Source organism: Melitaea cinxia, chromosome 5 (assembly GCF_905220565.1).
Source record: "Melitaea cinxia chromosome 5, ilMelCinx1.1, whole genome shotgun sequence".
Lineage (NCBI taxonomy): Eukaryota > Metazoa > Arthropoda > Insecta > Lepidoptera > Nymphalidae > Melitaea > Melitaea cinxia.
Window position 1 is genome coordinate 16,623,163 of NC_059398.1, and position 116,094 is coordinate 16,739,256.

Genomic DNA, 116,094 nt, shown 5'->3' on the forward strand with positions numbered 1-116,094 from the left:
TAAAATCCGGCGAAAAGACAATTCCTACCAAATTTCGAGTCTACGCCTTATGATTCCAGAGATATCGTGATGAGTCAATATAGTATAATATAATATAATAAAATAGTAATAATATAGGTGGAAATCTCTTATTTGTCTATAATTATCTTTAAAATCTTCATCAATTTAAAAATAAAGAAAATAAAACAAGCTAAGGATTGTGGGAAAGATAAAAAATCAAAAAGATTGCTTATCTTGTACTTTATTGTATACAATCCTCCTAATTAAGGCAATTATAACTTTATACAAAACTAGGAATTTCTTTGAAACCCATTGATTACATCAATCGATCCTACATTAGATTTTAAATGTGTACAAAAAATATTTTTATTTATTTTACATTAAAATTTAATTTCATTTTAACAACAATTTCACATACAAAAAAAAGCTCATTAAAAAAGTGTTCCTTAATAAAAATAATAAAACAATATAAAAAATAATATTTGTTAAAAATATCTTACAAAATCCTATGTTAAATAAAGTTTATAAAATTATTTCTTAAATCTGTTCTATATAATGTTGAGTACATCAAAGGCTATTAATTATGTGTGTGTGTTGAATTGTAAAAAAAAAGCGAAAAGGAGATCAGATTAGAAGTTACACATAAATTAATATTAACAAGGAATGAGTCCATTCAGTCAGAGATAATTGTATCCTTCCCTTAAAATAAAAATTAAAAAATTAAATTCTTGTTTTTGACGAGTTTTCCTTAACTTCAAAAAGTTTCCTCACAAAATAAACTTGCATTGTTCCAGTTGCTGCAACTGCTACAATTTGTACGAATGACCACCTAGAAACAATAAAACAACATAAATTCTAAGAGAAAGTTAATTATGTAACTGTTCTACTGTATTAAAAAAATATATTGTAGAGTGAATGCAAAGTTATAGCAGAGATAGGCTAACTGTGAATCAGCACACAAATGCTATATTTAGAGAAATTTGAAACTTACACTGCCAAGGTACTACTAGCTATATAAGATCAGGTGATCTACCTATGCTTTATATAAAATCTTCACAGTAGTTTGCCTACGTCAATTAGACGACATGTCTGATTTTAAAAATTATGTTTGTGTTTAGAACGCCTTTTTAACGGTTAAAACAACCACTAAATTTTAAGCTAAGCTTGCCACAATATATTAGTAAAAACCACATCTAAATTGTATAAGCCGTTTCTGAGATTAGCATGCACAAAGGCACAGACAAACAGACAAAAATTCTGACAATCATTGTTTTGGGTGCTATTCATGCATTGATAAAGGTCCCAATAATATTTTTTCTCATATACTCATACCTTAAATGTACAGACAGTGACTCGTTACATTTTTATTACCAATATTGACATTGATTTACACAGTAATAAATTTCAAGAATGATAGAAGAATACGCGAAATTTATACATTAGTTCTAAGTAATTAAAAAGAGAAATTTGAATTAAATAAACATTAATATTTTTTTATTATTATTATTATCATATATAAAAAGGTGAATTGGCTTTCTATCGCTTAGTCAATTTTATAAAATGGTCAGGATTTCTCTCGTGGCTTTCTCTGTTTGAATTACAAAACAATTATGATGGTAAATATCACTCAAGATGTAATGAAATATTCTGTTGGTGAAGGATTTTTATAATCGGTAATTAAGTTTATCTATTACAAAAATTTAAAAATACAAAAATAAAAATCTTTTATCTTTATAATATTAGTATTGATTAATGAGATTATAGTTGGTCAAAAAACAATATTCAAAAACATTACAGTACAGTACTTCATATAAGGAATAAAAAACGGATAATATTCATCTTTTCCCAAGTTACATTATAAGTAAGAAGAATAATAAGAAGACGTAAATAACATTAACTTGTCACGGATAACTAATTTAAATACGTTACGGTTTTCTCATGATTTATATATACTCAATATCACATACCACACATTTGTACACATTTTTTTTAACTAATAATTAATTTATTTCTATTTCCATTCTTCGTAAACATAACTTTTCGATTTATTATATCACTGTGAAACGTAATGTGTGGACTAAAACCCAAGACTGATTAAAAGACAAGAGAAAATCCTACAAAAATACAATATTTTTAGATAAAATATTGTACTTTTAAAAACTATTCAAAAAAAATCATTCAATTTAGTCCAGTATGATCATAATTAAACTTAACGTAAACAATAGGCATTACTTAAAAAAATGGGATTTACTCCTCTGTTGGGAGTCCGGAATCACATAATACACAAGCTCAAACACCCAAACTATGGTAAACATCTGTATGGCCAATACAAACATTAGCCATGTATGGAAATCAAACCCCGCAAGTGCAATGACCATGAGTCAGTTCTGTGACCAATATGGCAGATAATGGCTACCTACCACATCTAATACTAACCTTAACACATAAGCATTGTTGTCAACTAATAAATTATAATCTCTGGACTCTCTTGCTCTGGAATGATATTGGTACTGCAATATGTCATTTACATTTCGTTCCACAAATTGAATTGAATTCTGAAAAGAAAGTAAGAGTAGTAGTTTAGACAAATGACTATAAGTTGAAAATAATTTTGTGTTCAATGTTGAAACTGTAGTGCAACCAATTAAACTGATTTCAAATAACAACGCAATATTTTTATCTAAACATAAACTAGATTTTTATGCTTAAATATGCCTGTGATCGTTGAATTTATTTTTTTGTTGTATGAAGCTATAATTATGCAGAATGATCAACGGCAAACATAGTAAATGGGTCCTTGCACTACTACAATAACTGTGAAAGTTTAAATAGTTTTTATGTTCCAGTGAGAATACTTACTGTGAAATTCTTAATATTCATATCAAGCTCCTCAACTTCCTTCGCGTATTGCTCCCACTTATCGTATCTTATCACGGACAGGTACAAATTGACTAGTTTTCCCGCAAACCTAGAGAACTGGTTGTCGATACACACAGCGTAGTAGCCGCCCGAACTTGACTGGTCCGCATACTCCGCAGACTGGCGCCACTCGTATGGGTGCACTATCTGGCCATTTGGGTGACGAACCGCAAACCCACACATCCCATCACCACCTTTTAACACCTACCAGCAAAACAGAATAAGAAATAAGTAGTTGTTTTTTGAATAAAAAGTTTCAAATAATTATAAAAGATCTCACCGAACTATAAAAACGGTCAATAACTTAACAGGGTAATACGTTTTAATTAGAAAGAAATGCTAATTACTTGATAACTCGCGTAAAATGTAGCGCCCGGTTGAACATACTGGTAATAACAATCTTCTTTGCCGGCGTCGATGTGTACTTTGTAATCCATAGTTACTGCTGGTAGATTTTCATACCATGGTACCGGCGGTGTCGAAGTAGATTCACCAACGTGTGATAAAATTGTAAATATTAATGTTATTATGGAAAACATATGCCACGTCCTATGAGCCATTTTTTCAAACTGACTGACGTGGGTTGTACTTTGTTGTAGCTCTGTTGGAGTGAAAGCGAAAACAACTCAACTGTCAGCCTGACAATTTTCCATGGAGCATAAAGAAATCTCTCTATGTTCCATGCAATTTTCTATTATTCTATTCTATTAATTCTATTATGCTTCTATTATTTCTTTAATAATAAACAATTTATAAAAATACTAGCTGTGCCCGATACTTCGTCCGCGTGGAATTTAACAAAAAGTTATTTTCCAGTTTGCAGTTATAAAATAAATAAATTTTTAAAATAAAAATAGACTAAGTAGTAACTTATTACATCAGCAAAATGGGTCTAACCGTTTCAGAAATTAGCCTGAACAAACAGACAGATAGACAAAAATTGTAAAAAATGTTATTTTAATATACAAACAGACACTAAAGTTTTATTTATTTGTATAGATTTTATAATTGATATTAAACTTCTTTTAACAATATCTATTATATAAGTATTTCATTTTGTTTGATATATAATTATAAAATAAATCACAATGATTTATTTTTACTATCAAATTCTATATATTTTTGTCGAAATAATTTAAAAATAGGGCCTCATAGTTTACAACCTTTACATAGGTTTATGCCCTATGTTTGGCAAAAAAATTAATTGTCAGTATCAGCTGTTTTTCTCATTTTACATAGGTATATTAATATTCACAGAATTATTCACTTTATAAAACCGAAAACGGAGCCTGTTTCAGCCGTGATATAGTATTTAAATCATATTACTGCTAGCTATAGCTGTAATTTCATGTCTTATACAAAATAAAGGCATGTCGATTCTTAACATAAATAATGAAAGCTAGATATTTAACATTTTTCTCCTACATAGGTACAAAATTTAGGTAAGTTTATGTTCAAGCTGTCTACTATAACTTTTACTAATGTCTCTTTATAATATAATAAAAACGTAACAGGTCATCTGAGAAAATTTGGCTTAAAGACGGACTCAACTATCCCGATCCTCAGAGCATTCAAGGGTTAATGGAAATAGCCTTAGTAAAATATAGACCTTTAAATTACCCTAAAGTAGTTTTATCAAGCCGGTAAGTAGGCTATTAAAATTTCAACATTGCTACTTACTATCCTAAGTAAACCGGTATAAACTAATCTTATATATGAAATACTCGTGTTACAATGTTAGTTAACATACTCCTCCAAAACGGCTGGACTGATTTTTATGAAATTTTGTGTTCATATCGGGTAAGTCTGAGAATCGGCTAACATCTATTTTTCATACCCCTAAGACCCTAAGTTACAAGGTTAAGGGGATTAATAACATATATGGCAAAACATCTTTTGCGGGGTCAGCTAGTATAATCACAGCAGCCTTTCGCAGTCCACTACTGAACATAGGCCTCCACAAGTTCACGCCATTTTTGACGTGAACTCATGTGTTTTGCCCATAGTCACCACGCTGGGCATGCTTGGGGCAGGCGGGTAGGTGACCGCAGGCCTAGCTTTGTCGCACCGAAGATGCTGCTGCCCGTCTTCGGCCTGTGTATTTCAAAGCCAGCAGTTGGATGGTTATCCTGCCATCGGTCGGTTTTTTAAGTTCCAAGGTAATAGTGGAACTGTGTTATCCCTTAGTTGCCTCTTACGACACCCATGGAAAGAGAGGGGGTGGCTATATTCTTTGATGCCGTAACCACACAGCTAGTATAATATAAAACTTTATTTATATTATTTCATATGTGTACTTAGGATGGTAAAATAATAAAACTACACTTTTTTACGTGATGAAAACAATTTTTTTTTAATTTTATCAATACTAATAAATAGGTAAATTAATATAAAAATTGTTTTAATAATAAAAAACACAAAAAAAATTATCTAATTTGGTGCAGTTGAGTGGATATTATACGATCACATACACTTAGGTGATTCATTAATGAAGATTATTTGTTTAAAATTTTAATAGCACAGATGGTGGAGTACATGCACTTAATGCAAGTGCACACTTTGACTTAGAGAGGCCGGGTGATAAAATATATGACACAGCGTACATAGTGAATCATATAAATAATTTTTTTTCCAATAATCAAATCAGTATTTTTGTTAAAAAATGCATTCGGGTTAATGATGATTTTAATGCAAGATTTAAAGCAATTTCAAGAACATATTTGTACAGGTAAAGTGTTTTTATTTAACAATTATTTTTAGAATCATTGTTAATTACTTTTTTTGTATTATTAAGTTACAATCATACTTTTAAAATGCAAATTGTTTAAAAATATGTATGATAATTTCTTTTTTCAGTTTCAAATGATTTGTAAGGATCATGAAGACAACATGTCAGGATTATAATAGTGAATATGATTTAATTATACTCAATGTAGCATTATTAGCAATCTATATTAATAAATGGAGAGCCATTTTTTTTGTTCAGTTATACTTCAACACCTACTGAACCGATCAGAGTACTTACTTTTACCATAAGATGCAGCGAGTTTCGGAGAAGGGTTTTTGTATATGATATGTTGGTGATTACTTATTGTGTAAAAAAATATGGACACACAGACGCACGCACACGCAGACACACACATACACACACACACACACACACATACACAGACACACACATACACAGACACACACACACAGACACATACACAGACACACACGCAAACACACACACACACACAAACGTCGTCTATTCTTAAAGTAAGCAACTTGATGTCTGTGTTTTGGATGGCAACTGACTTATGTATCACTATCACTACAGCCTATTGCAGTCCACTACTGGACATAGGCCTCCACAAGTACGCGCCAAAAATGGCGTGAACTCATGTGTTTTGCTCATAGTCACCACGCTGGGCAGGCGGATAGGTGACCGGCGGGCTGGCTTTGTGGCACCGTAAACGCTGCTGCCCGTCTTTGGCCCCTGTATTTCAAAGCCAGCAGTTAGATGGTTAATCCGCCGTCAGTCAACTTTTTAAGTTCCAAGATAGTAGTGGAACTGTGTTATCCATTAGTCGCCTCTTACGACACCTACGGGAAGAGAGAGGGTGGCTATATTCTTTAATGCCGTAGCCACAGAGTATAGGACAGAGGTCGCTAGTGTAAAAGTAAAAGCTATAATAAATTGTATAATTTAAGTTTTTCAAAATGTAGAACTATTTATTTTTAAATACATAGGTATGAACATTATTAGATATACAAAATGCTCATTTTTTTCAGATTAGCTGTACTTAAACCTGAAATTGAAGTAGATGAAAATGCATTTAGCATGCTATCATACATACCTATAGAAGAATGGAAGAGGTGTGACTTTGCGAGGTAAAATAATATAATATAATATCTTATAACATACACACACGATCGCCTGTTCCTAAGGTATGCAACTTAATGCTTGTGTTATAGGTAACAGCTGGTATAACTAATTTTTTTTTTCATAAATATATATATATATATACAAATATTACACCCAGATTCAAACGGGAATCGAACCCGAAATTCGCGGGGCAGAAAGCAATGCCAATAAACACTGCGCTAACGGACTAATTAGAAAGTATTTAAAAGTAAAACACAGTATAGGTAATTTAATCATGTTCATTTATTATTAATCAACTCTTTGAGTAAAAACATTTTTACTAAATAAATGTAAATAAATGCTAATCCCAACTCAAAATTTAAAAAACTTTTTTAAATTTGTTTAGGTATACACCAGGAGTAATTACATTATACATACATTTCGTTACAACCCACTCAATCTAAATGCATTACCTATTATAGTGAATATTACATTTAAATAATGTTACATTCTACATTCCGAATCGGTGGTAGCTTCACTTTTACAAAAATAATAATTAATTTTTAAAGTTTTAATTTGTGAAATGACGATTCGAAAGTGCTCTTGGAGCCTATTTCAATAAAGCTATTTTTGATTTTGATTTTACAACTAACGATAAGATTACCTTTATAGATTGAAAGATTTTGACATAGAGAAGTTCAAGGAAGGTGCTCAATATCTAGTGGGCTATCACGACTTCACGACATTCAAGAAGTTTGACAAATTAAAGCAGAACAAGCACAATCGCCGTGAAATCAAGTCCATAGACATCAGACCGGGACGACCTTGTGTTACGAGCGTTACAAAAGAGGAAAATAAGTATTTTGATTACTGGAATATAACAATAAAAGGAAGAGGATTTGTACATAATCAGGTAGAAATAAGTGTAATCTTATATATATATATATAAGATTACACTTATTATATATAAGATTACACTTATATATATATATATATATATATATATATATATATATATATATATATATATATATACATATATATATATAAGATTATATATATATACATATATATACACAATTTCACAATGTCAAATATATATACACAGTGTCACAATGTTAGTTAACATACTCCTCCGAAACGGGTGGTCGGTTTTTATGAAATTTTGTGTGCATGTTGGGTAGGTTTGAGAATCAGCCAACATCTATTTTTCATACCCCCTAAGGGGGCGTCCATAAATTACGTGAGGTGTATTTTTTAATTTTCTGTTCCTCCCTCCCTGGTGAGATGTCGTGAGATTTTATTCAACCCCCTTCCCCATCCCCCAATCTCACGTGAGATTTTTCAAAATGTAGGTTTCTTACGTAAACGCGATGGATTGTTATTGTAAAAAGAAAAAAATAATTTGCTTCGTGCTTTTATTTACGACTAGTTAAGACTAGTAATCAGACACAATCAACAAATCAGACAGTCAGTAGATGTATAACGTCGAAGTATGAATGAAATTATTTTCTTTCGAACAAATTAGTGAATGATCTTAATCGTATTACGATTACGCTTATGATTAAATCTTAAGCATGGCAAGCAAGCTGGATTAAATGGACCAAAAGAGTATAATTTTTTTTTTGTTTCTATCAGAGAAAAAATGCATGATATTTGCCGAGGCCTCCCGTCTCTTCAACGTGAGATTAGATGAGATTTGACTCGACCCCCTCCCCCCCTTAAACATTTCACGTATTTTATGAACGCCCCCTAAGTTACAATCATCATTACAGCCTATACAGTCCACTGTTGGACATAGGCCTCCACAAGTTTACGCCAAAAATAACGTGAACTCATGTGTTTTGCCCATAGTCACCACGCTGGGCAGGCGGGTTGGTGACCGCAGTACTGGCTTTGTCGCACCGAAGACGCTGCTGCCCGTCTTCGGCCTGTGTATTTCAAAGCCAGCAGTTGGATGGTTATCCCGCCATCGGTCGGCTTCTTAAGTTCCAAGGTGGTTGTGGAAGCTTGTTATCCCTTAGTCGCCTCTTACGACACCCACGGGAAGAGACGGGGTGGCTAAATTCTTTAGTGCCGTAGCCACACAGCACAAGTTACAACAAGTTACAAGAGGGGGGGGATTAAGGGGGTTAATAACATATACGGCAAAACATCGTTTGCGGGGTCAGCTAGTTATTTTATAATATTGATCAATGAAATTTAGTATTATTAGTCGTTTTTACTGATATCCCTGGTGTTTTCAACGATTTTAAATTTTAACACTGAAGATATTGATAAAGCTTAACGATCACATGTAAAGATGAGACCAATTACAGCAAGGAATTTGACAGGGAGGTTTAATTGTGGTAGAGCACAGTTGGATATATCTTACTTGAAATCTGGAGCAGTACATTCAGATTCAAGACGTATATAGACAGATACGCTTCAGCCTGTTACATCCCACTGCTGTATTGGAGCAGCGTGGTGGATTAAGCTCTGATCTTTCTCCTACATGGGGAAAGAGGCCTACGCCCAGTAGTGGGATATTACAGGCTGAAGCGTACAATTATAAAATTAATTCATTCAGTCCTATTTATAAAAACGTCTATTTGGATTTTTAGATACGTCGTATGATAGGGACTCTCAAATGCGTCGCTATAGGAAAGTTACAACCGCATGATGTAAAACTGATGCTGCAAATACCCTCCAAGCACTCCTGGCACACTTTCATACAGTGTTCAGCTCCAGACGGCTTGTATCTTATCGACGTAGAGTATAACCCTGAAGACTTACTCTACGAACCGAATAGGAAAATCAAACTCAATTTAGAAAATGAAAATGAGCTTCTTGAATGAACTAAAGAAACAAAAAGAACGACTGAAAGGAACGGAAACGATTGTTACGCGAGCTGATGGCGTCAAATTTGTCGAAAATTCTGGAATGTTAGTCGAATCTGGACTACCAGGTTTTGTGATTGATACTAAGCCTGACGATGTACCAGTTTTGATTGTAGACTTTTTGTATATCGGATCGCAAGACTGTGCGGCGAGAAGTGTGTTAGAAAAATATAACATTAAAAATGTTTTAAGTGTAGGTGTAGATGTGAATATTTCGTTTATAGATCATAAGTTTGTTCCTGTTTTGGATCTACCAGAATCAGATATAAAACCACCTTTAATGGAATGTTTGCCATATCTTAGAAATTGTATTGAAAATAAAGAAAATGTGTTGATACATTGTAATGCCGGTGTATCCAGAACTTCGATGGTAGCTATCGCTTATTTAATGCAGTATGAAATGTTAGATTTTGAGAATGCTTATAATTTAGTAAAAGAAAAAAGACCAGCAATACAGCCAATTGCTGGTTTCAAGAAACAGTTGCTGTTATTGAAGCCAGGAAATATATTAAATTAGTTTGTTTTTATGTTTGATATAATTATTTATAACTTTGTTTATGATATGTAATGCTAAAATAAAAAATATTTTGGCGGATGAAGGAGTTTCTCTTTAACACCTTGACCTTAGATAAGTAGATCGTCATAAATCATTTATTATTGTATTGATTCTCTTTTTAAAAATTCTCGTATATTTTAAAACTAGCTATACACGTGCGAATAATTCTCACTAAATAAGAATAATAATTATCACTTCACAAAACATACGTGAGTTGATTTGAAATTGAACAAAAAATTTACCGACCGTCAATCATGTTGACGTTGTTTCAAAATAAAACCCCTTATCCTTATTTAAGTTTAATAATTAATAATTTTATAAAAACAAAAGCATAATATTTTTTTAGTTGTGGATGCCGGTAGAGTAACAAATTATCTAAAAAAGGTTAAATAATTTATTTATTTACCTAGGTATAATAATATTGTATACATTACAGATCTTATAATCTAATGCATTTACAATATTTCGGTTATATCGAATCTTTGGTCTGAATATACCGCTTTGCGAAACAACTATGTGGAGTAATTGTGAGGTTTTTTCTAAAAAGTCAGGCAAACTGGCTAACATCTCTTAACCTTAGCGTATTAATATAATTGTATATGACATATTAGGTATTAAAACTCATTTGACGCAATATGGATTCAACTGAGGTAAGGCGCTGTAGAAAATGTAAGGGGAAGTACCTCGACCTTACAGATAATCACAGTTACATTCAGATCACATCACAGATTATAAACAATACTGTTTTCAAACAGTGTTCAGTGTTGTGTTCCTGTGGTAAGTTGACCTGAGAACCTGGGGGGATTGTGAGTAGGGGTCGGTAACAGGCTTGCTATGATTCTAGTGTTGCAGGGGTATATAGGCTACGGTAACCGCTTACCATCTGGTGAGCTGTACGCTTGTTTGCCAACCTAGTTTTATAAAGAAAAATCAAAATGAGTGGAATAAAATAAAACAAATTCATTTAAAACAGAATTTTATTTACTAATAAATAGGTCATCAAGTACGATCATCAGTCATGAACGTAGTAACTGCTATAACATCTTAAGCCTACGACGAACACTAGGGAAGGGCTTTTAAGGTACGGTGTTGTAAAGTAGCACCAAAATCACAATACTGTCTCATTTCTAAAAATATTAGGCCATAAGAATCAGAAGAATGCTTATTTACAAAAAAAAAAAAAAATCGTGAGCTATAATGAGTAGGCATTATAGCTTTTTGTTTTTTATGTTTATGTTTTATATGAAACTTTTTCTTTATATACCACAGAACAGAACGCAACGGTAATGCATTTTGACGCGATTTTTTTTTTCATACTAAGTACGAATATCCGGTTCCATTAACCATTGTTAGTTTTGCGTCACAAATGTGTCTTGATCAAGTAGCAAGGCGACCATCCACTTTGTAATGAAGGCAATGTTACAACGGTGGGATATGTTGAAGGCACACATTAAAAAATATATTTACCTTGACAAATTTTGGTGCAGAATTTTGATAAAAATTTAATAATTCTGTCACATTTATAAAATATAATAATTATTTCTTTACAAATATATATTTATTTATTTTTAAATGGATGGTTTCCATTAATTTGATTTAAGAACTTTATACAGCGACATATTTGTAAAGCTTGGCACAATCAGCGGATCTTATATTACCTTAAATATATTTGTCATTTTTAATAATAAATATCTTCAAGAATTTACTAATATGCACCTATATGTGACATTTTAATCCATATATTGATAGCGTTATGAACACACTTCAAATTATATAAAGTAAGGTACATAAAGATAGTTTAATGGCGCGTTACATTAGGTGACTACGTACAAACCTAAATATTAATTCATTCGGTGGCTATATTTAGCACAAAAATTGTTTTCGAAATCGTATTCTGTTTTACTTTCAACCGTTGCCCCGGCTGACTGGCCCTCCTGGTTTTAATTATTGAATTATGGTACTATAAAAACCATATTTATCCTTAGGTAGTTTTCAGTGGGTACCTTAAAGGCCTACGCAGACCGGGACGGCAAGGCAAGGGATTTTAATTTTTACTAATGGACATTCAACCGTACTGGTACAGAAATACGACATAAATTGCTATGCTTTAAAATGATGCCGTGGCATTGAAAGGGATTTTATCGCAACACGCGCCACAAGCTCCCGTGGCGGGATGCCGTGGCATACTGCGGTAGGCAACGGCATGCCACGGACTCCGGCGCTCGTAGTGATATACTGCGGGGTGCGGCGGCGGGAGTAGAGAAGCGGGGAATGCACACCAATATTGACCATCCATTTGCGCCCGCGTCTTTGACGACTGTGCTACGTGATTTTTTCGGAGACCAGTTTTTTACGTTTTTTATTCCAACATGGAGGAAAAATTAATAACTTTAGTTCAAGACTATGATTATTTATATAATATGTTATCAAAACATTATATGAACACTCAAATGAAGAGCAATGCGTGGAAAAGAATTGGAATAGAAATGAATAAAACAGGTAAGTAAATATTTTTGCACTATAATTATATTTTCAGATTTAACACAGTATTAATGTCTATTTACAATATCGTTTTGCCATGGAATAGAGCCCTCATCAGACCTAAAGTAATCTTTAAACATCTCCCGTACTGTCATACCATCTAATGCATTGTTCATATTATTATCGTTTTCTAAATTAATGCTTACACTTGCTATATTTTGGCTTTCTGTGCTTGTACCACCTATGATGAAATTGTGTAAGCAAGTACATGCTAAAATGATATTATCAACATATTTTGGTTGAACCTGAATTCCTTTTTGACATAATTCGAAACGTTCTTGAAGTATACCAAATGCATTTTCGACGATACGCCTGGCTCTACTCAAACGATAATTGTATATTTTCATTGCTTCATCTGTCAATCGATCGCCACTAAATGGTCTCATAATGTTTGTGGTTAACGGAAAAGCCTCGTCTGCTACAAAAACATACGGCAACTCAAGATCTGTCCTCGGTAAACGTTTTTTTGGGGGAATATCGAGGGCATTAGAAGTCAATTTTTTTCCAAATATTGAGTTTTGCATTATACCTCCATCACTATTTCGTCCATATGATCCTACATCTGCAATCACAAATTTATAATTTGCATCCACAACCGCTAGTAGTACGATACTGAAAAACTTTTTATAGTTTATGTAGAGACTTCCACTATTGCGAGGTGCTTTTATCCTGAAATGTTTACCATCTATTGCACCGATGCAGTTCGGGAAATTCCATTTTTCATCAAATTCCATCGCGATTCGCGTCCATTTTTCCCTTGTTGGTTTTGGCATAACACTAGGTCTTAGGGCATTCCAAATGACTCGGCAGGTTTCATGTACGATAGAGCGCACTGTACTAAACCCCATGCGATAGCTGTAACCTAGAGACTTGAAGCTACTTCCCGTGATCAAAAATCTGAAAGATAATATAATTAGGGGTAAGTGAGGCAGAGTGAAAGACAGGGCACAGTTAAACAAAGTCAATTAAATAATACAGTTTACGTATTTATATATAATTATGAATTCCTCATGATATTTTTCCGTCACCGTAATGCCAGTGGTAATTTCTACTTAGAAAAAGATTAGCTCAATATAATCCCATAAACACAGCTGGTGCTAACCTAGTCACTATCTAAGGCCTTTTCCCATTACCTACTTATTCTGTTTCTATACCATTTTACCTGCTTATGTTTTGTTTTAGGTGAAGAATGCCAGAAAATATGGGGTAATATACGTAATAATTTTAGGAAAGCTCTGAATAACAGAAAAACAAAGAGTGGTGACCCGTACACAAAGCGACGCCCTATCAAGTTTGAAAAAGAGCTGGAGTTTTTGAAAAAATTCATTCAGCACAGAAAACAAACCTCGAATCTGGACTCCTCTTCAGAGGATACGCAGACTTCTTTCGCAGAATCCGCTGTCAATGATAATGATGAACGTTCAGTTTCGCGAATGACCAATGATTCACACCATTCCTTAATAAGACCAGAACCTACAACAACTGCTGAAATACTAAATAAATACATTGAATCGAAAAAGGAGGTGGACCCCATTGATTCGTTCTTTCAAACAATGGCTGCCACAGTAAAAAAACTACCAGAAAGAGTGCAGGTCCAAATAAAGAGACAAATATTTAATGTGGTAACTGACGCCGAATTAAAATACATAGAGGGAACTCCAGCTCCAACATCTGAAGATGTCTCTAGCTATGAAACCACCTCAGGCTCTGGTTATGAAGCTGCTTCGGGGTCTGGCTATGGAACCGCCTCAGGCTCTGGTTATGAAGCTGCTTTGGGGTCTGGCTATGGAACTGCCTCAGGCTCTGGTTATGAAGCTGTTTCACGGTCTGTTTATGGTACCGCCTCTGGCCCTGGCTATGAAGCTGCTTCAGGGTCTGGCTACAAAACTGCAGTTTCTGAATACGAAACTAATCTAAACTAGTAGGTACTCTAAATTAAGTAAAAACAAATAAAGATCCAGGGATTATCAGTGAGAAGGTTTATCAGTGCAAAAACTTGAAAATCGTTATTATGTGTCTACAATACATGATTGTACTTGGCAAAAAATATTGTTTTTTTTTTTTAAATTTAATAAAAGAAGAAAAAATAAAACTTATACAATCATTTAACTACCCACCTCAAACACAAGGATAATCTCTGATCGGCTTCAATGGGGTTGCGAAAATTGGTCCTCTGTTTTTCGATATATGGTCGACATATATTCAACAGTGCTTGAAATTTCTCATAATCCATTCTATGATAGTCATAAAATTTTTGCACGTCGTATTTTAAATCATTAAATAAATTATTGAATTCACCCTTTGATTCCCTTTCTTTCCATAAATTATCAACCCAAAATCTTCTTCTATCCCTATTATTAGCCTGTGCACCTTCTTCTTCATCTGCAATAATCGATATCAACACCAAATCCCAATCTACCATTTTAAAACTGAGGCACACCAACACTCGATCAAACGCAACTGAAGACTAAAAGTGTATCAGGCAGCAGGAGTCGCTGAGGCGTGCTTTGTCGTGCCGCGGCACGCCGTGGCATGCCGTGGCAAAGTGCTGGAATGCCGCGGTATCTAAGCGGCCAGTGTGCGCTGACTCACGGCAAAATCCCTTGCCATGCCGTCCCGGTCTGCGTAATCCTTAAGACACATCGAAATGTTTCGATTTGAGTAACAAAACTATTCATCCTAGTATATTTAAACAACCACAAGTTTTGCTAACTCTTAGTACCTAAATTTTCTGTGTTAACCTTATTTCTTTTTATATAACGAAATTTCTCTTTACATAACGATAATACATGAAAGTATTAGACAAGTAGTTGTATGCAGATTGATCATCGTTAACAATTCTCGCAACGTAATTGAAATCCCTTCTCTTTCTCCTCTTTTCTCTATCCTACATGGGAAAATCTATCATAATCAATCGATAGAAAATAAAGGTAAAATTGAATTGCGACAAACAAATTCGGTCACCAAACTAATGTAAGCGCGCCATCAGCAAATATTTTTTGGCGGTTTTCTAATGTTACGTTTTAAACTGTACACAGGTTTAATAATTATAAATTAAAAACGATATTTAAGGCTTTACTACTGGAACCTAAAAACCAAAGAATATATTTAAATTAAACTTCTGATATGTACCAAAATTTTACTTATTCTTTTATAAACTCGTATTCTTATGCAACTAGTGGACGTTATGATTTTTAACAAACATGCATACAAATCAAAAATGTATTTTATTTAAAACGATAACTAAAATAGGTAAATTAAGTACATACTGACTCGCTCTAATAATAAAAACATTAATTAAGAATTCAATAACATTTTATATAAAAACTGTCAACACTAAAACAATTTTACAATGATTAATATCCATAGCATTTATACAATTGAACAACCAAGGTACCTAAAATATACAAAATCATATTTCCAATTTGCAAAATATAAAAGAAAATCAAAATATTATAATTTATAACAACCATTTTACAATTTGAGACCACGATAATTTCATTACAACCGGAATGTCAATTTAAAAATTACAACTAGTTTGATTTAATTACTTTAAATTAAAATTTTAGAGACTTTTTTTGTCAAAATTTAAAGTTTAAGAACCATTAATCGAAAATAGATTAAAAAAAATTTTTTGACGTATCGCACTGAAACCTAGACTATAAATATGTATGCAATGAAAAAAATTAAGTACTTACTGAGCAAATGTTTGTTTAGGTACTAATATAAAAAAGTAACAATATATAAAATACCGACTGCTTTATATTTATTTAAAATGTGATAAATTAGCACTATTTGTAAAAATAGAATAATCCATATTTTCTTTAAAGGTTTTGTACGAAATATTTATTTTCTTGTCAAGTTATAACGAGAATCGAACAATATTTCTGTATTGTTTTCTAATGTTCACGCGAATTTCACTCATTTTATTGAAACAACTTTTTCGGATTTTATCGCTCGCTCTCGTGACCATGGTTAATTTAAGTATGTGAAACATCGGGCATATAATAAACCGCGATAAAATTCGAAAAAGTTGTTTCATAATAATGTTTCTTAGTTCATTTCAAGGCTACTATAGGCTACTATAAACAGAAATTTTATGTGTTTCTTTCATTTTTATGTGTTAAATTTACTGGAGAACAGTTTGATATTTATTTGAAAATAAGCTGCACTATGATTGCACGTATCGAAAACTTAATTTGTATTATTGTAAGTACTGCAATTAATCCTTTAAGTACAACTATGACCAGTGCTCAGTCTTTCGCCTTCTAACATTTCAATTGTCAATATTTATTCAAAAATCATGTATATACAGAAAAAAATTATCATGTCATAACAATACTTTCAATTTTATAAATTGACTTTCAAACAATAAAAAAAAATCATCATAAAACAGTAAAAAAACTTGTACTTTTACTACCATTATTCCTACTATAATACAAAATGGTCGCGTTTTACTTTGTCTTTTATAGTTATTTAATATTTATAAATGACGTTTGTTACGTTATTTTTATTAACACTGTATAATCTTTTGACATTTATCTGTCACTTATGTGTTATATCTTTACTGGCTAATTTTGATTTGTGTTTACAAGAAAATCTTAGAATTTTTTTTTTTTGCTAAACCGTAATAATTCAAGATAAAAAATTATTTTATATTAAGTAATGAGGTCACAGAGTATAAATATATCACAAAATCGTAATGAACGAACTGACAATATAAATCGTTAAATTTTGGTTTCTTCCGGGCTTTAATACAGAAAATAGGCAGACGCGATAAATTTAAACTACTATTTATGAATAAATATATGCATAAATTGTAAAACCTTTATTTATGCACTCTGAAATAGTATACGTTTCCCTTGCACCTATTTACTTATAAAATAGCTTATATTAAATGCACATCAAGTCTTAGATCAGTCGAAATAAAGGCCAAAATTATTAAGTATATTAATTATTTGAATTCAAAAATGGTTAATTTTGCAAATGTTATAAGATACGTAAAAATATACAGCGTAAAATAATCTTTGCTTATCTAGGCTATGTATATGATATAATTTAATTGTATATTTACATAATATTTTATGTTAAAAATTAAATATATTATATACCGAGCAAGTAAGTAGCTTAAAATTGCTCATGTGGTAAGATTACAGACTGACAACCAAAAGTTGAGCCCGGGTTACAGACAGAACTTATTAGATGTTATCACCGTTTTTAAGTTAACTGAACCGCGTGTTAAGCAATCAGTGTCGTATCAGTTGGCAAATATTGATAAAATATTTTTTATATAATTTTCAAAATACTATCAAATCGATAAATAGTTTTAACGTTGTCTATTTTTTTTTTTTTTTTTTTTTGATCAAAAATGAAAATTAAAATCTAATATATTGGTATAATATTTCAAGTATCAAACTGAGTAATTTTTACCTATAAAAGAAATTTTAAATTTATTAAATTTGTCACGCCACTTAAGGCTCGACTTTCATGTAGTTAGACTAGTATTACCTGAGTGAAGACAACCGATAGTGGAGTGAGTTAGAGGTCTGTACATCAAAGGTCTGAAGACCAACTTAGAGCAGCAGTAGTCGTCAGAAGCTTTTCAGTGTGAGCCCTCGGGCGGGCAGGCTGTTCGCCTTGGCCGGCGCGTCTCTGGCCTGCGAGTGTGCCACCGCTATGCTCAGACACTGGGCCCACTCTTCTGCATTTTTACCGTCTTTTGGCTTCAGGATGAGGGTTTGATCGCCCGTGAATATCTCGAACGCCTTGGGTATGTTGCGAGCACCGCGCGACACTTTTACCGAACGAATTTGATTTATGTCTATGCTTTCGCCACCACTCTGAAAGTAGAAATGCTTATTAATATTAATTTAGTTCGCCGTCAATCTAAAGAAGCGAGTATATATCTGTTCTATATGTGTATATATGTGTAAACATGTGTTAATCAGTAGTAACAGTTCAAGAACCGTACCGCGCCCTTGCAGGAGAGGTGCGCGCCGGAGAGCGTGAAGTAGCGCGTGCGCCAGCGGCGGAACAGGCGCCAGCGGCCCTTCTTCTCCTTGAGCTGGCCCTCGATGACGGGCGCGCCGTCGCCGGCCAGGAAGCCCACGGCGCGCTCGGGGTGCGCGCACAGGAAGCAGCGCCAGGGCGCGCGCGCCGGGCAGCCCTCGCCGGGCGCGCCCACCTCGAACACGTCGAAGAAGCCGGCGGCGCGCAGCTCGCTCAGCACCAGCTCCTGCTCCTTGAGGCCCGGGAAGGCGCCCGTCACCAGCGTGAGGAACGTGCGGTTCTCGCACTTGAGGATGTCCCAGCAGTGCTTGAGGCTGGCCACGGTGGGGTCGCGCGAGGACAGCGCGGCGGCGTGGCGCGCCTGCAGCGCCAGGAACATGAGGTGGATCCACACGCGCGGCGCGCGCGTGCGCACGCTGAAGGCGGCGCGCGCGTACAGGCAGTGCGGCCCGCGCCGCGCGCACGCGAACGACAGGCGCGCCTGCTTCTTGGAGCGCCGCTCTGCGGACGGGCGCGACTTCACTGACTGAACCTGACCCGCGGACTACGGCGGCGGGAAACTAATTCGAGTGACTCACCTTCGATGGTGCACTTGGCCGGCGGCGGTATCCTCAGCGACACGTTGTCCATGTACGCCTTGATCTTATCCAGGTGCTTCTCGCAAAAGTGTTGCACGGTGTCCCTCATGGGGTACGGCTCGAACACGCTTATTCTGTGGTTCGGGTTCGAGTTGTTGTTATCGTTGTTGCCGTTCGAGTTGCTCGAGTTGATCATAGTGACGCTGGTGTTGTTCGCCCGCCGGGACGTGACCGTGACGGGACCGAGCGAGTTCGTGCCCACGGATACGGGACCGGAGGTGGTGTGAAGTAGGTTAGACCCACTGGGCGAACTAGTGATCACGGAGACCTGCCCCAGCGCCGTGTTCGAGTGCTGGATCGAGACCGACGGGACTAGCGCGTCGGACGATTTACCAGACGTCAAGGGGTTCACTGATATCGATTGCGTTTGGAGCGACGATGGTCCTGATATTATAGTAGGTCCAGAGTTCTAAACATGAAAACAATGATGAAAAAGTTTTATGATTAAAATTTAACATAAGTATTGAAGAAAAGCATCAGATGGCATGCATCAATAAAATTTAGATTATTTAAAATGTAGCCTAAATATTTCAGACAGATATACATTAACGGCCTAACGGCCTTAGTTCCAAAAATAAGTTCTTAAGTTGTAGTCTCCTAGCGGTGTGTGGATAGTCTCCTAGTGGTGTGTGTGTGTAGTCTCCTAACGATGTGTGTGTAGTCTCCTAGCGGTGTGTGGATAGTCTCCTAGCGGTGTGTGTGAGGTGTCCTAGTGGTGTGTGTGAGGTCTCCTAGTGGTGTGTGTGTAGTTTCCTAGCGGTGTGTGTGTAGTCTCCTAGCGGTTTGTGTGTAGTCTCTTAGCGGTGTGTGCGTGTATTCTCCTAGGGGTGTGTGTTTAGCCTCCTAGCGGTGTATGTGTGTGTAGTCTCCTAGCGGTGTATGTGTGTGTAGTCTCCTAGCGGTGTATGTGTGTGTAGTCTCCTAGCGGTGTTGTGTGTAGTCCCCTAGCGGTGGTGTGTGTAAGTAGTGATGCTCACCGTGGGCGTGGGTCCGATGAGTATGTTGTGCAGATGTCTGGCGGCGAGGCGGGGCGCGCCCACCGTCACCGCAGCCTTGGCGCCCACTCCGCCCACCTTGCCGCCCGCTGCGGGCAACAAAGAATGTTGAAAATCAAAATCAAAAATTACTTTTTTTTAAGTAGGCTGTAAAAGCAATTTGAATCGTCATTTTACAAATTAAAATTATATTTGACTTAATTAATTAATTATAATTAAAATTAAAAGTGAAGCTACCACTGATTCGGAATGTAAATCTCCTGCACAACTATATAAATGTTATTGGGAGAAAATATTTGTCCCCAATTAATCAACTCGACTACTGTATCGACTTCTATACGTATTTCACAACAAGCAAGACATAATAACGAACTAAGACATTATGTGATATATATCAGAACATTAGAATCAACGCAGGTTCAGATATTCACTACTAATAAGACCTACTTTGTGGTGGGTTTGAGTTCTGCTGAGCATTGATCTGCTGGGACGATGACAACCTTGTCATGCTTTTATGGAGGCCTCCAACTGAACCACCTGGAAATGGAAACGTTTTACATTTACTGCATATTCGAATTTCAATAGTCGCGGTTATGGATAAGCTTTGACGTCAGTCTTGATCCGTATATGACTTCTTCATCCTTAAAACGCGAAAGTGATTTACAAAACGCGATTACGATTTTTTATTTTATTTATTATGTATGCTTTTGTTAAAATTAAATTTATTTTATTTTTATTTTATGTTGTTCGAAAACCAACAGCGTTACAATTCGTATATATATGACATTTAACATAATATTAACAATAATAAGGCCAGTAATAGGTTTTCCTATCTATACATCTTAGTACTGTTACAAAAGGGCAGTATTAAGAGCCGATATTAAAATGCCTTGAAAAACAAAACAAAATGAAGTTAATAGGATAGCCACATAAATGATAGTAACATAAAAGATACATGACCCATCACACTAAGCATCACAGACTAACAACAAGACGAAGAATAAGTACAGTGAGTCCAAATGTATACAAATAGCCAATGTAACATAATTTTTATATATAATTACCAACAGACATTGCAATTCCATTCATCTGTACAGATAATAAAACTTTGTAGTATATAACAAACACAACAACATCTACATGCAGACTTATAACTTGTATGTAGCTATTACATTTATTTCGCTTATAATGATTGCTTATGAGATTCCTAATCTACTCTTGTAGTAGTCACAAAACATATAATTTTATATTTTTGATCAGAGAATTAGTCATTATTGAGTTCAATGACGTCATTTACCTAGTCAAAACAAATTTAACCGAAATGAAAAGTTTTATAATTAATTTTGATAGGATACCACACTATAATTATAAGTTAAATATCACGTAAATGTATGTCATAGTATGTATACAATAAGAAAGTTTAAAAACTTTCTAACCGGCAACATTCAATCGAGTCATACTTCGGTGTGAGTTGGGCCCCGGGTGCAGCCGTCCCGTACTGCGCGAGTCACCCAGCTTCGCCCTCCGCGTGTAGCCGGTGACCGGCACCGGGGGCCCCACCACCGGCCCCGCTGCGGAGCCCACTGTGGGACCCGCAGTGGCGGGGGTCACCGAGCTCGATGTGGTCGTGACGGGTGTGTTGGGACCACCTAGCTTCACGATCGTCACACCACCTGGCGTTCTGTTCACTTCACCGTGACTTGACTTTGGACGATTGCTGGAATGTTATAACATTTTAAGTCTATTTTATTGGAATAATGACAACTCTGTTAATGTTAAACATCTCCTCTGAACTTTGTTATATCTTCTTTTTTAATATCGGAAACTATTTTTGGTTAAGTGATACTATTGTGTTTCGTATTTCTGTATATTGAAGTAATACCGTTTGTTTACATAATAAAAAAATAATAAAAAAAAGATCTCGATAAGTGTTTAAGAGATTGCAAGTTAGCCAACCTGTTGTTAGCGCGGAGCGCGGCTAGAAGACGGTCGGTGAAGAGGGCAGGGTAGGCGCTGCACAGAGCAGTCGCTTCTCGTAACAAAGCGGCCTGCTCCGGCCATTCGGCGCCAGAGAGACGCTCTACCACAAAGTTGAGAGCTTCTTGAGCGCGTTCCTGTTGCAGGAAAAAATAACATTATATATGCCACAGTATGTTTAACTTTTAACTACATTCATTCGGCATTCGAACCTTACCAGGGGAACCGAGAGACAGTCTTATCTACCGATTACAGTGTACCCAACTTTGCTGCTGTACCCGAGGGTGGCGAGGATGGAGGCGACGAGCGCGGTGACGCGGGGGGAGGCGTGCGGCGCAGTGACACAGTGACACTCACCCTGCTGCTGTACCCGAGGGTGGCGAGGATGGAGGCGACGAGCGCGGTGGCGCGGGGGGAGGCGTGCGGCGCAGTGACACAGTGACACTCACCCTGCTGCTGTACCCGAGGGTGGCGAGGATGGAGGCGACGAGCGCGGTGGCGCGGGGGGAGGCGTGCGGCGCAGTGACACAGTGACACTCACCCTGCTGCTGTACCCGAGGGTGGCGAGGATGGAGGCGACGAGCGCGGTGGCGCGGGGGGAGGCGTGCGGCGCAGTGACACAGTGACACTCACCCTGCTGCTGTACCCGAGGGTGGCGAGGATGGAGGCGACGAGCGCGGTGGCGCGGGGGGAGGCGTGCGGCGCAGTGACACAGTGACACTCACCCTGCTGCTGTACCCGAGGGTGGCGAGGATGGAGGCGACGAGCGCGGTGGCGCGGGGGGAGGCGTGCGGCGCAGTGACACAGTGACACTCACCCTGCTGCTGTACCCGAGGGTGGCGAGGATGGAGGCGACGAGCGCGGTGGCGCGGGGGGAGGCGTGCGGCGCAGTGACACAGTGACACTCACCCTGCTGCTGTACCCGAGGGTGGCGAGGATGGAGGCGACGAGCGCGGTGGCGCGGGGGGAGGCGTGCGGCGCAGTGACACAGTGACACTCACCCTGCTGCTGTACCCGAGGGTGGCGAGGATGGAGGCGACGAGCGCGGTGGCGCGGGGGGAGGCGTGCGGCGCAGTGACACAGTGACACTCACCCTGCTGCTGTACCCGAGGGTGGCGAGGATGGAGGCGACGAGCGCGGTGGCGCGGGGGGAGGCGTGCGGCGCAGTGACACAGTGACACTCACCCTGCTGCTGTACCCGAGGGTGGCGAGGATGGAGGCGACGAGCGCGGTGGCGCGGGGGGAGGCGTGCGGCGCAGTGACACAGTGACACTCACCCTGCTGCTGTACCCGAGGGTGGCGAGGATGGAGGCGACGAGCGCGGTGGCGCGGGGGGAGGCGTGCGGCGCAGTGACACAGTGACACTCACCCTGCTGCTGTACCCGAGGGTGGCGAGGATGGAGGCGACGAGCGCGGTGGCGCGGGGGGAGGCGTGCGGCACAGTGACACAGTGACACTCACCCTGCTGCTGTACCCGAGGGTGGCGAGGATGGAGGCGACGAGCGCGGTGGCGCGGGGGGAGGCGTGCGGCGCAGTGACACAGTGACACTCACCCTGCTGCTGTACCCGAGGGTGGCGAGGATGGAGGCGACGAGCGCGGTGGCGCGGGGGGAGGCGTGCGGCGCAGTGACACAGTGACACTCACCCTGCTGCTGTACCCGAGGGTGGCGAGGATGGAGGCGACGAGCGCGGTGGCGCGGGGGGAGGCGTGCGGCGCAGTGACACAGTGACACTCACCCTGCTGCTGTACCCGAGGGTGGCGAGGATGGAGGCGACGAGCGCGGTGGCGCGGGGGGAGGCGTGCGGCGCAGTGACACAGTGACACTCACCCTGCTGCTGTACCCGAGGGTGGCGAGGATGGAGGCGACGAGCGCGGTGGCGCGGGGGGAGGCGTGCGGCGCAGTGACACAGTGACACTCACCCTGCTGCTGTACCCGAGGGTGGCGAGGATGGAGGCGACGAGCGCGGTGGCGCGGGGGGAGGCGTGCGGCGCAGTGACACAGTGACACTCACCCTGCTGCTGTACCCGAGGGTGGCGAGGATGGAGGCGACGAGCGCGGTGGCGCGGGGGGAGGCGTGCGGCGCAGTGACACAGTGACACTCACCCTGCTGCTGTACCCGAGGGTGGCGAGGATGGAGGCGACGAGCGCGGTGGCGCGGGGGGAGGCGTGCGGCGCAGTGACACAGTGACACTCACCCTGCTGCTGTACCCGAGGGTGGCGAGGATGGAGGCGACGAGCGCGGTGGCGCGGGGGGAGGCGTGCGGCGCGCGGGACGCGAGGCGCACGGCGGCAGTGTGCTCCGCCACTAGCGAGGCTCGACTGCGACTCACGCTGGCTATTACCTAGAATAACAAACAGATCCAACGACATCAAGAAGACCAACTTTGCGGGGTCAGCTAGTATAATCACAGCATCATCATCATCACAACATCCTTTGGCAGTCCACTACTGGACATAGGCCTCCACAAGTTCACGCCAAAAAATGGCGTGACTCATGTGTTTTGCCCATAGTCAGCACGCTGGGCAGGCTTGGGGCAGGCGGGTTGGTGACCGCAGGACTGGCTTTGTCGCACCAAAGACGCTGCTGCCCGTCTTCGACCTGTGCATTTCAAAGCCAGCGTTTGGATGTTTTTCCCGCCACCGGTCGGCTTTTTAAGTTTCAAGGTGGTAGTGGAACTGTGTTATCTCTTAGTCGCCTCTTACGACACCCACGGGAAGAGAGGGGGTGGCTATATTCTTTACGGCCATAACCACACAGCATGATTAAAATTAAGCAAAATTAGTTGTCCTCTTTAAATTTTAGTTTGTCTTTAAGACCAGCTACTTGAGCAAGGCAGTTTTGCATAAAAAAAGTGTATAATTTGAAAATCTATAATAAGTTTTAAAAATATTAAGTCGTTTTTAACCGACTTCCAAAAAAGGAGGAGGTTCTCAATTCGACTGTATTTTTTTTTATGTATGTTACATCAGAACTTTTGACCGTGTGGACCGATTTCGACAATTTTTTTTTAATCGAAAGGTGGTGTGTGCCAATTGGTCCCATTTAAATTTATTTGAGATCTAACAACTACTTTTCGAGTTATATCTAATAATGCGTTTTTACTTGACGCTTTTTTCGTCGACCTACGTTGTATTATACCGCATAACTTTCTACTGGATGTACCGATTTTGATAATTCTTTTTTGTTGGAAAGGAGATATCCCTAGTTTAGTACCATGATCAGGAAACCAGGATCTGATGATGGGATCCCAGAGAAATCGAGGGAAACTCTTGAAAATCCGCAATAACTTTTTACTGGGTGTACCGATTTTGATAATTCTTTTTTTTGTTGGAAAGAAGATATCCCTAGTTTAGTACCATGATAAGGAAACCAGGATCTGATGATGAAATCCTAGAGAAATCGAGGGAAACTCTTGAAAATCCGCAATAACTTTTTACTGGGTGTACCGATTTTAATAATTTTTAATTTAATCGAAAGCTGATGTTTGTCATGTGGTCACATATAAATTTTATTGAGATCTGATAACTACTTTTTGAGTAATCTTTGATAACGCGTAGTTACTTGACTATTTTTTCGTCGATCTACGTTGTATTTTTCGTCGATGTAATTGAAGTCGGTTTTTTTTTTCGTTTGCGAGCAAACACAATTATTACATTATTATTTACTTCTAAGAAAACTTTCCTTATCCATCCAACATTATAGGTTTCCAGCATTCTTTAATTATTAATTAGCCTTAGGCATTCCTATCCATTATCATTATAAAAAAAAATCACCTTGCTGTCGTTGAAGACCGTAGCCAAATTCCCCCCATTAAGCACCACTTTCCTTTTATTATAATGAAAGCTGAAAGTCTGTCTTAAAATTAACTAAGAAATCATAAGGACTAATCACTCAAAAAAAGGATTTTGTTTTTTTTTAGATTTTTTGGACGTGTCGAAATTTCTTAAAAATTGAAAAAACAATCGTAACTCCTAAACTATAAAAAATCACGGAACATTTATGGGGGTGATTCGGATACGCCACAAACCAACTGGACAACCAGACCAAAAAATTTTTTTGACGTCATTTGACCCATTACCTGTATTTATTTGTATTCATTTTATAATCTAGCTGATAAAGTTATTTACCTGTAATAGATCTACACACATGCATCCAGAGTCATCCTGACTCGCAGTGTTAGGGCATAGATAAGACAATAACTGCGGAATTGCTGTCTTCAATGCTTCCGGTCTTCTCGCGGCGATCTGTTCGAAGAGTGCGAAAAGTGAGCTCTTCTCGACGGGTTCGGCGTGAGGCAACAACGACACTAGTGCTGTGACGTGACCCTCCAGCGGTTCCGGACATACTTCGTACAAATTCGTTAGAATTCGACACAGTGGGTAGTTGCCTGGTGGTGGAAAATAAAACGTACGTCGTTCGGAATCACTAAATTATTTTGGACAACTTTACTTACAATCACTGAATTTTTTCGATTAAATTAGATAATTAAGTATATAGGCTAGCAAAGGTAAATACTTCTTGGTGGAGGTGGAAAGAAGTATTTACCTTTACCACTTTGCATTCTGGACTAAAAATGTCCGGGTCAACATTATAAACTTTAAAATAGATTAGTTTCAGATCTAAATGTCTGATTTTGAAAATGATAATGAAAAGTAAACTAGTACTGGAGGTTATTACAAGAAAATAATCTTATGTCTTAATTTTTCATTTGTAAGCATGTAATATAACAGACAGACAGACTAAAAATTTTCCATCGTGTACAGGTAACATAATTCTAAAAAATCTAACAGTGCATAGCAGCAGTTTTAATTATTTAAACTAGCTGGCTATTTTTTTTTTTTTTTTTTTTTTGTACAGACTGTGTCCCGGCAATAACGAACACAAATAAAAAGTATTATCCAATTTGAGCTGACATATGGAAACTACGCGCGTACATACATTTCGGTAATTTATTTTTATTTATATGGAAAGCTTGCACAGGGGAAAGTTTAAAAAGAGGATTTATACACAAACCCAGCAGTGAACGGGTTCATAAATTTATACTAGATTTAATTATTTAGTTATTGTACCTGACATAATAGAATCCATTATTGTTTGGACATGGGGCTTCAAGAGCACCGCGTGATGTACCGCAGCTAGAGAGAGATAGCGTGCCATGTGGCGCGATATTTCTCTGTTGCCTTTATGTAGGAACTGGACCGCGACAGGCAGGAAGAGTTCCATTACCTCGGCGTTGCTACTCGTTTCCTTGTCTGATTGGAGGGGAAACGATACCTGATACGTAGAGTTATGTAAATCAGTAACACCTTAGTAGGGTAGCTTTTCATCATGCCTAGTTTACGAAATAGTAAAAGAGAGTTACATAAGTAAATACTCAACTAGACAAAATGTCGAAAGTAAATAGCTTACAAAATGCATCATTACAACTGAGACAGTCTACAAAGTAAAATTGAGAAAATTTAGTAGTAAAATCTGGTCAGTAGTTTTGCCCATCCACATATGCAAAGAGGCCTCAATCATTTTATTTATATAAAATATATTTGATAATAATAATAATTAAAACTCACCAGTACAATACAAGCAATAACATCGGATGCAATCTTGGCATGAGGTGGATCATCATCTCGTAGATGTCCAACAGGCATCAAATTATGATGGAGGCAAGATTCTAACAATGCCACCAGTGAGCCACAGTACTTCTCCAGTGTGCCCGTCTCCTTTATACATGACGTTACTTTGGTCACACAAATCTCAATGAGAGCTTGATCACGATCGTTTCGGATATAGTCTGGTCTTGACGATATGTCAGTTATTTGTTTTAACTGAAATTAAAAGACGAAAAATAATTACAAGCAATGTTACTAATGTTATTAGAATATTATGTCTGACACGTTATTTTGTTTAAAAGTGTCGATTTGTCACACAATGCAAACAGTACGAGCTCAAAGGTATTATAATAGCTTTAAATTCTTCTTCTAACCTCAAAACTTTAACCATGGATATCCATGGTATACCAATAACCATGGGGTTTTGAGGTGTGACAGTGTTACCTTGTATAGATGCCCCTACACCCTCCGCCCTCCACACCCAAAAACCCCATTATTCGGTTTTTCTAATTCAGTTTTTCCTAGTCTAGATCTTAGCCAAAATCCAACTGTAATAATTTTCAGATAAATAGATACAGATTATTTGTATTTATAATCTACTTGTTTTCACAAATTTATCTTTTACAAATTAACTTTATGAATCATCTGAGCTTTTAATAAAATAAAAGAACTTCTTCCTTTTCTTTCTCTCCTCTTTCTAGCGTAAAATATCATACTTTTATAGAAATATTTAAAGCGAGTATTTAATACATTTATTTTAGTTCAATTTCAAACAATCTGTCCTTTTTCTTTATTGAAGAATTTAGAATTCAATACAAAAGATTTGTTATTTTATAATTAGTTATAAAATATAACTATCACATATACAAAAAACAATATTTATGCACAGTTAATTTTCTTATTCATAGGACATCATTACGTTATTAAAAAAGTTTAAGTAAACAGTTGAAGACAGTAAACTAAATGTTAAAATAATACCTGTCTCATGTTTAAGGATATTTACTAGAACTTAATTTAAAAGAGAAAGTAAAGAAAACTAAAAAAAATAGAATCTACAAGTGTTTATTGACATCTACCGCTGGTTCGCTGATAAACAAGTTTCGTAACTTACCACTTCATTCAAGTCATCGACAATATCGGTGTCCGCGATAGCGAAAATATCGCCTGCTCGGGTAAGATCCCGCTCCGTTAGCACGTGCTTCAGCAATTCGTGCATACTGCTGTCTGGACGACCACTTAACTTCACGAAAATACTGGATAAACCACCAACAAACACCTGACTGGACAAATTAACACCACATCCCACACGAACCTACATAGTTCAACACAATTATAAGACGCTTTATTTAATTTTTGTCATATTTATTAAGATGCACTTATTACACACACACACTTTCTCGATAAGTAAAATAAAATAATGTTGATGTGTGTACATCAGCTATTTATGAGATGTCCACTTCGTTCTGAAATCGAGATCGCGAATGTAATTTGGTCATTTTGGTCGACTTGTCGTTGTTCAAACGTCAATCAGTCAATGAACTCACATTCGGATAATCGGACAAAATTAGTAAGAAACTACAGTAACAGTAGTTTCACAGTAGTTCTATAGTAGTTCTTTAATGTAAATTTAAATTATAACGTAATATTAATATTTTATTATGAGTTAATGAATGAAAATATAAAAAAATAGAAAATGACAATGTATCAGAGATTCTTCATTAATGATGACATGATGACAGTGATGACATCACTAGTTTCACTACTGTTCTCCATTCTCCATTCATAATGAAAGTTGTAGTACACACGAATAGTAACAGAATAAAAAAGTCTTAAGCCCAGTAAAAATAAGTTCCAAAATGCAATAACTGTTAAATACTTTTTAGCAAATACAAAATTCGCTTATGAATTATACCAGTTTGCGACTAACCTGCAAAAGACCAATCTTGTTTTGAAATACTATTTTTATCGATACTACATATATGTATTTACAAATATCATAAAAATGCCTGTGCCATGTAGAGCTGGTTGTGGAAAAAATGCTATGCTTAAGGTAAGACAAGACTTATTAAAATATTTATATTATAGCATATTGTTATCTTATGTGTGTTATTGGTTATAATTCTGCAGCGACCAAAAACAGGAGATGCTCTGTGCAAAGAATGTTTTTTCTGGGCGTTTGAAACAGAAGTACATTTCACAATAACAAAAGGAGAACTATTTAAAAAGGGTGATTCAGTTGCTGTAGCTGCGTCTGGCGGAAAAGATTCAACTGTTCTCGCACACGTTCTAAAAACTTTGAATCAAAGGTACAACTATGGTCTGAACCTTATGCTTTTATCAATTGACGAAGGCATCACTGGTTATAGAGATGATAGTCTCGAAACAGTCAAACAGAACAGAGATGATTATGAAATGCCACTTAAAATATTGTCCTATAAAGAGCTATATGGTTGGACAATGGATGAGATTGTAGCTCAAATAGGAAGGAAAAACAATTGTACCTTTTGTGGTGTGTTTCGTAGACAGGCATTAGATAGAGGAGCTGCCATGCTCAATGTTAAGTGCATCGCAACAGGACATAATGCTGATGATATAGCAGAGACTGTTTTAATGAATGTTCTTAGAGGTGACATTGCTAGGTTAAAAAGATGCACCGCTATATGTACTGTAAGTTGAAAATTTTATTATCTTTATGTAAAAACCCATATAGACTTTTTTTGCAAGAATGTATCCATATATCCCATTTTTGTAGTTCTTTCTGATTTTACCAAATAATTTCTATAAAAGTGTAATAGTCATTCTATGTACAATGAGACATGTTACGCTCAAGGCTAGAGAATTTCTTAATCCTAAATGTAATTTCTATTCAATTAATAATAATTCTCAATCATAATTATAATCCTCGAGAATCATGTAATTACACTTATTAAAATATAAATGTATTTCCTACTTCCAGGGTAGCGAAGGAACAATACCTCGAGTAAAACCCTTAAAGTACACTTATGAGAAGGAAATAGTGATGTATGCACATTATAAGAAACTCGTGTATTTCTCAACTGAGTGTGTGTTTGCACCAAATGCCTACAGAGGGCATGCACGTGCTTTACTTAAAGATATGGAGAAAATTAGGCCAACATGTATAATGGATATTATTTATTCAGGTATTAACTTTTGCTGACTGTAAAGGTATATTGTTTAGTAAATGCAGATATGACTGCTTCCATAATAATTAGGAAATTTATATTCCTAATTATTATGAAATCCTATCCTAGTGCTGTGTGGGCTATGGCACCAAAGAATTTAGCCACCCCCTCTTCCCGTGGGTGTCGTAAGAGGCGACTAAGGGATTCCAAGGTTCCACTACCACCTTGGAACTTAAAAAGCCGACCGATGGCGGGATAACCATCTAACCGCTGGCTTAGAAACACACAGGCCGAAGACGGGCAGCAGCGTATTCGGTGCGACAAAGCCAGCCCTGCGGTCACCAACCCGCCTGCCCAGCGTGGTGACTATGGGCAACACACATGAGTTCATGCATTTTTGGCGCGAACTTGTGGAGGCCTATGTCCAGCAGTGGACTGCAATAGGCTGGAATGATTATATTCCTAGCCAATATTGACTATTTTAATAATTTAATTTTTTTTATTAATTTTTAAATAATAAAAACATTGCTGAATATATATATCATATTCAAAGTTTTTATGATAGAAAACCCAAATGTTTATTATGAATTTAAATTTAATATGGATTAAAAATTTGTTAGTTTAAATATATTCTTTCAGGTGAAACAATGGCCTTAAAGGAGGAAATATCCCTTCCATCTCAAAGGTTATGCATTAGATGTAATTTTGTATCCTCTCAAGAAGTGTGCAAGGCTTGTGTGCTCTTAGAAGGATTAAACAAAGGGCTTCCGAAACTTGGCATAGGGAAAAGTTCAAAGGCGAAAAAAATGTTAGATGAATACAACGCTAAACAAAAAAGTATTTTAGAGGAAACTATAAAAGACATAAATGATGAGTATAAGAAAAACAATTGTGTGTCCAAAGGTAAAGTTTGTAGGTCTTCTTGTAAGAACAAAAGCCATATTACAAAAGTGAATGGAGAATCTCATAGTAAAACGGAATCATGTTGTAATGGTCAATGTAGTGAAAAACTGAATAACAGTGCAGAAACAAACTCGAAAGTAAACGGTCTCTTAAAAGAATATGTTTTAGCCGAAAGCACACAAAACGGTCAAACACCAGAAAAATTAAATGACAATTCTATACGTGTTAACACACTAAACAATGAGACAGATGATGAATTCGAAATTGACACACACAATACCGTCAATGAATTAACAGAGGATGATGACACGTGCGGCGGAGCCTGCGGCAAAATAGATTCTCTACATCTAGGCTTCTGATATGGAGCAATTACATTTATGTAAATAATATACAGATTTATTTATGTAAAATAGCTTTTAATTTATCCAAATCTTACAAACTATATTTACTTTCAATGTACAATTCTGGTATACACAGTCACATTGTTTCGGCCACATCTCATACAAGCCATATTTAATACAAAGCAGTTCATAATTCAACAATTTTCTATGTGCACTTACATAACTTTTCACTACAGAAATAAAACCTATATAAAATAAAAGAGGATTTAAAATGGATAAAATGTGTCTGTGACTAGAAAAATGATACAATTGTTTACTATTTTATTACGTAATACGTACGTAATAAATTACGTACAGTAAGTTATTGATAACATCTTTGTTTTATGGTGTTTTAATTCAAAGTTGAAAAAAAAGCCATATATTACGCTCTATTTTTAATGCTTCTTTTCTTTTTCAAAACCTTGCCTTTTGAAGGCCTTGCTTATAAAATTAGCTTTAAAGTATTTACAACACGCAACACTAAGTATAAAATAAATTAATTGTAAAATATAATTGATAGCTTATGTGATGAATGCGGGCGCGCGAGAATCTATTGCCTCTCTGCAGATTGGACATTTGTCTTTGATGTTCTCTGAGCAATCTTCACATAAGCAAACGTGTCCGCATGGTAGCAGAATTATCTGGAAAAATAATAAACACTTTTAACACTCGCACTATTTGGCTCAAGCATTGCTTACAAGAGATTTGACATCAAGTGCTATTAAAACATCATTTTTGACATTATTTTTATTTATTAATTTATTTACACTTTTTTGCACACCAACACAAAAGTAAAATAAGTTTAATGAGGTTAAAAAAAAAATAATAAATTTGCATTAGTTGCAACATGCGGCCTTATTGCTAAAGCAGCGATTTCTTCCAGGCAACCTTTATTTATTTTTGTTTCCATTTAACTGACAATTAGGTATATTGAAATGTGATCAAAATTTTGGACCCCTCCCTACACTTTTTTACATAATGTCAACTTTGTAGACCTTTGAATTCCCACCTTAACGTGTGGCGTACTTTATGGATGGCCCCTAATATTCGCTGGCCGCCTACTCACGCAAGTATTCATATATATAGGACACTAAACGCTAAGCAATACACACACAGAGACCAACCTCCTTAGGGTTCTCAGTGCAGACGACGCACAGCTGCAGCTCGGGCAGCGCGCGGTCGCGCGTGGTGGCGCGGCGGCGGCGCCGGCCGGCCGCCAGCTGCGCCTTGAGCCTCTCGTCCTCCAGGCGCCTCCGTCTCCGCTTCAGGTACTTGTATACAATGCGCCCGGACGCTATAACTGCCACCGTGCCGAACACCGCTAGGAGGACTCTGGAAGACAATTATAAAAAATATAAATAAAAATGATTTCTAAATGTGTTGCTAAAACACTTAAGTCGAAAATGACTGGATAAGAACAGATGTTTTTTTTTCTACAAACACTAAGAAAGTTTATGAAATAAAAGTGCGAAAAGAAAAAAAAATAGTATTTAAACTTCGAGCATTAACAGTTCGCAATAAAAGACTCCTGTGGTGCTAGGTGCTAATAAAAAATATAAATGAAGTAAATAACGTACGATATAAAAAGACGTAATTTCTAATATATTATAAAAAATTAAGATACAATTTTCATACTAAACAAATTTCACTTACATTGTCGTAACAAACATGTTCGTAGCGACAGAGTATTATAGACTCAACAGCCCATAATTAGAGTCAATATGCAATAAAAATTGATTGACATGCACAATTAAGAGGTCAGGTACAATGACAAGGCATATATTAGTTGGTTTCAAAGTTCCGTCTGCTTAATTGTAATAATGTATGGAAAACAATTAAAATATTGTCATATAGGTACTAATAATAAACTAAACAAAACCTTTTCAACTTAATTCTTCTACATTGGGCAAGTATTTATCCACAAATAAATTTGATTATTAAGAATAACCTTTCAGTTGTTTCTTCAATTTTTATTTTTGCTGGACATTGGCCTCAACAAGTTCGCGCCAAAAATGGCGTGTTGTCCATAGTCACCACTCTGGGCAGGCGGTTTGGTGAGCGCAGGGCTGGCTTTGTCGCACCGAAGACACTGCTGCCCGTCTTAATTCTGTCTATTTCAAAGCCAGCAGTTGGATGGTTATCCCGCCATCGGTCGGCTTTATAAGTTACAAGGTGGTATTGGAACAGTGTTATCCCTTAGTCGCCTCTTACGACACCCACGGGAAGAGAGGGGGTGGCTATATTATTTAATGCCGTAGCCAAACGGGAATTCATCCTTTAAAGACACCTTAATATTCATCATCATCATTTCAGCCTATAGCTACAGCATATATCAGCCCGCAGTCCACTGCTGGACATAGGCCTCCATAAGTTTGTACCAAAAATGGCACGAACTCATGTGTTTTGCCCATAGTTACCACGCTAAGCAGGCGGGTTGGTGACTGCAAAGCTTACTTAATATTATTTACTATAAATGTTTTAACTGTATTTACATAGCTACATACCTCAAGAAATCTCGTGAACTGGCGAGTCTTTTTAATAAACTTGACTTTGTGGAAGTGGTGAGATAAAGTGGCAAGCCATCTCTAGGAGGCTGGATCTTAAGGCCAGAACTGGTCCTACTCAATTCTCCAACAACGGTTATGTATGATCCATCTCGGAGCATTTCTTCCATAGTTTGAAGACCCCGCTGACGAACTCCAGAGAAGAAACCCCAGACATGATCGATCACGCCGGGGGACATTGGTTCAAACTTATCCGATATTACATCCAAGTCTACAGAAGACAAAAAAAGTAAATAGCAGTTTTTTTTTTTCTAAATTTTTTAAAACTATTAAACTAATATTATACATTTTTTAACTATTATGTAAATTTTTCACATACCTAAATAAAACATTTATTATTTAAATATTTTCTAACACAAACAGCAATTCAATTAGAAAGTAAACACTTTCTAAAAATTATATTACAGCTATTGGAATATAAGAGTATAATAATCTTGTAAGTTTTTATTTTTATAATGTTAACAAACCTAATAGTTCTGCAGCTAGAGCGTCCACAACTTCAATACTGTATTTGCCACTGTTCAGAACAAATGGAGTTGAGTTGTACACTTCAGTGATCGTGCGAGTCTGGTCCGACCAGAACCCCGCTGATGTTCTTGCTATCACATGCTCTTTTATTGTTAACCTTTGAAATAACAGAAAATAATTGCATTATAAAATACATATTGCACGCACACAGCCTCATCAAGGAGAGATGAGTTTTGGACAGTTCTAAACAGTTGTTATTACGATACACATACAATACAATACAAATACTCTTTATTGTACACTATCAGAGAAAAATTTTACACCTTAAAAGAAAATATAGACATGTACAAAAGGCGGTCTACATACATTACTTTATTATACATACATTATTTTTTTCTAAATGAAACTACATAATAATAAAATACATGGAGAAAAAGACTTATGTAAAATAGTGGGACGTTTCAGACTGAATTGATAAAGGAAAGTATAAAGTCACTTTCCAAAGTATCAATAATAAAACATTCCATTTATTTTTTACTTATAATGTGGCAGTGTTTATAATTATGCAGCAAACACAATTTCAATATATTGCGTTTGCTGCAACTTTATAGAATTAGAAGTTATTGAAATTGCCATACCTCTGTATCACACCTGTCACAGATTGATTGTAGTTGCTTGTTATGGGGTTGCCGAGCGGTTTCACAAGGCCCCTTATCACTACATATGGGATCACATGACTGGGATACTTGCTTATCTCTCTATTTAATGTTGAGTCGATATCAAGCACTGGTGCTGACTGTAGAAATTATTAGATTACTCTATATGACAAAATCTCCCCCACCATTCCACACATTGTTTTAGAGACCATGAAAGTTAAAAAACTTATGACAAAATCTGTTTTATATTATTAAATATATAAATTAGTCTGCATATAATTTTTATTTTATATTAAAGACCAAATTACATTTAATTTCATTGATTAAAAAAGAGAGAAATTACAATTTAACACAAAGCAAAACATTAACATATTCAATGACTCGTTTTAATAATTATTTACTTTAAAAAAGAAAATTCTGTAAATGTATGAAGAAAATATTACTATTGAACATGAAATGTGTTAATCTATATAAATAAAAATGAATGTTGCTAAGAGCATAACTCGAGAATGGCTCGATCAATTCGGCTAATTTATTTTTTGTATGTTCCTTAAGTCCTATGGAAAGTTTTAATACTAAATAATTTTTTTAAAAATCTATTAACTTTTGACAAAACGAAGTCTGTCCGGGCAGTTAGTAATTAATAATGAACTCTTTAAGCTGCTGTTTCTGAAATAAACTAAGAAAGGTATATTATACTTATTTCTACAAACCTGTAACGCATTCAATACATGTTTACATTTGCTCAGCTGATTCACACAGAATCCTAATATCAAAGAATCTATACCAAGTATTATAGTTTCGCCTATGATCTCGGAAAAGAAATCCATCTTCGGATATCTATAGTCATATAAATCATAGGAACAAAAATTTAGACACAATAAATGGTTTTTAGTTCCATAACACTATTTATTTGTTGTAATTATCTAACGGATTAGTAGTACTCAAAAAAGATAACCTTTCTTGATTCTTCTATCACCAATTAAATTTGAATTAAATGATTAAAATGTCAAACACTTGAAACTTTATACCATGGAGCATAGAGAATTCTCTACGCTACATGCTTTATACTTATAGGCACTGTCTTGGTCTTATATACAGATACAGGTCATGCAACTAAGGCTAATTTCAATTTCAACGGTAACTTACGGTAGATTAATACGATAGTCATAGCTTTTTGCTCGTGTCAACGCCACTGTACGTCACTGCTTTCGATGTGTGCGGTGCGCAGTACGCACTGCGCACGCAGATTGAATGTATCATTATTGTAATGGGTTACTTATATTTTAAAACATGAATGGGCGATCCATTTCTACACAGAGAACCATTTTATCAAGGGGCTGGTTTAGGCCTTCGCTCATCGTAAATACATTCAACACGTTAAAGACCGTATGTCATAAGACCTAAAATCATAAAAAATATTGGTGGATCGGCTCGCACGTGCCTAGGCACGTAGTGAGCCCTCCGTCGCCCATCTCAGTGCTCCGCACAGCACTTCCTCCACATCGACTTCATCCTAAGCCGAGGTGCGTTCTCCGAGTGAGAGCCCTCATCGTCATGCCTCTGGCGGCCGTAAATCAAAAAGAAAACCGCAACCATTAAGCCGACGTACCCCCCCCACTACTGTAGTTGCACGACCTGTGTATAAGACCGTACTTAGACGTCCTCTTTACGTTCTTTTCTAGGTTCTTTTACATCTATTTTTGTAGTGTTGCCAATGAATATTCGCGTTTTTAATATTAAAATAACCGCTTTTTACTAAATGTATGGATGTATACACGGTACATAGGTATACTAAAATAAAAAATTTTACAATTATTCGTCTGTTTGTCCGGCTAATCTCTAAAACGGCTGAACCGATTTTGACGGGACTTTCCATGGCAGGTGATATTTTAGAAATTTATTAAATAACTCTGCGAACTGAACGTAACTTTTAGGACGAAGTCGCGGGCACTGCTAGTCACAAATAAAAATGAATAAAAACAAACTATCTCGTCGCGGGTGTCTATTTGTTTGCGACCAACCTAAAATCTATTGAACGGATATATTAAATTTGTATTCACTAGATATTGATTTTGTGTAAATTCGTTAAGTATTCCTCTTATCATAAAACGTCGGTTAACTTAATCATATCACGCATTTTATGATAGTCCGTCATGTAATTTTATTGAATATAGAAGAAGAAGAAGAAGAAGCGAGATATATTATAAAATCAGTATTATTTAGCTGTAGGCTTTTGAAAGGTTAAGTCATTTCGCCGTAGTGCTGACCCAGATTTGGAGCAAGTTGTTTTCTTCTGTGCCCTACCTAAATGAAAATTGTACCATAGTAGTACATTTTTGGTATTTGTGAAACTGAAAAGTAGTATGAATGGTGAAATTAATACTTCACCATTTACGAAACATTACTAACACAGTATTTCATGTATTATATATATATGTATAACGCTAGATCTCAATTAATTTAAATAAGCCTTTTAAAAAATACAAAAAAAAAAATAAAATAAAATATTAACTGCAGGTGAAATTCCTTCCATGAGTTTTATAGACTGCTCCATTTTTAGCAAAAAATAAAACATTTAATTTTATATTAATGACATTTATTTTTATTTCAATATGTTTAAGAAGTAAATTAATTTCTTCGTCGACGGACTCTTGATATTCTCCACGCGTTGGGCTCTTCATACTTATTGTATAGTGGTTCCAATCGCTGGTTCTTCTTGAACTTAGAAAGTTTCGTGGGGTCAGAGAACTTGAAGAAGGCCGGTGCGAACTCTACAAGCCATTTGGGGTCAATCGTGGTCACTTCACGCATATACTCTTTTGTTGTTTGTACCAACTCATGGTAAATCACCCTAAAATCAAATTAATTTTATTTTAAACTATATTGGTGAAAATTTTTACAATGCTATTATGAAAAAATACATTTAATAATTGTGACGAAAAAACAATCTATTATATACGCATTATTAGGAATAACTCAAAAAGTACTCCTCCAATCTCAATCAAATTGAATGGGACCAAATGACAAATCACCAACGACAAACGTCTAAATCAACATAAAAAATGTAATTTACAAAAAATAATAGTCAATTGAGAACCTTCTCCTCTTTTTAAGATGGTAAAAATGTCTTTAAAAAATTACTTACCACTCTGGTTGTCTATTGAAAAGTGCGCTTGAGGGATGAATGTAAACAACTTGACTGTCTACTAGGGTTCTGTAACCTTCCTGTGGATCTTTTTTCGCAGCGTTCCTAAAGAATCCAGAGCAAATTGTTTTCTGAATCCTTACAATGTTCTTGCCGGCTGATACGACGTCTAATTTATGCCTGAAAATTTTTAGCATTTAAGATTATTACTAATAAAATACTCATAACAATTTCAAAGTAATTTACAAAGACATTTTGTGATTTCACAAACAAATAATAATTTATTTATTTAACACTTTACGCAAGCAAAATTAGCAATAATTTGTAGAAAAAAAAATGTACAAAAGGCGGCCTTATTGCTTAAAAGCAATCTGCATTACTATATTATATTCTGCATTACTATATAATATTTAATTATTAATAACATTTCGTATGTTTCAAATTATTTACTTAGAGTTAAGTTAGAAAAGATGACGTGTTTATTAAATTCAACAATTTTTTTTTAATAACTGACTGACTTACCTGTCCATAATTCCAAGCAATTGTTTCCTTACATCCTGAGCCCGTTTCAATGTCCTAATTTGCACAAAGTTCTCATAGCACCAAGCATTAGAGAACTTATTATTTTTCCAACTGTTGTAAACGGCTAGCAATGTAAGATGGTCTCCTTCTGGTTGATTGAACTTCGCTTTCTTCTGGTCTGCTAGAGCTTGCTTGTCTTTTGGTCGGTAGAACACGTTTTGAACACTCAACATTGACACAATAGTCAATATTTCATCGGAACATTGTAGCGCTACTGACATGATGAGGATTTTTGAGAGGTTCGGTTCCAATGGAAATTCAGCCATCTGTAAAAAAAATATGAAATATTTACATTCATAAAGCAACTGCTTCTAAGTAGAGTTATAAGTATACTAAGCTCCTAAGAATAAAACTTTTAACTTGACTTTTTTTTACTTGGTGGACCGATTTGGCATTTTTTTTTTAATTGAAAGAGTGTGCGTTTCAAGTGGTCCCATTAAAATTGAATTGAGATCTGACAAGTACTTTTTGAGTTGTTACTTATAAGGCGCATTGACATGACTATTTTTTCGTCTAACTATGTTGTATTACTGTTCCATGTAATTGAAGTCGGTTTTTTTTTTTCGTTTGCAAATGTATTTAAACGTGTAACTCTGTTGATAGTTTAAAAATAACTTGAAAATTAAAAATAACTGATGACAAACTTTTGTTATATGTTAAGATATTTTAGTATTTTATAGTTGTAGTAAAATTTTAGAGTATCATAACTTACCCGTCGGCCAAGCCTAGTTAGTAGGCCTTCGGAGTCTAGAGCAGAGAGAGAGTGCAATTGCTCCAGCGCCATAATTAGGGACTCCACAGGGGGCGCGTCCATGAAGTCAAAGTGCAGCAGGTCGTTAATACCCATCGTCTTCAGCTGTAGCACCTGGTGGCATATAGAATAGGAATTACTAGTTTGTTGGGTGTTTGAGATAATTGTGATATAAGTGACATTTATGTTAGTTTTGTGGGCATTTAAGTTACGTAAAGCAATTATTGAAAACTTTTGATGACCTAGTGTTGTGACTTGTAGAGGAGTGTATTGTGACTGTGACGAAGATGGTGATGTCTTTGTGACTAGGGTGGTAGTGTCGTTGTGACGAAGATGGGAGTGTCATTGTGACGAAGATGGTAGTGTCGTTGTGACAAAGATGGTAGTGTGATGATGGTCTCATGGGGGGATTGGGTTGGCAACGCGCTTGCGATGCTTCTGGTGTTGCAGGCATCTATAAGCTATGGTAATCGCTTACCATCAGGTGAGCCGTACGTTTGTTTGCCGCCCTAGTTAAAAAAAAGTGCCGTTGTGACGAAGATGGTAGTATTGCTGTGACTAGGATGACAGTGTTGTTGTGACAAGGATAGTAGTCGTTGTGAAGTTTCATTGCGACGAGGGTAGAAAATATAGTGGAAGTAGGGCTAGTTATAGTAGTATAGTAGTAGGTGCGACAAAGCCAGCACTGCGGTCACCAACCCGCCTGCCCAGCGTGGTGACTATGGGCAACACACATGAGTTCACGCATTTTTGGCGCGAACTTGTGGAGGCCTATGTCCAGCAGTGGACTGCAATAGGCTGAAATGATGAGGGCTAGTTATATGGTGCGACGTCCGACGCGCGGGCGCTACTGACGGTGGTGGCGAGGTTGGTGCGCTGGATCTCGGGCACGGGCGTGGGCAGCATCTCGTCGCGGTAGGCGCGCTCCGTGTACAGGCGGTAGCACTTGCCGGGGCCCGTGCGCCCGGCGCGGCCCGCGCGCTGCTTCGCCGCCGCCTGCGGAGCGCACGGATTGACATGTCATCACTTCTCACAACTCATTTCTAATACACGAACACGATACACCCCGCTGCTGCGCATGGGCCTCTTTCTACGTGTAGGAGAAGGATCATCTGACAGAATAGGTAGCGATCCTATCATAATCATAATTGTACATTTTTAATACAGTTCGAGTAAATTTTAAAAAGTTAAAAACGGAATTGTATTAAGCTAATGGAAGGGACTGGACCCCACGACACGGGGAATCCTAGTGTGGGGACCAGAGACATACTGTTCTTCTTGTGACTAAATATAACTGATGTAATATGTGTTAATGTTATGTACTAACGTTTGAAGAAATAAAGATTTATTATTATTTATATTAAATAAATTTGAAAAGTGAAATTAACATTTGGGGCCTGTTTCAACCGATTGTGAGTATTAGTATCCCACTACTGGGCATAGGCCTCTTTCCCCATGTAGGAGAAGGATTAGAGCTTAATTCACCACGCTGCTCCAATGCGGGTTGGCGGATATATTCCCTACTATGAGTAACGATCGCTATCAGGTGTACATGTTTATCCTGTACATACATTATGAATAGACTTTAATTCAGGTGGTAGAACAGGCCATTAAGAACTATTTCTCCTGAATTAATAAACTACTACTTTTAGATTCACATTTGGGAATAGAACTTTCTCATAATTTAGTAAAATTCGATGGTAAAAAAGAATAACTTTCTTTTTTTGAATATTGATATCTGACAAATTGTATTAGAGCGTTAGATAAACCTACAAATAAATTATGAGTGATACGTACCTGGGATATTGGTGTGACGACTAACGAGTCCATACCGGTCTTAGAATTGTACACTTTCTGTTTAACGAAGCCAGGATCGACGACGTAGTATATACCATCTATCGTCAAGGAGGTCTCAGCAATGTTGGTAGCTATGACCACCTTTCTAGAGCCAGGCGGTGCTGGTTCGAAGATTCTTGTTTGCATTTCCGACGGCAAGGCCGAATACACGGGCAGGATGATAAGTTCCGGTACATCCGGTCCTAAAGATTTCATTCTCTCGTATAATATCTCACACGCCGTATCGATCTCCTCCTGACCGGTCAGAAACAAGAGTATATCACCAGGCGGTTCTCGCAAATGTATTTGCATGACTGTTATCAACGATGCATCCAGATAGTCAGTCTCCGGTTCTTTTGTGTAAAGCACTTCAACTGGGAACGTTCTTCCAGGTATGGTGAAAATTGGCGCTTCAAAGAAGTATTGAGAGAATTTCACGGCATCTAGAGTAGCGGAGGTGACAATAAGCTTCAGTTCAGGTCTTTTCTGAACGGCTTGCTTCAGGAGACCGAACAGCACATCCGTGTGTATGGTGCGCTCGTGAGCTTCGTCCAACATAATAACAGAGTAGCTCTTGAGATCCAGATCCATCAGACACTCTCGTAGTAACATACCGTCTGTCATGTATCTGTAAATTAGAAATTTATATTGTTAAAATTCTAAATAATTGTCTTCGTTCTCAAAGTGAATATAATTGAAATCAATTAAATATTCATTATTACAGATAATTCAAAAACTTCTCATCTAATCTTGCTCAAAACCCCAAAACAAGTATCAGCTTTCGAATAAAAAAGAAATCATTAAAATCGTTACAACAAAAAAAAAAAAGTCAATTTGCCTCCTTTTTCGAAGTCAATTAAATATAATAGATTAGTCAGTTAGTTCAGCCTATTGTAGTCCACTTTTTTAAATAATAAGATAGGCTTGCGTCTGACCACTATTTTAGCTGATGTTAAGTGAAAAATGCGGTCAAGGATGGAGCAGGCTTACCTAAAAGTAACCTATTCACTCGAGACTTAAAGATCCCAAGGTTTTTAGTTATCCGGAAACACAGACGCTCGTAGAGAGTTCCATTATTTGGCCGTACGCATTAAGAATGTACTAGCGAATCGCTTAGTGCGTATAGTGGGAATGTCAACCATATAAGGGTGGCGCATTGCGTCTGGTTATACAAAGATGGAAGGGGCAGGGGGGGGATCAGGTTTTGGAGTTCCTACACACATTCATCGAAGTGCATCCGATAAAAACTGACAGGCCGGCCACCCTACGTCGATGACCCAAGCTTTGCAGCAGACGTCCAGTTTTTTGGAAGCTGTTTGAGCCTTTACTCCTTTGTATGGCACGGGTACACCTCGGAAAGAGAGAGTCAGGTGGAAAAGACTCCACTTTGCCGAAAAGAGACACGCCGGGAACTTAGATGCTTTGAACTTGACCAGGTTTGCGTCACCCCAATTAGAGACAGCTTTAAGGGACAAGTTCGGACTCTGAATCATGGCTTCTTGCGACTGGATCTCAGACCGACTCGCTCGTGCGTCGGACACGTAACGCTCGACAGCGGTGCTGTCATCTGTATACCCAAAGATCCCGGGTAAGAGCAGGTCGTTGATTTGCAGAAAGAATAACGTTGCCGAGAGTACAGACCTCTGAGGGACCCCGTCATTGATGGCCAAGCGATCGGACTCGAAGCCATCTATGATTAGGCGGGTCGATTGCTCCCTCAGGAAGTCAGATATCCAAACACAAAGAGAAGCGAGTAGGCCGGCCGTATGAAGGAAGTTTGCTAATAAGGCTGTCATGCCAGCCCCTGTCATATGCTTTCGAGATATCGAGCGAGACCGCAATGGCTCCCCCGTTTCTCTCGATAGCCTCACTCCATATATCGTGGCTAGAAGATCACCCGTGGACCGATTGGGGCGAAAACCGAATTGTCGATCGCTAAGAAGATCGTTCATCTCAAGGTATGCCAGGAGCCGGTTATTCAGTATACGTACCATACTCTTACAGAGTATGGACGTTACGGAAATGGATCTATAATTGACAGGGTCAGCTCGACTTTTTTGGGCACAGACTGCACGTTAGCTTGTTTCCAGGCTTTCCGCACATGGCATTCCGCTAGAGAAAGACAAAACCGGCTTGTCAGGATTGGAGACAACTCAGGTGCACAAGTTTTGAGTACTATGGCTGGTATTCCGTCAGGACCACTAGTTTTATTAACGTCTAGTTTGAGAAAGGATTTAAGGACCTCTTTTTTCGAATTCGAACTCCAGACATAGATGTCTCGCATCCAATCTAAGAGGTTGGAGGTATGGCGCTGCCTGTATCTAAACGTGAGGATTCTGCAAACAGGTTTGCCTTCTCCTCGGCGGTTTGGGCTAGTGATCCATCGGGTTTAAGCAATGTAGGTAGTGGGGGAACAAAAGGCTTTACTACCAGATGGGTATGATGCAAGTATAGTCCCAATTCTGCCTATGTGGTCAAATCGAGCCTTGCGTAGAGCTTTCTTGCAGGACTCGGCGGTTCTGTTATAGGCTTTCTTCCTCTGACCCACGAGTGGTTACGAGCGTTGACCTAGGCCAGGTAAGCGATGTTCTTTTGTGTTTCAGCACGAGAACAGTCATTATTAAAATCAGGTCGAGCTGCCACGGAGGCTGACGCGTCAGTAAATGGAATGTAATACTCCATTCCCTGACACAGCACATCAGCCACAGAATTCGCACAAAATGAGTGATCATTAGAGGAGAAGCAAATCTGCCACCACGGGTACAATGCAAAGAAAGAACGCATCTCGTCCCAGTCTACTGACTTTTATCGCCATATTCACCGGGTATCTTTGTGGCAGGGAACGGGCGGTGAATGGACGGATACAAACTTGCTTAAAGGCAATAATACTTATACCGAATAGCAGTCAGGATCTGTTGTCAGCAGTAGGTTCAAACAGTTGGCAGTATGCAAGTCAACATGGGGTTGCTTACTGGACCAGCTGGGTGAGATTGAGCGATAAAGCGAGTTTGCGAATGTTTCTGTCAGCGTGATCAGTTTGCTGGTATGGTAAAGTCCCCCAGCATTACCGATTGAGCAGAAGGATACCAATGCTGAGCCGCATCAGCCCCCTTACGAAGATGTTGCATAAGCCTGATTGTCTCCAAATCTCCGCTGTGTGAACGGTAGACACAGATATAAACAATTTTCTTCATTCCTTTATCCACCAAAACCCATTAGTTAGAGAAGCTGGGGTCTTCAAGATTACGGAGACGCTGGCAGCATATATCGTCGCGGGTATAAAGGCAAACTCGTGCGCATGGTTTAAAATTATGCTCCAAGGTATATCCGGGTTACATAAGTATGCTGTGTCAGACGGTCTGCCGATCTCCGAGAGAAACAATAGGGCCGGTTTCTCAATCTTGAGATGGTGATAATGAGATTGAAGTGCAAACCTCGGATGTTATAGAGGTGCATTGCTGGACATAGGCATCACCAAGTTGAGGATGAACGATGATGCAATGATGAATGAATGAGGATAAGCCTGGGAAGAAAACCGGGATGTAAGGCGCGAACTTGGCCACGCGCTTGGCCACGGACATGGCGGCCTCGCGCCGTGTAGTAAATAGTGTAGGCTTGCGACTCACTTTATGATGGTGTCGGGCCCCGTGCAGTCCTCGAAGCGGATGGTGTAGCCCACCTCCTGGCCCAGCCGGCAGCCGAACTCCTCGGCCACGCGCTTGGCCACGGACATGGCGGCCACGCGGCGCGGCTGCGTGCACGCCACTCTCGCGCGCGCCGCCAGCCCCACCTCGCACACGTACTGCGTGATCTGCGTCGTCTTGCCCGACCCCGTCTCGCCGATCACGATCAGGATCTGGTTGTCCGATATCGCCTGTGGACGCAACACTGTATTAGGGGTCTTTTTTTTTTTGCATAATTTCGAACACATTTTGTACATTTATTGTCGCATTTGTAATTTGATACAGTGGTTTATTAGTTATTTGCCCCGGCCAGAGGCTAATTGGAAGTAGAAGATTGGGTGGAGGAAGAGAGTTTTGCAATTTGATACAATTTTTCTCTGCCTATTAGGGGTCGTCCATTATTCGAGTCAGGCTCGAAAAGAAGGGGTGTGGAAAAAATTCTCAAAATATCACAAGGTATGACGCTGTATATGGGCGACTGTAAAATGATATCACGTGTATTTATTTTTCGTTGAACGCGCGATTTCTATGAGATTATACCTCTATTTCAAGATAATATTCTGAAAATTTCAATATACTTAAAAATATGTTTTTGGTAAAGGGGAGTCCAAAACCTCACTATATATCCATCACAACAAAAATTGTAAAAAAGGAAATTTTATTTAAAAAAAAAATAATTTAAAATAAATTTTGTTTAATTACCTTCGTCAGCTCATCTTTTAACTTGTAAATGGGCAAGGATTGCCTTTGCTCCAGGAGAGACAGATTAGTCTTTTTACCGAACGAAGATTTCTTCCCCCCGATTACGTGTTTCTTCCACTCTGGTAAATCCTGGGGGGTGATACCGGTGCCCCTCATATTTGCGGCCAAAGCCCGGCCGTCGGACTCGGGTAATGGGTCTATCCAGTTTTTGTTTAAGCCAGTTGGCATGCTCTCCATTTCCTGCTCTCTTTGTAACATCTTCTGTTCTCTTCTCTCTTTCGCCAGCGCCGATTGCATCATGGCGGCCTGTGCTAGCGATCCGTCTGGATTCTTTACTATCCTAACGGGAGATAGGTCGTGTAACGCTCGGCCGTGACCTTGGAGGAAGGGAGGTTCCTCTTCAACAAGTTCTATTTCTATATCAGCCTCACCGTCTTCGTCTTTTGGCAGTAGACCTGTCTCCTCGTCGAAGTCTGGTAGCTCACTTTTATCAACGACTCCTGATGATATCATCTGCGAAATTAATACAAAAAAATATAGGAAAATGTAGATAAAAGTTATGTTATTACTTTTAGTATAATTCAAGGAAAAGTGATGATTTTTATACAATTTGGGCCCAATCACGACAATGTTTTGTAAGTTTAGGTAATGTAATGTACATATTCATTTTAATATTTGCAGAGTTTCTGAAATAAATGTCACCAAGTGGCTACAAGGTTTATAATTGTAACATGTAATAAGACTGCTAAAGGACACACAAAATAAAAATTATAACTTGTAAGTTTTTGCTGTAGGCAGATTGTTCTGCAGAATATATTAATTTAGACAACAATTACATAGACATTACTTTTTATCTTTATCCATAATTATATGCCACAACTCTTCTGGTCTCAAATTTCTTTTTTACTGACCTGTTTAATTTCCCATCGCTCAGGACTAGAGATTCTAGTGACTCGTTTCCGACTGGAATCTTCATCAGGATCGAGACCACTCTGTAGACCAGCCAGTACGGTGGCTGCTGGTGGCGGACGGTCAGGGTTACGACCTTCACGCTCCGCCTGATGATGGATATTTAGTTCACGTTATAAACAATAACTTCAATTAAAAACACTTGTTATGTCTTTAGTTTCTGTTTCAATTTGAAGTTATATTTTTTTGGAGAATACTATAGAATTTTAATTACTAATTAAAAAATATTATCTTGAAAAAGTGTTTTTACAACTGATTAATTAGTATATGGTGAGGATTTAACAGATGATATCAAACAAATATATGTAAAAACCATTATTTTTATCCCATAACTTGACATACTTACCTCTAAATGTGCATGAGATGTTGGGTTCAAGTCCTTTCCTGTTTCTTGACAAACATCTTTCATAGTCAGTGATAACTTTTGTCCAGTCACAGACAACACTTTAACCTGAAAAAAGTATCCAAATAAGAGAAATACGATTGATCATTTGATTTTTGATTGGATCATTGATTCCTGAAATATACAAATATTCTGTGCAATTTTGTTAATCTATATTTCATTCTATAAGAAGCTTTTAATACACAATGTATTATCATCACCATATGTGGTAGAAATTATGTCCGATTCGAGTGGTATCAGACAATAAAGTATACAGTGCACAATATTGTAAAATTAAAAAATAAACTTATTTTTCATTTTTTCATATAACTAGATCGGCAAACAAGCGCACGGCTCACATGATGGTAAGCGATTACCGTAGCTTATAGACGTCTGTAAAACGAAAAGCACCGCAAGCGTGTTGCTGACCCCATTCCCAATTCTCCCAGAAGCTCTAGTGACCTTACTTACCAACAGGTATACAACACAGCTTGAAAGCGGTGTCATTTAGCTGTGATCTTCTGTAAGGTCGAGGTACTACCCCAGTTGGGCTGCTCCATATTTTGATCAGGAAATTTCCGGCTGTGCCCTACTTCATTTATATTTTCTCATATTAAATAATATGTCATTAAGCATTCTAATAATCATATTTACCTTATATCATTTAGTAATCTTTTGATGTTTAATAATTACAATTATTAATATTCATTATCAAAAATTAATTATAAAACAAAAATTTACCTTAACTTTATCTCCTCGAGAGACTACATCAGAAACATTAGTGACCCTCCCTTCAGCCCTCAGCTGAGATATGTGAACGAGTCCCTCCCACCTCTTGCGTAACCCTTCCATTTGTATGAAACATCCAAACGGCACTATATTTGCCACTCTGCCATTGTAAATCTGAAAAATAGTCAGTACATAGTGTTAAGAATAACTTAATAATAAAAGAAACTTTTTTTTAATACATTTATTTGTATTTTTATTAATATACTTAATATTGAAAAAAAATGTTATAAAATAAAGAAACTAATGAATTTAAGTAAATATAACTAGATTTTGTTAAGCTAATTTTATACAAAAGTATAGTATAACTTACCTTCCCTGGCTCAGGGTCATCACTCATCGCAACTTCGGGGCTCTTCTTCTTTGGTTTTCTATTATATTCACTCTCTCTATACCTACTTCTACTTTCTCTACCAGGAGATTGTGATCTAGACCTAGATCTTCTGTTTCTGGATCTTGATCTCCTATGCCTTTCTCTAGATCTGGATCTATGACGTTGTTTACTTCTTGACCTTCTTCGTCTATCTCTATCTCGACTTCTGCTTCTTCTGCCCTTACTTCTGCTACGTCTATCTCTACTTCTACTACGTCTTTCTCTGCTTCTGCTTCTTTTGTCTCTACTACGACTCCTTCTTCTTTTCCTTTCTCTTGAGCTATCCCTTTTAACACGACTGTCCTTACGATCCCTACTATGATCTCTTTTATTGACATTTCTTTTGGTGTCTTCATTTGTGTCATGACTGTTGGAAGGAGCTAAAGCTTCTAATGCAGCCATTGCCTCTTGCACAGCATCTTTACTAGAAGATTCTTTTACTTTTGATTCATCTTTAAATATTTCCTTTGCAGTAACTCTTTTATTTTTCTTTTCGTCTTCGCTGTCTTCATCGGACGAAAAAACTGGAGGCTTGTCATTAGGAATAGCTAAACCAGGAAATTTCGATGCCAAGGGATTACTAGATTTTTTATCTTTTTCCTCAATTTTTTCACTTTCACTAGCAACTGGTTTCATGTGCTGTATTATACGGAGTAAATTTGTCATAAACGAGTCGGAAAACTCGGCTCCATTTTCGATAAGTGCTTTTTTGAAACCATCAAACTGAGGATTCTTGTCAGCCAGATCAATGATAAATTCCGCTGCAAATAATGAGTATTATGGTTATTACTTATTTTGTTGAAGTAATAAGCAAAAAAAATAACACGTAACGTAAAAGCCCAAAAGCCAGTGTCAAATGACCATCCACCACGACCCTTGCGACCACGATAGCAATGCAAATATCATTCAACGATAAAAAAGAGAACATATTTATCAATTTCATGTAAGGAACTGGTTGATAATTAAAGTAAAATAAATGTTTAAGTACCAAATGTATTGCAAAATTATAACTTACCCAAATCTTTGTCATTTATCCCTAAATGGTTGTCTAATTCTGTACATATTTTTGATACTAGAGAGAGATGTTCTAATTTCGCGACTTCATCCATTTTGCTAATCACTTTATATATTACTTAAAACTAAATAATATTTTAATATCATCGTCCTCAAGACCAAAGAGTAAAATAACTTGCATAAACACTCAAGACAAACACGAAAACATTGAATGCGAAATGACATGTGACAATAACTGACTGACATCAATGCACACATATGTCACAACTTGCATTTCACCACAGATATTATTATAATATTTATAAAATTTAATTGCCCTTTATTGCTTAAATTTCAGATCACTTTTGAGTTTTTGACTCCTTTGAGTCTTGAAAAAGGCATCAATAACTTATTTAAATTTGAAAGAAATTAAATTATGATAATTGCAAAACAAATTCCAATTAAAATATACATAAATAATTATGTGGTGTCATGGGACACCAGGTAGCATAGAGCAACACGGAGGGGAGTAGCCATTGCGTTTGTTACCGATACAAAACTGTCTATCATTTTTTGCGGGGTAGAAATTACACACATGCACACTTTATCTAATTCCCACAAAAATTAATCGTCTGTCACTACGAAACTCACACATACTAAATTTAAATCACACTTACATTTTTCACACACACATAGATACATTCTGTGTCATTACAGTATAATGACACGCCGTAACTACACTGACAAGTTGCTTATAGTCGTGGTTGTACCAACTGTCGATAAGCATTATCGATAAATTCAAGTACTCGGTTAGGGAAATAAGGTTTTTAAAGTGATACAAAGTTAAGATGTTATTATAAAAATACTTAATTTATTATATACTACAAATCAAACATCTTCATGTAAAATAAACGATTATAAAGAGTAAAGATTTGATTGTTTGTTTGTTAGCATTGAATAGGCTCAGAAACTACTGGACCGATTCAAAAAATTATTTCACCGTTGAGAAGCTACACTATCCTTGAGCGACATAGGTTATACTATATTTTCAAAAATATTAGGGATCCTTACTAAAACTCCAAAAATGTAACCCAAAGGATAAAAAATAACCTAAAAAATTCCTTACATTACATACAGCCAAATGTCAAGCCTACCGTCAGGAACTTCGTTCCAATTAGTTAAGCGTTGCGACAATTTGCATAAGTTTTTGATAACTAATATAAGCAGTTGTTAGTTGCATTACATTACTTGCAACATTTCGTTTGGGTTCCAGTTTCCAGTAGATTCAAAGAATCGAATCAAAGAATTGAATGAGTTAACGTAGTCGTAAACAATGATGAATCATCATATTGTATTAATGATACAATTGCTATCTATTATTATTATTACTATCACAGATGGATGGAGCACGCGCCGGACGGGACGTGCTGAACATCATCGCCAACGATATTTTTCCCTCCCCAAGTCCCCATGCGTTTTTAATCCGTTTCACCTTGCTCTTTGGTTTCACCGTTTCACGTTCCCGTACCTACCCCACCCCAGCCTGCAAAATAATGATATTTGTAATCAAAAAAATACTAACTGATAGATTTTGAATTGCTCAATTCAGCTACGTTGTCCTTTTAAATTGCTCACCTCAAATTATTTAATTAAAAATCAAATTTTTTTAAAAAAAATCAAATATTTTCAAACTCCTATATCTTTTGATGTATACAATATTTTAAATTGCTCAGTGTTAAAGAACTGCTCAAGTTGCATTTATAATTGCTCAAGTACAATTTGGAACAGCTCCACTTTCCTTAATTTTTAAATAAATATAAATAGTTTGAACAATTTTAACGTTTATATCATAAGACAGGTGAACGCTGCGCGTGCGCATAGACAATGATGCGAAGCAAAAAGATTGCGGATATTCGTAATAAAAAAGATGCTAATCGTTCAATTTTCAATAGCTCAATTCAAATACGTTGTCCTTTTAAATTGCTCACCTCAAATTATTTAATTAAAAATCAAAAAACTCGTTGAAAAATATTCTTTTAATTAAATAATTTGAGGTCAGCAATTAAAAAGGCAACGAAGTTGAATTGAGCTATTGAAAATCGAACGATTAGTATCTTTTTTATTACGAATATCCGCAATTTTTTTGCTTCGCATTTAGTCTATGCGCACGCACTGCGTACACCTGTCTTATGATATAAACGTTAAATTTGTTTAAACTATTTATATTTATTTATAAATTAAGGAAAGTGGAGCTGTTCCAAACTGTACTTGAGCAATTATAAATGCAACTTGAGCAGGGTTTTAACACGTTGAACAATTTAAAATATTGTATACATCAAAAGATATAGGTGTTTGAAAATATTGATAAAAGAATATTTTTCAACGACTTTTCGATTTTTAATTAAATAATTTGAGGTGAGCAATTTAAAAGGACAACGTAGTTGAATTGAGCTATTGAAAATGTATCGATTAGTATTTTTTTTTTTTACAAATATCATTATTTTATTTGTTCGAACAATTTATATTTATTTAAAAATTAAGGAAAGTGGAGCTGTTCAAATCTGAAAGTTTGAAGAAAAAGCAAAACTTGAGCAATTATAAATGCAACTTGAGCAGTTTTTTAACACTTTGAGCAATTTAAAATATTGTATACATCAAAAGATATAGGAGTTTGAAAATATTTGATTTTTTTTAAAAAAATTTGATTTTTAATTAAATAATTTGAGGTGAGCAATTTAAAATGACAACGTAGTTGAATTGAGCAATTCAAAATCTATCAGTTAGTATTTTTTTGATTACAAATATCATTATTTTGCAGGCTGGGGTGGGGTAGGTCGTTCCCGTCCAGTCAGTTTGGAACCTTTTTTACTCTGTAGCAAAACAAACGACTGACAATTAATAATAATTACAATTTGACATTACATTAAGATTATTGTATATGTCTCCGTCTTTTGCTATTGTACTCTTTGGTATAAGTTAAAATAGTTATACCTTTCAGTAATAAATGGCTTTTTAATAAATACCAATACAATAGGCAAGTGAATATTATTTGTTACTATAAGCATAGTCGCTAATTATGGAAAATAACACTGATCATTCCGATCCTAATAATTTCAGTCCGTTAACTGTACAAGAAGTAGACGTAGACTTTTTACCGATTGTTTACGAAATTATACGAAGGTATATTTTTATATGATATTATTTTTAGATAACTTGACAACATAATATGTGACAGATTTTAAATTGACATGTTTTTTATGGTTACGCAGTGTTGAAAGGGACTTCCATGATAACTCGGCCAAAGCAAGAGAATCTCAAGATTGTAGCTTGAAGGTGTTAGAGTTACAGAAGAAATTCGACATCGCTCGTTCTCAGGTATTATTTAATTAACAATATATATATAACCTATATTTTATTATACATCAATGACCAGTGCCTTTATACAAAATAATATGTATTTAAAAGTGTAAAAAAATGCAATTACTATATAAACATCCAAATTCATTATATTAATAATTTTCTTCCACATTGAGTTACTATTATATACTAACCACATTTCTTTTCAATAAGCACAGAATTGTAATATTTCAGATAAGGCGTCTACCAGGAATTGAATACAACAAACACGACCAGTTGAAACAATTTGAGATCCTCAGGACACAGTTGAGGCTGAAAAGAGAACTCTTGCAAAAGTACCGTAACATGTGTTCATTCGAAACGTCGTTTAAGTGATTTAAGATGCCTCTGCGGACGATACTTAGATATTTAGCCAATAATGAACATCTTGTTCAAAAAATCGCAGACTCTTATCCAGTAAGGAGAGCAGCCCAGCTGGCTGTGGCAGTATTTTTTAGAGGAAAAGAAAAGTTATCAGATGTGGATCCCCAGAAAGTAAACAGGCTTGTGTCATTTTTTAGGAAATTTAGTCAAAATGTTAGAGAAGGTATCGATGAAGCCAAAACCAAGTTAAAGAAATAAAGTTCCTTTCCATTACTAACAAGGCGAGTCTAAAATGGTCAAAGTTTTATGATTTCAGAGAGTACTCTTCAAAGTGTAATGTGTAAAATTTCTATTTAGCCAATTAGTTGGAAATGAATACAATACTTTTGCAGTTTATCTTAGAGTTTGTAAATCAATTAGTCATGTTTACTAGTATAAGCTAGCACAGAGATATTTAATTATTAAATAAAATAACAATTTACTCTTCCAGCTAGTTTTATTTCTCAAAATCAATAAAAATATCCTCTTATACTATAAAAAATCACATTACAACTTTAATTGTGAATACTGAAGTGCTATGATATGAAGCAGAACTGCTAGCAACACTAACAGGATATTTATTACTTAGTTTTGTCTTCACTTAAGATAACCTAAAAAAATCGTATCAAAAATTGCATCAACAAAACTGATGCAATAAACTAATGAAAATTTGATGTCTTTGTAATAGTAAATCTATTTTGGTATAATTTTAGCTTGCTTTTATGATATGTATAATTATTATATAAATATTATACATATCATTTGTCTATGTAATTCCATTTATTTAACACAAAAATGAGAACATATTTTATTAAACTAAAACAATTACACAGAAAAATCAACATTTACATTAAATGATAAACCACTAAATGTGTCAAATTCTAAGCGACAAATTGTAGAGTAATATTCAGAACACTTAGCAAATTTGTGTAAAAACACTGACATATTGATTAAAAGTGCCAGCAACACATTGCTTCATTAATCGTTGCTACAGTTATTAGCTATTCAAATAACCACAACTTATATACCATAAAAGGGCAAAACTAAATAAAAGCAAGTCTCTTTGTTTCATTTTATTAAAATTTAATTCAAATTTCAAAACTATAGCAGAATTAATAACTGATTTTTATCAGAGACATATTCAATTACTTTTGCATGTCCAGTTAGACGAAATACGGTTACTTGTATAGAGAGAATTCTGTACACCTTAGAAGCAAGTATTCTGTACAAGCTTTTACATAATGTTACATCAACATCTATAATCTACACATAAAGAAATTGGACAAAGAATGGCTTTATAATTATATTTTCTAAAAAATGTGTAAACATAGCCTATAGAATGTGTAAATGTAGATAAATAAGTTTTTATAAGAATTGAATACAGTAAAATAGTTCTTTGATGTTTTTATCACTAATTTCCCTTATTTTTGTCACTATAGCACTATTTTCTCTAATTTCGATATTGAATAAATTTAACTATAAAACTTGTACTAAATTAAGTGACTGGTTAATCACATGACATTTATAAACACATAGTGTGATTCTAATCTACGAAGAAAATGTATTGCTTTGAATACTTAAATATGTACCTTTAATAACGGACATGTGTTACTTATGTGTAAATATAAAATATAGAGTTTGAGATTTAACTGTTCATTGGCTAATCTATAAAAAGTTTTACAATAAGGCATGTATCTCTATAAAACTTGATACTGATTAAGTATAAACTAGTCGTATTGCCATAGGAATTCTTATAACACTTTAAATGTTCAAGTCAGTGTCAACACAATCATCACAGACTCATTTTGATGCGTGATCTTGTGTCAAAGGTTTAGTTACGTTAGTGTGAAAATCGTTCGTGATCGTTTGTGGTGTAAGAGGATGCAAAGGAATATGGTAATGAGGGTAGTCATACAATTTGTGCGAGCAGGATGTTTATGTGTGTTAGTGATGCTCCCCAAGGCCCTATGTAACTCAAATGTATTTTGAAAATAATATTTGAATTTAATTCAAATTATCAACTCTTATATGAGCTGTGATAGTATCTATTACATTAACAAAAAAAAAATACAAAAGAATGAATTGAAGCGAGTCGAGTGCACTGAAGGAGTCCGCCCGAGCGCGCTACTTGGCGGCGAGCGGCGCGGCGGGCGCGGGCTTGTCGTGCCGCTTGCGGCGCCGCGCCGCGCCGCGCTTGTCCGCCTGCAGCTCGAACGGGGAGTCCGCCGCCGTCACGTCGCTCTCCTGCGTCTGCACCACATTGGACATCGTACAAATCGACACCAGCAATTTATACTTTTTTTTTTTACGTGGGGAAAATCCATCATGGATCAGACTCCTACTGACTAAAAAACACCACGTGTTAGCAGTCATCCGCCTGGGTGGGGCGAGATGGGGTCGCGCTAGCATTCGCTATCTAGCAATTTATACTAAACTAACTCATAAAAGTTAACTTTACAATTGAGGCTTATAAAAGGGAAAAACGTGGATACCTTTTACATTAATTAAGGAACTTATTTGAAATTTGCTATCTTTAATAGTTAATTTATTCATTGCAATTTCACAATTTTTATTATTACAAAAAAAAAGCACATTTATTCAAGTTGCATTAAGAAAACCAACTTATCGAAAATTCGAGTTGGCGTAGTATAAATTGTTGGTGTCGAAATATACTCATCGATATAGCTTACAGAAATAATTATAATAATAAAAATCATTTATTTCTATAATCTTAGTTACAACTTATCACCGAGTCTTCCCAGTAAGTTGTCAGAGACACTTGTATTGGGAATGACTCGCTACTTCCCTTACGGATAATGAGACTAGTAATAATTAACATTTTAAACTTTAAGCTTATCATTCATCATTGTTGAAATAAGTGTGCTAGAGAAGCAATTGGAGTTTACTCCTTAAGAATGATCACCGTGATCTAAATAATTGTGTTTGCTCGCAAACGAAAAAAAAACCGACTTCAATTACATCGAAGAGTAATAAATACAACGTAGATCGACGAAAAAATAGTAATACTTTGTTCGTATTCCATATAACGCGACATTATAAAATTGTAGAATTATATAATGTTCTACTGCTATTTCTAACATTTTGTTAGCGATTGTAGGCAGAAATTTCATAAAAGGCCCGTCGTCGATTCGCGCGAAGCGCTGACATCGCTTATTACGGCGGGTTTTTTAGTTGAAGCGGATTTATATTGAATTACGGTTTATGTCTTTTTTATTAAAAATATGTAATGTTCATGTTTTCACACAGCTCCGATGCACGACTGGAGTTTACCCCTTCAGATCAACTGTCTAAATAGGCACAAAAAGGCTTACTAGTCTAAGAAATATATTATTACTATATCAAATTGTAAATAAATGAATGCAATAACGCCATCTATCGGAACCTAATTGCGTTATTAGAAAACGTCTGAACGCCATCTCTAACAAGGTCATTCGTTCAGTAGATTTTACTGTTCAATTTTTTCATTCCGGGGCCTTAAATGAAAATCGATTCTTAAGGAGAAAACTCCAAAAACAGTCAAGTAAATACGCAATATCAGATATAGCTCAAAAAGTTCGAGTCAAATCTCAATTATATTTAAATGGGACCACATGACAAGCACCACCTATCGATTAAAAAAAGAATCATCGATATCGGTCCACCCAGTAAAATAGTAATGAGGTTAATATAACGTTGGTCGACGTAAAATAGCCAAGTAAATACCCAGTATTAGCGATAACTCAAAAATTAAAAGCTCAAATATATTTATAACGAATAAACTGCTACTCTCTACTCTAGTGGAATATTGTAATTTGATCGATAGTGAACGAAGTAATTTCATAACATTTTGATAGATGGCGTTGTGGCAAAGTATTGAACATGACCACAGTCGTCTTAACATCGTCATGTAAATACGTGTCATCAAAGATTACTCAAAAATTGCTCATTATATCTCAATCATATTTAAAACGGACGACATGACAAGTATTAGCTTTTGATTTATACAAAAAAGATCAAAATCAGTGCACCCAGTAAAAAGATATAACGTATAATACAACGTAGGGTGACGAAAAAACCATCAAGTAAATACGCAATATTAGATATAACTCACAAATTACGAATCAAATCTCAATTAAATTTGAATGGGACCACGTGACGAATAGTAGCTTTTAATTTATATAAGAAACGTCAAAATCGGTGCACCCAGTAAAAAGTTATGAGGTATAATACAACGTAAGGTGACGAAAATAATGTCAAGTAAATACGCGTTATCAAAGATTAATCAAAAAGTAGTTATCAGATCTCGATAAAATTTATATGTGACCACATGATAAACATCAGCTTTCGATTAAAGTAAAAATTATCAAAATCGATACACCCAGTAAAAAGTTATTGCGGATTTTCAAGAGTTTCTCTCGATTTCTCTGGGATCCCATCATCAGATCCTGGTTTCCTTATCATGGTACCAAACTAGGGATATCCCCTTTCCAACAAAAAAAGAATTATCAAAATCGGTACACCCAGTAGAAAGTTATGTGGTATAATACAACGTAGGTCGACGAAAAAAGCGTCAAGTAAAAACGCATTATTAGATATAATTCGAAAAGTAGTTGTTAGATCTCAAATAAATTTAAATGGGACCAATCGGCACACACCACCTTTCGATTAAAACAAAATTTGTCGAAATCGGTCTACCTGGTCAAAAGTTCTGATGTAACATACATAAAAAAAAAAAAAAAAAAAAAAAAAAAAATACAGTCGAATTGAGAACCTCCTCCTTTTTTGGAAGTCGGTTAAAAAGATGAAAAACATATTTTAAAGTACAATCATCTCTTCCTCGCAAGCGACGTTGCGCGGTAAACATCACTCTTGGAGCAGGTTTCGTTACTGCTCAGTGTTACTATTTCATACGATTTCACTCTCCCTATTTTTAATACCACGGATCTTACATCGTTTCTTTTAAGGAGTAAACTCCAAATACATAATATATATATCATCATCATCATTCCAGCCTATTGCAGTCCACTGCTGGACACAGGCCTCCACAAGTTCGCGCCAAAAATGCGTGAACTTATGTGTGTTGCCCATAATCACCACGCTGGGCAGGCGGGTTCGTGACCGCAGGGCTGGCTTTTTCGCACCGAAGACGCTGCTGCCCGTCTTCGGCCTGTTGTTTCAAAGCCAGCGGTTAGATGGTTATCCCGCCATCGGTCGGCTTCTTAAGTTCCAAGGTGGTAGTGGAACTTTGTTATCTCTTAGTCGCCTCTTACGACACCCACGGGAAGAAAGGGGGCGGCTATATTCTTTTTTTGTGCCGTAGCCACACAGCACATATATATATTTGGTAATATAGTTTTTTATCGACGGTGGTCGAGCGGCACACACCTGCGGCGGCTGCGAGAGCGGCGCGGTGTTGGCGGCGTGCGGCGCGAGCGGCGCGCGGGGCGGGCGCGCGGGGCGGGCGGGCGGCGCGCGCGGCGCGGCGGCGGGCTCGGGCCGCAGCACGTTGCCCACCGCCTTGGTGCGGCCCTCGCGGAACATAATATATATATACCTGCGGCGGCTGCGAGAGCGGCGCGGTGTTGGCGGCGTGCGGCGCGAGCGGCGCGCGGGGCGGGCGCGCGGGGCGGGCGGGCGGCGCGCGCGGCGCGGCGGCGGGCTCGGGCCGCAGCACGTTGCCCACCGCCTTGGTGCGGCCCTCGCGGAACATAATATATATATACCTGCGGCGGCTGCGAGAGCGGCGCGGTGTTGGCGGCGTGCGGCGCGAGCGGCGCGCGGGGCGGGCGCGCGGGGCGGGCGGGCGGCGCGCGCGGCGCGGCGGCGGGCTCGGGCCGCAGCACGTTGCCCACCGCCTTGGTGCGGCCCTCGCGGAACATAATATATATATACCTGCGGCGGCTGCGAGAGCGGCGCGGTGTTGGCGGCGTGCGGCGCGAGCGGCGCGCGGGGCGGGCGCGCGGGGCGGGCGGGCGGCGCGCGCGGCGCGGCGGCGGGCTCGGGCCGCAGCACGTTGCCCACCGCCTTGGTGCGGCCCTCGCGGAACATAATATATATATACCTGCGGCGGCTGCGAGAGCGGCGCGGTGTTGGCGGCGTGCGGCGCGAGCGGCGCGCGGGGCGGGCGCGCGGGGCGGGCGGGCGGCGCGCGCGGCGCGGCGGCGGGCTCGGGCCGCAGCACGTTGCCCACCGCCTTGGTGCGGCCCTCGCGGAACACCTGCGTGAGGGTCGAGCAATTAATATACACCTATAGCTAGGGTGGCCAACTTTTATTAGAAGAAATAGAGTATATCTGATTTCAAAGGAGGTAAATAAAGAATACTGACTTTCAAAAAAGAGTATCATTTATGTTATATTTTTAAAAAGGTATTTTTTCGTACTTTTTGCAACACATAACAATTTTTCATGTTTTTTAAAAGAATTTTATAACTCCAAACTCTAAATTTATATAGATCAAGAGCTCATTTTCAATCAATTTCAATGAAGCAGAAAAGAGAATTTCAGTATACTCTATTAGCGTTATAGATTATAGAGTACGCCAACATGATAAAGAGTACAATACTCTATTTTAGAGTACAGTTGGCAACCCTACCTATAGCACACACACACACACGGTCGTCTATTCCTAAGATAAGCAACTTTATGCTTGTGTTATAAGTAACAGATGACTGACATAACTACATCGAAATTTATGATCTATCTAGCGAGTACATCCTTCCATAGCTTAATTGGCTAGAGCACCGACACATTCAGTCGGAGATGCGGATTCGATTCCCGCTGGAACGGTCGATTTTTGATATGATATTAAAAAATGTTTAGAATTCCCTAATGTGTAGGTAACACAAAAATAAATAGTAATAATAGCTACACATTTTTTTTTCATACATGATACATGTGAGGTGGTGTCCAACAATGCAGTAAGCTAGTGCTAAAAATTAAAAAATGTGACACAATAGGATAAGCTCACCATCCGCTGGCCGCGCTTGAGGTACTCGGGGTGCTTGATGAAGCGGAAGCGCACCAGCGCCTTGTCGCCCGTGCGCAGGCAGTCGCGGGACATGGACAAGATGGACGCCGTCTGCCGGATACTGCCGCAGTGCACTGCACACAGGTGAGGTCGCATCAGGTCTACAGTACCGCGGGCTATATTGACGCCTGGAACTTGAACTTCCAACCACATTCGTTCTAACGAAGAGAGAGCATATTGTCTCACTTTTGTAGTTAAATCTTTCCCAACACCTACCCCCTCCTACCCCCTCTCCGGGAGCTCTGGCCTTGTATATAAATCTGTAATTTGTAATTATGGGTGCCAGAGACTCTTCTCCATACTTTAACCATGTTTCATTTATCGCTAAAATCTCAGGAGAGAATTCAAGAATCGTTACATGAAGTTTATTTTTGCCAGCATTCAACGATCTCGCGTTTAGTAAGCCAAATTTCGACTTTTTTTTCATTTATTTATTTTTTTGCTCAATTTTATCATGGGTTAGCAATAGAACTGTCTGTATGTGAAAAAAAAAATATGAAAATATTTAAGAAATAAGAAAAAAAAAGACAAAAAAAAAGTTTCTTTGAGAATCGAACTCGGCTCGCTTTAAACGTTACAGTTGTAAGGTTCAGTCTTGCTCACGCTACACCAAATAGACCCAAGAGGCGCTGTCGAAATTATTAAATTAATTCCTATTCTTTTACCTAAAAATTATATCGAGGTCAAAGCCTAATAAACAAAATACGTGTTGAGTCAACACATCTACCATATTACACTTTGTTCTAAGGTAAAGTTTTCTATAATGTTCAAGTTAGAAACTGATTTTTTTTTTTTTTTTTTGATAAATAGCCAACAACTGGAACTCCTTTGTCACGGATACACTTTTTATTTTAGATCTCAGGCACTACTTTATAAATGTTCGGTTGAAATTCTTCATGTACTACCTACCTAACCTATGTAGTATTTTTGTATGTAGATTTTAAGAAATAAACACGTGTGAACTCAGAAATCGCTATTAGTCGCTCCGCGGGCGCATTTAGATACTTGATAAAGACATTTTAATTGCACTATCACATAATTAACGAAGAGATCTTCACGATTTTTAACAATTTTTATTCATCCATGAAAATTTAATTTTCCAAAACGTTCGACCCGCGCGTCCACTACAACCGTTAAGCCGTCGGTTCCAGTTGTTATCATAAATACACGACAGCGATCGTTACTCATAGTAGGGAACATATCCGCCGACCCGCAGTGGAGAAGCGTGGTGGATTAAGCTTCGATCCTTCTCGTACATGGAGAAAGAGGCCTGTGCCGAGCAGTGGGATGTTACAGGCTGAATGCGATGCGCCCAGTACAGCATTGAGACAGCACGCACCCATGGCCTGGTAGCGCGAGGAGATGGTGGTGGGGTGGTGCAGCACGAGGATCTCGCCCTCGAACTGCCAGCACGCCTGCGGGTTCAGCGCCGGGGACACCATCACCATGCCCTTGCGGATCGCGGACCGCTTGATCTGCGACACAAATAATTTGTATTAGAGCATTTGTTTTAATTGAAATATATACACTAGAACTTATATCGCCATCCTATCACGATGTCAATGAACAATTTAGATCATGGCCTAAATATTATAATGGCTATGAAAAATCTTGCAAATGGCAAATAGTAAACAATGGCAATGGTGATGAACTTATATGGCAATAGCTGCAAACGAAACAACATATTTGAAAAATTATCTATTTAAAATTTCTTTAAATGTTTTTCACGTCATCATTTAAAAATTTGTCAGTGTCAGTCAACCAAATATTGTTGTTTTAATTTAAAAATAAAAATTACACATTTTTTTAATTCAATTTCTATGTATTGAAAATATATACTACTTCATATTTCTTACAGTATATATTTTATTATAACAAATGAACAAAATAATAAATAAAAAAAAAGTTTAAAAATGGAATTTAAATCAACTTTATATTATAAATGATAGCTTTCAAATCAGGATCACTATTTCGACAACGCTTACAAGAAGTCGGCGGCGCAATAGGAATGACTCTGGAATTGCATTCAGAGGACGCAAGATCTATTCCGACCACCAGATACGAATAAATGTACACAGAAAATAAATACAGACAGAAAATGGGGTATTTATAAATCTTATTTTTGTTACATAGAATTTCCAAAAAAAAAACTTTTCCCAAATTAACATATCAAAAACGATATGTTAATAAGGGAAAGAAAACTTGTAGATATTTAAAATCATGTGATAGAAAATTTAAATTTATGTTTAGCCATATTTTTATTTTATTTGGATAGCGCCAGCTTATAATAACTATATCTTGAATAATTATATTTTTATGTGGTTAAAGTACCTATCTAATCGATATTCGTATTTTAAAAGGCTGTATGGTTAAAAAAAAATATATAATTGTTCCAGTCTGGACTTTTTTGAGAACATTGTAAATTAAGCGTTATTTGAAATTGAGCTTTTGCTGGTATCATAATTTTTTTAGTCAATTACATTTTAAAATAATTATCTTTTAAGACTTCCCTGTTTAGGAGTCAATTAACTTGTTAAAAAGTCTACACTTAAAAAAATCCTATTCAACGCGCAGTAATTAATTGCAATAAGTTTACAGTATTCGTGGTTAGTTGAATGTCGTAAGAGGCGACTCAGGGATAACACAGTTCTGCCATGCCAGCTGCTGCCCGTCTTTGGTGCGACAAAGCCAGTCCAGCGGTCACCAATGCGCTTGCCCAGCGTGGTGACTATGGGCAAAACACATGAGTTCACGCCATTTTTGGCGCGAACTTGGGGAGGCCTATGTCCAGCAGTGGACTGTGATAGGCTGAAGTGATAATGCTGATGAGTGATGATACAATATTCGCCAAGATACAGATAGCAGCGTGTTAGAAAAAGCTCTAATACTTTGGTTTATAAAAGAAAAATACTGTTTTCATTATGGTTACATTTGCAAGCTGTTCTACCGCTTAGTGCTTCTATGAATGGGTACCCGAAAAATCAGCAATTGTAGTTTCAAGTTTTAGCGCAGGCTTAGTATGTCAATTTTTTGCCTTTTGCTAACTATGTTTAGTTATGTTTATAATCATTTGAGAGGAACATAAATTGATTCTTAGTTTCTATCACGAAGAAAATTGAATCACCGGAAGAAATATTTACTTCAGCATTGAATACGTTAACTCACGCTTCAGCCTGTAATTTCCCATTCTGGCCATAGGCCTCTTACCCCATGTAGGAGAAGGATCAGAGCTTAATCCACCACGCTGCTCCAATGTGTGTTGGCGGATATAATCCCTGCTGTGTGTAACGATTGCTATCAAGTGTTAATGATAACAACCGGGACCGACGACTTAACGTGCTATCCGAGGCACGGTGGGGAGATCCACAAGGCCTGCACAAACACCCAGACCACGACAAACATCTGTATGGCCAATACAAATGTTTGTTATGTGTTACGTCAACTGTATGTGGGCGATAAACTCCGGAATTGTGATACTTCAGGGTATTTTTCCGAAGCCCCCTCAACATACTGAGCTTCAAAGTCCCAGTAGGTCCAAGTAGAGCCAGCCAGCCGGCTCCCACCGGGAGCGGTCGCCGAGACCACGAGCAGGACACCCCCGAGCCGCACGAGCCCTCACCCACCTTCTTGAGCGCGAAGCTGGCCGTCTGGCCGCCGCGCACCTCGGCCACGCTCATGCGCTTGCGGTGGATGCTCTTGACGGTGATGGGCGTGAAGCGGCCGAGCGGGTCGGGCCCCAGCAGCAGCGTGTCGTTGAGGCGGATCACGCCCGCCAGGGTGGTCCCCGACACCACGGTGCCCACGCCCTGCGACACGTACAACACTTACATTATGACTAATTTAAATAACTCTAAAAGATACCAATAACGGCTGTACCTCTGATTTTCCTGTATTGCAAACAGTGAAGTGTATATATAAAAAAGTAGAAAAACAAAAAATTTTGAAAAATAGGGTATTCTACTATGCTCCAAAAAGTACTTCAAAATGTTGATTTTCTAATAAAAAGCCACAAAAAATATATATTTCGGCAAAATAAACACATTAAATTAAATAAAACATAAAATTAAATTAAATAAAACATAAAATTAAATTAAATAAAACATAAAATTAAATTAAATAAAAAATAAAATTAAATTAAATTTTAAATCATTTTTATTTCCGCGAAAACGCTATCAACGATTTGGTGACGTAATATTGTTAGCAACAAAAGTCGTGTATGACGTATGTAAGACCAAACTCGTTTAATACGTCAAAAGTTCAATACTTTATACATATACTCTTTGTCGTTCAACGTTAACAGCTACAAATATTTGATGTTTTTGTGTAAAATAATGAATTACAATAGCTATCGTTGGTGTTTAGCGTCTAGCTGTACAAATACTAGTATTAAAAAAAAACTATGAAGTCTTAATTTGGCAGTAACATAAGGAATAAAACATAACCTAACACTTTCTAACATTATTTTTCAAATTAAGTATACCTAAATAAATAAAAAATAACAGTATAATATAACAAGTAATACTTACAAAGATGTTTTAACATTCCTTAATTCGGCAGAACTGAAGGTTGGGTTACATGCAAAAAAGTTTACAACCATCATTGAATCAATTTTTGGCAGATTCGTACTATCTGCTTTTACAAAACCTTTTTGCATTTTAATAAATAAATAGCTACAAATGAAATGCACTAACGAAAGAGCACAAGTATTACTCCTTGAAGTTAAAGTTGATAGATATGTACCTAGCTGTTTACAGCTCTGACAGAACTTTGTTTTTGTTATTGTTCGTATGACGTCATGGCGGGTCGTGTTTTAGGTCACTTGATATACAGATTAAAATATACGACATTTAATTTCAATATAATAAAACAATAATGTGCTTTTACGATTCCAAATCTGAATATTTAAGTGTATTTCTACATAAACTTTAATTTTTTATCAAATTTTATAATTTATTTTTCACTACCGAAAATACCCTATTGCGCAAATTGTAAAATTATAGAAAACGAAACAAATGTTTTAAATACAAGGACTTACCTGTTTGCAATACAGGAAAATGACTGTCTGATTAGGTAGTCGTTAAAAGAAATGTTGATTAAGACATTTTGATTTTTTTTCCATAAAAAAAAATATATATATATGTTTAAACTCACAGGAACAGAGTACGTATCATCGATCTGAAATTCAGCAGGCTTGTCATCCTGTGAGGGCATCCTGGTCTTTAGCAGGTTGAGGAACATCGTTAGCATCTCCAGATTTTCGCCCGTCACGTTGGACACTTGGAAGATAGGGCATAGCCTGGAACAAACAAATATAAAAAGGGTATGTGTGTCTGTATGTATATATGTATCTGAAACAAGCTTACGCTTCATTCATTTATTTATTTGAATTAATTAAGGAAGGAGGATTAATTTAAAGGCTTTCAATTGTGCAAAATCGCATTTTTTTTTTCTTCTAATGTCACGAGTAATGGAGAAGACAAAGTATTACAGATGTTTTGCTGTCTTGAGAATTGTCAAACACTTAAGTTAAATTAATTGTTACATTTCCTAAAATTCTCTAATTTCCTGACACAAATTGTTAAATTTTCATTCCATAAGAACTCTCTACAAAGTATTAGAAAGATTTTAAAAAATCGGCTACCATTGGTCAGCTGTTCTGCATATTTTTTCACTTCATTTTTATTTATAAAAATATAAACCTAATTATAATACTGAATTATTTTCAATCGACTCCAAAAAGATTATCAATTCCATTTAATATTTTGATAATAAAAACACCCCGGGTCACCATCCCGCCTGCCCAGCATGGTGACTATGGGCAAAACACATGAGTTCACGCCATTTTTAGCGCGAATTTGTGGAGGCCTATGTCCAGCAGTGGACTGCGACAGGCTAAAAGGCATGAGTGAGTGAATAAAAACAAATATAAAAACAATCCTACACGAATTTCCTGATTCATTCAAAACTGAAATACAAAAAATGTGTTTTATAAAACTTTAGTTTTATTAAATTATTTCTAGAAATACACAACTAACCTTTGTGATACAAAGTTGGTAGCACTGACAATGACATCATCCCTTGTCTTCACCATCACTGGAACCTTTCGACATCCTGATGATTTCAGAATCCTGATAAGTAGCTTGAGATTATCCTGTAAATAAAATACATTGTAACATCAGTTTTTATCTAAAATTTAATTTAGAAGAATATTGCGTTAAATTGAGTTAAAAATACTAAAAAAAATCTTAAAAAAATTACAACTAAATACATTTTTGCATCGATATATACTTTCTACTAGCTGTGCCCGCGGCTTCGCCCGCGTTGAAATCAGTTTGTCACAAAGTTTTCCCGGCAAACTTCCAGTGAAACGCTCATCAAAATCGGCTTAGCCGTTCCGTAAACCTTCCTCTTGAAGTCCTTCATTGGTGAAACCGCATGAAAATCCGTTCAGTAGATTTTGAGGGAATCGATCACATACGCTTTTGGGAACTTTGTTTTATAATACTACACTAACTGTTGCCCGCGACTACGTCCGCGTGATTATGAAGATATGCATTACTATTAAGATGCTTAAAGCAAATTATTTTTATTATTTCATTCACTTGAAATGTTTATCACTCTGAGTAACTTTTTCAAAGGCACAATTTATTATAATTTAATAGTTATTTTTATAAAACCTCTATACATCACATTTTTAGTTTTATTTTCAAGCTGCAGTATAAATAACAACCTATCAGGCGAAGTTATAGCTGCTGCATATATTTCATACAAACTATCAACCTCAATCAAACCCCCTTAGTGGTGGAATATCGCAAAATTCGTTCTTAGCGGACGTCTACTAACTATAGGTAATCTACCTCCCTGCCAAATTTTATCTTTGTCCATGCTGGATAGAAACCACCCAGCGTTTTTTGAGTTCTCGTGATGAGTGAGTCAGTGACCTTCTCTTATATATATATATAGATTACGATGCATTATTTGGACACCTCCTCCACTATCTATAGAGCATACATTTTAAATTTCAAGTCTCTTACTTCAAAAACATAGGACTTTCATACAAACTTTCAACCCCCTTTTTACCCCTTAGGGGTCAAGTTTCGTAAAATACGCCTTATAAGGAACCTACCTGCCAAATTTCAAGTTTGTAGCTGTTATAGTTTCGGAGGTTTCGTGATGAGTGAGTCAACCTACCATCCCCCACTTTAACCCAAAAAAGGAGTTGATTTCTAAATATACATTATTTGAACATCTTCTCATCGTTTATAGAGCATACATTTTAAATACCCTAGCATCTTACTTCAAAAACATAGAACTTTCATACAAACTTCCAACCCCCGTTTTACCCTCTTAGGGGTCGAGTTTCGTAAAATCCATTCTTAGCGGTAGTTTACGCCTTATAAAGAGCCTACCTGCTAAATTTCAAGTTTGTAGGTGTTATAGTTTCGGAGATTTCGTGATCAGTGAGTCAACCTACGATCCCCCGTTTTAACCCCAAAAAGGGGTTGATTTCTAAAGATATATTGTTTGGACACCTTTTCACCATCTATAGAGCTTAAATTTTAAATTTCGTCTCTTACTTCAATAACATAGGTCTTTCATACAAGCTTCCAACCCCCGTTTTACCCCCTTAGAGGTCGAGTTTCGTAAAATCCGTTCTTAGCGGATGTCTACGCTCTATAAGGAATCTATCTGCCAAATTTCAAGTTTCTAGGTGTTATAGTTTCGGAGATTTCGTGATGAATGACCTTTCGCGTTTATATATATTATAGAAAGAATATAGAATATAGAATAGATAGATTATAGATTCAGAAATCAATCAAAGTCAACATAGATTTTCTTTTTTCTAAAGTCTGACAAAAATATAAAATAATTCATATGGATATCTCACGCAAAAAAGGCGCATCAAGACGTCGAGTTGCGGAAAATAGCCCGTGTACAACATCATATGGATATCGCTGATCTGATGCTTGAACAACAAAAACGAATAAATCGTCATTTATACACATAGCTCTATTATTCTTTTTTATGTGTCATTCGTTTTTGTTTCCATTTTATGGATACAGATAGATATTTAATGAATACTACACTTTTAATTTTTTTTTTGTATTGATCAAAACAATTTTATGCTGGCGACCCCTGCAAAATGTGCAAAGCGATCCCGTCTCTGTCGCCTAGTGCTCAATATGCCCAATATCTATAATACTGGATATCATTTCAAGTATGCTCATAGGTGTTCCTAGGTTATTTAAATATTTTTATACTATTATTTCTCTCATCTCATGCTCGTGACCATTCGTTGACTGGAAGAGATTTCTAGCGATAAGTCCACCTTTGTCATTGACCATACATATCATTTTCTGTAGTTCCTTTTTAAGTACAATAAAGTATATAATGGGCAGGTTATATAATGGGTCGGTACCTGCAGCACATTGGGCGGGCACATGTCGATCTTGGTGACGACGACGAAGACGGGCACGGCCAGGGCCAGCGCTAGTCCCAGGTGCTCCTTCGTCATGCCCACGATGCCCGCGTTTGCGCCGATCTGCAACACCAAACAAACCCATTCATTACAGCCTATACAGTCCACTGCTGGACATAGGCCTCCACAAGTTTACGCCAAAAATAACGTGAACTTATGTGTTTTGCCCATAGTCACCACGCTGGGCAGGCGGGTTGGTGACCGCAGGGCTGGCTTGGCTGGAAACAACCCCAACCCCACCGTTATTACTAGATATAGATAGAATAAAAGTACGGCTCACTTGATGGTAAGCAGTTACCGTAGCCTATTGATGCTTGTAGCACTAAAAGCATCATAGGCGCATTGCTAACCTTACTCCTAATCCCATCTCATCAGTCCAGGAACTCTCTGGTCACCTTACTCACCAGGAACACAACACTAGTTGAGAACAGTAATACTTGATCTCTGTAAAGCTGAAGTATTTCCCCAGAAGGTCTGCTCGAGATTTTGAGCAGGATATTTTTTGATGAACCCAAGCTTAATTTAATTTAGATAGTCTAGGTTAAGGACAGTTTATTGGATAAATGCAAATGAGAAGTGACATTTTTTTTTTTATTAAATAACTGAATGTTCATTAAAAGAGGGTATTTTGAAATTCACCCATAAAATATCGTAAGTGTAAATCATAACTAAACATATATTTATGGTTTAAGCTAGGGTTACCATGAGCATTCCGAAGTCTGGCGCATGTCCCGTCATACCAAAGACTGTGGTCTTGAGGTAACGTTCGTGACCCGCAAGGTCAATGAAAGTGATCACCTTCGATGACTTCTCGCAGATCTTCACCCAGTCCAGCGCACCGTGCTCCGGCTTATTTACCACGTTGCCTGGAGATCAGATCGTTTACTATGTTACTGATTTCTTTGGTTTAGTTGATGAAATCTAGTACTTTGACCAGAGACCAAAGAAGGTTAAAATTTCAAAAGTATTTTTTTTTAAATAAAACTAGGTCGGCAAATAAGCGTACGCTCCTCTTGATGGTAAGCGGTTATCGTATCCTATTGACGCCTGAACACCAGAAGCATGCGCATTGGCTCGAGCCTCACCGGGTGTTCTGGCCTCCTTACTCACCACAGGGAACTACGACTTAAGAGCAGTGTTATTTATCTGTAAGGTTGAGGTACCTCTTCAGTTTGTATTGCTCCATCACTTACGCAGGATTTATCCTGCTTTACCCTACTTCGATAAGTATATTTATTTCTATAAGCAACATGAGAAATATGAGCAAATTTGAAGTTATTAGGTCGACGTGAAAAAAATAATTAAGTAGAAGTAATAATGAAGTAGGGTATACTGAAATAAGATTTGATAGATTCACCTAAGCTGTCGAAGCCCAGGATGTCGTTTCCAACGGAACTGGTCCTCCCACTCTCGGCCTCGTGCTTGTGTCTGAATAGCCTCTGTCGAGCGTACCCTCTGCCATTGTCGAGCTCACCGTGTGTCAGCACTCCCAGTAGCGTAGACTTACCGGCGTCCACGTTCCCTACTACCGCAACCCTGAAAAATTACGTCATTGATTTAATTAAACGGAAATGAAGAAAATCTTAGTAAATAACATAAATTAAAAATATCGATTTTTTTTCAATAAATAATATGCTAAATGTAAGTGAAAAAATAATTTAATTAAACTGTTTTTTTTCTGGGATGAGTGATTTTTTTTTCCTTTCTTCTGGTTGCTAATGCTGCGTCCATGTCCGGCTAAAGTTTAACAAGTCATTGCAAATTCAAGTAGTGATAGTAAGTCGAACACAGCCTGTGACTAGGTGTATTCGTGTGTCGATAATTTAATCGAGTGTCAGATTTTTGATACAAATCAAAAGAATGTGTAATGTAAGTGGAAAAGGGAATTCTAAAGCACTTTTTAAATAAAATATTTTAGCAGGGAGTGCATAAATAGGTACGACTAGGAACGGATCTAGCCCATGTACCACGCGGGTGCAATTAATACCGTAGCGCCCTGATAACGATTTCGCACATTGACGGCTGACCTTTTCTTCATTTATACCTTTCTACATATTCCTTGCATGTGTCTTTCGGTTCCCCTAAAACGATTGACGCATTATTGATGCACAGTACCATTTGCACTATAGGTACACCCTTTCAGATAGGGCCCTGATTACTTATGCTTCTACGGGACTTACCGCGAATATTATTATGACACTTGATTATGATATTAATTTGGGCGTTGTTGCAGGCTCCGAGGTCGCGGGTGACACACTCGTTGATTAATTACGTGATGGTTTTTAGCTAGTTTTTAGCCCCAAATCCCTTTTGGTGAATTTTTAACAATACTTACAAATTACGTGTATTTTTTATTTGCGCAAAGTATATTAAAATTATAGAATATTATTTTTAAAATATAGGTATAATCTGAATAAGCTATGGAAAATTAAAATTTGTCAAAAAAAATTTCAGTCAGATATCAAGGTTTGCAGGGTGTTGCAAGGTTATTGGTTGTTTTTCTTTGGTTTAGAAATTACCGGTTCAACAAAAATACACGTGATGTCGCACCCTCCCCCCTCCTAGTGATATTAGATAGATAGTCACCTGATCTCCATAAAATCGTTGTGGTCGAGCTCGGTGCGCAGCAGGTACTGCCCGGTGAGGCCGGAGCCGCAGTCCCAGCGGCGCAGCTCCACGCACGAAATGCGCTCGCCGCTCACTAGAGACTGTAGCGTCGCTACCGACGCGCTGTACTCGTCCTCCGTCAGCCCCCGACCATCTGGAGGGGATGTACGACTTATAAGGCTTTAATTTTTTTTTCATACCGTCGCTAACATTTGTACGGTATATCTAGTAAGCGGTTACCGTAACCTATAGACGTGGCAACACCAGGAGCATTGCAAGCGCGTTACCGACCTTACTTCTAATCATCCCGATGAGCTCTGGCTAAGTTACTCGCCACAGGAACACAATATTTCTTGAGAGCAGTATTGATTAGCTGTGTTCTTCTGCAATGTTGAGGTACTTCCCCAGACGGCCTACTCCTCATTTTTAGTAAGATATTTCGAGAAATGTAATAAATCAAAATTTGCAAACGTATATACAAAACATACAAATTTCTAAGTAAGGTATGGTATAGCAAAGTCCTAGGTAAGTTGCGACTCTTTCTTAAAAACATTATTGAACTTTTGTAATGTTATTTACAATGTGAAAGGACAATTGGTAATCGTATTTCGTTAAAATTATTCTTTTATAATTATGGTCCTTAAATCATAAATATATAATATTTCGACACCAACAATTTATACTACGCCAATTCGATTTTTCGATAAGTTTGTTTTTTAATGCGAACTTGATAAAATGTGTTTTTATATGTAATAAAAAAAAATTGTGAAATTGCAATGAATAAATTAACTATTAAAGATACCAAATTTCAAATAAGTTTCTTAATTAATATAAAAGGTATCACGTTTTTCCCTTTTATAAGTCTCTATTGTAAAGTTCATTTTTAAGAGTTAGCTTAGTATAAATTGCTGGTGTCGATTTTTAACTACCTTTTTTAACTACAAAGGTAGTTAAAAATATTATATATTTATACTACAAATACAAAGTACTACAAAGGTTTAACACGTCATTGGACACATAGAAGACGACACCGCATCGTAAAGGGTCCTTAAATTGTTATTTTTTTTTTTCCTTTATTTATTCATAAGTCAACACCATCAAATAGTACAACAAAAATATAATATTAACATAGTTGTCTACTTTTTTACAGGTGTTCTTAAATACCTTAGGATATCGTTAACATCGAAATAAGATGCATTATTGTTTGTTGTTGTTGAGCAATATTTCATTTACTAATAAACGTTTTTGTACAGTTTTGTTAACGCCCCTCGCAACAATAAATCAAATACATCTAAGAATCATTAAATAATAATTATTATTATCGACGATTACTACTTCGAGCATATAATATAAATATCAGGTTTCCCCATACGATCTAGTCATAACAGATAAGAGACATGCGAGAAAACGTGCACTATAAGGTATCATTGTACACGCACACACGTACGATTAATATTGTTGTTTACAACTTTACACAGGCAGATGTTAACGGTGTTGCTATGGTCGTGAATTTTTCAGTACTAAAGTTGAGTACAATGAAATGATTTTAAGAATTAACTATTTTTTAACCGACTTCCAAAAAAGGAGGAGGTTCTCAATTCGACTGTATATTTTTTTTTTTTTTTAATGTATGTTACATCAGAACTTTTGCCCGTGTGGACCGATTTCGACAAATTTTCTTTTAATCGAAAGGTGGTGTGTGTCAATTGGTCCTATTTAAATTTATTTGAGATCTAACAACTACTTTTCGAGTTATATCTAATAATGCGTTTTTACTTGACGCTTTTTTCGTCGACCTACGTTGTATTATACCTTAGTAGTTTAGTACCATGATAAGGAAAACAGGATCTGATGATGGGATCCCAGAGAAATCGAGGGAAACTCTTGAAAATCCGCAATAACTTTTTACTGGGTGTACCGATTTTAATAATTTTTAATTTAATCGAAAGCTGATGTTTGTCATGTGGTCACATATAAATTTTATTGAGATCTGATAACTACTTTTTGAGTAATCTTTGATAACGCGTAGTTACTTGACTATTTTTTCGTCGATCTACGTTCTATTACTCGTCGATATAATTGAAGTCGGTTTTTTTTCGTTTGCGAGCAAACACAATTATTGTAATTACTAGAGATTTTCGGTATCGACATGAATTGCAACTAAATTTGATGTCTAGTAAGCAATAAATATCTGTGAATTATTTTGAGTGTTTTTAAGGAGAAAGAGGGTGTATTAGGTTACCAGCTATCCCTATTCCCTACCTAGCCTTTTTCTCAGCATATTACGCGTGATGGTTTTATATCATCACTACATAGATTGGTTTTTACCAAAACACAGACAGATAGGGTAGTAAAAAATAATGCAAACAGAAAAAATGCATTCCTTCGATAGCATAACATAAAAAATAATGTAAAATTTCTATACGAACCAACTGGCGAACAAAAACCTGTTTTCTATAATACTAACTCATACAATTTATGAAAAAAAATAATTAAATACCATCCATACCATAATAGCAAATAATACTCCAAAGATATTTATTACGTAAGGCTTACTTGTCGACTCATTCATTCGAAATTGTTATCGTAAATTATGAAATCTAATCAACTGAAGTACAATGATTTCATAAACATGCAATTTAAAAAAATATTATTTTTAACACAAGCCATAATAGTGCTTCAAAACTATATTTCATGTAGCAGTAAGCATGAGGAGTATTTGTAGTTGAATTAAAAATCTTACATTGTCTTAGAATATGTAGTATTTTTTATTAAAATTAACAATAATCAATTTTAATTTTTAAGTACTTCGTAACAAAAACCACATTGTTTAACAGACATGATAATAGTATATAAAAAGAAATACCAGAAAAGCGATTATTACGTAAAATGACCACGTAAAAAAAATTGTATTTAAATACGGATGCAGAAAGTCAAGAACATTAAGCACTACACTTCATGTTTGAGTACTGACTGATGCATAGTCAAGTTATTTTATTTTGATACATACAAGCTTGTTCAACATAATTGTAGGGATCCTAGACTTGTATGAAATAAAAATAAGAAAAAAAAAACTTATTTTAAATTATTACTTTTATTTAATTTTTTAATTCTTTATTTATAATACACCTTTATAAGGTTAAGTCGGCTAAAAAAAACTTTATATTCACAAAAAAAAAAAAAAAATAAGCAGGATAAAGTTCATCTTGTACTACTTAAGTAGTATATAAAAATTGTTACCTTCTCCATGACCGATGTCATAAATGATTTCTCCATTTCCCGCCTCTAGCCTCTCTAGCAATTGTTTACGTAGTAGATCATACTCATCAGCTGTGGGACTTACTAGTATCATCTGAAACATTCATATTAATAATTTGATTTCCTTTCTTTTTGTTCAGTTCTAAGTACTGTAATCTTAATATGTAGTTGTATTCACCTATAATTGGGAAAGCACTTTAAACATATATGTGTAATGCGGTTCCCTTCCGTTGGTGTTTCAAGTTAAATAAATATTAATTTGAAATAATTATTTACTTAAATTACTAAATGTTATTTATAAAAACTAGGTCAATGGCTAAACTTGTTTATATGTTAGTATTAGAAAAACAGTGTACAGTGTGTGTGAACACTTGTGTAAACAAAATGTTTATCAGTGGCAATTTTAGCTGGTACCTGTTATTTGTTGTTTTTAATAAAGAATGAAATAATATACAATTATGTATGTTGAATAGTGAGCTTTGTACTGTCATATTTTTTATTTTGCCTAAAAAATATTATGGTCATTAATCATAATATAATTGTGTTTGCAGGCAAACAAAGAAAAACCAACTTCAATTATATCGACAAGTAATACAACGTAGGTAGACGAAAAAATAGTCAAGTAAATACGCATTATCAAAGATTACTCCAAAAGTTGTAATCAGATCTCGATGAAATTTAAATGTGACCACATGATAAACATATTTATTCTATTTTGATTATTTATGTATGGATATTTGTACTTATATGTGTATGCGTATGAATTAATGAATCTATTATCCACTATTTTTTTTTATTCATCCTTAAGGATATTGTACACTTCCTATCCGTCACTACTATATCATGTCCTGTGCCCAAAGGTTATCTGGAAGAAATCGCTCTTCAGCGATAAGATCGCCTTTGTACATCTTTTTTTTTTGTAATTACTACTGTTTGTTTATATTTTGGTGTACAATAAAGAATATATTATTATTATTATTATTAACATCGGCTTTTGATTAAATTAAAAATCATTAATATCGGTAAAAAGTTATGCGGATTTTCGAGAGTTTCCCTCGATTTCTCTGGGATCCCATCATCAGATCCTGGTTTCCTTATCATGATACCAAACTAGGGATATCTGCTTTCCAACAAAAAAAGAATTATCAAAATCGGTTGATAAACAACAGTTATATCCGAACATACATAAATATATATATTAGAGATGCCACGAATATTCGGCAATTATTCGGTATTCGGCTATTCGGCATCTTTTTTTCGCTATTCGGTATTCGGCCGAATATGGTTAACCATTTGGCCGAATACCGAATAGCAATTTTTTTATTTCCTACGAACTGTTTTTCCGCGACTTCGCGTAAATTATAGCACATGTCCTTTCTAAGGCTCTAGAGTATCTGTGTACCAAATTTTATTAAAATCGGTTCAGCAGTTTGGGCGTGAAATCGTGATAAACAGATTTACTTCCTTATTTATGATAAAATACAGTAAGGATTACCAAATAAATTATGAAAAAACTCAAAATATTACTCACAAAGATATTTATTTAACCAAAAAAGAACTAACAAATTAAAATTTAAAATCTACCAGTGGTAAGAAACAAACACAACAAACAAACTGCCAGTTTATTGTCTTCGTTATAAATTTCATAAAAGTTCCAAATAGGCGATTTCTTATAATTGGATTCATTTAACTTTACTCGAATCAACGGTGATATTTCTTATGGTAATCAATAACATTAAATGTTATATTTTAGTAGGTATACAGTACATACGATGCACCAACGACCAACAAATAAAGCAGGTTGTAACACAACCATGAAGTACATATTACTTCAACGATGCAAGTTTAAACTTGTACGGTGACGAGTTGTGTCTTGTCGCCCGCGAAAAGTACTAAGTGTGGCCGAATATTCGGCTGCCGAATGTTCGGCGCTTCGGCCAAGAGCCTCGCCGAACATTCGGTATTCGGTATTCGGCCAAATTACTATTCGTGGCATCTCTAATATCTTAATATATATAAATCTCGTGTCACAATGTTTGTCCTCAATGGACTCCTAAACTACTTAACCGATTTTAGTCAAATTTGCACACCGTGTGCAGTTTGATCCAACTTAAAAGATAGGCTATATTTTATTTTGATATATTATGTTATTATTATATTTCAGAAAAAAATAAGGTGATACGAAGTTCGCCAGGTCAGCTAGTATATATATATATATATATATATATATATATATATATATATATTTACGGTCGAATTGAGTAACCTCCTCCTTTTTTGAAGTCAGTTAAAAATAAAATATAGCCTATATTTTAAGAACAAAGTTAATCGGACCAGTAGTTTCAGCAATCAGCCCTAACAAACATTGTGACACGAGGTTTATATAGATAGACTAAACAGTTTATCAGGAATCATATTTAGATTATTAATATTGATCAATGGTAGTTTTGGCACATTTATGTTTCCTTTCCTATCTCACCAGGTAAAGAAGCTTCCTAACACAACACTAACTTTTCAAAATAGACCAATAGACTCAGAAGCTAAATTATAAAACAATTTGACTGTATTTTTTTTTTAATGTATGTGTGTGTAGGTTAGGGTTATTTTTTTTGTAACCAAATTATGTCGATAAACAGTCTAATTTGGTAGTTAGATAGGTTAGGGTTATTTTTTTTTGTAATGAAATTATGCGTAATTATCTTATAGGTTCTTAATCTAAAGCCTTACCTATGTATGTTATCTAGGAAATTATGACAGGGTGGACCGATTTTGATGATATTCTTTTAGTTAAAAGGCGATGCTCATAATGTGATCCCATTTAAATTTAATTGAGATCTAACAAGTACTTTTCGAGTTATATCTAATAATGCGTATTTTTTTTCATCGACCTACGTTGTATTATACCGCTTAACTTTTCACTAGGTGTACTGATTTTGATGATTCTTCTTTTAATCAAAAGCTGATGCTTACCATATCCCTCCCCCCCATTAAAATTTGATAAGATCTGATGACTATTTATTTTGTAATCTTTGATGAAGCATATTCACTTGACTATTTTTTTTTGTCTACCTACGTTGTATCACTTGTTGATGTGATTGAAGTCAGATTTTTTCCCGTTTGCAAGCACACAATACTAACATAAAGTAAGTAAATAAAATAAAATCAAGATCTTATATTTAATAATAATAGATTTTATTCCAATTATCTACTAAAATAAGAATAAGAAAAAATAAAATAAAAAAGATATACCTATTTAATAAAAGAATTATTGTACTCGAAAATTTCATCATTCATTATCAAAATATCACAATCAGGTTTTTCCTGGAAACTGCCCATATCCACTATGATGCAACAACATAATTATTTTGTTATTGTTGTTTTCTTTAAATTAATTTAATTAATTTACTGCTTAGAATACTGATTCTGTCCTGTTTTTTGCTTAATGGCTTTTATAGAATAATAATTAATATACATATTTCTTATTTTTATACACTTGTTATGACTTAATGGGGTATTGTTACTTGGCGCGCAAATTACGTCAACAAATAAACTACGATTTTTCATTTATCATACCTTTCCTCGAATACTGGAATAATCGGTCTCACTGTCCAGAACTTCCAGTTCTGGCAGAGAACTTTCAGTGGTCGGCGAATCCATGTTCTTGTCCATTATTGTATTTGTATTCAAATTTACAATTTAACAATCAATGATTACACCATTATGTCGCCACTCGATACTCACAAAAGTATTTTTATAACAATAAAGACAATTATTATTTATTATTTCAATTTTAATACTAAATAGAAATTAGAAATATACACATACTGCGAAAGTATCTAAGCGTTCAATATTTTATTAGAAACTATTCAAATTAGTAACTGACACTGAAATGAACACCTCTTAAGTAATTTTGAAGCGTAAATATTACGGCACAATCAATTCATTTACAATCTCGTCCAAAGATCTCGTCCTACAATGTATAGAAATAGAATTATGCAAAATAAAACAGATGGCAGATGTGCCAACTTTTTGACAACTCAGCTCAGGCGCCTTCGCGAATCGTCATATTAGTATTGCCGCAAAAATAAACCTTATCTGGTGACTGGTGTTTATGACAATTATGAAGTAAAACTTCTTTACGCACGCTTGACTTGGGGAGTACGCTGGCGAATGCGTGACGAGAGCGTTACGAAAAGTGTGGTCGGGTGAGGCGAACGGAAGTTGAGAGGGAGATATGAGTTAGATGGAACTAAAGAAATTTCGCTTTAGTCGTTTATTAAGGATTTTTGTGTTTTTACCAAGTTTTTTTACTTTGTTTTTATACCATTAAAATTCTGCCAGTTTTCGTGATAAAGTTCCGCCAGTTTTCCTGAGTCGACGTGCTTCGATTTTGGCTTTGCCTTTGCAGTTTATTTTCAATCGGTCTATTAGTGATGAGAGGTTCCCTGTTAAGTGGAAAAGACCCAGAATAGTTCCTGTACATAAAAAGGGCATATTCATGACTTATTTGTTTGAGTTTAATACCGATGTAATAACCGAGGTTGACAAGAGTCACCAAATAGATTCCATATACACTGATTTCGGTAGTACTTTTGACAGGGTCAGTCATAGCTTGCTATTATTAAAGCTAAAACGCATTGGTATAACTGGATGCCTTCTGCATTGGTTTTCTTCCTATTTAGCTGATCGGTAACAATTAGTTAATATTAAAAGTCTATTATCTCAAAGTTATACCGCAAGTTCAGGGTTCCCACAAGGTTCAATTTTGGGTTCCATTCTTTTTACAATATTTGTCAATGATATAGCAAACGAAATAAAGCATTTAAATTCTTCCTTATATTCAGATGATCAAAAACTCTATAAAAATTCTATAGATTATTTTGACGATATAGCGCTTTTACGGAGTGACTTAAATGGTATTAAACGTTGATGTTACATATGCGTAGAAAAACAATCTGGGGTTGAATTCAACCCCGCGTTAGACAAGTCATTAATATATTTTTTGCATGTTGATATAATTATTAAACTTTTAGTTATCTATTTATCATTGAATTTATTATTATTAATATTTTGACTTACCTTTGAGTTTTTTATATAAATTTGGTTAATGATCTTTTTTAAATGAATTTTATTGTTAATAAGTAGGATAGTTACTTTTAAATTGTATGTTAAATAATTTTCAATATACTTGATTCATGACATTAATATATTGTGGAATGTCGTGTACTCCGTAAAGGGATACATATTAGATAATAATGTATTAATAATTCAATATAATGTTTTATATGTATTCTGTGGATATACCTATACAGTAAATAAATTAATTAAGTTTTAAGTACTACTAAATGTATTAAAATATGCCTGTAAACTATTTTAAGCTCTATTTTTGTCATCTGGAGATGAATTCAAACCTGCGGTAAACTGCGGAGACCAAATTTGTGGTGTGTATTCAACCCCATGGGTCTGAACACTGTAAGCAGCTACATGTAACAGATTAAGTATTATAATGGCTTTGATCTTTTTTAAGATTGAGGTACTTCACTCTTAGGTCAGGTTACTGTTCAGTAAGAACTTACCTCGATGGTAGGGAATTAAAAATATTAAGTGAAAGCGAACACATTAACGATGTTGCTTTAGCCGCTATGACACTCGAAGAGCAGGCAAAAAAGGTTGGTCTCTTGATCAACCATGACAAGACCGAGTACTTCTACATGAAGCGATATAGGAATATTCGCGAAGCAAGACAAGACCTCCATGTTGGAAGTACCACATACAAGGGAGTGCCGAAATTTAAGTATCTTGGCTGCGCTGTAACCGATACGAATACACGTGACGAAGAAATACAGATCCGTATACAAAACACCCTGAGGTGCAGTGCAGCCCTGCACAAGGTCTTGGTGTCCAAGCTTTCTTAGTAGGAAGACAAAGATCACAATTTACAAAACCATCATTCGTCCAATCCTAATGTACGGTTGTGAGGCTTGGACACTTACGCTCAGAGAGGAGAACAGGCTTCTGGTTACGGAAAGGAAAATTTACCGTAAGATCCTAGGACCAACTAAAGGGCAAGATGGCAGCTGGCGAATAAAAACCAATGCTGAAATTGCAAACCTGGTGTCTGAGCCAAACATCATTGGAGTTACCAAATCCCATCGGTTGCGGTGGCTCGGTCATGTCGAACGCATGGGCGAGGATCGTGCAGTTAAGAGAGCGTATCTGGGTTGACCAACTGGACTTAGACCGGTGGGTCGCTCCAGGTACCGCTGGAGGGACATGGTTGAAGCAGACTTGAGTGAGATCCAAGCCACTAATTGGCGGGAAATCTCGCAAGATCGTGCAAAGTGGAGAAATCTTGTTTCGGAGGCCAAGACTCACTTCGGGTCACTGAGCCAGTTGAGTTAGTTAGTTAGTTAAGTGACAGCGACAAAAGGCATTAAAAATTCTTACTTCCTTTATTTTGAAATTTCTAAAAATGCCAAAATAATTTTCTGAATCTGTATTTTCTGATGTGATGCTTTTATTGTTTGCTTATTTAATCTGTGAGATATTAGAAATATGGTATTTACCATACAGTCTCCTAAATACATATTTTTGTAGTTTACCAATAAGTAACTGTGACTTGTTTTAATTCCTTTGAAATATTATAATTTATTTCATACAATGATTTTGTGGATATTGTTGTCATTAAATAATCAGTATGGGTGATCTAAGGGCCTCCGATAGTTCGTGGAACAAAATGGTGATAGCAAAATCAAACAATAAATGGATTTCTACTATAAAATCTGAACCTGTGGACTCTGTTGTTAATACAATGAATACTACAAATTTGTCCGTTGGTGAAAGTGACTTTGACCTAAAAAATATAAAGAAAGAGAATGAAGCCGTCAATGATACTAGCAGTCAAGAAGAACGTGAGGATGAATCTTTGTTGCAAGAGAGGGATCCGCTTATTATTGATAGTCCTTCGAAAAGGAATAGAAGACAAAGTTCAGGACCTAAAAATGAAACACCGGAAGAAAGAGCGGCTAGGCTTGCCAAAATGTCTGCTTATGCAGCCAGAAGGCTCGCAAACGAAAGTCCCGATCAACGCGCTCTCCGTTTGAGACGTATGTCAGAGTATGCGGCCCGGCGTCTCGCCCAAGAAACTGGCGAACAGAGAGCGCGGCGACTGGCTCGCATGTCAGCATATGCAGCCAAAAGGCTCGCCAGTGAGAGCCCCGAACAAAGACAAGCGAGATTAGCCAGAATGTCTGCATATGCTGCGAGAAGACTAGTTATGAAAAAAATTAGCGCTAAATCTAGTAGTAATCCCGAAGCTACAAATGTTGGTTACAATGCAATGAGTAATATGCCTAACCAAAGTTGAGATTTTATCACAGTCGGTTTGAAGTAATCGCTAAAGAAACCTACCTATAAACCTTAATATAATGTTAAGAAAATGCTATTTTTAGAGTATTCAATATATTGTCATATATATTTTTATTTTTTTTTGAAGAACGTTTAAAGTAAATAATATTCCCAATGGAAGAGTTAGAGCTGTATAGTGATTTACTAATCATTTATGAAAATTACGTTTATTGTAATATGTTACACATCTCCTTGGAACAAACTACAATTGATAAATCTGATAAGCAGTCAAATAGTTTGTAACCAACTTTATACATTAAGAAGTTGATGACTTTCTTAGTTTCATACTATATCTTCATACTAATTGTTCTATTTGTGTAATTATATTTCATGGTTTAAATAAAAGGTATCACTTCAGCCTATCACAGTCCACTGCTGGACATAGGCCTCCACAAGTTTGCACCAAAAATGGTGTGAACTCATGTGTGTTGCCCATAGTCACCACGCTGGGCAGGTGGGTTGGTGACTGCAGGGCTGGCTTTGTTGCATCGAAGACGCTGCTGCCTGTCTTCGGCCTGTGTATTTCAAAGCCACCAGTTGGATGGTCATCCCGCCATCGGTCGGCTTTTTCAGTTCCAAGGTGCTAGTGGTACAGTGTTATCCCTTAGTTGCCTCTTACGACACCCACGGGACGAGAGGGGTGGCTATATTCTTTATTGCCTTAACCACACAGTGAAATTAAATTCATAACATTAATATAATTTGTAAAATATATTTTTATATATGTAAGCATCTCCTGTCTATAACATATAATTTGCATTTTATCATTGTTTATGCAGCTGATAAATCAAGTGTGTGCTACAGTTATAATATAATTTTTATAGTCTGCACAAAATTTTCTTTTATTTACACCACCCATGAAGTCAATAATACATGAAATTAATACATCTAAATTTCTTGTAAAATACCTTTTTTGTTTATTTATTGAAAGAGATGAATAAATAAAATAGCAACAATAAAAAGTATTATATTCTCTAGAAATACGTAACAGGAATTATATGGATATGGAAACAGGCATATGATTCATATTATGTCTGTGTTGGGTATGTTTACAGATATAAGAATATTACCCAGTAGCTTTGAGTAGTTTCATTAATGGACATTTTATGTTTTAAGAAATTGCCAAAGTGAAATATAAATATGAAATAATTTAACTTTATTTCTTTCACTTGACAATAAGTCATATAATCATGTTAATAATTATATTGGTTGATTTTATTGTACTTTTGACTGCCTAGAAATGATAATTAAAGATCTGCTACAGCTTTTGTGTTGATTTGACTGGGTAACAAAACAGCATAAAATATATTATTTTGACTCCCTATCTGAAATTTAATGGATTATTTTATGGTCATGGACCTCCGTAACATCCCTAAACATTGGTTTACTTAAAGCATTTTTAATGGTAACATCCTATAGGGTTTTTAATTTGTAAAACTCAGTTGTGGGAAAAAAAAAACATTTCAAGTAGTAAAGTTTATTTTATATAGTTACAGAACTACTATTTATTAACTTTCATCCAGATTAAAACTAATTGAGATTCGTTTAAAATAGAGGAATGTAAAGAAGAATTTTTCCCAAGAGAAAATACAGATTACTATAGACAGAACAGATAGAGAATACTTAGTGCTAGAAAATTCTTTTTTATGCTAATTACAAATACAGATTATTGAAAACAAAATTTTAAATATTTAATAAAATTATTATGTTTCATATACTTGGACTATTACATTGTCCAACTTCTTTGAATCTTCACCAAATTTTATAAATACATTGCACATTTTATTTAAACAACACCAAAAATTAAAATCATATAAGTCATCATACACCTTTTTATGACTAACTTGAAATTTAAACTATAGGTAGGTATAATTTTATTTAAAGCTATACTAATGCTATACCACACACATATAATAATTATAGTTTTGCTCTATTAATATTTATTTATATTCGAGTCTTAAATATTAGCATAATACCTTTTAAACCATACATATGAGCATTTATTACTAATTTATATATTTTTCAATTTATACTATTTTACGAACATCAATAAAGGTATTGTCTTTTAAAATATTTATAATATAATAGACAAATAAATAAAAAACATCATTTAAATATAACTGATGATGGTAAAATTTATTATTTCGTAAGACTATCAATTTCAATTTTATAATTAAATTATTCAATAATTTCAATGTACTGTACATTTAAAGAAATATATATCACATATACACAGTAAATATATAGTACATATATAGTCATATATATACAAATCACATATACAGTTAAACCACAGTCTGAAAATAATTCCATAGAGTAAATTTAACAAATCTCAGTACGGGCAGGGCGTCCCGCGCGGGAAAATCATCGATTAAAGTTGACGCATAACTGCAAATATACATTTAAACTGAGTAAAAAAAATAAAGACAACCCTGTGGTAGTAATCCACTGTATGTAAGTCGATGCCGTGGTGAAACTAATACGTAGTTTACATACAAGTTCATAAATATATGTATATTTTATTTATCTATACAAAATATGGTAAGCAACTTTTATATAGCTTAAATATCACATTTATAATATCATACTTTTGTGTGAACTATCACGCAATCAACCAGGATGTGTGATGTTATCAAAATCAATCGACAAAATCCCTTTAATCCCCTAAACCTTACATTCTAATTACATTTTATGATATCTAATAACATGTTCAACACTAGTCGGAAAAAGTGAGAAAAACCTCTAAATGATGACTGATATATTTTTTAAATTATGTTCTATCTTGACATTATACAATTGTCCACATCGTCCATCAAATATTACGTTATTATTATAAGATTAATACTTCAATTATGAGATTCTAAAAAAGGTCGCATAATTTTTTTTTAAAGAATGTCTCCTAAGGGCGGTCCATTAATCACATGAGGCCGAAAGGGGGTGGTTCGAAAAATATTACATGAGATATAACGTATTATTTATTTTTTGTAGAATATGCAAATTCTAAACTGAAAAAACAATCAACAATGTTTAATTTTTCCAAAATGTAATTAGATTCTATCTGTGTTTATAAAATGAAATTAAAAAAATATTATTACATTAAAAAAAAACTACACGTTACTTTGGATAGTGGGAGGGGTAGTCTGAAACTACACCACATACCACCAAAATGTAGGTTTAGGGGGTTAAAAAGTAGTTTAAAACATCGCGTGATTAATGGACGAAACCTAAACGGTAATACAATGGGCCAGCAGTCAGTGGTCAACAGACAGGCTAGAAGTGCGTGGTACAGGGGCGGAGGGGGCAGATCGGTGCGCAGTGTCAGCTGTCAGTTGCCAGCTGTCAGTTGTCAGCTGTCATTTGTCAGCTGTCAGTTGTCAGCTGTCAGCGGCGAGCGGGCTGCTAGAGCTGCTAGAAGTGCGTGGCGGAGGGCGCGGCGCGGTGCAGGGACAGCGCGCGCGGGGCGCAGCGCTAGCAGGCGGGGTCGGCCGCCAGCGGCGCGCCCGCCAGCAGCTGGCGCGTGGACGACGTCGAGCTGTACGAGTCGCCCGACGACCGCACGCTGGCCTGCGACAGCGGCGTGCCTGCGTCCACGCCGCGGGTTCGTAACATACCATATATCTATCACACATCTCACACCTTCATACTAATTGTTCTATTTGTGTAATTATATTTCATGATTTAAATAAAATGTATCACTTCAACCTATCGTAGTTCACAGCTGGACATGGGCTACCACAAGTTCACACCAAAAATGTGAACTCATGTGTGTTGTCCATAGCCACCACGCTGGGCAGGCGGGTTGGTGACCGCAGGGCTGGCTTTGTCGTACCGAAGGAGCTGTTGCCCGTCTATCCGATTCGAAACGAATAATTCGTAAGTTCAAATTATTGGTACACCCCTACTATATATATAAATGAATCCTTGTTTTCCTTGGTCACGCCATAGCTTGAGAACGACTTTACCGATTTCATTCATCTTTTTTAGGGTTCAGTACCTCATAAGGATAAAACGGAAACCTTATAGGATCACTTTGTTTTCCGTCGGTCTGTCAAGACTTTTTTTCTCAGGAACGCATGGAGGGTATCAAGCTGAAATTCATGTCAAATACTCAGGTCTACTGTCCTTTGGAGACGTGAAAAAATCAAACTTCTAAGTCAACGCAATCAAAAGATACAGCCGTTTTTGTTGCAAATTTGGACAATCGTAAGGGAATCAAAACCTACAGGGTAATTCCCGTGAACTCAGAATCCTGAAATTTGGTACGAAGCAACGTCTTATAAAGGAAACACATATAAAGGAAAAATTGCGAAAAGCATAAAATTTTAGTTACATCATAATATAATAAAAATATTTTTAATAACTTTTGTACGGAACCCTCGGTGCACGAGTGCGACTCGCACTTGGCTGGTATTTATTTATTTATTCTTAATGTACACCAATTTACAGACACATATAAAGAAAGATACAATTCAAGATGTACAAAGGCGATCTTATCGCTAAATAGGATTTCTTACATATTTTTTTATTTTTATACTTTATAGAAGGTTCTTTCGAAATGAAAACTTAAGAAAATAACTGTCCATAATATCGGAAATTACAAGGAAAATTAATGACAATTAAATAAATAAATAAATAAATAAATATCTATACAATACACACACGGTCGTCTGTTCCTAAAGTAAGCAACTTAATGCTTGTGTTATAGGTAACAGCCTGGACTGGTATATAGCTACATATATATTTTTTTTTTTCGATAAACATACTTATAAATAATACATATATAAATATATAAATAAATATTTATATTACACCCAGACTCGGGGTGGGAATCGAACCCACAACCCTCGGAGCAGAAAGCAGGGCCACTACAAACTGCGCCAACGGGCTAGTCAAAAGCTTTAAAAAAATTTAAGCTTTGCACGTAAATATGTTGACAGTTCTTGCGTTTGACAAGATAACGTCTGTCGGATCAGCTAGTAATTATATAATTTTTATTGCACTTTAAAGTATACCTAATTATAAATCATATTTACAGTGGAAGTTGGCAAGGCGAAGTTATCTCTTAACATATCTTTACCAATCTAAACATATAAAAGTACAGATCTTTTAAATCGACTTCTAACGGAAATTAGATACTGCTGGTGTGCTATTATTAGTCTTTCAAATATTCGCCTCTAACAAAAATCAACGAAAAATTACTTTAGTTTCCTTAAAAGTATGATCAGACAACTAAAATTGAAAAAAAAAAACCAATCAGCCAAGAATTATTTTTGCAAAGATTATTTTTTCAGTACAGCACAATTACCAAGTAATTTGTAATATGGAATTAGAAGGTAAAAATAAACTTCAAACTCACCAGGTAGAGACGTGACGCGGTGTGGAAGCGCCCAGCGCTGCGGAGTACATTCCCCTGCCACGCTGGTAGTTACATCCTGTAACAAAATTCTCGATGCTACATGCATTTTACGGGGTGCAATACAAACTACTGCCGATTATGTACAAATGATATGGCTGGTGCAGATAAGTCACAATGCACGAAAAGAGCGAAAAAAAGAAAAAAAAAAGAAAAAAAAAAAACCAAAAATGAAACAAGTCGAATGATGATGACGTCACATCTAATAATGATGAGTTGCGTGCCCTTAAGCGTCCAAGAAAACATCTGTATTACCTTCTAGCGAAAAATCCACAAATCTTCAGAACTCAGATGGTACCCACTAACAATTTGTTTTTGTGTCATACTGATGTTATTGAGTTTAGTATGTTTAAGTCGTAAGGAGTTTTCTTTCAGTCTGTCTTATGCACTTACTCTTACCCCAAAATGTTTTAGGAACACCCAGTAAGCTTGTCAGCTTGTCTCATTCTTGTCTCCCTTCATAATCTTATTAAACATTTAACTAATAATAAACCAGAAGCGACAACTAAACAGTCCTGTTAAGTCGATGTACCAGTCCTTTTTGTATTCGCACAACAGCCCCAGGGAATGCAACCTTGACCTTGATAGCTGGTAAGTTTTACTTTAATTTTTTTTTAATCTGATGAATCTTGTGTAATTCAGAATAAAGGAGATTATGAAATATATCGTACCTAGTGTATGAAAGTGTGTGAAATGGTACTTTAAAAAACTAGTCTAATAGTATACGTGATTTTAGAAGTAGCATAAGACTAATTATACATTAAAATAAGATTGAAACTGTTATTGAGTGTTATGATTTTTTTCTCCATATTTTAATAAATTTTAACAGCTAGTACATTAAAAATATAACAATAAAAAAAGTCTGTTGATAAGATTTTTTTACATCAGTAAAAATTAAATAATGCCGCAAAATCACGAATGATTTAAAACATATTGCAATCCCCGAGAACTGTGTGTTTAGTCGGTCTTCACACCCTAGTCAAGGCAAACATTCTCTCATCCCTAAGCCGACACGATGTTAGGGCACGCTAGGGCCTAGGGCGGTAGGGACTCACGTGCGGCGCGAGGCTGGGCTCCTCGGGCGTGAAGTAGTCGGAGTCCTCCGCGACCGCGCCCTCCGCTGCGTGCGCGCAAAACCATCCTTACTTCACACACGCTTTACAACACCACTACTCTAGTACACTGTTACTACAGCGTGTAACTTTGGAAAATGTTAGTTTTAACGAAAAACCACACATTTTCCAACAGTTTTTAATCTATATAATATTAGACTTTAAGTTTTTTAACTAACTTTCGATACTGAAAATAATGTTGGACAACTCTATATCCATTACGAAAACTTCTATATTTATGGGTAATTTAGAATAATTTTTATTTAGTATTGGAACGAAGTTCCTTACGGCAGGCTTGACATTTGGTTGGGCGACCGAACTGAAAAAAATGTGATACTAAAACCGTAAGAAAAATATATAACAGAAGTGACGTAACATCAGTCACACGACTGTATAATATGGCGTTTGTAAAACTAAAATATTACTAGTAAACTTTTTTTTAAAAAAAATTATGTAATTAAAAACTGTCGACAAAAATAAATAAAGACACGTTTGATTTTATTTCACTTAATAGTTAGAATTATTATTATTTTTATTTTGTTTGATTTATTTTATTTTACGTTATTTATTATTTTACGTTATTTATTATTTTCTAAAATACTAAATTTCCTAAATAATTTTATGCACTTAATTAAAAACCAATCAACTAAATTAAAAAAAAAAAAATTATGAACTAGAAAATGTATATAAAATTAAACATTTTTTTTTTAATTATGTTGCTTCTATACTATCCGAAGGAACTTCGTTCCTACCTGGTGTCCCATGACACCACATAATTTTATTATAATTATAGGTCTTAAAATCAACAAAATATTTTTTATTATTAGCCTAACTGTATTATTATTAAATCGATCGGCAATACTAATACCATTAAACGAGATAGAAAAAAACATTATATTAGCTATCAGGTTTTTGTTGCTTCGCTCTAAGAAATTCAAAACGTAAATATACATATATGAGATTTTAGAGATCTTTATTATGTAAAAATTTTTCACCGGTTAATTATTCCACTCATATACTTCTTATAAAAAATTTGAAATCCGTATTGTTTTATGATATACTAGAGTTCGATGTTAGAGACTACTGCGGATTATACTCACAGAGCGTCGGTTGGTCGGCTTGGTCAGTGTGGTCGGGTTGGTCGAGCTGGTCGGGCTGGTCGGGCTCGTCGGTGTCCGTGTCGTCGATGTGAGCCATCGGCGACCCGCGCAGTGTCTCCGACCCGCAACTACTGCCAGTGCGCACCGTCTGCGAACACACCGTTCCAAAATATATAATTAATAGCTATTTCCCGTGGTGACACCTGACTGTTTGGACTATATATATATATATATATATATATATATATATATATATATATATATATACACTCGCGTGCAACTGAATCGACTCAAGCCGTATATTGGTATATAAGTTTGATTTTTCGGAAAATGTCTTATCCGATTTTTTTTACCAAAGACATATATTTTTTTTCATAAATATAGCCATTTTTAAATAAACAATGAAAAAACTTTTTAAATAAATACGGTCAAACATGAGCGTTACAGAAATTACCCGTTGCGGTACCCATGAGTTGCGAGACTAAATCATGTATAAGAGCTCACGTGACCCATATTTCTTATCAATCACTCGTTAGACGTTGACAGGTACACATCCCCTTAAGCTCCCAGTATTTTAATCGCGATCCAATGGACAATACCTCAGATGCAGCGGTCCAAGTTGTAGGTTTGTTGCAAGCGGGCCATAATCAAAGGCAACTCGCTCGTAAACTTAACATGAGCCAATCAGCTGTTTCATGAGTATACAGAAGGTTTTAAGAGACCGGTAGCTTCGTTCGGAGACCACAAACCAATAGACACCGGAGCACATTTGAGACGGACGATCGCTTCATTGCCTCAACTTCGTTGAGAAATCGTTATCTCACGGTCGTTGATGTGCAACAGGAGCTCAGAAGGGTTCGAGGAGTGGCTGTCAGTGACCAATTAGAAGACGGCTGAAGAAATCTAATTTAACTCCTAAACGGCCAGCCAGAGGCCCGAAACTGACCGCAGGTCACCGTCAAGCCCGACTTTAATTTGCTCGTGAACACCTCAATTGGACTATTGAGCAATGGAGCTCCATCCTTTTCACTGATGAGAGCAGAATGTGTCTCCATGGCAATGACAGAAGAGACCGAGTATACAGGCGTCCAGGGAAACAGTTCTCGCAATGCTGTTTCGCTGAAACAGTATCATATGGCGGTGGTTCATTCACGATGTGGGCTGGAATATCATATGAAGGGAAGACCGAGCTTGTTTTCGTGCCTGGTGGTGGTCGGAGTGGTGGTCTAACAGCTCAAAAGTACGTGGAAAACATTCTCCTCGATCATGTTGTACCTTATGCAGGGTACATACAAGAAGATTTTCTATTGATGCATGATAATGCTCGATGCCATACAGCAAGTGTTACTCGCCAGTATCTTCAAGAAGTGCAAATTGGGACGATGATGTGGCCAGCCCTCAGTCCCGATCTGAATTACATTGAGCATTTATGGGATGAGCTCAAACGGAGGGTGCGAGCTAGAGATATGGCTCCATCAAGCATCGTCTAGCTCAAAACTACGCTAGAGGAAGAATGGAATACGATACCTCAAGATTTTATCAAAAAAGTGATAAAATCAATGAAAAATCGCATGCAAGCCGTTATAAAAGCTAGGGGAGGCAGTAAAAAGTATTGAAAATTTTAATTTTCTTTACTTCTATCAAAAATAATTTTTTTATTCATTATGTTGTTGTTTTCATTTTTCTTCATTTTTTATGCATTTCTGTCAAAATTAAATTTTATCAATAAATACTCAACCGATTTTTCTCATTAGGATAACATTTTTTAAGAGAAAAGATTAGGCTTTCAAACAAAAAAAAGAACAAGAAAATCGGATAAGCCATTTTTCTAAAAATCGAACTTTTATACCAATATACGGCTTGAGTCGATTCAGTTGCACGCGAGTGTATATATATATATATATATATATATATACCGGGTCGGACGGACCTATACCGGTCGGACCGTTGGACCGACGATCTACGTAAGATTGCCGGTGTAGGCTGGATGAGGATTGAGGAAGACCGGGATGTCTGGCGTGAACTTGGGGAGGCCTATGTCCAGCAGTGGACTGCGATAGGCAGAAGTGTATGTGTGTGTACTCGTATATATAATATTTATGAAATTTTGTAAGCATCTATAATTCGGTCCAACTTGGGAGATAGCGTAGTTTTTATCCCAATTATTGATCTCAATATTTGTTATTACACGTGTGTGTGTGTCTGTGTGTATGTTTGTGGGTGTCTGTGTATGTGTGTGCGCGCGGGTCACTCACCCCGTTGGCGAGCTGAGTGAGCAGCGGCGAGCGCCTCTCGGCGTCGCTGTCGGGCTCCGCGTCCGCCGCGCCCACCGCTTCTTCCTCCGAGCGCGCCGACGAGTTCAGTGAGCTCTGCACACACACAAAATGTATATCTCATAAATTCGTGAAAATCAATAACTTAACGAAGCTACAGACGTTGTATCACAGTACAATCAAACTTTAAATTCACACTAAGAACAGTCTTTAGGAAATTTAAGCTAATAGTTACTATTTAAGTAGAACAAGTCAGTAATGAGAAGGAAACATCTTACTAAAAATTTGGAAGGGCCCAATTGGGAAAGTAACTCAACCTTACAGAAAATCACCGCTAAGTAATATTTCTCCAGTAATGGGGTATTCTTGTAGTGAGTAAGGTAGCCAGAGCTCCTAAGGAAGGTCAGAACTAAGGTTGGCAACGTCCTTGTAATGTCCCAGGTGTTGCAAGCGTCCACAGACTACGTAGCAGTGTGTGAGGTAACCTTAGACAGTCGGTGCTGGTTGCGCGTGTGTAGCAGTGGGCTCGCGGCGCGCTCCTCGCGCGCGCCTTCCTCTCTCGCCAGGAGCACCGACATGCGGAACTGAGGGAAACGACGCTTTATTGCATCTTTAATGACTCGAATAATGAATATTATACAATTTTTGTTTACGCACGTGCGTTTGACTAGGAGAGTAAGCTGGTGAATGTGTGACGAGAACGTTACGAAAAGTGTGATTGGGCGAGGCGAACGGAACGAGATAGAGAGAGAGAGAGAGGTGAGAGAACACATTTTCTTTCTATCTTTCTCTCATAGCCAGTTACGTTTCTTATATTTAAGACACAGTGCAAACAACACGCACAGTGCAGTGCAGTACAAAAATTTGTGTTCTTAAGCACACTTTTTTTTATATTTAAAATCATTTTTAATTTTCTTTATTTTGTCTTAAAAGCTTTTGTATCATAAAAAATTGTGTAATGACTTCATACATCGATGGTAAATGTTTTAAAGGAAAAGTTTATATTATTCTTTTTAGCGCGTTTAACCCATTCGCTGCGGCGGACGCCTATCGGCGTTTTTTGATTTAACTTTGAGGTGCGAAGGACGCCCATCGGCGTTTTTTTTCAATTCCTTTTATCTTGGCGAAAACAAGTCACAAAAAATTATACTTGCAATATAGGCACATTTTTTTAAAAATACAACAAGGTACTGCTCGCCGTTTCCGAATATTTGTTAGAAAAATAACTTTTTGAAAAATGCGTATTCCATCCTAGGTGCGAAAGACGCCTAACGGCGTCTTCCAGGAGTTAACAACCTTTGATTCTAAATAAATACCTATTATGTTTTTTTTGCAATATTTCCTAAATGTATTTAGTTAATATTATTTTTTCTATAATAGAGGTAGTTATTAGTACTGATTCTCCTCCGCCGCTTACGCGCCCAAACGCGTACGGTTATTCATATTGTGACATTCTTTAACGAAATGAAAAGAGACCTGGCAAAAGAAGTAATAATGATAAAAATGATGAATGAAGAACGTGAGTCTTACTTTATTCGCGATTTTTCTATAAGCCGAAATCCTTGGACGTTTTATTTATTAACTTAACTAATTATGAACTTTATTAATTTAACTTACACATATTTAGATAAGTTAAAGCTTATTCTACAATATAAAGGATAAATTAGATCAATTATAGAATCATTCCTGTTTTAATGAGAATAAATTACTCAGTCTATTGTATCAATCACTTAATTAGTTATCCTTTTACAACACTAGTCAACAAAATTTAACGTGTTTGGAAACAAATAAACATGTATGAATTCATCTACTCATTTTTATATAAATTATTAGATAAATATTTACGAAGTTAAAATTTTAACGAGTTGAAACTTGTCCGTTCTATATAATGTCGACGAATTGGATCAATTATTTCAACAAAAGTTCATTTTGATACTAATTTTCATTTTAACGAAGATCTCCATAAAAAAAGGTCTGTAAATAAATAATAATAAAATTATAAAAGTAATCAAAAGGTTTGCAACCTCTGATATTAATTTATAATGATAATTTAGCCGTTGTTATCAGTTGAAACTAAAATATATGAGACTGTAGTTTAAAAGTGAAGTATAATTATATAATTGAAATAATTTAATTACTATTTATCGCCATAGTCTCCAAAATTTCACAATCCAACTATTAAATTACAAAAACTTCACAAAAAAATCCTAATTAATGTTAATTTATTTTTTACACCAAACACGATCGTGAACGTACCACACGTTTGGCGTATTTGTAGTTTTTTCTAAGATTTTAGCGCTAAAATGATCATTTTTATTGCACAATGCTGAAAACGCCGATTGGCGTCCCATATCCTAATGAGGTGCGGAAGACGCCCATCGGCGTTCGCGACGAAAACCTTCCCGCACCTGGCTAATAAGCGTAATTTTTATCGCCGCAGGGAATGGGTTAAATAAAGCTTGTTTTTTAAAAAGTTTTTTACTTATAATTTATTTTTAACTTTTTAGCTATCGCTGAATAGGTTTCTCAGTCAGGTACTCTCAGCAAATCCTTCTTTAGTCTCCATTGTTACAAGTCCGCCATATTGGATTTAGAGTAACATCACTTTGTTTCTCTACGCAAGCCCTTTCATTTGGTACCAATATTGTACGAGTGCATTAAAAAATATTTACAAATGTAATATGTCCGCCGTTTTTAAAAGCCCGCCATATTGGATTCAGAGTAACGTCACTGTGCTTTGAGCTATTCTTAGCAAGCCCTTTCATTTTATATCAATATTGTAGAGTAGAATAAAAAAAACTAGTTTGCTATCTTTAAAAGTCCGCCATTTTGGATTTAGAGTGACGTCACTTTATTTGTTCGAACTATTCTAAACAAGTCTTTTAATTTGATACCCATATTGTAGATGTGCATTAAAATTAACTACTCCGTCATCTTGGGTGTAGACGCCATGTTGGATCGAGAATAATCTCACATAGCTAAATATGCATTGTCATCTAAACTAAACGTGAACAAAATTTCAGCTTAATCGGTTAAAGATAAATTGAGTAGCAAGATTTCACCCTAACAGAAATACATATTACATACATACATCGCAAGTTAAATAAAAGCTTTAAAAAAAGTTTTTTTATTTTCCTTAGGTACAACTTATTCTATTTAGTAATCCAGCCGAGTACACAACAGTTCATTAACTGAGACTTACATTCAATAATCATCACAGTACCATTCATGCAAAACACAGTTTATATATTATTTTTCAAGAGTAACTGCGGAGTTTCTTGCCGATTCTTCTCTGCAGAATCTACATTCCGAATCGGTGGTAGCTTTACTTTTACAAAAATAATAATCATTTTTAGTTTTAATTTGTAAAATGACGAAAGTGATCATGAATAAAGTTGATTTTGTTTTGATTTTGACTACATTTTACAATACCATAGTGGCATTTTAGGATATTATACATTTTAGGGCTAGCCAACTACTTCGACTAATCAAGAGAAATATGCGACGGAGAGCATAAATGAACTATTACTACTACTACTACAACTAGATGAAATAATGACAATTGGTTAAGTACTATTTCCATTGACATTTACAATTAACAGTCAAAAAAAAATCTTCAATACATATAAGTTTATATCATTACTCATAGTTGTTAATGGCTTTTAAATTAGTTTTGACCATAATCAGCTACAATACCTCTGGTGTGAGTGGGTGGTGGGGTTTCCGACTGCCGGCGCTGCCGAGGCTGGTGGACGAGCTCCGCTCCAAGTTGCAGCGGTTCAGTGCCTCAGCCGCCTGCCCACAAACATACTTTATTACCTTCTTACATTATATTCTCCTGCTACTTACGTTTTGATACTTGAACAAACTCACAAATAGCGCGGTTTTATTCGAACATACTTCTTAATCTTCGATACTAGGGACGCGAAGGACGAAGAATTTCGTACACCCACCCCTCATCGTATCACGCTATGTTCTGGTACTTGCGTTTGTTTGCATATTTATCAATGGTAGCGAGAAGAGTAGAAGCGTGCGCGCGCGTGTATGTGCGTGCATTAGCGTGCGCATGTGAGTGTTTGTGCGTGCGCATGTCTATGTGTATGCGTGTATGTGTGGTTGCGCGCGCGTGTGTGTGGCGCACCTGCGAGGCGGTGTCGGTGTCGGGCGAGGCGATGGCGGGCGCGGCGGGCGGGCGCGCGCGCGCCGGCGGGGGGCCGTTCAGCGCCTCCAGCAGGGACACGGGCTCGTAGCCCGCCGGGATGTTCTCCATGCTGCCCTGCAACACAGGTAAACTGGTCATTCCTTTATTCCAGTATGTTTTGAGATCATAACGTTGAAACAAATTCACACAATAGATTAAACATTTTTAACTGATTTCAAAAAATGAGGATTTTTTTATGTGTGTTATATTACCACATATTTCTTGTAGGTGTATCGATTTTTATAATTATTTTTTTAATCGAATGCTGGTGCTTGTCAAGTGGGACTAATTTTAGAATTAGGGGTGCGGTACATAAACTACGTGCGTACGTCGGGGGGGCTAGGCGCGGGGTGGGCCGCGAGCGCCGGGTGGGTCTGGCGCTGCAGCGCGCGGATCTGCAGCAGCGCGCGGAAGGGCGCGCGGCAGATGGGGCAGTTGTTGGCCTGGTAGCGCAGCGAGTCGGCGCACGAGTTGCACAGGCACAGGTGGCGGCACGGCAGGATCAGCGTGTCGCGCACGTCGCACATGCAGATCACGCACTCCGAGCCGCCGTCCTCCGTCTCGTCCTCGGCCGGCACCTGCGGCCCACGCCAAGCCGTTTAGTGATCAACAAGTAGCAGAGACCGTCGACAAAGAGTTTCTGTTTGAGAGCCTTCAAGACGTAGGTACCGTCCAAGTGCTTCTCTACCACCGCTATTGTTGTGTGGGACTGTCTGATTTCTATAAAGATTAATTTTTTTTAAAAACGTCGAATCTTATATTATAAAATTCTTGTGTCACAATGTTAGTTACAATACGCTTCCGAACGGCTGAACCGATTTTTATGAAATTTTATATGCATATCGGGTAGGTCTGAGAATCGGCCAACGTTTAATTTTCACACCCCTAAGTTATAGGGGGGATTAAGGGGTTAATAACATATAATGGCAAAAAAACGTTTGCGGGGTCAGATCGTATCAATTTGGAAGAGGCTATAGGCTACTATAACCGCTTACCAACAGGTCAGCTGTATGCTTGTTGTCAGTCGATAGATGTTGGTGTTTTTATTAGGTACATCTAATATCAAATACAGGTGAAAAGACTTTTAAGCAAGTATGTTACTATTTCTAATACTAACTTGAGTCACTTCATGTCCCTTTAACGTATAGTTAATTTACAACTTACATTTAAGTAAGCATTATTTTTATAAATTCATAATTTAAAAAAAAACAACCTTTGTATCGAGATTTTTGTTCTCAATTCCATAAATTTCCTGCAACAAGTAGCAGAGACCGTCGACAAAGAGTTTCTGTTTGAGAGCCTTCAAGACGTAGGTACCGTCCAAGTGCTTCTCTACCACCGCTATTGTTGTGTGGGACTGTCTGATTTCTGTAAAGATTAATTTTTTTTTAAATGTAATATAATTTAATGTTTTATTATTATAAATTGTTATAACTTTAACATACATCCATGATGGTTTGATGACTGTATAAATTATTACGAGATGATATTGATGTATGAAATTAAAAGAATATTTAACTGACTGATAGATAAAATATAGGAGTTAAGTTGGCTACCCTAGGAAAAAACCACCATGTGTGTATGTTGAAAATATTTATTTAAATATAAGGTCTTTTAAACACACAAGATTTTACACATATATTTGTACTAGCTGACCTGGCGAACTTCGTATCACCTTATTTTTTTCTGAAATATAATAATAACATAATATATCAAAATAAAATATAGCCTATCTTTTAAGTTGGATCAAACTGCACACTGTGTGCAAATTTGACTAAAATCGGTTAAGTAGTTTAGGAGTCCATTGAGGACAAACATTGTGACACGAGATTTATATATATTAAGATATGATGATTATTCTTATTTAAAATTTCCTACCATCTTGTCCTTCGTCCACGACACAATAAATGGCAATGGGTATTATTTCCCTGTCAGGATTGTACAACAAATCTTCTTCTGGGTGCTTTGAAGGATCAAACACATGGGAAATCTGGCAAAATTGCTGGTTGGCACCTTTCTTGTAGTGGTAGGTTTGAGATGTCATTGATGGATCTCGAGGGTAGTAACTAAAATGATGTACATGTACACATATATATTTCTGTTTCTATATGTGGGGAACTATTATTAGCTTTATGTTTTATGTAAATTGTGTATTTGTGAAAGTATTTTAGCTGTTGTTCCTCCTCAAAATTAAATATTAAATAATATATATATATATACAGGGTGTTTGGTGGGGTGTTGGACAAACGGTCAGGGGAGTAAGGGGGGGTCATTGCTAATATATCTGGCCACTTAACTTAAGTCATTGCCCTTTTATTTTTTTTTTCATGCAGCATTTAATTGTTTTTTACAAAATCTCCAGAATTCATCATTCAAACTCATAAAACACAAAAAAAAAATGTTTTGCGGACCCAAATTATTTTTATTTCTTGTTTTGAGTAAATTGCCAACATTTTCAAACCATATTTGTAAGTGTAACATGAAAAAATACGAAAATATGGGCCTTCAAAGTTTTTAAGAGTTGCAAAATTTTACCAAACTACAAACTATAAAGTGATATAAAAAAAAAACCATACACGATAGGGTTTTAACTGTTTTTTTAAAAATATCCTGCATTTATGTCCTTTCCAACAATGTATCATTTGCTATCAAAAAAAAATTTTGAGTAGAGATATTTACCAAAACATAACGCGAGGTCAAAAATCGCTTACTTAAATAATCATAATTGGTAAGTAAAGTCATGTGTATTTAATAAAGAAACCTAAAAAGGTTTTTTGAATTGAGTTTTTAAAAAAAACAAGGGATTATTAAATTTCCCTAATGACGACCAAGAACCAGTATCACGCTTGTAGGCAGGCCTCCTAGCATTGTTTGGCATTAATAAACAATAAATAAAAACAAAACAAAATTAAAAACAAGACTTTTATTATAAAAGTTGTTCAAATTGTTGGCCACCATTTCTAATACAAGCACGGTATCTTTTTCTTATTTCCGTTGTCGTAGTGGCCATCAGCATTTCTTGCTTCAAAAGGTCGAATGCATCAATAATCCTTTCTCTCAAATGGTCGCGACTTTGTATTTCTTCCGTATAGACGAGTTCCTTCGCACGTCCCCAGACATAAAAATCGACTGGAGTAAGGTCTGGGGAGCGTGGAGGCCATGGTAAAGGACCGTCGCGACCAATCCAGGAATTAGGAAATACTTCGTTTAAATATTCCTTAACTGTCAGGCGCCAGTGGGCAGGACATCCGTCATGTTGGAAAATGATGGGCCTATCTTCTTCTATTATTGGCAAATTACATGTGAGTTCCGGTAAATCATTTTGGAGGAACTCCAAATAATTATCTCCGTTTAAATTGTCTGGTAAGAAATGCGGCCCAATCACATTATTTCTAATTACTCCTGCCCACACATTTACTGAGAACTTTCTTTGGAAGCGTGTTTGTTTCTTTAATTTAGGATTTTCACCTTTCCGCGCCCAATGATGTAGGTTATGTAAGTTGAGTATTCCCTCACGAGTGAATTTAGACTCGTCTGTCCATAAGATACTTTTCAAAAAGTTTTCATTTTTTTTTCTTTATTAAATACACATGACTTTACTTACCAATTATGATTATTTAAGTAAGCGATTTTTGACCTCGCGTTATGTTTTGGTAAATATCTCTACTCAAAATTTTTTTTTGATAGCAAATGATACATTGTTGGAAAGGACATAAATGCAGGATATTTTAAAAAAAACAGTTAAAACCCTATCGTGTATGGTTTTTTTTTTATATCACTTTATAGTTTGTAGTTTGGTAAAATTTTGCAACTCTTAAAAACTTTGAAGGCCAATATTTTCGTATTTTTTCATGTTACACTTACAAATATGGTTTGAAAATGTTGGCAATTTACTCAAAACAAGAAATAAAAATAATTTGGGTCCGCAAAACATTTTTTTTTTGTGTTTTATGAGTTTGAATGATGAATTCTGGAGATTTTGTAAAAAACAATTAAATGCTGCATGAAAAAAAAATAAAAGGGCAATGACTTAAGTTAAGTGGCCAGATATATTAGCAATGACCCCCCCTTACTCCCCTGACCGTTTGTCCAACACCCCACCAAACACGCTGTATATATATACACCATGAAGAAAATGGTACTTGAGAAATTGTCTTACAATAGCCTAATTAATACATATATAGATATAAATAAACATTAGTTGTCTTATTATAGTTAGATTCTGTGAAAAGTACAATTATTAACATTTTAACTCAAGGAATGGTTTAAAGAGTTTTTAAATTATGACAATTAAAAATCATGTAATAAATTTAATCTTATTAATTTCATAACTTACTGTTTATAGGTACACACCACAATTCTACTAAAAAAAGTATTTAGCCAAATTGTAAATCTTTTACTTTTAAAAATATATTGGAATTAAAATTACAATAATTTCATACTAAAAACGGCAAAAATCCATCTTAAGTCTGCTCTCAAATTACATTGAACTTTGATTAGTGAGGTAGGGCACAGCAGGCTTTATAAGCTACGGTGATCGCTTACCATCAGGTGAGCCATAATCTTGTTTGCCGATCTAGTTGTATAAAAAAAGATTTAAATCAGTTTTATAATTTTTTTCCTATAGATGTAATGAATTAAAGAAATGGAAAAACATTAAAAATACTTCAATTGGGTACAATTTTATTAGAACTGTATTCATGTGTAAATAAGTTATTAAATCAATATACTCACACAACACCAGTAGGCGTTACTTCCTCCGTACAAAAATAAAAGATAGTGATGGCACATCTTACATCACAATCAAACGTGAACTCAATATTGTAATACGTCCCTTTGCCATTACAATCAACTGTTTTCGTCACTCCATCACCTATTTTATTCGTGTCACTTATTTTACCGATAGGCTCTGGACAACGTACAAACCTCAAAGACTCTTTTCTTATGTTTATAAGACTTTTAAGGGTCTTTGTCGGTTCGTTTGATTGTGGGGGAGGGTACGGAAACTGAAATAAAAATAATAATTTGCTATTTATTTTCAGTATTGTTGAATTAAGTGTTTAGTAACATTGATTGTAAGATATTTTTTTATTTACAAAGACAAGAGCTGAAGCTGTAGACAGACAATAATAGAAACAAAATATATTCTAGAATCAAGAAATCAATGTGGATATAAAAAACATTTTCAAAGTACCTTCAATTAATCTTTTACAAAACAAATGAAACATACCGGCGTGGGTCTGCTACCAAGGAAGTTAAGATCTGCATTTTCGCCAAATAAATAGGCTTCAGGTTGTGGAGTGTCAAACCTCTCTCCACCCATTATAAAGTGACTCCCAAAGTAATTACCTGCTTATAATAAACGAAGGTTACTATTGAGATATAATTTTATAGCTTATTTGTATTTTTAAATTGTGATCTATGTATGTAACAGCAAAACTGACAAAATATGTTTTGAAAAGTTCAATTACTATTTTTTTACACTATCTTGTATATAGTTAAGAAAAATGAAATTAATTATTATGTTAAGTGAGACTTTGTCATAACAATGTTACAAAATGAAATATATTTTGATATTCGTATTCATTGCACCTAGAAGTTATTAACAATGAAAAGGAAGTGTTCATGAAATATTTTTTATTTGTTATGATAGACAATCAAATAAGAATACGGGTCATACTAACCCGATCTAGGTGGATATTTATAAGCAAGATTGGAAACAACATCAGCTTCTTCTACACCATCATGCTGTCTACTGGCTAAAGAACCCATCATTCAACGAAAATTTGATCCTTTATCGTATTAGTTCAAATCACATAAAAATTAATCATCCCACTATCATCAATATCAATAAAACAGTAGCGAATAGAAAGCTGTTGATTTTATTAGCAAATAGCAGTCTAATTGCTATCAAAAGTACCAAAATAACTACGTCATATACAACTGACATTTGACGAAATGTCAAAATCAAAATAATTATTATTATTATACTAGCTGTGCCCACGATCCCACGACTTCGTCCGCGTGGAATTTAACAAAAAAGTTATTGTACAGTTCGCAGAGTTATAAAATAAATGATTTAGAAAATCATAGTAGTCAAAGTTACTCCTAATTATATCAGCTATCTGCTAGTGAAAGTTCTGTCAAAATCGGTACAGCAGTTTAAGAGATTAGCCGGAACAAATAAACAGAGAGACAAAAATTGTAAAAAAATGTTATTTTGGTTTACATACCGTGTATACATTCATATGTATTTAGTAAAAAGCGGTTATTTTAATATTAAAAACAGACATTTTAATTGTTGTTGTTTTAAAATTTATCCCCAATAGGGAAAGGCAAAGGACTATAATCCATACAGCCTAGTCTGAATTTGTAAGTTTCGTTCTGATATATCAAAAGGCCGGAGCCAAGTCTGAAGTAACTGGAGACATTTTAATTTTATTTATTTGTATAGATATTATTGCACAGATATAACACAAATTGAACTTGAGAATGAATTATACACTATCAATAAATATAGTATACCACACAACAGTTAAAAAAGAGTTGTTTACGGGAATTTTATAAAGCAACTAGCTGACCTGGCGAACTTCGTATCACCTTATTTTTTTCTGAAATATAATAATAACATAATATATCAAAATAAAATATAGCCTATCTTTTAAATTGGATCAAACTGCACACGGTGTGCAAATTTGACTAAAATCGGTTAAGTAGTTTAGGAGTCCATTGAGGACAAACATTGTGACACGAGATTTATATATATTAAGATATTCAATCAGTATCACACGTACTACTGAATTACTTATTTATGTGTTTATAGAAGTTAGACACCTGATCAATGATTTATTAATCCAGACTGTAACTCTAATTAGTAACTACTCACTATTAGACCACTTTAGAGTCTCTGTTCGTATAGGACAATAGTTGTACCTCAATTTCCTACACTGCTCTGCGGTAGCAGCTTGGTGGATAATTCATTTACAGTGATTGAGAAGGGGGGTACGGATAATCCGTTCAAAAAAGACATCTCTTTGTGAATTTTTAATGACGACACAGTTGAAATGTTTTTATTAAATCTGTGACTAGCCCGTTGGCACAGTTTGTAGTGGCCATGCAAAACTCGCAACTGGCACACAGAAGCCGCGGGTTGCGGTTTAGATTCCTACCTGAGTCTGTGTGTAATATTTGTATTTATATATGTATTATTTCTATGTATATTTATAAAAAAAAATATATAGTTATAACAGTCGGCTGTTACCTGTAACACAAGCATTAAGTTGCTTACCATAGGTACAGACGACCATGTGTGTATGTCATAAGATATTTATTTATTTATTATTTATCTAACGGTACATCAAAGTATGACATTCGAAGAATATTGTGTAAAATTTTCACAAAGAAATATTAAAAAATACGGCAATAGTAGCAATTTTCTGGATGTGTCTCGAAAAAAGTAAATTGCGGTACCCCTTATAATCTACTGGATCACCTGAAATCAAAAAATCAAAACTCATTTGTTAGATAATAGTTTTTCCCAGATGCTCCAGGAAGGTTTTTCGAAATTTCTATTTCTCACTTTTTTGGAACACTTGAAGGGAAAAACGCGATGTTTCGCGACATAAAATCAGCTAATTTGTTGTTGTTAAATAAAATATAAGAATCTCTCTTCCCGTGTGTGTCGTAAGAGGCGACTAAGGGATAACACAGTTCCACTACTATCTTGGAACTTATAAAGCCAAAAACATAACCATTCAACTGCTGGTTTTGAAATACACAGGCCGAAGACAGGCAACAGCGCCTTCGGTGCGACAAAGTCAGCCTGCGGTCACCAACCCGCCTGCCCAGCGTGGTGACTATGGACAACACACATGAGTTCACGCCAATTTTGACGTAAACTTATGGAGTCCTATGTCCAGTAGTGGACTGCAATAGGCTGAAGTGATGATGATGAAGTGATGAAATATTATAAGATCATCCGAAAAAAAAACTCTGCACCTTTATCTCATAAATTATGTACAGCAATAGTGTTCAAAATTTCAGAATGATTGATGCGTTAGTTTTGATGTTATGAGGGGCACTGACTTTGAAAACGTGCTTTGTAGAGAAAACGCTTTAAATTTTGAATTTTACTGGCTAGCCTTACGCTGAATCATCAATGCCAGGTCCATATAGGATGTTGCTACCATCCATGATGTCTAGGGCACCTTTTTGCTTCTGGCTCACTTACAAATTCTGCTTTCTTTATTTACTGTTTCAGCTTCCTGCTCTGCTCGGCTAATATATCGAGTCAGTTGATCTCACTCAGTCATGAGCGCTTGATCCACTACTGATTCCCATGTTTTGACTGAAGCTTGATAAGGCAAAATAACCCTCATTGAATACTGCCACAAAAGCTGCAATTTTAACGACGACAGAGGTTCCACTCAAGTGCTTTGGTGAGATTTTCCAAATAAGTTGGCTCAAACTCACATTGTTTTTTTGCGTGAAGCCTCAGACTCCTGTCTCCAGGATCTTTGCTCAGACCTTCATAGATAGGCTTGATGGCATCCAAAGCATACCCGGGAAATAAGACTGTGCCGCTGCACATATGTTTACAACAATAGGGCGCTCGAGTCGGGTAGGTATAAAAATCCGACAGGAATAATTATACCTATAGTTTTGTCAATTTTGCTCCAATTGACTTTAAAATTTTACACGGTGGCTACCACAATATTACTACAACATACCTAAAACCAATACCTACTAAAGTAAAAAGTCTTAAAATAAAACTGACAATTATAATCATCAGAGTTACGTAATATAACATATTTTTGCATAAAAAAAGATTCATTATATTATTTTTCAAGTACTCATCAAATAAATATAGTATGTATTTTGAAACTAACAGAAAAAATAAAACTAGTGCGTTAAAGTTAAAAAGTAAAACATATCTGATTATTGAAAGTGTAGAGAAACCTTAAATATTATTTAGATAATCTGTGCGATATAAATACTGTATCATATTCATATCCGTGTGTCAAATTTCTTTCCTTCCTTATCGGTGTCACTTTGTGAAGGTGCTTTTTTTGTGTATTTAAATCGTGTTAAATCTCTTCTTACAAGATATATTTCTATAAAATAAAATTTATATTTGAATTATTTATACTATTTTAAGTGTATAATTTTATTTATTTCAGATCACAATGGGGCGCCGTCCAGCTAGATGGTAAATTTAATATTTGATTACAAGTTTATGAATTTGTTATAATTCTTTTTTAAATATTAATATTTTAAATTTGTTTTAGTTATCGCTACTGTAAAAACAAGCCTTACCCGAAATCGCGGTTTTGCCGTGGTGTCCCCGATCCGAAAATTCGTATATTCGACTTGGGTAAGAAGAAAGCTGCAGTTGATGATTTTCCCTTATGTGTGCATCTGGTCTCCGATGAATACGAACAGCTGAGTTCGGAAGCTTTGGAAGCAGGTCGTATTTGCTGCAACAAGTACCTCGTGAAGAACTGTGGTAAAGATCAGTTCCACATTCGCATAAGGCTGCACCCCTTCCACGTTATCCGCATTAACAAAATGTTGTCGTGCGCTGGAGCCGATAGGTGAGTAATGTTTTAAATTTGATGAATAAGTTAAGTTTATATCTAAATTTTTCCATGAAGATGTTTCATTAGATGTCTTTAAATCTTTAAAATAGACAATTCTTAGCACTTTGTAATCTACCTTGTTGGATAGCTATAGAGTTAACACTCATTATTTAGCAGATAAATTAGTTATGTCATTTTTAAGAAACCATCATATTTGTTAATTTAAAAAAAAAAAATTGGTGTATAGGTTTTAAAATATATTTTACAAAAGTAAATCGACACCAACAATTTATACTATGCCAACTCGAATTTTCGATAAGTTGGTGTAGCATAATAAACGAGAAACCAAGAGGAATATTGGTTTTATTTAACTGAAAGAATTCTACTAGACAAATATAATATGACTTAAATTAATAATAATAAATAACAAAGTATGACAGTTGACACGTTTGGTTTTAACAATACTACGGAGATCGTATACACGTACATGGCGCGGAGGTCGCATATCACCTCATTCTCCCCCGGTTCAGTTTTCACTCTCACTCCCATCAACCACAAAGTCCGCTAGGTAGGAGGGTAATTTTCGCGTCCTATTAGATCTCCTGGGGAGTCCAGTCCGAAGAACTGGCGAAGTCGTCGACGGCTCTCCTACACGAGGCAGTGACGAAGGAGCGATATTTTCAGGTGGAGATGTGGAGTTATTTTCAGATAGAAACCTGAGATTATCATCTTCGGAGGCCATTTCAAAGTTATCGTCGCTGCTATTATCAGTGATACTGGGGAAAGGAGCCAATTGACGGTTTGATACCGTTGAGGTTTCGCCATTATCCCGTCTTATGAGAGAGTAGTAGGGATTGGTCTCTAAGAGCTCGGCTTCCTCGACAAGAGGGTCCGTTTTTGAAGAACGGACGTTCTTTTTAAGTAAGATCGGTCCCGGTGTGAGCCAAGATGGCAGTGAATCTCCGTTCGGGGATCTTCTCGGGTATGTGAAAAGTTTTTCGTGCGGGGTAGCGTTTGTTGCCGTACACAGGAGGGAGCGGACACAATGCAATGCGTCCTTCAGAACTACTTCCCAATTTTCCACCGATAATCCCTTTGACCGAAGGCTGAGTTGAATAGTTCGCCAGAGCGTTCCGTTTAGTCGCTCCACTTGGCCATTACCCTGGGGGTTATAGGGCGTCGTTCTGGACGAGGCTATATTTGACTGTCGTAGAAATGATTTGAACTCTTCGGACATGAATGACGACCCTCTATCACTATGAATGTAGAGAGGTTGGCCAAATGTTAGAAAAAGATCTTTGAGGCAAGTAATAACGGTGGCTGAGGTCATATCCTTGCATGGGTATGCAAAAGGAAATCGACTGTACTCATCAATAATTGTAAGTATATACTTGTTGGCTGTTTTAGATGGTAGTGGTCCTTTAAAATCTATGTTGATCCGTTCAAACGGCGACGTAGCTTTTATCAATTGACCCTTGACCTTTAGAAATCTCGGTTTTATTTCGGCGCAGGTAGGGCACGAGGCGGTCATCTCCTTCACATCATTAGCCGAGTAAGGCAAGTTTTTAGATCTTACCCAGTGATACATTCTAGTTACTCCCGGGTGACAGAGTGCGTTATGTAGTTCTTTCAACTTGTTTATATTCATGTAAGCGCATACGCGAGATAGAGCGTCCGCAGCAGCGTTTTCAGTGCCTGGTCTATAAACTATATCGTATTTGAAGCAAGACAGTTCTAATCGCCAACGTTGGATCTTCTCATTTTTTATTTTACTGTTATGATCTTGATTGAACATGAAGGCCACCGATTGTTGGTCAGTTATAAGAAGAAAATGTCTGCCGATCAGGTAGTGTCTCCATTTCTTTAGGCTCTCTACTATCGCACAAGCCTCTTTTTCGATTGAGGATTGTTTGCATTCCGAGTTATTTAATGTCCGAGAGAAAAAGGCAACTGGTCTTCCATGTTGAGTCAGAGTAGCCCCTAACGCGAATTCCGAAGCGTCTGTTTCGACTGTAAACATTTCATCATCATTAATGGCTACTAGAGCGGCTGCCTTGATATCTTGCTTGAGTTCTTCAAAACACTTGAGCGCTTCAGGTGTCAACGGGAAAGTTGTCACGCATGTAAGTGGCTTTATTTTTTCTGAGAAACGCGCGATCCATTTAGCGTAATGAGCAAGCATCCCTAGGGCTCGTTTTAGTTCACTAGTTTTAGTTGGAGCGGGAAGCTCTAGAAGAGGTTTTAGTCTTTCCGGGTCAGGACTGATAGTATTATTTTCAACAGTATATCCAAGCAAATTGATTTTAGTCTTATTGAAAACACTCTTCCGTTCGTTTATAGTTAAATGATATTTATTAGCGGCGTCCATAAAGCGTTTTAAATTGTGGTCATGATCCCTTTGATCTTTGCCGCATACGGTTACATTGTCTAAGTAGGCGAACGTTCCTTCTAGTCTCTCTTCTGTTATGATGAAGTCCAGAGTACGTTGAAAAGCCGCAACGCCATTAGTCACGCCAAATGGAATGCGTGTAAACTGGTACAATTTGCTGCATGCTTCGAAAGCAGTATATATCTTTTCATTTTCTAAGATGGGTATTTGATGGTATGCGCTCTTTAAGTCGATTTGACTGAACACTTTGAATTTTGATACTTTGTTCACGACTGATTCTATGTTTGGCAAGGGGAAGGCATCCAGATCGGTGAATTTGTTTATGGTCATGGAGTAATCAATGACAAGTCGTTTTCGATGAACCCCTCCTCCCGCTACGAGGACTTGGGCTCTCCAGGGGGAAATACTTGTTTCAATGACCCCGTCTTCAAGTAATTTAGACACTTCTTCCTTTATGAAGTCCTCATCTTCCTTATTGTAGCGCCGGCTTCTCACGGCGATCGGTCGAATGTTCGGTGACAGATTTGTAAATATGGAGGCTGGCGGCACCGAAGCTCGTAACACGTTGCATATCTCTAAAGGTTCGCCAGACCCACCAAAATTAAAATGAATGCTCGAGCGATATAACCAATATTCCTCTTGGTTTCTCGTTTATTATGCTACAATTTATTTAACTGAAAGAATTCTACTAGACAAATATAATATGACTTAAATTAATAATAATAAATAACAAAGTATGACAGTTGACACGTTTGGTTTTAACAATACTACGGAGATCGTATACACGTACATGGCGCGGAGGTCGCATATCACCTCAGTTGGTTTTTTAAATGCAATTTTTTTTTTGTTACCACGTACACCTGATAGATATATCCGCCAACCCGCATTGGAGCAGAGTGGTGGATTAAGCTCTGATTCTTCTCCAACATGGGGAAAGAGGCATATGTCCAGTAGTGGGATATTACAGGCTGAAGCGTAAATTTAATAAAATTGTTTTTATATGTAATAACAAAATTGTGAAATTACAATTAATAAATTAACTATTAAAGATGCCAAATCTCAAATAAGTTTCTTAATATAAAAGATATCACGTTTTCCCTCTAATAAGCCTCTATTGTAAAGTTCACTTTTATGAGTTAGCTTAGTATAAATTGCTAGTGTCAAAATGTTAAAATATTAATACAAATAACTAACCGTAATATTAAATTCTGTTTCAAAATGTTTAATTTCACCTATTTACAACTTAAAGAGTAAATTAAGTTTGCAGCATTCAGAAGGTTGGAAAATACTGAATAATTATTAATTATTATAATATAATATAATAAATATAATACAATATTATATAATTATCTTATAACTAGACTGCTTTAGTAGAAGTGGAACTAAATACTGATTAAAATAATATAATGATTAATAAAAGTCAAAAATTACAAAAATGGGGCATTGATAGTCTAATATGGGGAACTCGTGAGTTGGTCGCCTGGGAAGCTTCCATCAGTTTGGTACGTCATCATATTCGTGGAATTAGGGTTCCGTAACTTGTATCAAAATATTGTGCAATATCTGTTGCTCTTAGTCAGTGTTTTCAAATTAAAAGTCATTCACAGTGCTGTTTTATTTCTTTGATATGACTTGCAAATTTTTTATCTATCAAGATTATTTCTCACTAATAATCAAAGTCATTATTAAAAACAATAAATTGTAATTATAACTTGTAAACTTCTAAATGACTTTTAATTTTTAACTCTATTTCTTATTTGTTATGTATACGCCTGGGAAGCTTCCATCAGTTTGGTACGTCAGCATATTTGTGGAATTAGGGTTCTGTAACTTGTATCAAAATATTGTGCAATATCTGTTGCTCTTAGTCAGTGTTTTCAAATTAAAAGTCATTCACAGTGCTGTTTTATTTCTTTGATATGACTTGCAAATTTTTTATCTATCAAGATTATTTCTCACTAATAATCAAAGTCATTATTAAAAACAATAAATTGTAATTATAACTTGTAAACTTCTAAATGACTTTTAATTTTTAACTCTATTTCTTATTTGTTATGTATACGCCTGGGAAGCTTCCATCAGTTTGGTACGTCAGCATATTTGTGGAATTAGGGTTCTGTAACTTGTATCAAAATATTGTGCAATATCTGTTGCTCTTAGTCAGTGTTTTCAAACTAAAAGTCATTCACAGTGCTGTTTTATTTCTTTGATATGACTTGCAAATTTTTTATCTATCAAGATTATTTCTCACTAATAATCAAAGTCATTATTAAAAACAATAAATTGTAATTGTAACTTGTAAACTTCTAAATGACTTTTAATTTTTAACTCTATTTCTAATTTGTTGTGTATAACTGTGTTTTTGAAAAAATAAAAATAAAATAAATAATTTAGGAAAACTATAAATACTCATTTTGTATATATTTATATTTCAACTACTTAATGGTTATTACGTTGCTTTGCTAGCATGTCTTTTTTTTTTTTTTTTTTTTATATGTCACTAGGTCGGCAAACAAGCTTACGGCTCACCTGATGGTAAGCGATTACCGTAGCCTATAGACACCTGCAACACCAGAAGCATCGCAAGCGCGTTGCCGACCCAATCCCCAATCCCCCCAGGAGCTCTGGTCACCTTACTCACCAACAGGAACACAATACTGCTTGAAAACAGTATTATTTTGCTGTGATCTTCTGTAAGGTCGAGGTACTACCCCAGTCGGGCTGCTCCGTATTTTGAGCAGGAAATTCCTGCTGTGCCCTACCTCAGTTAAATTTATTTTACATATATTTAAAAAATCATAATGTAAACTTAACAAGTGTAATGGCTTGAACAGGTATGCCTTCGTCGTATTATAGGCTTAGTTAAGGATACTATGATAAATCTGACAACAGAGTAACTTTATTCCGGATCTAGAACCTACATTATCTAAAGTCCATTTTTTAAGAAGTGTCTCATTTAATAAACAAACCCCCTGTCAATATGTATTCACGTTTTATCTGCATTGATCACCTACTTTTTACCTACATTAACTTACGGACATTTGTAAAACTCAAGTTTACTGTATATTTCACTAAAAACAATTTTCAATTTATCAGTTTGAACACAATAACTATTAAAATACTAATATCGAGAGTACATATAATTAATATTTCTTAATATGTCATTTCAATATCTTTTTTATAAGGCAAAATTTTTAGAAGGCGAATGAGTATGTGAATGAACAAAATGAATGATAAAATAGGATGTGTTCGTTACCTTTATTTTAAATGATCACAAATTACAATTTGTTAATAAGTTATAAAAAAAAATTACTGTAAAGTGATCTGTTAAGTTTTTAGAAATATATATTCTTTTTTTATGTTGAGTGAAAAAAATGCTTACAAAATATTACAAATATCAATCTTTGAGTTATGAACACTATCCCATATAATATAAAAGTAAAGCACACATAGCAGCGTCTTCGGTGCGAAAAAGCCAGCCCTGCGGTAACCAATCCGCCTGCCCAGCATGGTGACTATGGGCAAAACACATGAGTTCACTCCATTTTTGACGCGAACTTGTGGAGGCCTATGTCCAGCAGTGGACTATATTAGGCTGAAGTGATAGCACATAGCACTGGCATAAAAGTTGACTGAAGTTTACAGGAAAATTTTGTGGGATTTTAGGATTAGACTTGGATTACCTAATGAGAGCTTTGTGAAAAACAGTGTTATTAGTCCTTTTGTTTATATGTTAGAGAGAGTGCTACTAGTTTTTATGCATACTTTTTTATGTATCCTAATATATTCTTATAAATTGTAGGCTTCAGACGGGGATGCGTGGTGCTTTCGGCAAACCGCAAGGTACGGTAGCGCGCGTTCACATCGGACAGCCCATCATGTCGGTGCGTTCCAGCGACAGATGGAAGGCGCAGGTCATCGAGGCTCTGCGTCGTGCCAAGTTCAAGTTCCCTGGTCGTCAGAAGGTTAGTAATAAAAGCAGAATTATAAGTTTTATTGTCTAAATCTTGTCTTGTACATTCTTTTGAGTAGTATCTATAGTAATGTGGAATATATCCAGATCTCAAAAAGAGCTCTAAATCTGGAGCAGCCCATCTAGCCTAGTACCTCCACATTAAAGAAGATCACAGCTAAATAGTACTACTTTCAAGTAGTTTTGTGTTGCTGCGGTGAGTAAGGTAGCCCAGAGCTGCTGGGAAGGGTCAGGGGGTCAGCAATGCTTGTGTTGCTTCTGGCGTTACAGGTTATGGTAACGCTTACTACCAAGTACTACATAAGGTACTACCAAGAGTCTTTCCAAAAAACGAATAGTTTTGCATGATTATCAAAATGTTTCAATACTTAACATAAATTTAGAAAATAAACCATCTTTTCTTTATCATAGGTTTTAAGATTTTTTTACATTGGGCATAAATATGTTATTGTTTCAGATCTATGTCTCCAAGAGATGGGGCTTCACGAAATACGACCGCGACGAATTTGAGAAGCTGCGTGAAGAAGGGCGCCTCGCCAACGACGGTTGCAACGTCAGGTACCGCCCAGAGCACGGCCCTCTCGATTCGTGGAGAAAAGTTCAAACTGAGATACATAACATGTAAAATCTGTGTATTGAACATTAATAAATAATCATATTTTATAATCGATTTTTATTGCGTAATTATTCATTCTTTAGTAATTAAAAGGGTGTCAGCTCTGACATGCGACTTGAGCTTACACTGCTTTCTCGCAAGAGGCGTTGTTTGGTTAAAGTCACTCTCAGTAACACTGCTCGGCGTTACAAGTTCATATAATTTTTCCCGTTTTTTTTTCTTCAAATCTTATAAGGAGTAAACTCCTGTAAAATAATTAAAGATTATATATATATATATATATATATTAAAAAAATTATTGTGTTTGCTCGCAAACGAAAAAAAACCGACTTCGATTACATCGACGAGTAATACAACGTAGATCGACGAAAAAATTGTCAAGTAACTACGCGTTATCAAAGATTACTCAAAAAGTAGTTATCAGATCTCGATAAAATTTATATGTGACCACATGATAAATATCAGCTTTTAATTAAATTAAAAATTATCAAAATCGGTACACCCAGTAAAAAGTTATTGCGGATTTTCGACAGTTTCCCTCGATTTCTCTGGGATGCCATCATCAGTGCCTAGTTTCTTTATCATAGTACCAAAGTACGGATATCCCCTTTCCAGCAAAAAAAAAAAAATTATCAAAATCGGTACATCCAGTAGAAAGTTATTGCGAATTTTCGAGAGTTTCCCTCGATTTCTTTGGGATCCTATCATCAAATCCTAGTTTCGTTATCATGGTACCAAACTAGGGATATCCCCTTTCCAACAAAAAAAGAATTATCAAAATCGGTACATCCAGTAGAAAGTTATGCGGTATAATACAACGTAGGTCGACGAAAAAAGCGTCAAGTAAAAACGCATTATTAGATATAACTCGAAAAGTAGTTGTAAATTTAAATGGGACCAATTGACACACACCACCTTTCGATTAAAAGAAAATTTGTCGAATCGGTCCACCCGGTCAAAATTTCTGATGTAACATATATAAAAAAAAATACAGTCGAATTGAGAACCTCCTCCTTTTTTGGAAGTCGGTTAAAAATAAAGATTCTCGCTCGTTGTACGTGTGAATATTTTTTGTTTCCAAATAAGTAAAGCGTAAAACAACAAGTGACAAAATTTCTATTTCTGGTCCAGTTTCTACTCTATTTAATTTCTACAACTACAAATAATTGCTTCGTGTTTGCCTTTATGGATCTTCCTATCATAAATAGGTACCTGATGAGATGATAGTTAACATTATACATTAGCCGGTCATAAATAATGCACATCGACCATTGTGTCCTTTGGAAAGAGACAATCGGTGTGCATTATTTATGGCTGGGTACTGTGTATTGTATAGTGCGTGCTTCGTAGAACGTTGTCTCTGGCGCACAATGATATAATAAATGGGATAGGTACTGTATAACAAAGACAGTTTAACTTTAAAAGTTAAAACTAATACCCACCCTATTCCTAGAAAGAATATGCTGGCACATATGTAGGTAAATACTGTTGCAGTTCATTCATTAGTTTAAAATTTCAGTATGCAAAAGAACAAAAAACAGGCGAGGGACATGGGATGTCTCGAATAGGATTAGTTTATATATACACACATATACATACACTGCAGGCCAAAAGTATAAGACCACACTTAAACAACATAATTATCTCTCAATTGTAACGAAATCCCGTGAGATAAATAAAAGAAATGTACACCTGCATATTCTATTGTTAATGTAGAATATCAAGTATAGCGTTATAAGGTTTTCCAGGCATAGATTGAGGAAAGACTGATGATTATGAATATAGAATTAACAACGCTCCACTTGAAAAGGGTTGAAACTATACGTGATTTGGGAATCACTCTGGATAGATGCTTGCGCTTTGACACGCATTTTAATACAATTTCTGCTAAGGCTCTTAGAACGCTTGGATTCATAGTAAGAAACACAAGGGAATTTAAACAGAGTGACACTGTTTACTCTATAATGCATTGGTCCGAAGTTCCTTGGAGTATTGTTCTGTTGTATGGAATCCAGGCTACAGGGTTTACATAGACCGAATCGAACGAATCCAGAGAAAGTTTTTACGGATTCTGGCGTATCGTCAGAATGTTGGATATCTGCGAGATTACCGTAGTAGGCTCGAGCATTTCAAAATGACTTCGCTGGAGGAGCGCAGACGTATGCACGATTTAGTATTTTTATACAAACTAATAAATTGCGAACTTGATTGCCCTCAACTTCTGAATAAATTGGGTAAATACAAACCTTTTGCAGTGAGACGCAGCTATACTAACCTAGGTTCAAATTCTCCCATAAATAGACTTGTGCAATATATATACAACTAGCTGACCCGGCGAACTTCGTGTCGCCTAACACAAACTTTATTGTATGGTATTAAAGTTCAAATTGACTTTTAAGTATTATCACAAATCTTTTGTATGGGAGTATAGAAAAGTGTTGTTTTTAGACTATATAAGGAATTTTTTTTTTTTTTTTTTAGAATTTTTCTCTCCGTAAGAACCATCCTCGTACTTCAAGGAATATTTTTTAAAAAAAGAATTAGTGAAATCGGTCCAACCGTTCTCGAGTTTTGCGCTTAGCAACACATTCAGCGACTCATTTTTATATT

The 116,094-nt window shown here is 36.2% G+C and overlaps 13 protein-coding genes across 13 annotated transcripts; 6 read left to right on the top strand and 7 right to left on the bottom strand.

The window, feature by feature from the left end:
• Window positions 1-223: 223 nt before the first annotated feature.
• LOC123654085 (transmembrane emp24 domain-containing protein 5) lies at window positions 224-3,491 on the bottom strand. Its single transcript, XM_045590046.1, has 4 exons — window positions 3,267-3,491; window positions 2,860-3,123; window positions 2,437-2,555; window positions 224-829 (listed from the first exon to the last, which is right to left on the bottom strand). Exons 1-4 carry the CDS (start codon window positions 3,477-3,479, stop codon window positions 721-723), a joined length of 705 nt encoding a protein of 234 aa, XP_045446002.1. The 5' UTR covers window positions 3,480-3,491; the 3' UTR covers window positions 224-720.
• An 820-nt stretch (window positions 3,492-4,311) lies between these two features.
• On the top strand, window positions 4,312-9,693 carry LOC123654083 (tRNA pseudouridine synthase-like 1). Its single transcript, XM_045590044.1, has 6 exons — window positions 4,312-4,361; window positions 4,434-4,562; window positions 5,438-5,647; window positions 6,697-6,795; window positions 7,442-7,682; window positions 9,373-9,693. Exons 1-6 carry the CDS (start codon window positions 4,312-4,314, stop codon window positions 9,604-9,606), a joined length of 963 nt encoding a protein of 320 aa, XP_045446000.1. The 3' UTR covers window positions 9,607-9,693.
• On the top strand, window positions 9,590-10,225 carry LOC123654084 (dual specificity protein phosphatase 19). Its single transcript, XM_045590045.1, has one exon. The coding sequence runs from the start codon at window positions 9,590-9,592 to the stop codon at window positions 10,163-10,165; it is 576 nt and encodes a 191-aa protein (XP_045446001.1). The 3' UTR covers window positions 10,166-10,225.
• A 2,483-nt stretch (window positions 10,226-12,708) lies between these two features.
• Window positions 12,709-13,682, bottom strand: LOC123654086. The gene is made up of 2 exons (XM_045590047.1): window positions 13,428-13,682; window positions 12,709-13,307 (listed from the first exon to the last, which is right to left on the bottom strand). The coding sequence occupies exons 1-2, from the start codon at window positions 13,591-13,593 to the stop codon at window positions 12,754-12,756; spliced, it is 720 nt and encodes a 239-aa protein (XP_045446003.1). The 5' UTR covers window positions 13,594-13,682; the 3' UTR covers window positions 12,709-12,753.
• Window positions 13,683-18,141: 4,459 nt separating this feature from the next.
• On the bottom strand, window positions 18,142-29,189 carry LOC123653886 (protein melted). Its single transcript, XM_045589864.1, has 12 exons — window positions 29,085-29,189; window positions 27,935-28,189; window positions 27,437-27,641; window positions 26,495-26,754; window positions 24,562-24,708; window positions 22,344-22,501; window positions 21,824-22,104; window positions 20,835-20,924; window positions 20,370-20,476; window positions 19,333-19,801; window positions 18,717-19,255; window positions 18,142-18,585 (listed from the first exon to the last, which is right to left on the bottom strand). Exons 1-12 carry the CDS (start codon window positions 29,187-29,189, stop codon window positions 18,337-18,339), a joined length of 2,865 nt encoding a protein of 954 aa, XP_045445820.1. The 3' UTR covers window positions 18,142-18,336.
• Window positions 29,190-29,876: 687 nt separating this feature from the next.
• LOC123653738 (cytoplasmic tRNA 2-thiolation protein 1) lies at window positions 29,877-32,429 on the top strand. Its single transcript, XM_045589723.1, has 4 exons — window positions 29,877-30,023; window positions 30,101-30,640; window positions 30,930-31,134; window positions 31,756-32,429. Exons 1-4 carry the CDS (start codon window positions 29,976-29,978, stop codon window positions 32,376-32,378), a joined length of 1,416 nt encoding a protein of 471 aa, XP_045445679.1. The 5' UTR covers window positions 29,877-29,975; the 3' UTR covers window positions 32,379-32,429.
• Window positions 32,415-36,917, bottom strand: LOC123653739 (mitochondrial E3 ubiquitin protein ligase 1). Its single transcript, XM_045589724.1, has 6 exons — window positions 36,801-36,917; window positions 36,070-36,227; window positions 35,431-35,588; window positions 34,904-35,174; window positions 33,524-33,731; window positions 32,415-33,040 (listed from the first exon to the last, which is right to left on the bottom strand). The coding sequence occupies exons 1-6, from the start codon at window positions 36,915-36,917 to the stop codon at window positions 32,921-32,923; spliced, it is 1,032 nt and encodes a 343-aa protein (XP_045445680.1). The 3' UTR covers window positions 32,415-32,920.
• A 1,752-nt stretch (window positions 36,918-38,669) lies between these two features.
• Window positions 38,670-50,559, bottom strand: LOC123654087 (ATP-dependent RNA helicase DHX8). Its single transcript, XM_045590048.1, has 13 exons — window positions 50,315-50,559; window positions 49,240-50,060; window positions 48,882-49,043; window positions 48,092-48,209; window positions 47,701-47,834; window positions 46,790-47,302; window positions 46,031-46,278; window positions 42,366-43,032; window positions 41,424-41,564; window positions 40,530-40,682; window positions 39,758-40,083; window positions 39,236-39,415; window positions 38,670-38,941 (listed from the first exon to the last, which is right to left on the bottom strand). Exons 1-13 carry the CDS (start codon window positions 50,406-50,408, stop codon window positions 38,719-38,721), a joined length of 3,780 nt encoding a protein of 1,259 aa, XP_045446004.1. The 5' UTR covers window positions 50,409-50,559; the 3' UTR covers window positions 38,670-38,718.
• A 2,617-nt stretch (window positions 50,560-53,176) lies between these two features.
• LOC123653740 (mediator of RNA polymerase II transcription subunit 9) lies at window positions 53,177-54,110 on the top strand. Its single transcript, XM_045589725.1, has 3 exons — window positions 53,177-53,472; window positions 53,562-53,667; window positions 53,884-54,110. Exons 1-3 carry the CDS (start codon window positions 53,369-53,371, stop codon window positions 54,022-54,024), a joined length of 351 nt encoding a protein of 116 aa, XP_045445681.1. The 5' UTR covers window positions 53,177-53,368; the 3' UTR covers window positions 54,025-54,110.
• A 2,065-nt stretch (window positions 54,111-56,175) lies between these two features.
• On the bottom strand, window positions 56,176-79,453 carry LOC123653887 (GTP-binding protein 1). The gene is made up of 17 exons (XM_045589865.1): window positions 78,996-79,453; window positions 75,405-75,516; window positions 72,144-72,318; window positions 70,915-71,093; window positions 70,260-70,423; window positions 69,498-69,620; window positions 67,114-67,229; window positions 66,230-66,374; window positions 64,702-64,884; window positions 62,418-62,553; window positions 61,019-61,152; window positions 60,113-60,268; window positions 59,944-60,075; window positions 59,775-59,906; window positions 59,606-59,737; window positions 59,437-59,568; window positions 56,176-56,301 (listed from the first exon to the last, which is right to left on the bottom strand). The coding sequence occupies exons 1-17, from the start codon at window positions 79,089-79,091 to the stop codon at window positions 56,176-56,178; spliced, it is 2,373 nt and encodes a 790-aa protein (XP_045445821.1). The 5' UTR covers window positions 79,092-79,453.
• Window positions 79,454-81,926: 2,473 nt separating this feature from the next.
• Window positions 81,927-82,899, top strand: LOC123653741. Its single transcript, XM_045589727.1, has one exon. It carries the CDS (start codon window positions 82,120-82,122, stop codon window positions 82,786-82,788), a length of 669 nt encoding a protein of 222 aa, XP_045445683.1. The 5' UTR covers window positions 81,927-82,119; the 3' UTR covers window positions 82,789-82,899.
• A 6,208-nt stretch (window positions 82,900-89,107) lies between these two features.
• On the bottom strand, window positions 89,108-102,867 carry LOC123653888 (probable E3 ubiquitin-protein ligase MGRN1). The gene is made up of 12 exons (XM_045589866.1): window positions 102,613-102,867; window positions 102,159-102,277; window positions 101,663-101,934; window positions 98,807-98,994; window positions 98,142-98,296; window positions 97,258-97,506; window positions 96,869-97,003; window positions 96,424-96,522; window positions 93,213-93,311; window positions 92,710-92,823; window positions 90,455-90,602; window positions 89,108-89,362 (listed from the first exon to the last, which is right to left on the bottom strand). The coding sequence occupies exons 1-12, from the start codon at window positions 102,701-102,703 to the stop codon at window positions 89,271-89,273; spliced, it is 1,761 nt and encodes a 586-aa protein (XP_045445822.1). The 5' UTR covers window positions 102,704-102,867; the 3' UTR covers window positions 89,108-89,270.
• A 3,039-nt stretch (window positions 102,868-105,906) lies between these two features.
• LOC123653742 (60S ribosomal protein L10) lies at window positions 105,907-113,531 on the top strand. The gene is made up of 5 exons (XM_045589728.1): window positions 105,907-105,987; window positions 106,108-106,136; window positions 106,216-106,521; window positions 112,698-112,860; window positions 113,326-113,531. Exons 2-5 carry the CDS (start codon window positions 106,114-106,116, stop codon window positions 113,491-113,493), a joined length of 660 nt encoding a protein of 219 aa, XP_045445684.1. The 5' UTR covers window positions 105,907-105,987; window positions 106,108-106,113; the 3' UTR covers window positions 113,494-113,531.
• Window positions 113,532-116,094: the final 2,563 nt, after the last annotated feature.

Coding starts and splice junctions, on each gene's coding strand:
- LOC123654085 (XM_045590046.1), bottom strand. CDS start 3,479: ATGGCTCATAGGACGTGGCATATGTTTTCCATAATAACATTAATATTT. Junction 2,556..2,859: donor TGAATATTAAGAATTTCACA/GTAAGTATTCTC, acceptor CTTTCTTTTCAG/AATTCAATTCAATTTGTGGA. Junction 830..2,436: donor AACAATGCTTATGTGTTAAG/GTTAGTATTAGA, acceptor TATTGTTTCTAG/GTGGTCATTCGTACAAATTG.
- LOC123654083 (XM_045590044.1), top strand. CDS start 4,312: ATGAAAGCTAGATATTTAACATTTTTCTCCTACATAGGTACAAAATTT. Junction 4,362..4,433: donor TACATAGGTACAAAATTTAG/GTAAGTTTATGT, acceptor AAAACGTAACAG/GTCATCTGAGAAAATTTGGC. Junction 7,683..9,372: donor GAGGATTTGTACATAATCAG/GTAGAAATAAGT, acceptor TTGGATTTTTAG/ATACGTCGTATGATAGGGAC.
- LOC123654084 (XM_045590045.1), top strand. CDS start 9,590: ATGAGCTTCTTGAATGAACTAAAGAAACAAAAAGAACGACTGAAAGGA.
- LOC123654086 (XM_045590047.1), bottom strand. CDS start 13,593: ATGGGGTTTAGTACAGTGCGCTCTATCGTACATGAAACCTGCCGAGTC. Junction 13,308..13,427: donor CTGCATCGGTGCAATAGATG/GTAAACATTTCA, acceptor TTGTGATTGCAG/ATGTAGGATCATATGGACGA.
- LOC123653886 (XM_045589864.1), bottom strand. CDS start 29,189: ATGCACGAATTGCTGAAGCACGTGCTAACGGAGCGGGATCTTACCCGA. Junction 28,190..29,084: donor TCGATGACTTGAATGAAGTG/GTAAGTTACGAA, acceptor TTTTAATTTCAG/TTAAAACAAATAACTGACAT. Junction 27,642..27,934: donor TTATTGCTTGTATTGTACTG/GTGAGTTTTAAT, acceptor TCTACGTATCAG/GTATCGTTTCCCCTCCAATC.
- LOC123653738 (XM_045589723.1), top strand. CDS start 29,976: ATGCCTGTGCCATGTAGAGCTGGTTGTGGAAAAAATGCTATGCTTAAG. Junction 30,641..30,929: donor GATGCACCGCTATATGTACT/GTAAGTTGAAAA, acceptor TCCTACTTCCAG/GGTAGCGAAGGAACAATACC. Junction 31,135..31,755: donor AATGGATATTATTTATTCAG/GTATTAACTTTT, acceptor ATATTCTTTCAG/GTGAAACAATGGCCTTAAAG.
- LOC123653739 (XM_045589724.1), bottom strand. CDS start 36,917: ATGGATTTCTTTTCCGAGATCATAGGCGAAACTATAATACTTGGTATA. Junction 35,589..36,069: donor GTGACAGGTGTGATACAGAG/GTATGGCAATTT, acceptor GTTATTTCAAAG/GTTAACAATAAAAGAGCATG. Junction 35,175..35,430: donor TCTAGCTGCAGAACTATTAG/GTTTGTTAACAT, acceptor TGTCTTCTGTAG/ACTTGGATGTAATATCGGAT.
- LOC123654087 (XM_045590048.1), bottom strand. CDS start 50,408: ATGGATGAAGTCGCGAAATTAGAACATCTCTCTCTAGTATCAAAAATA. Junction 49,044..49,239: donor ATGACCCTGAGCCAGGGAAG/GTAAGTTATACT, acceptor ACTATTTTTCAG/ATTTACAATGGCAGAGTGGC. Junction 38,942..39,235: donor TTCAATAGACAACCAGAGTG/GTAAGTAATTTT, acceptor ATTTGATTTTAG/GGTGATTTACCATGAGTTGG.
- LOC123653740 (XM_045589725.1), top strand. CDS start 53,369: ATGGAAAATAACACTGATCATTCCGATCCTAATAATTTCAGTCCGTTA. Junction 53,473..53,561: donor GTTTACGAAATTATACGAAG/GTATATTTTTAT, acceptor ATGGTTACGCAG/TGTTGAAAGGGACTTCCATG. Junction 53,668..53,883: donor TCGACATCGCTCGTTCTCAG/GTATTATTTAAT, acceptor GTAATATTTCAG/ATAAGGCGTCTACCAGGAAT.
- LOC123653887 (XM_045589865.1), bottom strand. CDS start 79,091: ATGGACAAGAACATGGATTCGCCGACCACTGAAAGTTCTCTGCCAGAA. Junction 70,424..70,914: donor CCTGGGCTTCGACAGCTTAG/GTGAATCTATCA, acceptor TCTGATCTCCAG/GCAACGTGGTAAATAAGCCG. Junction 64,885..66,229: donor ATGATACGTACTCTGTTCCT/GTGAGTTTAAAC, acceptor TACGTGTCGCAG/GGCGTGGGCACCGTGGTGTC.
- LOC123653741 (XM_045589727.1), top strand. CDS start 82,120: ATGGGTGATCTAAGGGCCTCCGATAGTTCGTGGAACAAAATGGTGATA.
- LOC123653888 (XM_045589866.1), bottom strand. CDS start 102,703: ATGATGGGTTCTTTAGCCAGTAGACAGCATGATGGTGTAGAAGAAGCT. Junction 92,824..93,212: donor ACCAGCACCGACTGTCTAAG/GTTACCTCACAC, acceptor GTGTGTGTGCAG/AGCTCACTGAACTCGTCGGC. Junction 90,603..92,709: donor TCACTCAGCTCGCCAACGGG/GTGAGTGACCCG, acceptor GTGTGTTCGCAG/ACGGTGCGCACTGGCAGTAG.
- LOC123653742 (XM_045589728.1), top strand. CDS start 106,114: ATGGGGCGCCGTCCAGCTAGATG. Junction 106,522..112,697: donor TCGTGCGCTGGAGCCGATAG/GTGAGTAATGTT, acceptor TATAAATTGTAG/GCTTCAGACGGGGATGCGTG. Junction 112,861..113,325: donor AGTTCCCTGGTCGTCAGAAG/GTTAGTAATAAA, acceptor TTATTGTTTCAG/ATCTATGTCTCCAAGAGATG.